At 35.0% G+C, this 144179-nt stretch overlaps 10 protein-coding genes, 1 long non-coding RNA gene, 1 other non-coding gene and 1 pseudogene across 21 annotated transcripts; 5 read left to right on the top strand and 8 right to left on the bottom strand.

The window, feature by feature from the left end:
* Positions 1–8425: 8425 nt before the first annotated feature.
* On the bottom strand, positions 8426–8532 carry LOC116127430. The gene has a single exon (XR_004127605.1). It is a non-coding gene; the product is annotated as a small nucleolar RNA R71 (small nucleolar RNA).
* A 22998-nt stretch (positions 8533–31530) lies between these two features.
* LOC116127405 (homeobox-leucine zipper protein HOX3) lies at positions 31531–34837 on the bottom strand. Its single transcript, XM_031413050.1, has 4 exons — positions 34670–34837; positions 34119–34324; positions 33924–34003; positions 31531–31950 (listed from the first exon to the last, which is right to left on the bottom strand). Exons 1-4 carry the CDS (start codon positions 34749–34751, stop codon positions 31644–31646), a joined length of 675 nt encoding a protein of 224 aa, XP_031268910.1. The 5' UTR covers positions 34752–34837; the 3' UTR covers positions 31531–31643.
* A 10019-nt stretch (positions 34838–44856) lies between these two features.
* On the bottom strand, positions 44857–60811 carry LOC116127409 (ATP-dependent DNA helicase homolog RECG, chloroplastic). 2 transcript variants are annotated; one of them, XM_031413057.1, is made up of 20 exons: positions 60565–60811; positions 60344–60429; positions 60137–60219; positions 59876–60011; positions 58569–59004; positions 56305–56324; positions 55892–56077; positions 55684–55796; positions 54216–54456; positions 53461–53624; positions 52449–52530; positions 51796–51885; positions 50591–50824; positions 50109–50180; positions 49722–49874; positions 49491–49634; positions 47777–47935; positions 47164–47247; positions 46102–46674; positions 44857–45170 (listed from the first exon to the last, which is right to left on the bottom strand). In XM_031413057.1, exons 2-20 carry the CDS (start codon positions 60380–60382, stop codon positions 45078–45080), a joined length of 3102 nt encoding a protein of 1033 aa, XP_031268917.1. In that variant the 5' UTR covers positions 60383–60429; positions 60565–60811; the 3' UTR covers positions 44857–45077. The 2 variants fall into 2 exon arrangements, with proteins under 2 accessions (XP_031268917.1, XP_031268916.1); XM_031413056.1 differs by lacking the exons at positions 58569–59004; positions 59876–60011; positions 60137–60219; positions 60344–60429; positions 60565–60811 and adding exons at positions 57322–57457; positions 57583–57660 and having other exon boundaries at positions 55892–56449.
* A 772-nt stretch (positions 60812–61583) lies between these two features.
* LOC116127389 (serine carboxypeptidase-like 50) lies at positions 61584–63653 on the bottom strand. The gene has a single exon (XM_031413034.1). The coding sequence runs from the start codon at positions 63595–63597 to the stop codon at positions 62275–62277; it is 1323 nt and encodes a 440-aa protein (XP_031268894.1). The 5' UTR covers positions 63598–63653; the 3' UTR covers positions 61584–62274.
* Positions 63654–68316: 4663 nt separating this feature from the next.
* Positions 68317–72258, top strand: LOC116127324 (serine carboxypeptidase-like 50). Its single transcript, XM_031412976.1, has 2 exons — positions 68317–69225; positions 71834–72258. Exons 1-2 carry the CDS (start codon positions 68458–68460, stop codon positions 72179–72181), a joined length of 1116 nt encoding a protein of 371 aa, XP_031268836.1. The 5' UTR covers positions 68317–68457; the 3' UTR covers positions 72182–72258.
* Positions 72259–74160: 1902 nt separating this feature from the next.
* Positions 74161–76246, top strand: LOC116127245. Of its 2 annotated transcripts, XM_031412886.1 has the most exons (5): positions 74161–74324; positions 74410–74555; positions 74753–74834; positions 74945–75061; positions 75926–76246. In XM_031412886.1, the coding sequence occupies exons 2-5, from the start codon at positions 74437–74439 to the stop codon at positions 75974–75976; spliced, it is 369 nt and encodes a 122-aa protein (XP_031268746.1). In that variant the 5' UTR covers positions 74161–74324; positions 74410–74436; the 3' UTR covers positions 75977–76246. The 2 variants fall into 2 exon arrangements, with proteins under 2 accessions (XP_031268746.1, XP_031268747.1); XM_031412887.1 differs by lacking the exon at positions 74161–74324 and having other exon boundaries at positions 74331–74555.
* A 628-nt stretch (positions 76247–76874) lies between these two features.
* Positions 76875–77574, top strand: LOC116127302 (annotated as a pseudogene).
* A 1010-nt stretch (positions 77575–78584) lies between these two features.
* LOC116127244 (mitogen-activated protein kinase 12) lies at positions 78585–83901 on the bottom strand. 2 transcript variants are annotated; one of them, XM_031412885.1, is made up of 11 exons: positions 83709–83901; positions 83259–83420; positions 82502–82910; positions 82301–82428; positions 82091–82150; positions 81814–81963; positions 81518–81673; positions 81260–81397; positions 81080–81153; positions 79246–79347; positions 78585–79158 (listed from the first exon to the last, which is right to left on the bottom strand). In XM_031412885.1, the coding sequence occupies exons 3-11, from the start codon at positions 82905–82907 to the stop codon at positions 78924–78926; spliced, it is 1449 nt and encodes a 482-aa protein (XP_031268745.1). In that variant the 5' UTR covers positions 82908–82910; positions 83259–83420; positions 83709–83901; the 3' UTR covers positions 78585–78923. The 2 variants fall into 2 exon arrangements, with proteins under 2 accessions (XP_031268745.1, XP_031268744.1); XM_031412884.1 differs by having other exon boundaries at positions 83259–83308; positions 83709–83900.
* Positions 83902–86540: 2639 nt separating this feature from the next.
* Positions 86541–94289, bottom strand: LOC116127301. The gene is made up of 4 exons (XM_031412962.1): positions 93958–94289; positions 92680–93198; positions 92369–92573; positions 86541–86599 (listed from the first exon to the last, which is right to left on the bottom strand). Exons 1-4 carry the CDS (start codon positions 94195–94197, stop codon positions 86541–86543), a joined length of 1023 nt encoding a protein of 340 aa, XP_031268822.1. The 5' UTR covers positions 94198–94289.
* An 873-nt stretch (positions 94290–95162) lies between these two features.
* Positions 95163–98303, bottom strand: LOC116127374 (nudix hydrolase 25). The gene is made up of 6 exons (XM_031413020.1): positions 98028–98303; positions 97814–97864; positions 97184–97276; positions 96391–96485; positions 95529–95634; positions 95163–95439 (listed from the first exon to the last, which is right to left on the bottom strand). Exons 1-6 carry the CDS (start codon positions 98091–98093, stop codon positions 95335–95337), a joined length of 516 nt encoding a protein of 171 aa, XP_031268880.1. The 5' UTR covers positions 98094–98303; the 3' UTR covers positions 95163–95334.
* A 20352-nt stretch (positions 98304–118655) lies between these two features.
* Positions 118656–131096, top strand: LOC116127269. 7 transcript variants are annotated; one of them, XM_031412924.1, is made up of 27 exons: positions 118656–118734; positions 118917–119058; positions 120022–120134; positions 120259–120385; positions 121086–121184; positions 121262–121330; positions 121433–121567; positions 121642–121710; positions 122212–122267; positions 122364–122523; positions 123013–123177; positions 123988–124072; positions 124180–124413; positions 124535–124629; positions 124754–124796; positions 125100–125257; positions 125650–125760; positions 127053–127121; positions 127228–127371; positions 128162–128236; positions 128321–128497; positions 128611–128696; positions 129460–129514; positions 129685–129810; positions 129936–130049; positions 130482–130601; positions 130859–131096. In XM_031412924.1, exons 2-27 carry the CDS (start codon positions 118939–118941, stop codon positions 130922–130924), a joined length of 2871 nt encoding a protein of 956 aa, XP_031268784.1. In that variant the 5' UTR covers positions 118656–118734; positions 118917–118938; the 3' UTR covers positions 130925–131096. The 7 variants fall into 7 exon arrangements, with proteins under 7 accessions (XP_031268784.1, XP_031268781.1, XP_031268783.1 ...); XM_031412921.1 differs by having other exon boundaries at positions 124511–124629; XM_031412923.1 differs by having other exon boundaries at positions 118662–118734; positions 120050–120134; positions 123013–123063; positions 124511–124629.
* A 344-nt stretch (positions 131097–131440) lies between these two features.
* On the bottom strand, positions 131441–135781 carry LOC116127270 (SEC12-like protein 2). Its single transcript, XM_031412925.1, has 10 exons — positions 135442–135781; positions 135021–135115; positions 134592–134742; positions 133745–133836; positions 133514–133613; positions 133064–133139; positions 132837–132957; positions 132619–132735; positions 132445–132512; positions 131441–131841 (listed from the first exon to the last, which is right to left on the bottom strand). Exons 1-10 carry the CDS (start codon positions 135718–135720, stop codon positions 131747–131749), a joined length of 1194 nt encoding a protein of 397 aa, XP_031268785.1. The 5' UTR covers positions 135721–135781; the 3' UTR covers positions 131441–131746.
* Positions 135782–136010: 229 nt separating this feature from the next.
* On the top strand, positions 136011–137451 carry LOC116127420. Its single transcript, XR_004127603.1, has 2 exons — positions 136011–136225; positions 137056–137451. It is a non-coding gene; the product is annotated as an uncharacterized LOC116127420 (long non-coding RNA).
* The last annotated feature ends 6728 nt before the right edge of the window (positions 137452–144179 follow it).

The following is a 144179-nucleotide window of genomic DNA, read 5'->3' as shown; positions in this document are numbered from 1 at the left end:
CACCTAACCCGTGGAAATGAATGGAGATCTGAATTACCAAGCAACACACGATGGAATGGTTCGCCAAACTACCCCACGTGACTTGACCCAACCAAACATACCAAGTGCGAATCATATGACAAACCAAGCCAATCAGGCCAACCTGGTGGCTTCTGCCTCGCCCATGGAGCAAATACTGGCCAAAAGATTCGCCGACCTAGAGGTAATGATAAGGTGTATACCTGGAGTGCCAATACCAACCAAAAAGAGCCGACCTCATAGCTATGTCGATTCACCCTTTGTGGATGCAATTCACTAGCCAAGATGCCACACAAATTCACCATCCTCAGCATGAAGCCTTACGATGGCACAACCGATCCGAATGACCATATAGCCTTATACAAACAGCGGATGTTCGCTGCCTCGATACCCTGAACATTTAGGGAAACCTGCATGTGTACGAGTTTCGGCTCTAGCCTCTCTGGACCAGCCCTCCAATCGTATACTAACCTTCCAAACAACTCAATCATCTCATTCACCCAACTCATTGACACCTTCGTCGAACAATTTTCCAGCAACAAAAAACTCAAGAAGTTGTCAGCCGACCTATATAGAGTCTACTAGAAGTACATCAACAGGTTCAACAAAGAAAAATTTCCATCCCATCCTATAATCCAGAGACAGTAGTAGATGCTTTCAAAAAAGGTGTCCTCCCAGATGGAGAACTATACAAAGACCTGACAAAACTCAGCTGCATCACAATGGAAGACACCCTAGCCAGAATAGTGATCCAAATCAAATGGGAGGAAGACGAGGCGAACCGAACAAGACATGCTAGATATGATTATCATCACCAAAGGCAGAATGAATGAAAGCCAGAATCCAGATCATTTGAGCCCCGTTATCTACCCTTTCCCCGCAATCTGAACAGAATCAAAAAATCAAATGTCGCCAACTGATCAGAACCAAAAATAGATTAAGCCAATTCAAGATTTCATAGTACAACCTCAACGTTGAACTAACTCAGGTCATGGCAATCATGAAAGGAATGCGGCCTACCGTGAAATGGCCAGCCAAGCCTAATCCCAACGCGAAAAGGGACACGACTAAGTGGTACGAATTCCACAGCGACCATGGTCATAACACCGCCAATTGCATCGCCCTAAGACTGGAAGTTGCAGCACTATTGAAGAGGAGACATCTTTGGGACCTGTTGACAGATAAAGGGAAGAATATAGTCAGCTAGAGAAACTCGAAAGAAACATCTCCCCCTTCACGGGAACCGACACCCAAGGGGTTTTGTTCTATTATCTCTAGAAGGTCGGAAATCAGTGGGGTGAGTTATTCCTCAGCCAAGCGCAATGCCCGAGCCAACCATCACCTAGAAGTCTGGTCCATTCACCCATCCCCTCGGGCGCATACCAACTAGATCATTCAATTCGAAGAATTCTCTATCACCCAAGTCCTAAGAGCGGAGAACACCCATGTTGATGCCCTTGCCAATCTCGGCTCAGCCTTTCAAGGCTCGTCCCAGTCATCCATCCCACTACTGTTCCTCCAATGACCAGCTGACTGAAAGGAACATCCAATGAACAAGTTGCCCAACCAGAAAGAGTCCAAAAAAGTAATGGATGTCAAACCAGCCGACTCTTGGATGACCCCAATAATCAAATACTTGGAATATGATAAGTTTCCAGCTGACAAGAATGAAGCACGCCACCTGAGAGCAAAAGCTACAATATTCACCATATACGAGGGCCAACTCCTTAGAAAGTCATTCTCTGGCCCCTACCTCAAATGCATAAGCCTAGAAGAAGTCAAGTGTGTTCTCGCCTGTAACACCTACTGAAAACTGTACAATGCATGCATAATAACAATAGAAAAGTTGGGCCCAAAGTTTTCTTTTCATTACAACTCATGTGTCTTTTATACATAAAGAGTACTGTTTACAAAAATGTATTTTAAAAGACAAAACAGGGGAAACAGTGTAGCTATTCCTCATTGCTTGCCGACGCCCCTCCGACCGCAACATCATCTAGAACCTGCATCCACAAAGGAAAATAACGGGGTGAGCACAAAATAATGCTCAGTAAGTAAAACTCTCTATCTGTCTGTCCCCGTATGAATAACTCTTAATTCTTTCCTTATGCTATCTCTGATTCTATTTCTGTTTCTAATAACATCATGGCCTCATCTTACCGGAGGTACGGCCGGATGGCGTTCACACAGCACCATCTCACTCTCTATGGCTATCGGGTGGAATTCACACAGTACCAACCCGTTCTTAGTGACTACCGAGTGAGGATCACAAAGCACCAACTCGGTTCTTTCTAACTATCGGGTGGAGATCACCTAGCGCCTACCCGTTCCTCATGAATTTTGGGTAACGATCACCAAGCATTTACCCGTCTCTAGTCACTATCGGGTGATGGTCACAAAGCATCAACCCGTTTCTACTAAGTGTTGGATGATGATCACAAAGCATCAACCTACTTATCTATCACTAACCGGGTAGCGGTCACAAAGCATCTACCCATTTCTACTACTCATCGGGTGACGATCACAAAGCATCGACCCATCACTCTAAGGGCTATTCGGATGATGATCACCAAGCATCAATCCGATTCCCATAACGGTCGGGTGATGATCACAAAGCATCATCCCAACTATACTACTCTTCTAATTCATTCTATTGTAGCATTTTTCAATGCTCTCTACTCTTAGAGTAATTTTACCCACTAAGCTCTCTACTCATAGGGTAATTGCATAAACCATTTCCTTACACTTTCTTAGGTCACTTTTCCATGTACAACTAGTGCCTATGGATGGTTCATCTTCACCAATGCACTTATGAGATGCCAACATGCAATGTTGCAAGAATTAAGGTTCATTTCTCACACTCAAACCTCTATTAGGCATTTCATCAAACAACTCATGTGCACTATAAAACTCTATCATAGCCATGATTCTAAAACTTTTCTTAACCATCCAAAATGGGGAAAAACCCCTTCACAAAGCCACAAAACCTGCCATAGAAAACACTTCCAAAAAGGGAATACATAATACCCCTTAAATTCCATCTCAACTACCTTGCCAAACCAACAACCCATTTCTCAATTTTGCAAGGTATAAACAATCACAAAGCATAGAAATCTCTATTTAATCCTTCATACATGCTATATTACATGCACATCACATACATACATCATTTCTATCAAAACCCTAATCAAGAAAATTCATAAATCTCAACTTGGGTTGGGTTTTACTTACTTGTTAAGGAGAGACTTCACAAATTCTTCCTTTCACTTGTTTAGCTTGATTTCTCCTCAAATCTTAACCAAAAGAATGAAAACCCTCAAACTTCAATATGGGTTAAAACTCCCAAATCACACAACTTAAGAAGAAATCCTTACCTTAGGAAGCCTTAGGTTGCTTTTCTACCCCAAAATCCTTCAAAAATCCCTTGGAAAACCTTGATCAAAAGAAAAGAGAAGTTGAGAGGAGAAGAATGAAGAGTCACGTTTGAGAAGAAGAAATGAGGGGTTTCTTTGATTCTAATTCCTTTTAATGAAATATTAACACACTCATTCCCATTTTGCCCTTGTTCTACTTTGGGAATTCCATCCATATCCTTTGATTCATTACAAACTCACCCCTATCTCAACCTATTCTCCATGAAATATCCTTACAATTAACTCCCCACTTTTCCTGCTAATTAGGGGTAGAAAGGTCAAATTGTCCTTAAGGAAGAAAATATCTAAAACTCAATCAACCTTTTATTCGGCCCGTCGCCGCGGCGAAGAAACCTCTGTCGCCGCGGCGAAACTTTCCAGGGAGTTCCCCTTGGTTTCACGGCGAAGCTTCTTCTTCGCCCCGGCGAAGAACGGCAGACTGAACTTCTTCTGTTTTCATCCAATTTTCAGGGCAAACATTCAACACAACACTCAAACAAATAATAACAACAAAAACCAACTCGATTAAGGGCAAAAGAGGAAACAATAACAACGTACCTCAAGCGGGGCGTTACATCGCCGAACTCCATGACGGTGAATGCAAAACCATGCAGAGGACACAGCCTTGTCCACCGGGTGATCACCACTGGTTACTATTGACCAACTATATGCACTGACTCAGCATCCTATGTGAAGAAATGCGATAGCTGTCAAAGGTTTGCCCATGTCTCACACCTCTTACCTGAGCGACTCAACTCCACTCTCACACCTTGGTCATTCACCGACTATTTTACTAAGTGGATCGAAGCTTAAGCACTCGCCCAAGTTAGAGACTGAGAGGTAAAAGCCTTCATCTAGAAAAATGTCATCTGCAGATTTGGAATACCAAAGGAAATAGTCACCAACAATGGATCACAATTCATCAGCTCAGGCTTTAGAGACTTCTATGACATGTGGGAAATCAAGCTTAGCTTTTCTACCCCTCGTAACCCCCAATCAAACGGCTAGGCTGAATCATCAAATAAAATAATCATGCAAACTTTAAAGAAGCGTCTCCAGAAAGCTAAAGGCGCATGGGCAGACGAACTACCAGGGGTCCTTTGGTCCTATTGAACAATAGTTCGTTCGTCCACTAGTGAAACCCCTTTCTCCCTCACATATAGATCTGAGGCAGTCATCCCAGCCGAAGTATCGGTCCCCTCAACTAGACTCTAATGGTCGGATGAAAAAGCCAATAGCCAGAACCTTTGTCATGACTTGGACACAATCGATGAACTATGCGAGCGAGCAAACATCAGCAATGTAATCTACCAGCAGCAGGCTGCTCGACACTACAATCGTAATATTAGAGTAAGAACTTTCAAACAAGGCGCATGGGTCTTCGCAAAGTCTTTCAAAACACTACGGAGATCAATTCTAGCAAGCTCGGCCCTACCTGGGAGGGACTCTACAAGATCGCCAAGGAAGTAAGAAAGGGCACCTACAGACTTCAAACCTTCAAGGGCAAGGACGTCAGCAATAGTTGGAATGCAATCCTTTCTCAAACGTTACTATTTTTAGTCAGATTTATCTCATCGTCGATTCTTTATTCTATTTTTGTTTTCAAAATGATGAATTGAGCTTGTCCACCTCCCTCACCTTCAGTCGGCCATGTGGCTTGAATTCAATAACAGAACTATTCAGCGGTATAGTGGCATTCCCCTTCAATCGGCTAAGACTGATTCATAAACTTACACCTTCAATCGACCCAGACCAATTCATCGACTTACACCTTCAATCGGCCCAGACCAATTCATCGGCTTACACCTTCAATCGGCTCAAACCGATTCATCGACTTACACCTTCAATCAGCTTAGACCGATTCATTGACTTATACTGTCAGTCGACTCAGACCGACCTAACAATTCACGCAAATGTACACCTTTGCTCTACCCAGCCTGACAAAAAATAACTCAATGGCTTACATCTTCAATCGGCCATACCGACATGTTGCTATCACCTTCGAAGCGACACTAGCAACTCAACCACTTAGCTTCGTCCAGATCACAACACAAATAGTCAGTTCAAACTAGCTGAATCAGTTCGCCACTCGAAACGGACCACGTTGTCTCGACTACAACATTCTGCCCTAGACAAGATACATCTGCAAGGCAATTACCTAGGAAAAAGGGTTCAACCCTCACACATCTACAAGCAATCAAGCAATCGATCCATCCATCCACAAAAAAAGCAATAAAATGGAAACACAAGCAGAAACATAAGGCCCCAAATGGCTAAATATCAAATAAACAAAAAAGCCCCAAACAGCTAAGTATCAGGTACAAAAAAGGCACATACACCATGAAAAGGCATCTAGGCCCCAGAAACACATGAGAAAAAAATAAACCTAAGGGGCATCATGCCCCACATCGTCAGTACGAGTCGTCTCACTCATCTCCGACTCAGTCACCCTGCCATTGGCCTCAGCAGTCGTCCCCGTAGCCTGATCACTAGCATTCTCTGTAACCGATCATCTCAGCTAACTAGCAAGGTTGAACACTTGGTCACCGACCTGCTCCTCCACATAATCCACGAGACCAGCAACCTCCTACTCCTCCATCTCCCGCAAGAGCTGGATGTCTTCATCCGAGTTCCAGAGGGCAGTGTTCCCGGCCTTGTACTCTAGCATCAGCTCTCTCCTAGCCCTGATGATGGCGTCATCAACGACACTAAGGCATTGCTCCCTCAGCAACTCAACCTCCGCATTCTTCTCGGCCAACTCCTTCTTCAATCGCTCTAGCTCGGCCTCGACCTCCCTCAGTCGCTGCTAACTCTCCCGCTCAGCTTTTGATACAAGCTTGAAAATACATATTTTGTTAGTGATTCAATTGGATTATTTGTGGAAAAATGTGTTTAATTTGTGAAATTTAACTTAATTATTTCATAAATGTCTTTTATGGGATCACGGGTATGTTTCGAGTGTTTTCATGTTCTTAAAGATGATATTCACATGAAGGTTATATCGACGATGGAATGTAGGACGACAAGAATCAAATGGTTCGTGATTTGGAGCTGAAACGAAGAAGTTAGGGCGATTTGAAGTTAAAGTGAAAATCCTGGAAAACGCTCTAGTTTTGAACATGCGATAGTAATTTGACAATAACTTGATCTGTAGATTTTGGATTGAGATGAATCTTGAACCGTTGGAAAGCTGATTCAAAGGGCTACAATTCATGTGTTTGCCACTTGGAAATATTCGAACTTTATCATGCTCAAAAACCACCGTCTTGTCAAGATTTTGAGTTCTAGGGCAGAATCAACCATGCCTAGGCATAATGCTGCGGCACAACTGCGATTCTGGACCTTTTTACATTAAATTTATGACGTGTATTTCCTGTTTTAAGAGTTCTAATGTGATTAGGATAGTGGGAATCATAACCCTAAAACCCTAGGAGTATAAATAGATGTCTTTAGCTGATTTTTAGGGAGAGAAAGGGATAGAATTGGGGCGGCCTCATTGGAATTGGAAATTCCTGCAATTTTGAGTCATCAATTAGAGAATTTTTTCTACTCTTTCTTATACTCATGTTTATGAATAAATGACTTTATTACTGAAAGTATGAACTAATTTTATTTTCTAGGGCTAAGATTGTAGCCCAATTTATGAATTGTGCTTGATATTGTTGCTAATTTTTATTAAGTTTTTTTAAGTTTTACTATTGGCATATGCTTTCAATTCTAGGGCCCAGAGTTGAATGATTTATGGGTTAGGTTGAGATCGAGAGATAAACCTATTTGTCTAGGTAATAAAACCATAGATTGAGGAACGCTAGAGATAGTTACCGCGATCTGTGAGGCTCTGGTAATTCCATAGAGCTTAATGATCTCTTAGCTCCTAAATCCAACTTAGAGATATCTTGGGTTGTTGCTTAAGGGTTAATTTGCTAATTGCTCGAGAGAGAATTAGTGGAATAATAAGGGATTTGGCTTTTAGAATACGCTTGATTAGGTTAACAATAGATGTCAATGCATAGGATTAAATTGGTGCGAAATCTATGCCCTAGGTTTAGCCATATTGATCTTTATATCAAAGTGTTTATAAATTCTGCATTTATTTAGTTTTTCATTAAAGTCATTCTTAAAATTCTGTTTTATCAAATAGCAATAGAATATACTAGTTTGGTACTTGGTAGGTAGTTCCCTTGGGATGCAACTCTCGTTTACTCGAGCTTTATTACTTACGCGATTTCGTACATTTGTGAAAATCAACAAGTTTTTGGCGCCGTTGCCGGGGAACTATTTTGTTTTACCAATGTCAATACGAAATATTTAGTTGCTAATTTGAAATTTTTTTTTTTTTTTTTTTTTTTTTTTTTTTTTGTCTACTAAAATTTTTATTTGTGTTTGCTTTGTTTGTTGTTTTCAGCTAGGATCTGGAAAGTTTACGTTCGAGAGGTGGGGGTGATCTTAATCCACTAGATTTTGAGATCGAACGAACCACTAAACAGTTGAGAAAGGAAAAGGGGCAAGCTGAATCTGAAAAAGCAATGGCTAACACAGGATTTGTTAATCCGAATGTGCAAAATCAAGAGGTTGAGAATGAGCATATCTTAGGAGGAAATGCAATGGGTGGTGAAGAAGTAGTTCAAAGAGCATTGAAGCACTGTTCTATTCCTACTATCGATGGTTGTTATTCAAGCATCAGGAGACCACCCGTTCAAGCGAACAATTTTGAGATTAAGCCAGCAATTATTGGAATGATTCAGCAGTCGATCCAATTTGCTGGGTTACCTAATGATGATCCCAACCTGCATATCGCAAATTTTTTGGAGTTGTGCGACACATTCAAGCATAATGGGGTATCCGAGGATGCAATCAGACTAAGGCTTTTCCCATTCTCTCTTCGGGATAAAGCTAAGGCTTGGTTTATTTCATTGCCATCAGGGAGCATCATGACGTGGAATGAGTTGGCTCAAGCATTCCTCTCTAAGTACTTTCCACCTGCCAAGTCGGCCAAACTGAGGAGTGAGATTACCAACTTTTACCGACAAGATTCAGAGTCATTGTATGAAGCATGGGAAAGGTTTAAGGATCTCTTACGGAGGTGCCCACACCATGGTATACCAATCTGGTCATAAGTGCAAACGTTCTACCAAGGGTTGCTACAAACCATTCAAGCCATGATTGATGCTGCAAGTGGGAGAGCCTTGAACAATAAAACGCTAGAGGAAGCATACAATCTGATCAAGGTGATGGTGAACAACAACTATATGAGGACTCCAGAAAGAAATTCAACAAGGAGATCAGCGGGAGTGCACGAAGTTGACAGTTACACTGCATTGGCTGTTCAACTTACGAACATCTAGAAGCAATTAGGTAATGCGTTGAAAATAAATGTAATTGAATCTTCCTCTCTAACATGTGACCTTTGTGCAGGAAATCATGCGTCGAACGATTGCCAAGAGGGAAACCAGTTTGCTCAGCCTAAACAAGCCAACTACGTCAACAATTTCCAAAGAGGGCAAGGAAATCCGTATTCCAATACGTATAATCCAGCGTGGAGGAAACACCCAAATTTTTCATGGAGCAATAACAATGAGAAAAAACAAGCTCCTGCTTTTCAACATCAAGAGCAAAAATCAAATTTGGAAAATTCATTGACCAAGTTCATTGAGGAGACAAGGAAGAGGTTTGAAAAGACAGACGTCCTGGTTCAAAATCAATCTCCATCTATTAGGAACCTTGAGACTCAAATTGGGCAAATCCATAATATTTTAGCGGGAAGAGTTCAAGGAACATTGCCAAGCGATACAGAGAAAAATCCAAAGGAGCAACTCAATGCCATCATGTTCAGAAGTGGCAAAGAGCTACAAGAATCAAGAAAAGCTGAAGAAACTCAGGAAAAAGCTGAAGATACGAAATTGGATAGAACCAACAATGCCTCAACACAATGCCAAGGCACAAAATCCAGAATGAAGAATGCCTCAACACAATGCCTAGGCACAAAATCAGAACTTGAGAACAAAGCCCAAGATGTGAAGAAAGATGAAGCCTCTCTTCCGTATCCTCATAGACTACAGAAAAAAAAGATTGGACAAGTAATTTGGTAAGTTCATAGACATGTTTAGAAGCTTACACATAAATATTCCTTTTGTAGATATGTTGGAGCAAATGCCGAAGTATGCCAAGTTCTTAAAGGAGATCCTTACACACAAAAAGACGTTTGAAGAACATGAGATGATCATGCTCACCGAGGAATGTAGCGCGTTACTTCAAAAGAAACTACCACTGAAATTAAGAGATCCAGGGAGTTTTAATATTCCTTGCACAATTGGTAGTTTTTATTTTGATAAAGTTTTATGTGATTTAGGAGCCAACATTAACTTGATGCCATTTTCTATTTTCAGGAAACTTGGTTTAGGAGAGGTGAAGCCAACCACGATTCATCTTCAATTGGCGGATAGATCCATAACATATCCTAGGGGAATGGTGGAGGATGTCCTAATAAAGGTAGACAAATTTATCTTTCCAATAGATTTTATAGTTCTTGATATGGAAGAAGACCGGAACATACCTTTAATATTAGGAAGGCCTTTTCTAGCTACAAGTAGGACTTTAATAGATGTACACCAAGGTAAACTAATCTTAAGGGTGGAAGACGAACAAGTGGAGTTCAATGTTTTTAACACGATGAAATGTCCATCCGAGTTAGATACTTGCTTTGAGATTAGCATCTTTGATGACAAAGTAGTAGAAAACGTAGAAGAAAACTACCTTAGCTCACCCCTAGAAAATTGTTTAGTCAACTCTAGGATTATGGAGGCTAAATTTGAGAGGGTAGATGAACAACAATTGAAGCCTTATGTGTATGGTGGATTGAAGGATAGAAGGGTTTAGATTCTCTTAGATGATCCAGATTGAAGAAAATGAAAAGTCAAGCTTACGACTTTAACCAAGCGCTTTTGGGAGGCAGCCCAAGCTTTTATTTTTCTTTTTCTTTTTCTTTTATAATTAGTGTAATATTTTTGCAGGTGCTAATTTTCAAGTATGTTAATTTTTTTTTTTTTTTTGTTTTGTGTAAATAATTTTGATGTTGTGGTTGTTTCTCTAAATTCATAAATTTAACACGTGATGTGTGTTTCCAATGAGGTGCATTGCAAGTTTCTTTGTTTTGACAGAATTAAAAGACAACAATGGAATGAAACGAGTTGGTACTCGAATTGTCACCCGTATTCGCACTTCACTATTGCAAAAGGGGGTAACTTTTCTTTTTCTCTTTTTCCTTTTGTTTATATTTGTACATTGGGGACAATGCAAATTTTAGGTTGGGGGTAAGGGAAGTTTCTTCCCAAAGACTTCGAATTTATGGGCTTATGAGAATTTTTTTATTTTTGTGTTTTGTTTTGAATTTTGGTTATATTCTTGGATTAATTTATATGTCTATGATAGGAATGTGATTGCAATAACATGTAACAAATGGAGGACATTAATTTTTGCCTTTAATTACAGATGATTGTAAATGTTAATGACATTTAGTTTGAGACCCTAGCGATTTGTGGATTGAAAGTGGTTAAGTTTACATAATTAGAGACGTTTTATGTATGAATTTTCCTTGAACATTTTTGCGATCTCAACAAACTCTAGAACTCATTTGACAACCACTCGAGGTGAAATCCTAGAGTTCGCATCACTTAGGAAATGATTTAGGCTGTTTTTGGACCGATTGAGCCTTTCAAGCCGACCCTTTTTTTTTTATTATCATCGCTACTTAACCCTTTGAGCCTTTCAAACACAATTTAGCCTTGTTTTTCTTTCGTTGAACTTAATTTTTATCCTACCTTGATTATGAGCCTAAAACACAATCTTACCCGTTTTATCTTTAAGAGACTAATTGTTATTCAAGCTTAGTACGAGTATTGGTGAGGAAGTGTAGTTTTGCCACAACCCAGATTTATGAGAAGAAATTGGTTAGGGGTTGTGGAGTGCTTGTTAGATCAGTGGGGTTATGTGTGTGTTTTCTACTTTCTTCTTATTATTGTTGTAAAAAAAATCTGAAAAAAAAAAAAGAGAAAGAAAAGAAAAGTGAACATTGAAAAGCATTGTGAAGATGTGAAATTATGCAATTGGGTTTATATTACTATCGAAAAGAAAGAGCTTAATAAAGATTGGGAAGCTACTGAGTGAAAAAGGGAAGTGTTTTTGTATGATAGTAATAAGAATGAATGAAGATTAAGTCTCTTAATTTGATTTTTGTTGAATTCCCTTTCCGTTCTTTCATGAACCCATACCCTAGCCTAAAGCTACAACCTTTACAAAGACTTATTGATCCAAGGTAATGTGAAATTCTACATTAGTGAAGAGTGGTTTGAAAACTGAGCCTATGGAGTTTGATTCCATGATTCACATATAAGTCATAACCCGAATTCTGAGATCAAAATTTTGTTCATGAATGTTATGCATAAAACCATTCGGGTTTGTAGACTAATGGTTTGTGGTTGTATGGATGTTCCAGGGTCGATAACAAAAATGGAATTGATGTTTGCATTGTCTGTGAGTTTAGGCGATTTTTAATTATTCTATTTATTTTGTGTATATGCAATTTTTGAGACAACTTTATGAATTGATCCAAGAAATTTTGTTAATTTCAGTTCTTTTTATGTTTATTTTCATTTTTGGAGTTTAGGTTAAGTTAGTGTGGATGTTTGTGGGTATCATTGCTGGAAACACTCACGAGACTACAACTCATCCAACTAGGGCCGCCTAGGGGTTTAAAGGCTTGTTGCATACGCTAAATGCAATCGTGTCAATCTACGAAAGTGACTTAGGATAGTTTAGATATAGGTTTTCATTGTTTGTTTTATTTTCAAGCTTAAAGACATGTTTTATCGCTTAATTTTCTAGGGACTAGCAAGAAGTTGGTTGGGGGTTGTGATAAAAGCTTGAACACACATATTTTGTTAGTGATTCAATTAGATTATTTGTGGAAAAATGTGTTTAAGTTGTGAAATTTAACTTAATTATTTCATAAATGTCTTTTATGGGATCACGGGGATGTTTCAACTTTCAAGTGTTTTCAGGTTCTTAAAGATGATACTCAGATGAAGGTTATATCGACGATGGAATGTGGGACGACAAGAATCACATGGTTCGTGATTCGGAGCTGAAACGAAGAAGTTAGGGCGAATTGAAGTTAAAGTGAAAATCCTGGAAAACGCTCCAGTTTTGAATATGCGATAGTAATTTGACAATAACTTGAGCTGTAGATCTTGGATTGAGATGATTCTTGAACCGTTGGAAAGCTGATTCAAAGGGGTACAATTCATATGTTACCACTTGACCAGATTAAAATGTTATCATGCTAACCACCGTCTTGTCAAGATTACGAGTTCTAGGGCAGAATCAGCTATGCCTAGGCACAATGCTGCGGCACAACTGCAATTCTGGACTTTTTTACATTAAATTTATGATGTGTATTTCTTGTTTTAAGGGTTCTAATGTGATTAGGATAGTGTGAATCATAACCCTAAAACCCTAGGAGTATAAATAGATGTCTTTAGCTTATTTTTACAGAGGAGAAAGGGGGAGAAGTTGGGCGGCTCATTGGAGATTGGAAATTCCTGCAATTTTGAGTCATCAATTAGAGAAGTTTTTCTACTCTTTCTTATACTCATGTTTATGANCGGAGGACATTAATTTTTGCCTTTAATTACGGATGATTGTAAATGTTAATGACATTTAGTTTGAGACCCTAGCAATTTGTGGATTGAAAGTGGTTAAGTTTACCTACGTAGAGACGTTTTATCTGTAAATTTTCCATGAACATTTTTGCGATCTCAACAAACTCTAGAACTCATTTGAGAACCACTCGAGGCGAAATCCTAGAGTTTGCATCACTTAGGAAATGATTTAGGCTATTTTTGGACCGATTGAGCCTTTCAAGCCGACCTTTTTTTATTATCATCGCTAGTTAACCCTTTGAGCCTTTTAAACACAATTTAGCCTTGTTTTTCTTTCTTTGAATTTAATTTTTACTCTACCCTGATTATGAGCCTAAAACACAATCTTACCCATTTTATCTTTAAGAGACTAATTGTTATTCAAGCTTAGTACGAGTATTGGTGAGGAAGTGTAGTTTTGCCACAACCCAGGTTTATGAGAAGAAATTGGTTGGGGGTTGTGGAGTGCTTGTAAGATCAGTGGGGTTGTGTGTGTGTTTTCTACTTTCTTCTTATTATTGTTGAAAAAAAAATGAAGGAAAAAAAAAATCTGAAAAAAAATATTAAAAAAAAAGAAGGAAAAGGAAAGAAAAGTGGGCATTGAAAAGCATTGTGAAGATGTGAAATTATGCAATTGGGTTTATATTACTGTGAAAAAGAAAGAGCTTGATAAAGATTGGGAAGCTACTGAGTGAAAAAGGGAAGTGTTTTTGTATGATAGTAATAAGAATGAATGAAGATTAAGTCTCTTAATTTGATTTTTGTTGAATTCCCTTTCCGTTCTTTCATGAACCCATACCCTGGCCTAAAGTTACAACCTTTACAAAGACCTATTGATCCAAGGTAATGTGAAATTCTACATTAGAGGAGAGTGGTTTGAAAAGTGAGCCTATGGAGTTTGATTCCATGATTCACATATAAGTCATAACCTGAATTCTGAGATCAAAATTTTGTTCATGAATGTTATGCATAAAACCATCTGGGTTTGTACGCTAATGGTTTGTGGTTGTATGGATGTTCTAGGGTCGATAACGAAAATGGAATTGATGTTTGCATTGTCTTTGAGTTTAGGCGATTTTTAATTATTCTATTTATTTTGTGTATATGAAATTTTTGAGACAACTGTATAAATTGATCCAAGAATTTTTGTTAATTTCAGTTCTTTTTATGTTTATTTTCATTTTTGGAGTTTAGGTTACGTTAGTGTGGATGTTTGTGGGTATCATCGCTGGAAACCCTCACGAGACTACAACTCGTCCAACTAGGGCCCCGTCCTATGGGTTTAAAGGCTTGTTGCATACGCTAAATGCAATCGTGTCAATCTACGAAAGTGACTTAGGATAGTTTAGATATAGTTTTTCATTGTTTGTTTTATTTCAAGCTAAGAACTTTTTTATCCTTAATTTGCTAGGGACTAGCAAGAAGCTGGTTGGGGGTTGTGATACAAGCTTGAAAATACTATTTTTAGTGGATTCAATTGGATTTTTGTGGAAAATGTGTTTAATTTGTGAAATTTAACTTAATTATTTCATAATGTCTTTTATGGGATCACGGTATGTTTCGAGTTTTTCATGTTCTTAAAGATGATATTCCACATGAAGGTTATATCGACGATGGAATGTAGACGACAAAATCAAATGGTTCGTGATTTGGAGCTGAAACGAAGAAGTTAGGCGATTTGAAGTTAAAGTGAAAATCCGGGAAAACGCTCCAGTTTTGAACAGGCGACAGTAATTTGACAATAACTTGATCTGTAGATTTTGATTGAATTAATCTTGAACCGTTGGAAAGCTGATTCAAAGGGCTACATCATGTGTTACCACTTGGAAAGATTCGAACGTTATCATGCTCAAAAACCACCGTCTTGTCAAGATTTTGAGTTCTGGGCAGAATCAACCATGCCAGGCATAATGCTGCGGCACAACTGCGATTCTGGACTTTTTACATTAAATTTATGATGGTATTTCCTGTTTTAAGAGTTCTAATGTGATTAGGATAGTGGAAATCATAACCCTAAAACCCTAGGAGTATAATAAGATGTCTTTAGCTGTTTTTTAGGGAGGGAAAGGAGAGAGAATGGAGCGGCTGATTGGAGATTGGAAATTCCTGCAATTCTGAGTCATCAATTAGAGAATTTTTCTACTCTTTCTTATCTCATGTTTATGAATATAATGACTTTTATTACTGAAAGTATGAACTAATTTTATTTTCTAGGGCTAAGATGTGCCCAATTTTATGAATATGCATTGAATATTTGTTGCTAATTTTTATTAAGTTTTGTTTTAAATTTACTATTGCACTTAAAGCTTTCAATTCTTAAGGGCCCTAGAGTTGAATGATTTATGGGTTAGGTTGAGATCGAGAGATGAACCTAATTAGTCTAAGGTAATAAACCATAGATTGAGCGAACGCTAAGATAGATTACCGCGATCTGTGAGGCTCTAGTAATTCCATAGAACTTAATGATCTCCAATTGCTTAAATCTGATTAGAGATAATTCGGGTTAGTAATTAGGAGTTAATTTGTTAATTGTTCGAGAGAAAGTTAGCGAAATATTAGGGAGTTTGGTCTTTAGAATAAGCTTAATTGGGTTAACGATAATTGTCAATGCATAAGATTAAATTGGTGTGAAATCTATGCCCTAGGTTTAGTCATATTGATTTCCTACTAAAGTGTTAATAAAAGTCTGTTTCTATTTTGTTTCTAAGTTGTTTTATTTTCCATTGAATCATTCTAAAAATCTGATTAATCAAATAGTAATAGGATAGTTTAATTGGTACTTGGTATTAGTAATTCCCTTGGGTTCGACATCCGTATTCTTACACTTTATTACTTGCACGATTTCGTACACTTGCGAAAATCAACAACAAGTTTTCTGGGTGGTTGCCTCTCTGTGTCAAAGATTGGCGTTGGATTTGGATACATCATGTATCCTTTTCTCATACGACATGATGGATTTCCTAAATGAAGGCTGCTTGTGAAACCCTGCATTATAAAACCACTCGATCTGGATAAAGTCACTACTAGTACAATAAGGTAAAAATCTGGCTAATACCTGGAAAGCGCAGGAAACCCCCCAGTCAGCATCCGCAACTGCACCCATCTAATTCAGTCAGCTCTTATTCACTGGGAAAAGGAACGAATCGGCAAGCTTGCTCATGGAAACAGCATCCGAATAGGTTGACGTAAAAGCTAGGATACTGAAAATAAGCATCTCAATCTCCTCATCCAAGACCACCGTCTTAGATGACCTAGCCTCAGGTGTAGGCAGTTGTCCTAGTATAGTTAACACCACATCTTCCATTTTCTTCTCCTCTTTAGTCGAAAAGTCCTTTTTTTGCTTCTCGCAATAGACTCATTCGCGCTCAAGATGGTTAACTTCTTTATAAGCTTCTCTACAATCGTAAATTCTGAAATAGTTAATGGGTTCAACCTCGACTTACCGAACAAAATATGATTGCGGTAGCAGATGAGCAGCACATTCCAAGTCTACTTCAGTGAAGGGAAAAGAATACCTCGCTGAATCACACCAACTCCAGCCCAAAGGTGACTCATCCTCAGATTTGCCTCCTCCAACACCACTCGTTAGTCCCTCTGCGCCTTTGGAATAGCAAGAATCTTTTTAGTCTGCACATCCAAGTCGTCCTCACTCTACCATGGCACAATTGAATTCAAGATCTGCAAAGAAGAAACACAGTAAGACTTTAGTAATCAAAGCATGAATAAAGACTAAGTTCCTCACCAGTCGCTCACTAGGTATACGGGACCTCGCCTTGGCCTCTCTCCCCAACGACCACTTCACCCCTCATGAAGAAGAAGCGTTCCTTCTAATTTTTATCACTCGACCAGAGGTGGGTCACAAGGTAAACCCAATCATGCCTAAGATTGATCAGATATCGGCCCTTATCTTTGTCATTTTCCTTCAAGAAATATAAGTATGTCAATTTGTACAGCCCAAACATCACCTGATTTCGCACACAGAGGTCCTCTAGAGCCATCAACAATCTTCACCCATTCGACATAATCTGAGTTGGCGCAATCATTAAATGGTTCAAGACCTCCTAGACAAGACAGGGGATAGGAAGCATTAGCCCGTCATGGAACCATTTCTCGTAGGCACTCACCCAACCTTTTGCCTCCCAGTCAACCCTCTTGTACGACTTTGGCACCCTAATTTTGACGAACTCTGGATGTGGTATATTCTCCTGATCCGCTACACACCACTCTCCTTCAGCAAGGGCGGATAATCTTTACTCAATATCTTGCTACCGAGCCGACTCAGCTCGTCCTTGGAGCCACTACTGGTGGAGGGCAAACTCTCGAAACCATCGAGTTCATCGGAGTCTTCCCCACACATCCCTTGCCCATCCGAGTCACTATCGTTCGAGGCATCACTTGGCCCAAAAGCGGCCACATTCACCCCCTTCGATATGCCAACCAAAATATCTCCATCCTCTAGCATCACTACCATCGTTGAGGCATTCTCGTATTCATTCCAACTTCTATCTCCACCCCACTCAAGTCCTTCGACTCTGACTGTGACATTGAACTCTTTATCCACTCGACCTAGGCAACCGATTGGTTTTTAATACTAAGTCGTATCATCAGTTCCAGAAGCTTTACTCACCTAAAGCAACCAATTGATCGGCTCTGATATCAAGCTAACTATTGGTCTCTAAAGAAACTTTCGGCTCAGTCAGAACGACCAAATACCTACTACCCTAACACCCCCCGTTCAGATCCTTCTCCACTTGGTCTGGGAGACCGGGTGACCTAAGTGACCTAGCCTTTACCAAAAACCAAACTTCTTCACTCAAAGCACCACACTCGACCCAGTCAAGCAAACCGAGACAAGCCGAATGGGAAGCCAACATAAACCAATTTCATCTTCTACCTTCCCTAAACCTAGAAAACACAGAATCTTCAAACCCAGACAAAAAACTTCATTTTCTCTTCGTTCACTCCAAACTTCAAACCAAACAACCTAAGTCGCCACTTAATCTACTCAAAACAAAGAAACATAGCACCTCCTATTTTTTTCAAACCCTTCCAAAAGATAAAAAAAATCTACCAAACTCCACTCAAATCTCTCCAAAAATACCACAAAAACAAAGAAAAGAAGAAAGGAAACGGAAAGCAACACAAGAAACCAGTAATTACCATGAAAATGGTCGGAATCCCCGAAAGTACATCCACCGCCGCTAAAAAACTTAAAAAGAGTAAAAAAATGCAAAGAAAAAGAGTGAGAGACGAAATGAAGATACACAGTCGCCTCATCGATTTTATGGACAAAAGCTGGCAAATGATACATATGGCGGCCTTAGATTGGTTATGAAACAAAGCAACTTTTTATTTTCCCGCCTAAACCAAGAAGCGATCTCCACCGCACACATGTCGTCAACTCATGCGCACTTGGAAGACGTGACTGGATGCACGCGTCTAGCACAATCGCTCGACCAACCCAACCAAGTAAGAGTTTCTTACATATGAATTGTTCATCTGCTACAGACAAGCAAACACCTTCTAACACTTCACACTCACTCAATCGACCCTCCCGATCAAACAGAATGATCAGAAGTATTACCTAACCTCGGCCCTATAACAAACTCCGCCAAGAAGTCACAAAGCACCCAGTCACTCGGCCAACCCTACCAAACGAGCCAATCACAAGTTGAGGAGTGCGGATACACCTACTCATTCGAATTCAATTAATCAGCCGAAGGCACCACCACCGGAATAACCCTAATGTATCTCACTCAGCCCAATACACCGAGTGAGGACACCTTCATGGGATGTTTCGCATATCTTGTTAGTGTATGTCCTAGGAACCAATCATGTTGTCGGTTTCAGAACATTATATCTTGTAAATGTATTATGAATAAAAGAAAGTGTTCTTATTTTACATGTTGATTTTCTGCTTCATTTATATTATATTATATTTAATATTGCATGTGAAATGTGAAATGTCCGGATGACACGGATCTTCAAAAGATCAAATCATCAAAGAATTCCCTATGCAAGTAATGCTAATTGGGCAATAACATTGCATAGTAGGCATGTTGAATGTCTCCATTGAATATCATGTGATGGTATTAGTGTGGGTAATTATAAGAGGTATGTCACTAAGGCATTAGCATAGATAAACGATTAGTGAACTATTTATCGAATACGACCGATTACGATAAATCACATGGATATGGTCAATGATGCATCGTAGGATCGTACTAGTGTACCATTGATCCTTAGACCTGAGACATCACGGTTGGATTCAACATAGGATGCATATGGTTCATATGGTGTATAAGCACGCGACTAGTCATGTCTTGTATAATAAGCCAGTTTGGTCATATGTTATTCATGTGCGAGGACAAGTGATGGTCAAGATGGGATCCGTTAACTCAAAATAGCCCAATCTTGAGTTCCCAGATGAATGTCAATAAACATTGGAAAAGGGAAATCTTTGGCCAGAGTATAATGAATGTCAGATGAAAAGTAGTTTCATGTTGACGAGTTCCATTGTATCGATTGACAATTCGATTAAAGATTAAGTTAAAGGTTTTGACATACCATGAACCATTCTTAATCGGGATTAGATAACGGAGAGATTTGACTACATGGTACGTACGATCAGAATAGGTTCATTAGAGTTTACACTTCATTGTGGTTTAGGGGTTATGGAACATTGCTAGATGTCTTCCATAATCAGTGGGAGTTTTGATTAAAAAGAATTATAACGAAGCATATCAAAATCTGATATTGGGCCCACGGCTAGATCACAGTGAACCAAAATGGTCACACATAAAACCAAGCTCAAGGAGAGAGAGTAATACATATCATTAATCAGATTAATGATGTTCGGACATAAACAGTTGCATCCGAATTAATGTATTGGTAAGAAATGATTATCCATGGATAGCTAGCACTAACCAAGGGTAATAAGGATTTATTAAATATATCATTGAATCGGATTCAATAATGGGGGCAAAAGTGCATTGGTTTTATTCTAAAGGGTTAGAAGTCTAATTATGAATTAACCGTAAAACCAAGGGCTTGACATAAATGTTTATTCTCAAGTTAATTTTAAATTGTTTGAGGCCTTCCCAAAATAATTTAAAATTACACTTTGTGCCTATGGTATATAAATTAAGTTTTATGCCATTTTAATTGAATTGAATCAATCAAAAAGCAAAATCACTCTCTCATTTTCTCTCTCACTCTCACGGTTCTCTCTTCCTTGACTTGTGTGGATCACATTTTGAAGTTCTTCAACTTCACTTGAAGAACTAAGATTCAAGTGTTGAATAGCAAAGAAGTAGGTAATATTCCATCCTTACCTTGAAATTTTTTGGGCTTATGTGTTATGTGTGTGTTCTACCTTGCATCCATCATCTTGATCATCTTTTTCTCTCCATTTCCATGTCCAAAATACATGAACCCAACATATCTTCCCACCGAGTTCGACATACCAAGAAAGGACACCTCTTACAGATTCTTTCACGCTTCCTATCGATCATATGCACTAGGCGAGGCCATAAGGGTGAACTTCACTCCCTCACTTGGTCAGATATGCCAAGTGAAGGCATGATCGTGTTTCACCTCCACCCGCTCAGCCTGATGTACCGAACGCATCACCTACAACAAAAGTTATACTATTTGATTCCGCGAATAGAAAAGCAACACATTCACATATTCAACCAGTCGGTCACGAAGGTCGACTAAGTACACCTCCATGCAATGTCCACTCTCTAAGCTAAACACTACTTAACTTAGAGAGTGGGGGGCAAACTGTTATGGCCAAAAAATGTCTTCGGCCCAAAGATGAAGACACCTTCAACAAAGCTCGGAGTCATGGCCTAATCTTGATTGGGCCTGCAACAGAGTTTGCATACTAGGTTCACTTGGTACACCGACCCAGTTGCTAACTACTTGGGCCTAATCAGCAAAGGCCCGATTCATTTAAGCCTCATCACCAGTTTATCTAGGCACAAGCTCTTCGATCCTAGACCACCTTCTGGACTTTGGATCTACTTGGAGCCCAAGGTTGCCTACTTACTCCGGTACTACTCGAACTCTTTCAAAAAGGTCCATTACTACCCTAATTCGTCTAAGATCCGTGTCCTAGACCCGTTGGGACTCCCTTTCCCACTAAGGTAAGGGAGTCAAAGGCTCTCATTTTTTAAAAAATCTCAACCCCAAGGACTCACAGTCTTACTAGGACTTGAAAATCCTATAGTTGCTATTTAAACAAAGGTCAACCCTCTCACAGGGGACACATACATGACACCTTCGAACCTAGTAGTTCTCACTCCTTGTAATCTTCTCTTTCCCTAACCCTCACTAAGTTATCCTCATTTAGTCTTGCTGACTTGAGCGTCGAAGTGCCTACGGTAAACACTACCCTGGTGTTTTCCGTTCACTTCACAGTTGTTTCCTCGCATGTGCAGGTGCAGCAGATTACTGGTGGCCTCAACCTCACGAGATCAGACCCTATTTTCGTAAAGGTAGATTTTTTGCATCTATAGGTCCTCGAAAACAAAACATGAAAAAGTATCATCAGTTTCTATTCTCAGACACTAATTCTATCAGATTACTTATTTTCTTAATAGAAGCATAGTTATGCCAAGAAGACATATTTGGCAGTGTTATGACCAATGCCCTGCACAATCAAATAGAAAAAAAGAAAGGTCAGCAAATAAAGCCTAAAAAACTTTAAAAACATAAGAAATAATAGAAAACAAGAATGGAAAGAAGTTAAAATATAAAAAATATCTGAAAATTTAAAAATTAAATGATTTCATTTTTTTATTTTTTTATTTTTAACAAGTTTATATAAATGAACCTATTCTGAAATATATATTTCTTAAATGTAATATATATATATATATAGCTATATATATATATATATATATATATATACATATATATATATATTCAAAATTAAAATATTTAACATCAAAATTTCAATTCATTCTCAAAACTCTTTCCCTTTCAATTCACATTTTAAAAGTTATGGGCTGCCAATTAATGGGCCATGTCGAACCCGACCCAACAACCTATTATGGTCTGCCTCCAAATGGACAATGTAATGGTGGCACTTGGACAAATTAAACAAATTAAAAACAAAGTAATATATATATATGTGTGTGTGTGTGTGTGTGTGTGTCATAGGGCCTAAACTCCCTTCTAGGCACTGCACGGCACAAGTGCACCAAGCACTTGTCAGCCTTCCTTAAGTTGTGCGTATCCCTGTTACAAATAGCAAACACACTACAAGAGAGGCTAATGAGAGTATATTGCACAACATACATGGGAAACCCAACCTTATATTATATAATTCCGAATACAAGGAAACTCAAGCACCCACACAGTGTTTTCCACTATTCACAATTTGATCCCAATCACAGATTCAGCACCCAAGTTACAACAAGGTATACACACACATATATCCCCTGCCCTCTCTCACTCTCTCACAAATTTACAACCTGCTTGCCTTATATACATGTTGTCATAGTAGTTACATAGAGGTTACAATAGCAGTTACAACCCTATCTAGCAGTTACATAACAGTTGGCTTATATACAAGTCTATCTAGACAATTATAACCGTCTTACAACCTTTGTCCAGCAACCATGCAGCATTTTCTGATCATCCCATCATCTAATGCACGACCACATGCACCCCACGCACATTGCTCCTTGCCACATGCATGTACTCAGCCACTTGTTGTTTGTCTTGCATGTTTGCACACGTCCTAGCTTGTGTGCCCCTGCTTAGCCTACCCATGGGCACCACACACCCATGTTAACACATGCCTACGCGCGCATGTTCTAGCTTGCAAGTGCCCACACCCGCAAGCCATCTCATTTGTGAGTACTTGGCGTCCCAACGCTCAAACACCCTACACCTGATCTTGCCCATCCTTGTTTAGTATACACCCGTATGTTGTCTTGGCAAGGCTGTGGCTAAAGATGAAAGCCACATGCTTGCCCTTGGCATCCTTGAGGGTCTTACAAACCACCCCCACCAAAAAAGTCTGACGTCTTCGTCGAAACGGTAGAAATGTACTCTTGTACAATGTTCTCAAACTGCCACAAATCTATATCTCTTTCCCATGAAACCTCACTTTCTTTCCCCCTTTTCCACTTCACCAAATACTCATTTCGGCGATTCTTCTTATGTTGTCCCATCCTCCAATGATCTAATATCTTCTCAATCTTATCATCAAATTGTTTTCTAATCATGGGAGGAGCTCTCTTAGCTTGGGTCCTTGAAGAGTCATCTTTGTCCGCATGGAATGGTTTCAAAAAGCTCACATGAAATGTGGGATGTACCTTGATCCATTCAAGCAGTTTCAACCTATAAGCAACAGCACCCACTTTGCTTACAACCTTAAACGGTCCATCATACTTTGGAACCAATGCCCTATGCACCCGTTTGCTATTGATCTTCTTCCAAATCTGAGGAGTGAGCTTGAGTAGCACCTAGTCACCCACATCAAACTCTAACGGTCTCCTCTTAGCATCAGCATACTTTTTCATCCTCTTACTTGCCTTCCGCAAGCTATCTTAAGCATGGTCAACAATCTCTTGTCTGTCTTTCATCACCTTGTCAGCAACAAGAAATTTCCCTTTTGCTGGCTATCTAGCAATCTTTATTGGGGTCAAGGGTTGTTGCCCCAACACCAACTCAAAAAGACTCAGCTCTATTGAAAATGATTTGTGCAGATTGTAGCAAAACTGTGTAGAATCCAACAACTCTAGCCAATTTCGTTGGCTAGCAATAATATAATGCCGAGATACTCTTCTAGCAATGCATTCACCCATTCAGTCTAACCATCCGTCTATGGGTGATTGACTGTAGAAAACTTCAGTTAGGTTCCCATCATATTGAAAAGAGTAGTCCAAAATTGCCCAGTAAACTGTGCATTTCTATCACTAACCAAGTCTACTGATACTCCAAAATATTAAAATAAGGCAGCAGCTGTCTCCGCTGAACAAGTTTCTAGTGTAGCCATAAAAACAGCATATTTTGAAAATCTGTCCACCACAACAAGGACTGAAGACATACCTTCCACCTTTGGGAACTCGCTGATGAAGTCAAGAGAGGCTGACACCCAAGGCCTCTTTGGAATAGGCAAGGGTTGTAACAACCTTGCTACCTTTCTTCTTTCTATCTTGTCCAATTGACAAACCAAACAAGTTTTCTCATACGATTTGATATCGACTTCCATTTTAGGCCAATAATAATCCTTCGTCAATAAAGCCAAAGTTCTCTCCTGACCAAGAAGTCCAACCCAAGGTGAATCGTGAACTTCTTTCAGCAACAATCGTCTCAATCCACCCTTATTTGTAACAAGGATACGCACAACATAAGGAAGGCTGACAAGCGCTTGGTGCACTTTCCCATGTAATGCCTAGAAGGGAGTTTAGGCCCTGTGACAGTGGTATCAGAGCCAGGTTATAACCAGGTTCGTTCTTATAATTTTCTTATTGTTGTTTTATGCCAAGAAGGGTTAAGATGGAAGCTTTAAAGGAAAGAGTGGCTCGGTTAAAGGAGATGTTGGGTGAAATTCAAGATGGCCAGGCTACGAACATCAATGAGAGACTTGAACAAACTGATTAGAGTTTCGAAATTCTCCATAAGCAATTTATGAAAATGGTGGACATGACTAACAAGAGACTGGAGGCCCTAGAGAATGACAATGCCTTGCTGAAGCATGCCCTCCCCCTTAGTCCTGATGGGGGAAGTACTGCCAAGATAAGAGTACCCGAACCTAAGGCTTTTCAGGGTGCTAGAAATGCCAAGGAGTTGGAAAGTTTCTTATGGGATGTGGAGCAGTATTTTGAGGCCGCAAAAGTCCCTGATGTGGAGAAGGTCTCGATAACGAGTATGTATTTGGCTGGTGATGCTAAATTGTGGTGGCGCACAAGATTGAAAGATGATGTAAGCGCGGGTAGACCCAAGGTTGATACTTGGGAGAAACTCAAGAAGGAATTGAAAGATCAATTCTTGCCGAGAAATACATCATGGAATGCTAGGGACCGAATGAAAAAGCTCCAGTAAAAAGGTACCATGAGGGAGTATGTAAAGGAGTTCAGTTCCTTGTTGCTAGACATTCAAAACATGTCCGAGGAGGACAAGTTGTTTAACTTTATGTCAGGTTTGCAAAGCTGGGTGCAAGCTGAATTGCGAAGGCAGAAAGTGCAGGATCTTCCTAGTGCTATTGTTGCGGCGGATGGGTTGGTTTACTTCAAAAGTAGCAAAGAGAGAGATCTTATTGTTGCAGCAAAAGCAAAGAAGAAGGAACATCGGGAAACCAAGGGAAGCAAGAAGAAGGACTTTCACTTTCAGAAGAGGAATTCTGCTAACGCAAAGGGGAAGGCAGTTGCTGGCAGTAATTTCTCTAAAGAAAACAAAGAGGGTAAAATGATGTCTGATTGTTTCATTTGTGGAGGGCCACATAGGGCAAGGGATTGTCCAAAGAGAGAAAAGCTTACTGCTTTGATGGGTGAAGAGGGAAAGTCTAGTGGTGAGCAGATCACTATGAATCTAATGCAATTGATAAATGATATGAGGGCAGAAACAGATTCAAACCAAGGGTGATACTTACCTTGGAGTTGTGAGCAAGTGTGCCGCTCGAAATGCTCTACTGTTTGTGGATTTGAAGGTGAGGGACAATCAAGTTAAATCCTTGCTAGATACGAGAGCAACTCATAATTTTGTGGCAGATAGGGTTGTTTCAAAGTTGGGGCTAGCACTTTCCAAGAGTCCTACAACGATAAAGGTTGTGAACTCTAGTGCATGAGGGGTGACTAGAATAGCTTACAACGTTCAGGTTTGTGTGGGCTATTGGATGGGTAAGATCAACTTGACTGCTATTCCTTTAGATGATTTTGATATTATTTTGGGAATAGAATTCTTCAAGACAGCAAAGGTGTCGGTGATACCTTACTTGGGTGGCATGATGATAAATCATGAATCAAGTCCTTGTTTTGTATCATGCTATTCATCAGGGGTGAGTCACAAACTAGGATAGGCTAAGCTTACTACTATCTCAACCACGATAGTGAAGCATAGGCTGAAGAAAGGGCAAGAAACGTATCTAGCAGCAATGATAGAGATAAATTCTGATAAGAAGGTTGAAATGCCGGATGTTGTGGCAGAATTATTACTAGACTTTGCTGATATTATGCCACGGGAGTTGCCCAAAGAACTTCTTCCAAGATGAGCAATTGATCACAAGATTGAGTTGGAACAAGGGGCGTTTCCACTTGCTCGTCCACCCTATAGAATGTCTCCCATGGAGTTGAAAGAACTTTGAAAACAGCTTGATGATTTACTTGATGCAGGTGCAATGAGACCTTCAAAGGCTCCTTATGGTGCTCATGTATTGTTTCAGAAAAAGCAAGATGGTTCCCTTCGGATGTGTGTGGATTATAGGGCATTGAACAAGGTTACAATTCGGAACAAGTATCCTGTTCCCCTTATTCAAGATCTCCTTGATAGGTTGAGTGGGGCTTCGGTTTTCACTAAGTTGGACTTGCGGTTGGGATATTGGCAAGTCAGAATTGTTGCGGGAGATGAGCCTAAGACCACTTGTGTGACCAAGTATGGTTCTCATGAATTTTTAGTCGTACCGTTTGGCTTGACAAATGCACCGGCTACATTTTGCAATTTGATGAATGATATACTGTATGAGTTCTTGGATGAATTTGTGGTGGTATACTTGGATGATATTGTGATATTTAGTCGAAATTTGGATGAGCATTTAATTCATTTGAGAAGGGTACTAATGCGTTTAAGAGAACATCAACTGTATATAAAGATGGAAAAATGTGAGTTTGCTAAACAGGAAATCATGTTCTTGGGGCACTTGGCGAGTAAGGCCCAAGTGAGGATGGATCCAAAGAAGGTACAGGCAATTGTGGAATGGTTGGCTCCTACAAAAGCTCTTGAGTTGAGATCTTTCTTGGGTTTGGCAAACTATTACCGCAAGTTCATTGTGGGGTACTCAAAGAAGGCAGCACCATTGACAGACTTACTGAAAAAGGAGCAACAGTGGGAGTGGACAGAATCATGTTCCAAGACTTTTGAAAAGTTGAAGGAATCCATTGCCTCAGAACCGGTGATGAGATTGCCAAATTTTGAGTTACCTTTCGAAGTGCATACGGATGCTTCAGAGAAAGCCATTGGTGGGGTGTTGGTACAAGAGGGACATCCCATAGCTTTTGAGAGTCGAAAGTTAAATGGGGCAGAGCAGCGGTATTCTGCACATGAGAAAGAGATGGTGGCCGTTGTGCAATTTTTACAAGTGTGGAGAGTGTACTTGCTGGGCACGAAATTTGTAGTGTTGACAGACAATGTGGCCAATACTTTCTTCAAGACACAAAAGAAGTTGTCCCCAAAACAGGCCCAGTGGCAAAAACTTTTGGTTGAGTATGATTTTGCATAGCAACACAAGTCAAGAAGGCACAATCAAGTTGTCGATGCTCTGAGCAGGAAACAGGTGGTTGCTGCTCTATCTGCAATAACTCAAGTGGAATCTAACATATTGGATAGGTTGCGAGTGGCTGCCGATTAGGATGCTGAGTATAAGGACTTGGTGACACAAGTTCGTGATAGTACTATACAGCGTTATTGGTTAGAGGATGGGTTGTTGCATGCCAGAGGAGACAGGTTGTATGTCCCAAATAAGGGTGGATTGAGACGGTTGTTGCTAAAAGAAGTTCACGATTCACCTTGGGCTGGACATCCTGGTAAGGAGAGAACTTTGGCTTTATTAACGAGGGATTATTATTGGCCTAAAATGGAAGCCAATATCGAATCCTATGTGAAAATGTGTTTGGTTTGTCAACTGGACAAAACAAAAAGAAGAAAGGTAGTAGGGTTGTTACAACCCCTGCCCATTCCGGAGAGGCCTTAGGTGTCAGCCTCTCTTGACTTCATCAGTGAGTTCCCAAAGGTGGAAAGTATGTCTTCAGTCCTTGTTGTGGTGGACAGATTTTCAAAATATGCTGTTTTTATGGCAGCACCAGAAGCTTGTTCAACGGAGATAGTTGCTGCCTTATTTTATAAAAACATGGTGAAATATTTTGGAGTACCAGTAGACTTGGTTAGTGATAGAGATGCATGGTTTACTGGGCGATTTTGAACTACTCGTTTCAATATGATGGGAACCGAACTGAAGTTTTCTACAGCCAATCACCTACAGACGGGTGGTTAGACTGAACGGGTGAATGCATTGCTGGAGGAGTATCTTCGGCATTATGCTACTAATTTTGCTACAATCTACACAAATCATCTTCAACAGAGCTGAGTCCTTTTGAGTTGGTGTTAGGGCAACAACCCTTGACCCCAATAGAGATTGCTAGACAGCCAACAAAAGGGAAATTTCCTGCTGCTGACAAGGTGATGAAAGACAGACAAGAGATTATTGACCAAGCTCAAGATAGCTTGCGGAAAGCAAGTAAGAGGATGAAAAAGTATGCTGATGCTAAGAGGAGACTATTAGAGTTTGATGTGGGTGACCACGTGCTACTCAAGCTCACTCCTCAGATTTGGAAGAAGATCAATAGCAAACGAGTGCATAAGGCATTGGCTCCAAAGTATGATGGACCGTTTGAGGTTGTAAGCAAAATGGGTGATGTTGCTTATAAGTTGAAACTGCCTGAATGGATCAAGGTACATCCCACATTTCATGTGAGCTTTTTGAAACCATTCCATGTGGACAAAGAGGACTCTTCAAGGACCCAAGCTAAGAGAGCTCCTCCCATGATCAAAAAACAGTTTGATGATGAGATTGAGAAGATATTAGATCATCGGAGGATGGGACAACATAAGAAGAATCGCCGAATTGAGTATTTGGTGAAGTGGAAAAGGGGGGAAAGAAAGTGAGGTTTCGTGGGAAAGAGATATAGATTTGTGGCAATTTGAGAACATTGTATAGGAGTACATTTCCACCGTTCCGACGAGGACGTCGGACTCTTCTGGTGAGGGTGGTTTGTAAGACCCTCAAGGATGCCAAGGCAAGGGTAGGCGTGTGGCTTTCATCCTTAGCCACAGCCTTGCCAAAACAACATACGGGTGTATGCTAAACAAGGATGGGCGAGATCAGGTGTGGGGTGTTTGAGAGTTGGGACACCAAGTACTCACAAATGAGATGGCTTGTGGGTGTGGGCACTTGCAAGCTAGAACATGCGCTCGTAGACATGTGTTGGGTGTGGGGTGCCCATGGGCAGGCTAAGCAGGGGCACACAAGCTAGGACATGTGCAAACATGCAAGACAAACAACAAGTGGCTGAGTACATGCATGTGGCAAGGACCAATGTGCGTGGGGTGCATGTGGTCGTGCACTAGATGATGGGATGATCAGACAAGGCTGCATGGTTGCTGGACAAAGGCTGTGGGACAGTTATAATTATCTAGATAGACTTGTATGTAAGCCAACTGTTATGTAACTGCTAGATAGGGTTGTAACTATTGCTGTAACCTCTATGTAATTGCTATGCCAACATGTATATAAGGCAAGCAAGTTGTAAATTCGTGAGAGAGTGAGAGAGGGCAAGGGATATATCTGTGTGTATACCTTGTTGTAACTTGGGTACTAAATCTGTGATTGGGATCAGATTGTGAACAGTGGGAAACACTATGTGGGTGCTTGAGTTTCCGTGTATTCGGAATTATATAATATAAGGTTGGGTTTTCCCGTATATGTTGTGCAATATACTCTCATTAGCCTCTCTTGTATTGTGTTTGCTATTTGTAATAGGGATACGCACAACTTAAGGAAGGCTGACAAGTGCTTGGTGCGCTTGTGCCGTGCAGTTCTTAGAAGGGAGTTTAGGCCCTGTGACATTAACTTAAATATTGAAAGAGAGATAATGGGTGATTTGAATTTTAATGTTTCTAGTAATTTATCTTAACAATTTAATTAAATTAGATTAAGATAGTTGTATATTTTTATCTTAATTATTATTTGTATTACGTTTATCTCATTAATATTTTATAGGATTGGGCTATATCAACTTAAATTTTGACTAAATTTTTTGAAAATAAATTTACAATCGCCAATCCATTATAATCCAATGGTTTAGAAGTTGATGAAAATAGTAAAAAGATAATTCCCAATAACTGAAGTTTCAACTTTCAATTATTATTCATAAAATTTATATGTTATAGGTTTCACACTTACATTGTAGATTTCCTATATGATATCATAGTGTTGATGCAATAAATCGTAACAACTAGAGGTACGCGATTGACAACACTAAAAAAGTGTATGATGTGTGCGTAATCCTGATGAATTAGCAATTGAATGATACGATACTGAGTAGACATAAATTAATAATAAAACAATAAGGATAAAGAGAATTTTAAAGTGGTTTGAATAGTGAACTTGTAAAGCCTACGTCAACTGTTATGTTACTAAGTATATTTGAGATCAGCGATATGAAATACAAAGAGTTTTCTCAAGTTTTAAATTTTACCCGTGCATGCTACGCTTGGATCCGGACTTGAGGATATCGCCTCAAGAAGCACTTGAGCATGAATATTTCAAAGATCATTAGGGTATGTATTGATTAATTTTTTACGCTATCCTTTTTTTTTTTTTTTTTTCTTTCTCTCTCAACACACAAAATGTTAGTAATTTCAAGATTTGTTTCATGACATTATATAGTTTTATTAATGTCTAGAGATATAAAGTGAAACTTAGTATGTAAACAATAGCGTTCCTACACCCTAAACATTTCAACGGATTTAATCGATATATTCTTTTTCTTATATCTAATAAACAATTTTTTCTTCAATAATCGAAGATTTTTTAATGTGAATTACTTAATGAATTTTTCCGAAGAGTCTAAGCCCAATTTCATACATATATTATTTGCAAATGAATTATTTATGATATTGCGGATGAATGAAAGATTTTATTTAATTAAATGATGAAATTGATACTTATTGGTGATTAAATGAAGTGCCTAAATTAATGATAGAAATATAAATATAGGGACAGTATAGAGAGGGCATTTTTTTTTTTTTAAATTTTATGTAATCAAAATATTTAATTCATCCTTTTACATGTAATGTAAAACTCTAAGGTTTCTTATAATATTCATAAATTCATCCTTTTGCTTTAGAAATAGGATTCAACCAAAAATAATAAACCACAATATTTTACTTAATTAATCAAAGTAATAACAAATAATTAATCAAAGATGAATTAATTAATATATTCTGAACATTGTGGCATTTGAAAAGATTAAATAAATCAAACCCAAAAAAATAAAAACACCAAACAAATAAATTAAACAATAAAAACAAAAATTACTAATTTCTATGTGGAACTAGACACCATATATTATATATTATATAGTATCTATTTTCAAAATATTCAAATTCGTGCATGCATGCATGCACAATTGCATTTCACATTAATTTTGTAATTAATTAATTTAATTAATTAATTAAACTACTATTAACATTCTCTAAACATTCTTTCTTTCTTGATTTCTTTCTTCTACCGTGATTGGAGGGCGGCCGTCCCCACTTTTGGGGACATGGTGGCAGCAGTGGAGGAGGCGGCGTTTATTTTGTTGGGGCCTTTGTCGGCAGCCGTGGTTGTCACGCGCTCACACCGGGGACACATTGAGAGAGTGGATGCCGGAAGTGGCTCACAACTATGCGGTGATATCACCGTCGGCGGCCCCACCTTCATCGCCCGGAGCTCCTCCACTTCCCTCTGTAGCCTCCTATTTTGTTCTGTCAATGAACCGAACCATCTCTTCAAGTATTCGCATTCCATTTCTGTCTGCTTCAGCTTGCTCCTGCAAAAATCAATTATATCTATTTTATCATTAATTTTAATTAATTACTTAAAATAAATAAAACATTCCTAGAAAAGAATGACTTTATATAAAGTTTTATGTAAGGGAAGATGCGTTGAATTCAAAGAAATTTATTTTGGGTTGGTGGGTTCAAAGATTATACTAAGAAACTTAGTACAAAGAAGGCACTTAATCTAAGATAAACTTAATTATCTTAATATATATTTTAATATTATGTTTTAAAATAAATTTTTATCTTAATTTTCTCCTTTTAGGTGAATGGGGAGGTTTCTCGGAGCCTCCTAATTAATTAAAGCGTAATAAATGCCATTTGAAACATTCAAATATATAAGTGCATTCAATGAACTCCAATTATTATATTTTATACACTTAATTAATTTCTCTCCAACTTGCTTGACCCGTCAAGAATTTAATAAATAAAATAAAACGCGGTTTCTTTAATTAAAAAAATAAATACAAAAAACAACATAATAATTAATCACTCCTATTTAAGGCATTCAAATATAATGTTAAACACGTACTTATCTATAACATAAACCATAATTAATGCATGGCAAACACCCAGTACTCATCCAAAAGATGAATCACAATAATGAGTCAAAGTTTCACTTATTATTATTATTAAGATAAATTAATTATGATCTGACTCGTACACGAGGCCAAAGAACCAATACATCATTTCATATATAATAATTTTATAAATAAATATATTTTAATTTATAGACAATTACTATCATTGCAATTGCCCCCTTTGGTATACAAAAAGCTGAGCAGTGAGCTCGATGACATAACCAAAAAACCAAATCATTAATGGCTTCATAAATTTGCTGAGCTACTTTGTCCATCTTCTGTGTCTTCTTTCTCAAACATTTAATTTATTTATTTATTGTTCTCACTTTTCTTTCTTTCATTCGTTTTGGTCCATCTAAATTCAACACCTAATCTCAGTTTTATGTGTAATTTTCGCCACCTGTTTTCATATTAACACTTCCGTTTTCGACATTTATTTTTCTCTTTCTTTTTTTTTTTTTTTTTTAAGATGGGTATCCTATCTCTATCTTATTATTCATTACAGTCTTAATCAACAAGACCGCTCTCTCTTCCTGCCACAATATTTTTCCTATATTTTCATCGACCATATATTATATATCAAGAAATTAAGAAGACCATATGATAAAATTGTGAAATCTGAAAAACACGCATGTAAATATTTAGAAGAAAAAAAAAAAAAATCCCACTTGTGGATGGATGGATGACTGCAGCTTCTTTGAAACTTTCAAAAGCTATAACTATTCAAACTAGACTTTTCAATATGTTCTAAGAATCAAAATTCAACGACCAATAAAAGCATATATTTGGCTAGCTTATATAAGTAAGATTCACATTGAACCCCACTACTATCTTTCGTTTTCCTTGTTTTCAAGGACTGTGACTATGAATTGATTTCAACGACCCATTTGACATCAAAAACTTGTAGTTCAAACATCACGTTCTCACTCCTTTTCAGCTAAGAAATAAACTGGGGAATACCATTCTTTTCTTGACACCCAAACAATTATCATATTGGGTCAAATAATTTTAACTACATAAAACAAAACAAAAAAATGATGAAAAGTTAAATGGCTGCATTTAGAAGAATTTGTAAACGCATGCATGTAAGAATTTGTATTAAAATGAAATATTTTGTTGGGAAAAATCGCTTTCTACTTTATGTGAATAAGAGTACGATAATATACGGTAGAATCTGATTCAGATTATACACTTTATGATATATTATTCTGTCAACGTTTTGTGTTTAGTTAACATCTATATTATGGTGCCCTACTTTAATCCCAACCACCAACAAAAAAATGGAAAAAAAAAACAAAGAAAGCAAAAACAATGAAAACAAAAACAAATTCATGTAATCTAAGCAAGCAAAGAGAGATAGGGTAAAGTAACAGTAACAGTACCTGGCCCTACGGTTTTGAAACCACACCTCAACTTGCCGTGGCCTCAGCTTCAACTGCATAGCCAATGCTTCCTTCTGTTTCTGTAAAAATTTCAAAGAACATTTATTGTAAAGAGAAGTTTTTTTTTTATATAGTTAAAAAAAAAAAAAAAAGTCAAAGAAAGAGAAAAAAAGAGAGAAAGGGTGAAGTTATTACGGGGTTTAATGTATGGTTTTGTCTGAAACTTTCTTCAAGAAGACGAGATTGTTCTTTGGAGAGACGGAGCTTCTTCCTCGGAGGACCTCCATTGCTGCTTTCTTCTTCGTCTTCCATGCTCGCCGTTGTGTTCCAGTCCTCTTCTCCTCCTCCTGACGGCACTTGGTTTATGTCCAAATCTTTCATTCCACAAGCCCCTTGATCACCTTTTACACCAAAAAGAAAAAATTTAATAAACATCGATCGTGAAGTGTGGATCAACATAAGTTACTGATAGAGTTATTTGTGATGAGAGATGTTTGAAGAATCAATAAAGACGAAAAAAAAAATTGTCTGAAATAAACAAGTAACAGAAGTTGATGACGATTAATAAACATGATCGGGATTGTTAGTACGGATCAACATAAGTTACTGGTAGAGTTCTCTGTGGCGACGAGAGAAGTCTGAACAATCAGAAGCCTATGGCTTAAATTCCGTGTGTGCATGCGATCATGATCATCAATCAAAAAGAGAAAAAAAGAAAATCGTATGAAGATGATGATGAGGCTTACCGGAGGAGTTAGGAAAAGAAGGAGAAGAAGAGAAGCCGATCGTCAACTCCAAGCTAGAAGAGCTTCTGGGTAAAACCGCCATGAAAGTAAAAAGCAGAAAGGGAAGAAGATGATGAAGAAGAAGAAGAAGAAGAAGAAGAGATAGAGAGATGGATGTAAAAGGGTAAAGGTGAAAACACAGAAAAAAAACAAAAGGGGGACAAATGAGAGAGAACCAGAAAAAGAATATGAAATGGAGATGGAGGAAAAAAGTGGAGATTTAAAGGTCAAATAAATAGGGGAGAGAAAGTAACAGAAGAAAATGTTAAAATTAAAACTAAAACTAAAATATTTAATAATACCGCTAGGGTTTTTGACTGTGGTCGTCAAGTCAAAGGGTGTGATCCCCGTCTGATGTCTGACACGTGTGAATCTGATGAAAAAATATTGATGGTTGTAGGAAAATCACCGGCAGGCTTTCTGTTTATAAGTGGGGTTAGTCTGATTGTCGGTTCAAAGGTCAGCTGGTGAAATGATTGGGAGTTTAGACTGGGGCTTCGAGCCATTAATTAATATTTAATATTATTATTTATTTATTTATTTTTATAATATTTACATTTACACTTACAAATTTTATTAATGCCCCTATTTAATTTTTTGTTCTGACAAATAGAATCAAAATCAATTCTGTTCACTTTCTTGGTTATTTCTTTTTCATTGACCTTGTTTCTCTTTTAACTTTATTTTTGGTTCATATTTTGGACTTAGTGTGATTATCAAGATAATAGATGAATAATTTTTTTTTTTTTTATTGGAGATGCTTGGGTCAATTTGTAGATATCTTGATTAATCCCTCAAGTTCTTTGCTATTTCTTTTTCATTGATATTTTCTCTCTTAACTTCATTAGGTCGTTCATAACTTTGACTTTTTGTGATCATTAAAATAATCAGATAGATAGTTCTGTTTATTTATTTATTATTTTATTTTTTTTATTGGGATGTTTAGATCAATTTATAGATATCTCGATTAATCCCTAAAGTTCTTTGTTATTTCTTTTTTATTGACATTTTCTCTCTTAACTTTATTGGGTCGTTGTATCTTTGACTTCTTATGATCATCAAGATAATCAAATGAAAAGTTCTATTTATTTATTATTTATTTTTCTTTTTCACGGGGGTGTTTAGGTCAATTTGTAGATATCTCGATTAATCCCTCAAGTTCTTTGTTTTTTATTTTTCATTGACCTTTTCTCTCTTAATTTCACTGGGTCATTCATATCTTTGACTTCTTGTGATCATCAAGATAATTAGATGGGTAGTTCTGTTTATTTATTTATTAATTTTTTTTTTTTACTGGGGGTGCTTAGGTCAATTTGTAGATATCTCGATTAATCCCTCAAGTTCTTTGTTATTTCTTTTTCATTGACCTTTTCTCTTTTAACTTCATTGGATCGTTCATATCTTTGACTTCTTGTGATCATCAAGATAATCGGATGGGAAGTTCTATTTGTTTATTATTTATTTTTCTTTTTCACTGGGGGTGCTTAGGTCAATTTGTAGATATCTCAATTAATCCTTCAATTTCTTTGTTATTCCTTTTTCATAACCTTTTCTCTCTTAATTTCACTGGGTCATTCATATCTTTGACTTCTTGTGATCATCAAGATAATCAGATGGGTAGTTCTGTTTATTTATTTATTTTTATTTTTTTTTTTTTTACTGGGGGTGCTTAGGTCAATTTGTGGATATCTCGATTAATCCCTCGAGTGCTTTGTTATTTATTTTTCATTAACCTTTTCTCTCTTAACTTCATTGGATCGTTTATATCTTTGACTTCTTGTGATCATCAAGATAATCAGATGGATAGTTCTGTCTTTTTTCTATTTTTTTTTTTTTTTTTTTACCGGGGTGCTTAGGTCAATTTGTAAATATCTCGATTAATCCCTCAAGTTCTTTGTTATTTCTTTTTCATTGACCTTTTCTCTCTTAATTTCACTAGGTCATTCATATCTTTGACTTCTTGTGATCATCAAGATAATTAGATGGGTAGTTATGTTTATTTATTTATTATTTTATTTTTTTTACTGGGGCTGCTTAGGTCAATTTATAGATATCTCGATTAATCCCTAAAATTTTTTGTTATTTCTTTTTCATTGACCTTTTCTCCCTTAACTTCATTGGGTCGTTCATATCTTTGACTTCTTGTGATCATCAAGATAATCAGATGGGTAGTTCTATTTATTTATTTATTATTTCTTTTTCTTTTTTATTGAGGGTGTTTAGGTCAATTTGTAGATATCTTGATTAGTCCCCAGAGTTCTTAAAGTTAATAATCAGGTAAACCCTCCCGTGAGTCATGATCACTCCTATTAACAATTGAGGGGAATCGAACTCAAGACTTTTATTAGCAACTGAGGAGAATCAAACTCAAATTCTCTTGAGTAATACACCCAAGAATTCCTATTGCTTTTTGAAATTTCCATTCAAAGTTTTAAATTTAAATTTTGTAATTTATTGTAATAAAAAGGTATTTTTAGTTAGATGTCCAATGAATGCTTCTTAATTTCTACTGATTTAATAATTTTTTACTGAAATAAATAGGAGATTAATGGGATAATTTTTTTTTTTTTTTTTAACATAAGCATTAATTGTTATATTAATCCTATGTTTGGTTTAATTTAATTATATGGTCAGTTATGAGGTTAATAATTAATGTTATGCATAGCTATTAATGCTTAATATAATGACAAGGAATTTAATTAATTAATTAATTAACTAATTACCCTTTCTTCTTCTGTAACGTAACTTTACATAATTGTACTGGAGGAAGTCAATATAATTCGAAGTCATGGAGTTTGGACAAGACTCATTCATGGAGGAAGTGTTTGGTCGTCACTTTTACGCGTTTGTTTCTGTCTTTTTAAAGTGCTTTCGTAATAAGCACTTTTGGACCACACTTGAACATTCACATTTAGGGTATTAGCATTTAATTTTTCTAATCAATATTATTATTTTGTGAATTTAATTTTCTGATAAATTAATTATGATTCAAGGTGATGATAATTGCATAGGCATATGCATGTGTACCATATTATACGTTTTGACAATAATTATATTTCATTTTGATTGGTTTATAATTATAAGATTAAATTAATTAATTACTTAAACCAATTAAACCTAGATAAATTAATTAGTAATTATTANGTTCTTTGTTATTTCTTTTTCATTGACCTTTTCTCTCTTAATTTCACTAGGTCGTTCATATCTTTGACTTATTGTGATCATCAAGATAATCAGATGTGTAGTTCTATTTATTTATTTATTATTTTATTTTTTTTTACTGGGGGTGCTTAGGTAGATATCTCGATTAATCTCTAAAATTCTTTGTTATTTCTTTTTCATTGACCTTTTCTCTCTTAACTTCAGTGGGTCGTTCATATCTTTGACTTCTTGTGATCATCAAGATAATCAGATGGGTATTTCTATTTATTTATTTTTCTTTTTTATTGGGGGTGCTTAGGTCAATTTGTAGATATCTTGATTAGTCCCCCGAGTTCTTAAAGTTAATAATCAGGTAAACCCTCCCTTGAGTCATGGTCACTCCTATTAGCAATTGAGGAGAATCAAACTCAAGACTTTTAGCAACTGAGGAGAATCGAACTCAAGATCTCTTGAGTAATACATCCAAGAATTCCTATTGCTTTTTGAAATTTCCATTCAAAGTTTTAAATTTAAATTTTGTAATTTATTATAATAAAAAGGTATTTTTAGTTAGATGTCCAATGAATGCTTCTTAATTTCTACTGATTTAATAATGTTTGACTGAAATAAATAGGAGATTAATGGGATAATTTGTTTTTTTTATTAACATAAGCATTAATTGTTATATTAATCCTATGTTTGGTTTAATTTAATTATATGGTCAGTTATGAGGTTAATAATTAATGTTATGCATAGCTATTAATGCTTAATATAATGACAAGGAATTTAATTAATTAATTAATTAACTAATTACCCTTTCTTCTTCTGTAACGTAACTTTACATTATTGTACTGGAGGAAGTCAATATAATTCGAAGTCATGGAGTTTGGACAAGACTCATTAATGGAGGAAGTGTTTGGTCGTCACTTTTACCCGTTTGTTTCTGTCTTTTTAAAGTGCTTTCGTAATAAGCACTTTTGGACCACACTTGAACATTCACATTTAGGGTATTAGCATTTAATTTTTCTAATCAATATTATTATTTTGTGAATTTAATTTTCTGATAAATTAATTATGATTCAAGGTGATGATAATTGCATATGCATATGCATGTGTACCATATTATACGTTTTGACAATAATTATATTTCATTTTGATTGGTTTATAATTATAAGATTAAATTAATTAATTACTTAAACCAATTAAACCTAGATAAATTAATTAGTAATTATTAAAAAAAAAAAATACATAGATATCCATGATCTTTTGATTCTTTTTAGTGAAATGATAAAAAAAATTTAAAAATTAGATGAATTAATTTTAATATGTGTAAAATGAATACTAAAAAGTAGTTTAATAATTAACTTTATAATTAATTCTTATGAAATGATGATGAAAACCTTAATTCTACTATTAATATATAAAAAATTTATTGAAACTAATAATAGAAATATTTATAATGATTCTCAAGAGGTTTTTTTGGACATTTGTATACATATATGTATATAATTTTTTTTCCTGAATTTTTAATTAGATAATCAATTATTTCAAATTAATATTATTATTCTAATTATAATATTGACTTAAATCTTAAATCGAGCTTACCATTTTCTTAAAAGAAATTATTGAGATATTAATAAAGGTTGACTTAGATAAAATAGTAAGCATCAATTATCAACTTAGATTTGGCAAATTTTCAAGGGTTTGACTTAAATAATCAAAACTTTAGGGTTGAGTCAATCTTTTGCTTATTGAAGGGGTTGGTTTACTTTTAATTTCAACTCAATTCTGAATAACTTGAATCTGACGTTTGGGCCCTTCACCCTTGACTTGCGTAATTTGATGCCTACTAATTTCAAGCCATTTCCTTATTTTTTCCATTGATTTTTAATTTTAGGGTACAACTTATTCAAACCGATCATTAACATCCGTAAATGATCATTCTCGAACGTTAATTAATTTGTTTTAGAAAATAATAGACTCGCGAGAAGTTAGCCAAATGGTAAAGCACATGATATGCTTCTACAACGTCTACGATTTAGTGAGTACCTCAAAGTCAAAAGAAATTTCAAATGTTTGATATTTTTCTCTTTGAATATTGAGATATTAGTTCTAATAATGGTTTCGTTAGATATTTTACAACTAAAATCCCTCTTTTCTTCTCAAGTCAATTTCTCCACCACGGTATACTCGAGTTAAATTTAGGCATGATACACTTTTTATTTATGGGAGAAAGTCAAGTAAATGAATTTAATACTAAATAAGGAGAAAATAAATAAACCTTTGGTACTTAGAAATATTAATTTCATTATAAGTAATTAAAAAAACATTAATTAATTATTAACTCACTTACAAACACATTTAATGTAATTTCCAAACATAATAAATACTTTTCAGAAACATTAATGAAGTTTGCTAAACCTAAATGGGTCATCATCTGGCTTTTAATTTTTATTTATTATTTTGAAGAGTAATTAATAATTTCTGATGAAAAGTATCATGAATTTAACACAAAAGTATTTTGGTTGTTGCCAAAAACAAAGAGCTTTTCAGTATAATTTATGCTGACATTATTGAAGAGTAAATTTATTTGATGGAAAAAAAAGTAACATGAATTTAATTAACACAAAAGCATTTTGGTTGTTTGTACAACAAACAAATTAATTAATTAAAGTGCTTTTCAGTCTATTAATTAATAATTAATCATTAATAAATTTTTACATTATTAGTGTGGATTCTGATTGCTCCCTTTCCAAATTCCAACAACTCTTTCTTTGAATTTGTTTCAATTAATTTATACTTTTTTTTTTAATTTTCTATGCATCCAATGGCATGTTTTCACTTCCAAGAAATTTGATTTGGCACAAAAAACATGCAAATTAATTAGTAAAAGTAACTCTTGCACCAAGAATATTTTTTTTATTTCAACTTGTATATATATCCTAATTTATAATTCATGAATCTCAATAATAATAATAAATCATTGTTAAAAATCAAATTGATGCAAATTAATGATTTTAAAAACTATATATCAAAACCTTTTCAAATGAATTTTATAATAATAAGATTATTATAATACAAGATCATGACATAAATTCATAATATAAATTCTTGGCCATTGATTTGGTTAATGTAATTTAACGAGCTTAAAAAAATGAGTTAGAAACAGTTATTTAAAATAACAATTGTCTGTTTGGTAGATTCTTTCAAGTAGAGCATATCATAGTAGATCTTACAATTATAGAATTTTTACAAAGAAATTAATTAATTGTTTGGTTAAAATTGTAAAAAATAAAAAAAATATCATAAATTACCTAAAAAGGGTTTTACCGTTTAAAAATAAAATAAAAACTCAAATATTTCAACACTTAAATAAGCTAAATAAAAATAATAATAATGAGAAAAACTCAAATATTAAAACTTTCTCCAAATATGTAAACCTAAAACAACTTATTCAATGAATTATTCATATATAAAATTTATCCATATAAAAATAGCAATAAATTATTTGTTCTCAACTTTTTTTTTTTTTTTTCAAGTTACTTAATACAACTGTTAATACTTTATCCAATCTTAATTTGGCTATAATATAAATTAGAAAGATGTTTCTTTATGATTCTTGGAATCTTCCTTCTTATAGAATATTTTTTTTTTTTTAATTTTAACAATTTTTTTCTCTTAATATCTTTCTTTGTTTTTGGGTAAACCGCATAATTACTTCTCCCGTGACTCAAATACAAGCCTCCTTAGTATAACTAACTCCAATGGGCGTATATATGTTCTTAAATACAAAGATTAAGATGTGCATAACTTTAACTTATCTTTAAAATCACCAACTTTTACCTATCAATAGTCAAAAGTTAAAAACAAAACAAATATAAAATTAATCAAAAAAAAAACCTTTCTTGGGTATCAATGATTTCTATCAAGATCTTATTCAACTAAAACTTATTAGACAAAACCTAAAAAAAGTTATTGAAAGTCACTAAAAATTATGACTACCATACAATACAATACAATAAACTTGTTAAATCATGACATCATGACTATCAAATTCTTTATATTATAATTATAATAATAAAACCCCAGTCATGATTCATTATATATAATATATATCAATAGATCCCCCCCTTGCTCTTCCTAACTTTATGTACTTTATAATAATTTATATTATGGACCACTTTTCTTTAATCATCAAGAATGGAATTTGTTATTACAATGAATTTGGTAATCTAAAATTCACCAAGTCTTAATTATGATGTATAGTATCATGTTGTGTGACCAATATATAGTTTTTTTATTTTATTTTTAATTATTATCCATTAATCATAAGTTGTGGGATTTATATATTCTTACCTAAAAGATTTTGATTATGATAGAGAATAATTTTATGCCCAAAAGAAAATAAGTGGTTAATATTAAAGAGTAATTATAAAAAAAAAAAAAAAAAAGGCTCAAATTGTTTGTGGTTTGATTTTATACATGATGAGAGTGAGATCTAGCTAGCAACCACAATCTTAATACCCACAAGCTCATTTGGTCATTGAAATTAAATCTTTGACAATCAAATTAGTGATTTATTGATTTGACATGCCAAAAAAAAAATCTTATAAGGTATAAAAGTATATGTGTGGGCTACAAATGAATGATATTTAGAAGAAAAAAATAATAATTAGTGGGTGGGTATGTCTAAGAACCCACAAATGAAGTAAAGCCAACTATTTCTTTCAATGTTATTCATAATTCTTCTTTTATTATTGAATTATTATTCTAGATTCTATGTAAAATTCTTATAATTTAATTAGTAGACCAAACATTTAATTTTCCAAATTTTATTGCTAATTTTCTTTATGCCAATTGTTTAGTCCTGAGACTCACTGAACACCCTACAAACTCAATAGATCAGGTAAACCACAAATATATTTTATTGCTAATTTTTTTTATGACTAGGGTTTAATTCCTATGACCCACTAAACACTCTACAAGCTCAAAAGGTTTAATTTTGAGAATACATTAAACATTTTATAAATCACAAATATAATTGGTAGTTACTACTAAGTCTCGAATACAAGACTTTTAGATAATTCATTCCAATGGTTAAGGTCTTAGACATTTTGCATGACGGCCAATTAGTACTGTATCTAAGAAAGATATCTAAAATCTAAGAAAGATACCCAAAATCTAAAGTACTGATATGTACAATGACAGTCAATTTAGTTGCAGTCTATTTGGACCATATCACGATTAAATGGTTTTACATGAAGATATCCTGAAGAAAATATAGAATATCAACAGCTTTTGTATAGATTTGATTATTTATCAGATAATAAAAGCCCAAACTTTCCATAAACATTTTTCATGTCTTTGAGATCAAACGTTGACCGCAACAATATGATAATGTATAAGAGTTTTCTTCTTATGCTGCTGAAATCTTTAATGTTATTTAATTTTCTTATAATTATTTATGGGTGGTGCAATAAATATTTTTAGATATATTATCTAAAAATTTTTGAATTAAATCCTTTTTTTTAATTGTTAATAAAAATAGTCATACCCTTAACTATCTATTGTATGACCCGACGTTCAGACAGAATTAAGCTACCTTAATAGTTTAATTAAACTAAACACAAACCCATATCTATGATATGACCAAAGAAATCTAATCCCCATCCAAAATCTGACAGACCCACGTGGGATCATATGATTGGAACCCAGATCACGCCCTCAAGAGTGATGACACATTCATCCTACTAGAAGATGAACATCACAAATCACAAACATATTATATTGGGCAACAAAAAGCTTAAAAAAATGTGCAGTAAAAATTGTACAAATGCTGGTGAAATGTCAGATCATGTAACCACAGGAACTAGACACAACTTTTCAAGGAGTGGGGAGCAAAGAAAAACTATTGAGAAAATACATGGCAAAAAGAAGAGAGAAAAAAGGTCTTCTCTTTTCAATTTTTTTTTTTTTTTTGCTTTTGTCCAAGTGTGGCAAAACCCTTTGTTCATCATTAGGGTTAGGGTTTGGGTGAGACAACTCATGAACATGGAGACTCAAGGGACCCCATTTTTTATGATTGGGTAGGGAACCGGGTCCGGACCCACTTGTCGGTTTGTCTTTTAATTTTGATTGGATGGTCCATGGATCATGCCATGTTTTGTAACTTTAGTGGATTACATGGGGACCCCATTTGTTTGATTTTGTGTGTATTTCTATTCATTCCAATTGGGGATTATAATTAAGTGATAAGATTTTTTAATTACTGAGGAGATTAGATTGGGTTAGATTATGTGATTTGATTTGATTTCTATTGATTAATGATTTTGATTTGTACCATGCAAAAGGGTTGCCACTATTTTGTTGTTGTGTTCACTTTTAGGGTTTATTTTATCTATAAATCAAATACCATATGATGTTAGAGAGAGAAACTTTTTATAGGATGTAACATAAGTGGTGAAGTTTGGTATCTAATTTCATTCTTTAATAAAGTCATAGTCGGTAATATATATATGGTAATTAGCCACTCTGGAATACAACTCGAACTCAAGACAAAAGGGCGCTTTCAACGGATGTAATCAATTTTATTACAATACTAGGACAATGTTGCTTGCAATTGTGAGATTTTATTACAATATTAGAGTAGTTTTACTCCAAATTAGACCATCAATCATGGTCCAATTGCGAGGTAATATTATCCAATAACGTAACTGAATCTCGTTAAAATTATAAATAATTAACCCCAAAGGATTGGCCTGACGATTAAAGAGGTTTGCTCATTTTCTTGAGTTCCTGTGTTTAAACCTTAGGGTCACTTACTACAATAACATTGTGACTTACCTGATCCTTTGAGCTTGTAAGGTGTTCAATAAACCTTGGAGATTAGTTAAAGTACGCGCAAATTGACTCAAACAACCCGATTACTTAAAAAAAAAAAAATTATAAATAGTTTGAATGTTAGGGAACTTCCCTATAGTTAAAATTTCAAATATATATAATGGACAAAGAAAATACAACATTGAAGTTTTGGGGCTTATCACTAGAAAGTTGATAAATGGAATTTTAAAACCATAAGCATTACATTATGAACAGAATTACAACTACCAAAAGATATTATGAATTTAACTGCACAAAAACTGGGCAAGATGCTGTGGCATGAAATGCTCTTGTTTTGAATAATTATTGTCTGGACGATATAAACTTTGGGCTCTGTTAGAGCTCTACTTCAATCACCAAAAAGAGACAGTGGCTGTCGCATGCTAAGCTCTGCTTTAAGTGCTGGAAATCGCTCTAGATCATTTGAATCACTCAAAATTTTCTGCGTATGAACAAAACAATTCATTGTTAAAATCATAAATCCAAGCATCGATGAAATATTATTTGAACTAACAGATATGGAATGGACACAAGACAACATGAGTTGCGTATCAGGCTTCCCAGCAAGACATAGAGCATTATCAATGGATGAACCTGAATTTAATGAATGACCTTGAATGGTGAAAAGAGATCCCAAGAATTGTACGAAATACAAAATAGAATTATTTCTCCCTGGAATTCTCTCTGGCTTTTCTCGCTCTTCTCGGTCTCCCTTTAATATTCATTAAAGTTGATTAGATTCTTGGAAGTTTCCAACAGCAAAAGCTTGAGAGCAATATCTTTCTTTGAAGTGCTTTAATGTACTAAGATTCTTAATTCCAGACACTACTATTTAATGTGGCTCCTTCAGCTGGTGGAAAGCAGCATTATCGTAAAGTGGAATGGGGAATAATCTCATTAAAAGATCATTGCAGATTGATTTCATAAACCATGTGCAAACTGTAGTTGTTATACGTGTAAAATAAAATAAAAAAGCGGTTATGCTTGCTTAAGGTATGGGAACCATAGGAATAGAGCTTTTTCAGATTGATTAAACACCACTCAGTGGAGATTGCTAACTGAGCAGAATAGAGTACAACTAAAGGGTGGACTGTTTGGCCCTAGTTCAAAGCTTCCTCATTTTGAATCGTGAATAGCTTTAGTCCTACATCCAATTCTGTAACTTTTTTCATCTAAACTTCCTCTAAAAGGAACTTTTAGAACCTTCAGCCACTTAGGCTAATGAGAATATCTCAATTCATATAAGAAACCACGTCTATTTACTTAAAAATAGCAGGCAATCAGATACTATATAAGAAGTGACATCTATTTACTGAGAAGTAAAAGTTAAAACAAAAAAGCCAAATTACGAGGCTGAGAAGGATAATATTTACCAGGGCAGCTAAATGCGCATCTTGTAAAATATTCCCATCAATTTCCAATCTTGCAATAGGAAATTCTGGAAGGTGTCCCGACTGTTTTTTGCCAAGCAAGTCACCAGGTCCACGCAGAAGAAGATCCATATTTGCCAAGTAAAATCCATCTGAAGACTTCTCCAGCACGTTCAGCCGGTTTAGGCTATTAGTGCTAGATGCAACTAATATGCATTTAGATTCCCTCTCTCCACGTCCAACTCGTCCTCTAAGTTGGTGTAACTGAGCCATTCCAAATCTCTCAGCATTCATAACAACCATCATAGATGCATCTGGAACATCAACACCTATTTCAATTACTTGAGTAGAAAGCAGAATATGTGTTTCTCCAGATCTAAACCGTCTTAATGCTTCATCTTTTTCATCACTCTTCATTCTCCCATGTAACAATCCGCAGCTGAAATTCTTAAACCTGGCTGATATAGTTCCAAGGTCTGCAGAAGCAGCACGAAGTAGAGGCAATTGCTCAGATTGTTCAATTACTGGATACACCAGATACACTTTTCCTCCTGATTCTAATTCATCAAGCATCATCTGTCACACGTAATATCTACAGATTCAGATAATAATTCAAACAAGAAAAAGGAAGTCACGGCTCTATCATTAATTGAAACAATTAAATCACCAGAAGATCTTCAAATCAACAAAAATAAATCCTTCAACTACAGAAATGAAGATATAAAGACATACTTCCATAACTACGTAACCAAAAAGGTAAATAAGTACATAAACATCTAAGCCTCTATCTCTAGATTATTTCCTCTGGCAATGTTCTTGGAGATAGTATGTAACAGTTAGCACCCTTCTTCAAAGAAATAAAGAGATGTAAGTTGGATTTTATATAGGGTTTTTCAAGGTAATCAATAATCTCAAATATATAGAAAATGGGCACCCTGCAAGTAAAAGGAAAGCACACAAGAGAGGCCAAAGGGGTAAAATAACAGCAACAAGAAAATGGAAACAAAAACACCCACTCAATCTCCACTAATATGTAGATAGGATACAATGAGATAAGACCATTACCTTGTAGACGTCCTCAAAGCCATTATCATTCCCTTCAATAATGTAGGTTTTAACTGGTTTTCTTCCAGGAGGTAAGTCAGTTATCTGTCATTACAGAAACCAAATAAGGTCCCTTAGAAGGCAAAAAGTAAGAACTTATAGGGTCCAAAAATCAGATTTGCAGTCAATTTTATTCAAGAAGAAAGGCAACAAACTTAACCCACAGCTAGAAGGAGCTTTAGTCTCAAAAATGTCAAACTCTATCAAATCTGCTCATGTATTATCTTTATTAGGAATTTTGTCAGACACATCCTCTCTTAATATGGAATTTTTAGCATTAGCATACTACATAATGATTTCAGGTTAAAAAATTGAGTTTAACCAGGACATCCCTTTCTGATAAAATGCTTCAATTCAGTTCTAGGAAATGTTACATCTCCAGGTTAAATAACTTAGCTCATGCTACCAAAAAGTTCGGCAGCCAATTACCTAAAATTCATTTTATCAACAATATATTAGAAGGTATCCGGAAACTTGTTAACAATAAACATACAGTATATTGGAGTCCATAAGCCATTTGGATATGATATGAACTACAGAGATTTCCAAACACAAAATAGCAAAGTCCCCTTACTTGTGTTAGGGACATATCACCATATAAGGCAAGAGCAAGTGTCCTCGGGATAGGAGTGGCTGACATGGCAAGAACATGAGGGGCCATATGCCCATCACCTTTTGAGGACCCATCTGAATTTTCTGTTTCTGCTCTTGAACTTGTAGAGGTATTATATAACTGCAAGATTTAGGCATCTCAATCAACTCATTTAACAATATTATACTCCAGGATAGAGAGGACAATAATATGGACTGAATATTACCAATGGATAAATCACTTTCAGTACAGGAATGACAAACACTTTCTGAGCATAAATTAAACATAAATTGATAACTGTGCTAGGCTGAAAATATGGCAGCATTTCCTCCAAGATTAAAAGCTCATGGTCTTGTTTTTCTAAAATCAGTTAAAATCTAATTTTATTAGTGGAAACTCAGAACCTTAGGTTAGAGTTGACGATTTTGCAAAATCATAGAAACATTGAGATGTTGATTAATGTAAAAATCTAGGAGAAACTATTGTCATGAAATTCACAAATAAGGAAAGGGTTCAATACCAGAAACAACAATGCAAGAACATATGATGATGTCAGGACTCAGGAGTTTCAGATTATTCCGTTTTCTTTATATTCTCACTGGAAATTGTAATGACAGAATGATAACTTATTGGCATAGTTATGCATCCGAAAAGTTAAGAAAACTAAATTGCTATTTCCCATCCGAGCAAGAATTAAGAAAACTAAATTGCTATTTCCCATCCTAGCAAGAATTAAATACAAGACTGAATTAGAAAATCATTGCTTATACGACGATGGAGATGGAAATCGTTGTTTTAAGTCCTCGCCAAACTCAACATATTGGTGATAGTTGGTTCTTTTGTGTAGAGCTTAGGACAGGATACCAACATATACAATAGAAGACAGGAAAATGTGCATACTCATCAATTAATGGACTCCCGAAAGGTTCAGTTACTAAGATAGAATACATCTAAGAAATTATGAATCAATTCACTTTCTTGAATACTTTTCTCCTTACAGTTCTTTTAGCTATAGGTAGAAAACTTTTAGTCAAGTTTCCTAGTTAATATGCTATTACAGCCAGTTTAATAATGACCAAGTGACATTGGTTCTATGACCTGAACCAGGATCCCTTATATATATGATGTAAAATGAATCTTTTTCTATCAGTAAATAGAGATTTCTCCATTAAATACATTTGAATAAGAGGAATGAGTGGTTCTTGACCCACAACAGATAGAAGAGAAGAATAGTATGGGCTTGTAGTACATGGTACCATGTGGCTTTCTATTTGATTGTACTAAAAGGCCCAATGATATGAAATTTCCCTATCAAGATAAGTCATTTAGGGAAAACTTTGAAAACTATCAAACCCATGCCATTAACTAGACAATTGGAAATGTGAAATCTGGCAAAGGGCTCCTATTAGTGAAATTTTTCAAATTTTCAGAGCATAGAGTATAGGTTACTTATTGTTTGAGAAACAACAACAATAATTCAGATTAAAAAAAAGAAAAGTTACAAATGCACAACTTAATGCTTAAGACATAAAAATTTTGGAAGAGAAATGATAACTCAGCTTTAAGACAACTATGATGCATCAGCAAAGGCTAATCATCCAAACAAAGTAAAATTGTCCAATGAAATCATATAGTTCATTAGATATTTTCACAGAATAATAGAAAAAAGTTGTCCAATACAAAAAATTCAGACCACCTTACTGTTAAATCTTCCTCTCTGGATAACACCAAAGCGCTGTTGCTCATCTACAACGGCTAGGCGTAAAGCACGAAACTCAACACTTTCAGCTATCAAACTATGAGTTCCAATGACCAAAGAGATATCTCCCGATTGGAGATCCTGTCAACCCAACTCATGAGCCCAATAATAAGAATCTGAAAAAATTATTATAAACATCAAACAAATATACTGGACAACAATGTATACCTTACGAATCATGCGGGATTGCTTTAGTGGGGTTGAACCTGTTAGTAAAGCAATAGAAGGCTTACAAGTGTCCTGCTCCATATTCTCCAGCAAATTAAGAAAGTGCTCATAATGCTGGATAGCAAGCAACTCGGTTGGAACCATAAAAGCTGCCTGCAATAGAGGCAAAGGATCTTACCATAATTGAACTACATAAAAACTACTAATACATTACAAAATCGTAAATGTTGTAAACCACTGCAAGCCCAGCACTGTTCTTTAAATCATACAGAGAGAGAGAGAGAGAGAGAGAGAGAGGAGAGTTAAGGCAATGAATGCTACCATGCTGAAAAATAGACGCTATTGAAATTATATGTAGAATGGCATAAGAAATTTACAATGACCAACCTGATAACCAGAGCCAATAACCTCCATGCAAGCTAAAAAAGCTACCACAGTTTTTCCACATCCAACATCACCCTGAAAAAGAAGCATTTGCATATCAGTAAAAGCAGGACATTCCAAACAAGTCACCAGAATTACAATTTCAGCTCAATGCTAGTGTAAGATTATATTTCTTTCATTTTTATTTTTTTTAATTTTTTTTTGGATAGAAGACTAGGTTTTTATTAATTAAGATAATTATAATTTATTTTTCTTCTAATGCATGAAAAAATGCTTTAAAGCTCATGCCTTGAATTGGCCTTGTCACCAAATGTGCATCCAATAGGGATATCAAATCCTCATGTAAATGTCTTCTTTCATTTCCTTTATTCTAAGTTTGTATCGAACCAGCCATTTCACTTTTATTTCCCTCTTTCCTGAGTTCCCGGTAACTGGGATTTCATTTTATGATGGCATTAAGGAACAGCAGTATCGTAATTATATACCTGCAAAAGCCTATTCATAGGGACAGGTCGCTTGAGGTCCCATATAATTTCTGAAACAGCCCTTAGTTGACTAGAAGTAAGGGAATACGGAAGAGCTTTCAGAAATTTCTTGGTCAGGCTGGACCAGTCCTTGATATAAGCAGCATTCAGTTGAGGTTTTTTGTACTTCTCCAGCAACCCATCTTTCTCTAGTTGTGTACCAAGACCTTCAAGCATTTGGAATAAGCGTGCCAACTGCAGGAATAAGACAACATTGATAATCTTATCTGTAGATGACCATTGACCAATAACCAAAAAAAAAATAATAATAATAATAATATTTAAAAAAAGCATAAACCATAGTTAGCAGATGTATTCAGATATTACGTCCGAAGCAACAGGATTTATTATGAAACACTGAAATAACAGGAACAAATAATAGGTGCAAACAGTAGCTAAAAAATGAAGTCTCCATAATATGATAAAATCATGCTCATCAGAAATTAAGTCCAAAATTCATATAATTTGAAATGTCAATCACCAAACCTATCTGTTTTCACCCTATTGAAAAAACAATTGGTAAGTTGAGTGTAAATGACTGGAAATGATGAAGAAACTCGGATTTGCTCCTGCATAAATTAAATGTTTAACATGTGATTATAGCTGTGAGAGTTCAGGCCCTTGATGTTGATGTAATAGATCTAAATTCTAATACACTTCCAAAGCTGAAAGGTTAGCTGAAACTTTAACTTTAGATAACCCTGAATGAGAAATATGAATCCATGCAGTCAACCCCATGAAGTTGACATTAATGATTAACAGCTATAATGAACAACACATTGAATGAGTTTATATTCAAAATTACGAAGTTTCATCTCCTCCAAAATAAAATGATCAAATTTCATTTTTTCTAAAGTGTGAAACAAATGAGAGAGAGAGAGAACAAAAGAATAAAACACTGAGTAGCAAATATACTAAACTCAGATATGGTTTGTACTTCTGAATACATTTTTTGAACTGTAAATGAACAATATCATGAAAATTACAAGCAAATATATTGAAAAACACTAGATCAAAGATATCAAAATGGAAAAGGATTTTATGTAACCAACAACAAAAAAATTAAAAATTAGAATCCATATAGAAGGGATGACCAACAGAACAAAAATAAAACTACAACCTCAAGTTCTATGTAATCTTCAACAATAAACGCGAAACACAATCACCTGTAAGTAGAAGAATTCATCAAATATAAGCCTTTTGCGAGCTAAATCAGCCTCATCTATATGCTTTGGCTGATGAATTCCAACATATGCCTGCATTGTTAACAATTCCATATCTTTATACTGAAAAAAATACAGAAACCGAAAAGAAACACAGATATGCATACAAATACATATAGTGCCTCACAAGCTTGTATACGCAGGTAATGCAATTAAATGTAATATGCTCCATCGTCCATTATGTTTTACATTGTTTCTCCAAATCATACTGAGCAAAAACTTTATAGTCAGTCATCTATTTACCAACAAAATTTTGCTTCAGAATTATGACATTTTAAAATGCCAAAACAGCCATCTTACGGTCATAAAGCATATTTATTACCTTATTTTCATATAAAATTTCAAAGCTAAAGAAAATTCAATATATATTCTGACTATGAACAATATGGTAGTAAGAAGAAATTATTTCAATGAGATGAGATAAGATTATCCAAGCTTTTTTTTTCTGTTAAGTTTTTATTAATGAAAATCATAATGCAATCAAGACGTTCTATTGCATATAACCAAAACATGACCATATTTTCAATCTGCATCACACCTCCATGGTACACCACAAAATTCACCGACCCAAAAGAATTGGAAGCAGAGTCACTTACATCATAAAGACTCAGAAGCTTGAATTCCTGAGTGACTTCTTTAGGAATGGGATCAAAATTAACTGGCAACACGTTCAAAGCACTGGAGAAATAGAGAAAAATATAGCATATTACATAAATAATTATTCCTGCACTTGAGAGATACTAAAGTAAGTGCACTAGTAAAAGTGAAAAACAACTGTGATTGCATATTCTAAGAATTCAATTCACGTATTGATCACCAAACCAGGTCAAATATTTGGTAAGACTGAACCAACAGTAAAGACACCCAGTATTTTAAGTTGGTTAGGCTGAAAGAATCAGCAAACCTGATCTTGAAACCCTAAAAGTAGAGTAGGCTTCATCTATCTAATGCTACTACCGAATCATTAGCAATGGGGTTAAACAACTTGAAATCTTGATCATATTCCATATCAAAACTTTGTTTATTTTTCATCAAAAAACCATTCTGGACCATTGGGTCCACCAGAGAAAATGCTCAGCTAGACTCAGAACATTTCTTATAAAGAATCCTTACATAAGTTCTAATGGAAAGAAGCAAACTGCGCAATACTTCACTTACATCAAAAAATGAAGTAATGCCATCATAATTAAAATTAGTACTTCAAGAAACCAAATCCCAAATGTAAGAGTTTCTGATCAAAATCAATAATTATAATAAGCATTACTTTATACCCGAACTCAAGAGATGCATGCAAAGTAGCCACAATTAATGCCAAAAACAATAATCGCTAGAGTTAAACAGCTTCTTATACATACCCAGAGAAATAGTACCACAGATGAACATGAGGAGAATCTTGTATCACAGGCAAATGGTACCAGTTGAAAATAAATTAGAAAATATTGTACAATAATACAAACAGGCAAAAAAGAGAAAGCTCTATTGTCTGCTAAAATAAAAATATGTTAGATTCAGGAGCGAATAGATTATACTCCAAAATCATGTTCAGACAAAAGAGATGGTTTGCCATGAAAGTTCATTTCAAATTGTAAACAGGTTTAAGGCCCAAACCTTGCTATTGTGTCCCTTAGAATATCTGGATTTAGGCCTCCTTTTGATGGGTATATTGGATAAGGCCTCCCTTTTGCAAGAAGAGATAAATCATCTTCATCTTTCAACACATCAATATTGTATTCCCTCATTTCATAGTGATCTTTAGACCGCATAGCCCTCACCTATATAGAAAGCACAACATTTTTATATGAGTCATGAAAGAAATGTAGTCAAAACAGCAAAAATACAATACATAATAAAAATAGTAACATCTGAAAATGAAACTCCCAGTAGAAAAATGCAATTCCTTTCACACAAAACAAAGAAGTATAACAACTTTAGTCATTACTATCCTACTCCACTGGTTAGTAAAACAGCCAAATCACGCCATTTGATACCGACTGCAATCACAGAAACTGCATATAAAGCCCACGCCAAAGTAGTGTGCATCTTATCCTAAAGGTGACCTTAAACTATTAAAATGTATAAGAAATAATATACAAGCAGGAATACCCAACATCCATCGACATTCCAAGGACCTATTGACACAGAAGCAACTTTATCCATTTCTATCATAATTATTAACAGCATCCACTATTAACAATAGTTACTCACAATGAGTGATGCAAAGCAATACTTTCGAATTGAAGTAGGTTAGATATTGATGGCATCACTTTAGCAATAAATGAGTAGAGTAACAACAGAGGCCAATATCAATCAAACCACATAGGCCAAAGAAAGCAGCCAAAAATAATGAAAACCAAAAGTCTTACCTTACCACTAACACACACAAACTCTCCCACTTTATGCTTTCCCTCGATGCTTCTAAGAAAAGGTATGCTTGTAAAACGAGTGCCACGGAAGAATCTCTTTAGATGCAAATAAATTTTCTTTTTTCTATCACTAGCAACAACAATATCGTCATCCATATCTTCAGAAGTTACTTTGATGTCTGCTACCTCACAACCAACAATCACCTCAAGAAATGAAAAAGAACAGCCAGCTCTCATTCCCCTGCATGAGAAATGGTAAATGTAATTAATATCAGAAAAAAATTTACCATTCACAATTAAAAATCTCCAAAGTTACTATGAGCACAACCAAACAATTAATATAGACATAGTTTATACATAAGTGATGAAGTATCTGAGGGCATGTGCGTATATGTATTGAATGTTAAAAAGTGTGTTTGTGTGTGTGTGACAAGGAGAGAGAGGATATGAATACCGCACAAATAAAATTTACAATATCTAAATCTAAGCATTGAAAGGTAGATGTGCTAAAAGCTATAATGTATTTAAGATAACAGGAATAGTACATCAGATATAGAGATGAAGTAATAAAAATATGAACAATAAAAAGTTACATTCACATCACAAACATAACAAACAATATAGAACACTAGCTAAAGCTGATACTAATGAGTACATTAATCCTCACAAATCTCATGATTTTTATGTACTGTGTTAGTCAAAGAATAAGAACCTGCCAATAACAGTAAACAAGAAGTTTTGTAAAAGTGTAAACAACAATTATAGATGAGTTACTGATGCAGTACCAGAGATAAAGAATGGAAAGTAGAAATAGAGAAAATATAGAAGATAGATAGAATAAAGAAGGATAGACTAGGGAAAATAGAAAGAAATGGAAGAAAACCAGAAGAATTAAGAGAGAGACGGAAAATCCATTGTGAAAACTAATAATCATATTTATTTCATGAATTAAGCATGTCAAAATAATAACTGAAGCCTCTATTCTCTAGGCTTATAGAATAGACTCCTAGTTCTAATCAAATACAAAATAAAGTCTGAAACAACTCACAAAAAAATAAAACTCTAAAAATATTCTTGATAAATAAATCCCCAAGATAATTAAATCAAAGACTGAATAACCTTAGACCTATCCTATACTTCCTACATCAGTTACTATGATAATCTTCAACACCCATTTATCAAACTCCATTTATCAACATAGGATGTCAAAGAAGCATGCATGCTTATCAATAGCAACAAGACCTTATGCTTGTTTGATCATTGTTTCGAAATGCATCTTTCTTTAAACTTCCATCGATTCACATAGAAGCTAAAGTTGATCACCTTCTGGCTTGAGCCTCAACTCACCAGACTACCTGGATACCTTGGACATTCATTATAAAATATCTGGAAGACCAGGCAAAAAAGTCTTAACCACTTGTGCCTACTGTCATAGCATAAGTATATTTTCCAGGTTATATCCAATTACCTGGAAGATAACACATTTCCAACAAAAATAAAGTACTGTCCATCATCAATTTCAATCTGTGCATTCTGTAAATCTGCATAGGTCCGAGGAAAATGGTGTAGTAGTTTCCGCAACTGCATGGAAACAAAAAGAACAATGTGAAACCAAGTCTTTTTCCAAATGGAAGAGTCTAAAAGGCAATTTCTAAACAATCTTGAAAAGAACCCACAGTGTGCAAGCCACAGTTTTCCAGCTGACCACGGAGCCTCTTACTTAATCCAGGCACACAACTAATCCATCTCTCAAGCCATAACTCAACAGGTGCAGCACTTGGTGGAGTTTGAAGCTTACTGGAAGAAGATTCCTCCACAGTAACTGGAATATTTGAATTTTCTTCAATTTTCAGAGGCATGGACTGAGAAGATAAAGGCAAATTAATTGAATTTTCTTCCCCAACAATGGAAGATATCACATTTGGAGGGCCAGGGCACAGAGAAGGCCATGCTTCAGAGAAACTATCTAGATCTATGTCCCAATTCTCACCCATAGAACCGCGGAGAAATGCACTTTGAGCTGCTAAAAGATTACTCATTTCAGAGCTACATTTGGTCTCATCATACAACTCCAGTGGAGGAGAGTTACCCAACGTGATGGATGGAAACCTCTTACAAGCCAAGGAAACATCAAAATCATCCATAGCATCCTTAAGATTCTTAGCAGATTGCTTTTCACCCCCTCCATTCTCAATTAAATCATTAAAACCGTTATAACCCATTAGAACTGGTACCTATAGGCAACCAAAGTGCAATTTATTAACAGTTACTTTGATATTAGGAATTATAAAACACCCAGAAAACAACTCTGAAGATTAATCACAAAGAATAATAATAAAACAACAAGAACAACAGCAATAATTATTCCTATAAACCAAGAAACACTAGAATAACTATATTGGCCCTGACCAGATTCAGAGCTAGGCATTTAATTTCTCTTTATGCATGCACCATTACTATTCACTGAAACCGTATGGATGTTAGAGGTGTTAACAATCTCGGAGTTATATGCTTCATACACCTCATTGTTTCAAACATCTACTTATAGAAAATAATTGGACTTATATTTCCCCAAAAATGTTGTCTGGCTAAAAAAAATTATGTCCAAAAACCTTGACATCCATATATTTTTAAGATAATGATGTTAATACAACTTCATCCATTTCTATAACACAGATGAGACAAGTAAGAAACTAACAAAGAAGTAGAATACATGAGAGAATGCACCTATATTATAATTTTTCAGAGACTTAACATATGAAGCAGAATCACATGAGGCCACAGTACTAGTTAAAATCAATGCTGGAGACCTTAACAAGTCATGCAGTGGATACAATCAGAGAGCAGAAGAACCATAAATGAAGACAGAAATACCAAAACAATAAAAACATGCTATTTCACCTAAGGATTTCAACTACATCACATTTTGCTGACAGAGAGTGTACTCAATAAAGCAAAAATATAATTTCATCTTAAGAGCACCTACAATAAAATACAAGAAATTTAAAAGATAAAACAAAATAATCCGTTCACCTTCAATATTTATCGCAATAAACAATCAACATAGCAAGTACACCATTGCCAATTGACATACATACACATTTACCTTATTAAACAATTTAGACCGACCCGATAAGCTTTTCGAGTCATATCTGACTACTTCCACCAGCAACTTTTCAGCATGTTTATGCTTTGATCGATAACAAATTCTCGATACTTTAGATACTAGGAAGTTACTAAACCTGAAACAAGTAAAGCCAATTTCAAACAAAAGTCACTACCAATAAAAACTCGAATCTCACTTCCCATGGCATTATAAAAACCGTAACTTTTCTGCGTCTAAAATGACAAATATCACACAAATTACCTCATATTTCTACCGAAAACATTCCGGTATCCTCTCTTAGCTTCAAAGACTACAACACTTCTCAACTGTTTTCTACTCAAACACTACAACCCAAAAAGACCATTGTGAAAACTAATAATCATATTTATTTCATGAATTAAGCATGTCAAAATAATAACTGAAGCCTCTATTCTCTAGGCTTATAGAATAGACTCCTAGTTCTAATCAAATACAAAATAAAGTCTGAAACAACTCACAAAAAAATAAAACTCTAAAAATATTCTTGATAAATAAATCCCCAAGATAATTAAATCAAAGACTGAATAACCTTAGACCTATCCTATACTTCCTACATCAGTTACTATGATAATCTTCAACACCCATTTATCAAACTCCATTTATCAACATAGGATGTCAAAGAAGCATGCATGCTTATCAATAGCAACAAGACCTTATGCTTGTTTGATCATTGTTTTGAAATGCATCTTTCTTTAAACTTCCATCGATTCACATAGAAGCTAAAGTTGATCACCTTCTGGCTTGAGCCTCAACTCACCAGACTACCTGGATACCTTGGACATTCATTATAAAATATCTGGAAGACCAGGCAAAAAAGTCTTAACCACTTGTGCCTACTGTCATAGCATAAGTATATTTTCCAGGTTATATCCAATTACCTGGAAGATAACACATTTCCAACAAAAATAAAGTACTGTCCATCATCAATTTCAATCTGTGCATTCTGTAAATCTGCATAGGTCCGAGGAAAATGGTGTAGTAGTTTCCGCAACTGCATGGAAACAAAAAGAACAATGTGAAACCAAGTCTTTTTCCAAATGGAAGAGTCTAAAAGGCAATTTCTAAACAATCTTGAAAAGAACCCACAGTGTGCAAGCCACAGTTTTCCAGCTGACCACGGAGCCTCTTACTTAATCCAGGCACACAACTAATCCATCTCTCAAGCCATAACTCAACAGGTGCAGCACTTGGTGGAGATTGAAGCTTACTGGAAGAAGATTCCTCCACAGTAACCGGAATGTTTGAATTTTCTTCAATTTTCAGAGGCATGGACTGAGAAGATAAAGGCAAATTAATTGAATTTTCTTCCCCAACAATGGAAGATATCACATTTGGAGGGCCAGGGCACAGAGAAGGCCATGCTTCAGAGAAACTATCTAGATCTATGTCCCAATTCTCACCCATAGAAACGCGGAGAAATGCACTTTGAGCTGCTAAAAGATTACTCATTTCAGAGCTACATTTGGTCTCATCATACAACTCCAGTGGAGGAGAGTTACCCAACGTGATGGATGGAAACCTCTTACAAGCCAAGGAAACATCAAAATCATCCATAGCATCCTTAAGATTCTTAGCAGATTGCTTTTCACCTCCTCCATTCTCAATTAAATCATTAAAACCATTATAACCCATTAGAACTGGTACCTATAGGCAACCAAAGTGCAATTTATTAACAGTTACTTTGATATTAGGAATTATAAAACACCCAGAAAACAACTCTGAAGATTAATCACAAAGAATAATAATAAAACAACAAGAACAACAGCAATAATTATTCCTATGAACCAAGAAACACTAGAATAACTATATTGGCCCTGACCAGATTCAGAGCTAGGCATTTAATTTCTCTTTATGCATGCACCATTAATATTCACTGAAACCGTATGGATGTTAGAGGTGTTAACAATCTCGGAGTTATATGCTTCATACACCTCATTGTTTCAAACATCTACTTATAGAAAATAATTGGACTTATATTTCCCCAAAAAAGTTGTCTGGCTAAAAAAATTATGTCCGAAAACCTTCACATCCATATATTTTTAAGATAATGATGTTAATACAACTTCATCCATTTATATAACATAGATGAGACAAGTAAGAAACTAACAAAGAAGTAGAATACATGAGAGAATGCACCTATATTATAATTTTTCAGAGACTTAACATATGAAGCAGAATCACATGAGGCCACAGTACTAGTTAAAATCAATGCTGGAGACCTTAACAAGTCATGCAGTGGATACAATCAGAAAGCAGAAGAACCATAAATGAAGACAGAAATACCAAAACAATAAAAACATGCTATTTCACCTAAGGATTTCAACTACATCACATTTTGCTGACAGAGAGTGTACTCAATAAAGCAAAAATATAATTTCATCTTAAGAGCACCTACAATAAAATACAAGAAATTTAAAAGATAAAACAAAATAATCCGTTCACCTTCAATATTTATTGCAATAAACAATCAACATAGCAAGTACACCATTGCCAATTGACATACATACACATTTACCTTATTAAACAATTTAGACCGACCCGATAAGCTTTTCGAGTCATATCTGACTACTTCCACCAGCAACTTTTCAGCATGTTTATGCTTTGATCGATAACAAATTCTCGATACTTTAGATACTAGGAAGTTACTAAACCTGAAACAAGTAAAGCCAATTTCAAACAAAAGTCACTACCAATAAAAACTCGAATCTCACTTCCCATGGCATTATAAAAACCGTAACTTTTCTGCGTCTAAAATGACAAATATCACACAAATTACCTCATATTTCTACCGAAAACATTCCGGTATCCTCTCTTAGCTTCAAAGACTACAACACTTCTCAACTGTTTTCTACTCAAACACTACAACCCAAAAAAAAAAAAAAAATTGATTCCTTGATCACTAAAAGCATTGCTAATTAAACTCATTCACTGCATTAAAAACTTGATAAAAATGCGAAAAATGAAAAAAAAAATAAAAAAATACCAAGCCACATGATTGTGTAACTGCAATAGCAAGAGCCATTTGAAACGAAGTCACTGGAAGATTCGGACATGCCTAAACAACATAACCTGCTGAAAAAATGAGCATAAATTAATGAACTGAATCGAAAAATTTTAAATTCTTTCAAGTTTTTGGACGGAAAATTTTGAATTTATTGCGAGAAAATTTAAAAAGAAAAAGCTGAAGAGTAAGTAAAAACGGACCGGATTTGAGTTGTGAATTTCGATGGAGAGTGAATGAGAGCAAGTGTAGAAGAAGAGGAGACTTATCAAGAGGCCGGAGACGTTAACATCACTGTAAAACGGGTCAAGTTCGGGTCGATTCAGTTTCAAGAAGCTGAAGTAATTGGGTTTATGTGGCAATTGGGTGGTAATGAACTAACGTTTGAATAAATTTGAACAAAAATGTTTTCGAAATCATTTTTTAAAAATGAGAAAGAAAGTTAGAATGTATTAAAGTTTTCCATCATTGTTTTTAAAACAGTGAAAATGTTATTGTTCTAGCTTGATATATAATTTAAATATATTTTTTTTATTTTTGAAAACAAAGATACAACGAATCTTATAAAAATGAAAAATGATTATAATTATTTTCAAAATAGTTTTTAAATACAATTTTAAAAATTCGTGAAAAATTAAAAAAGATTAAAAATTATTTTTACAAATTTTTATTGTTTTAAATCTAAAATAGCTTTTAAATTTTATGTTAGACATATTTTCAAATATTAAAATATAACTCGAAAGTTTGAATCGTATTTTAATTTTTATAATTATTTTTAAATCATAAATCAAATTGACTATTTGTTTTTCATTTTGCAAATGAGTTTAAACACAATTTTCACATCTTTGTATTTGAAACTTAAAAATTAATACAAATTGAGTAGTTTTAGTTATAGTTTATTATATTTTTTTGAAAAAAAAGATACTGAATATTCAGATAAATTTGAGAGCATTATTATTTATTTTGTATTATTTTTTTAACATAAATTATAATATATTTTTGAGTATTTAAATAAGATTTCATAAGATTTATAAAAATAAAAATAAATCTTAAAAATAATAATAATTTATGCATAATTTCAATCTTCAAACTTAAACTTATTAATTGAGGATATAAAATAATTTTAAAATGTTATTTCAAACTAAAAAAAAAAGAGTCTACACTCATTTGGGATATTCGGATCTGTTTTGATGTCACGTGAGAGCTCACGTGATCAACCTTCCCTATCCTCTGCACTGTGTCTATATAAAGCTGAGATCTCGATCTAGGGTTTATCTCAGTCGCAGCCATTTTCTGTCCAGAGCTTTCGCAACCGCTTGTATTTTTTAGCTGCATGAAAGCTACTGAACTCAGAGTTTTGTATTATCTTCCTTTACCCTTATCGAGTTTCTCTAAATTTTTCTCAAATGGTAGAAAGCTTTACATGTTCCTGAGAGTTATGGGCGGAGGCAAACAGGGGAGAGCAAAACAAATCAATGGCTCTCAAAAACCTGCAGGTTTTCTGCAGGATGCCCTGCCTTTGAAGCCCAAAACATCAAATTTTCATGGCATCATAGTACGGGTTTTGTGCTTTGTTGGGTTGTTGTGGGAGCAATCTCACTCACCCACCATTTTCTCTTCACAAACCCGCCTCCAAACGCCATTACATCATCATAATCCATGCTCTCTTTCCATAAATTTTGATGTTTTTTCAGCAAAAATCAGGCAAAATTAGCTTTTGAAAGAAAAGAGTTTATTTTTATCTATAATTTTGATGCTAAAGCACCAAATAATGCCAATACAAGAGCCAAAATTATACAATCGATGAGTTGGGTGCCTTCATTTTGAACTTTTGCCAGAAATTTGAGTAATAAAAAACTAGTGGAGTGATCTTAAAATACTAGACATGAGAATAAATTTCGATGAAGATTGCCTTATTGGCTATTGTCAAACGAGCCTTTTTGAAGAACCCAATCCTCAATCATTGCCTGAGAATTGAGTGGCTGGTCAGCAGGCACAAGATGCCCAGCACCAAACAAAACAACATTGCTCAAACTTCCCCATTTCTGCACCCAACCAGCAAGCTCTTCATTCACTCGCCAAACCTTTCTTTCAGCCATCAAAAACTTCTCAATTCCTTCCCATTTCATTGTCTTCACCCAAGCCTCAGTTGACACCGGCCCATCTCTCAAATCAAAGTACCCTTGATACAACAACACCTTGCTGTTCTTCACCAAGAATTCCACCATGTGTTTCACACTCTTCATCACATCTTCATGCAAAGCATCCCCAACAACATCACTACATTCATCAAAAACTATGCTTTCTTTGGCCCAGAAGACCTTTTTAACCTCACCAATATTCATAAGCCTAGTCACCAAATATGTTTGATAAGGAACCTTTTTGCTATAATCATACAAATTGGGTAAACCAGTCATGCTTTGCAACAATTGCAAAATCTCAATTCTTGCATATCTTGCCGCACTCCAATTCCCCATTTTGACTAACTTAACAGCCCGCCATTGAACTTTCTCCATTTCATTCTTTTGCCTCTCATTGATCAAACCTGAAAAATAAGAATTTAAAGCATGAGTGTTAACTTGAATTACTGGGTCTGTTAGCCCATCACCAATTGCAACTCCTTGCAAGTTCACCCTTTTAGACTCTGGCAATTGCAAATTCTTCTTCAAAATATAGTACCCAATTGCAGGAACATATTTTCCTGCGTAACTCTCACCAGTAACATAAAGAGGTCTGTTTTTAAACAAGGGATCAGACTCAAGGAACCCATTAATGGCTATAAAAAGATGCTTAGCAACAGAAAGTTGATCTCTTGGGATCTCCTCATTACTTGCAGCAAAACTAAACCCGGTTCCAATAGGACTATCAAGAAAAAGAAGGCCAAAGATGCGGTTCCAAGAGCCAGAATTGGGTTCAAGTTTAAGGTCTTCGACGTTTTGACTCTGAGAAGAGTTAACCCGCCAAGGGCCAAGTTCAAAAAAGTTACCAATCATGGACGAGCAGCCAGGGCCACCCTGAAGCCAAATGAGAAGTGGGGTTTCTGCGAGGGGTGAAGTGGGTGTTTGTGCTTCGTAGAAGGTGTAGAAAATGGCGGAGCTGGTGGCGGGGTTCACCGGAAGATAACCGGACTTGGTGGGGAGGGCTTCGTTGGGGAAGAGAGGAGATGATGAAGAGGATGAAATGAAGTAAAGGGAAGTGAAGAGGAGGAGCACATCGACGGCGGTGGTTAACTGCATTTTGGTTTTGAGGAGTTTTTGGCCTTTGATTTGGGTTTGTGATATGGAAATTCTTGTAGAATTGGTGGCTTTTGTAGACAAAATAGTGTTGACTTTTCAAATTGTGATGAAGTTTATTGACGGTTAATGCATGCAATATCAAAATAAGATGCTTGATTAAGATTAACCTCATTTTGACGAGATAGATACTGTTAAAATATCGAGAAACTCGTCCACTTATACTGCACTGATATAACCCCCCATTTGATTAACTTTTTAAACCTTTATTCTATTATTCTATTTAAAGTAAACACTAAATTTTTATTTATTTATATCCCAAATTTCCAACACGAAATGAAATGGAAAATGTAGGCTGAGGAAATTGTAATACCGGAATCCATGCATGACGAAACTACGAAGAAAGACTTGTGTTTAGTTTTATATTGAGTCTAATGACATTAATCTCCTAAGTTTCGGAAATAACAAAAATTCTATTTTCGTTACGTTTTAAGTGTTAAAATAAATATTTTATTAACAGTTTATTAATGACAAATGAATTTTTGTTATTACAAAAACATTAGAAGGTTTTTCGTTTTTTTTTTTTTTTTGGTACAATAAAGAGCTATTACACATGCTTTAGAGTTACTCGATATATTTCGACACGGGTGTCCTAAAGTTCCCCTACTAAATTGTAGTACAAAATCATCTCTAATGATCTCAATCCAAATAGGCATATGCCAAACATAAATGTTTCTTAAAATCACGAGCAGAACAATTGATAAACTCATTAACTAGCATTGGATAATGATACAAGATGATTTTTTTTTTTTTTTTTAATCAAAATTCTCTATAAAAATAATGAGTAACGACTTTTTCCCACCCAAGGTTTGCCTTAATGACTCTTTCTCACCCAAAAAGTTTCAAAACATCATTTTCCTATCAAAAGTTAATATTTCGTTACTATCCAAAGCTGATTTCAGTGACAAAAATTATCTCCACCACCATTTGAACATTTGGTTTCCTCTCTGTAAAATCCCTCTCACTTCAACACTTAATTTTTCGCTGATTTTCGGTCACCACAAAGCTGGGGTTTCATTTTCTTAGCTGATTTCTGATTGATTCCGACAACGAAGTTTCAATTGATCACCATCATTCAATTCACCAGCCTCCACAATATAAAATTCCTCTTATCCTTGCTCTTAGTAACTCATCAAATGTCAGCTGAGAAAGTGAAGTATATTTTGAGTATTAACGGAATATAAAATTTGAGTAAGAAATTGATATTTTGAAACTTTTTGGGTGGAAAAGTGTCATTAAGGGAAGCCTTGGGTGCGAAAAAGTCGTTTATGCTAAAATAAATGGTAATTTCTTGTAATTATTAATTAACGTTTACTAATGTTTGAGAACTTTGGATAGTATTGACTTAAAAATATTATGAATAAATATGACTTTTTAAGTCAAGTAAATTGTTCTTAACAAGTGGATGAGAAATTGGACTTTGGTGATGGGTGCATTGATTGGACACAAAATGTGGAATTTTATAGTTGTGACATAAAGTATATTGACTATTATTAGGGCAAGTGTGGACACAATTCATAATATATGGTTGAATCCTTGACTAGATGCTTTGATGGTATTGACTAAGAAATGTTATATGACTTTAGTAAATTAAATTATTATTGATCAATTTTATTTCATTTTTAAAATTTGGGGTTATTATCATTGATTTGGTAAACGATAGTTTAATTTTTTTAATATTGTAAAAAATTATTACTATGATAATAACCTTGTGTATTAATAGTATATATTTTTTTTAAACAAGTTCTTTTAACGTCCGCTTAGGAGTTTCATAATAGCGTTTATGAGGGTAAATCACTTGAGTGGTTTTGAGGGTAAACTACCGTAGTGGTTTTAAAGGTAAATCACCGTAGCGGTTTTGATGGTAAACCACTATAACGGTTTTGAGGGATTTTTAATAGAGGTTTTTGAAACACCCAACTTGCTTTTGGGAGTTTATTTTCCAACAGTTCTGACAGTTTTTTAAAATGATAAATTTACATATATGCCCATAAAAATACCACAACTTTAACCAATACTTGGGAGTTTTGTTTTTTCAATTACAAGGTAAAGTTTCTTTATTTGTTTTATATTTATTAGTATTTTACAACTTCAAATGTGATAAAGTCTTCTTATTTTTCTTCGTCATTCTTTGTAGCATCTGGAATGATTGAAAAATTGTAACTCAACTTCTCCAAGAAAGCATCTAAAAATGAGATTTTAATAATTTTTTTTTATGATTGCTTAAAATTATTTTATATTTAATATGGTTGGAGACGCGAATAATATGATTAAATTTTTTGTTTTTTGATATAATTGAAATAGTTTTATAGTGGATAGGGTATTTGTGGAATAAAATTTTAAAATCAACCAAAACATCCCGATTTGGGGTGTTTTATAAACCCCTAAAAAATACACTACACTAGTTCTAGAGGGTTTTTAAGCCAGTTAAAACCAGTGCATAAAAAATCTGGTAAGTAATGATTTTAAAACATCTCAAAACCAATGTAATTAAAAACCCTCCAAAACCAGTGAAAAAAAAAAAAAAAAACTCCCAAGCATACCCTTAATGAAAAAGGAAATTATGCTATGTGAATCTTATTCCTATTATAAGATAATAGATAAGTATATCTCAACGTTTATTCTCAACTTTAAAATATCATTAATGTAACACTATATCAGTTGTTATTTTCAGGTAAAAAAATAAAATAAGATGATAAATTATATGAAAATAATTAATTAATATCACATGGGATACAAACTTGAGATAGATAGTATTATTATTTTATCTATAGAGGTAAAGTATAGGCAGTTATTAGGCACCACCCGCACCAACACCCTTTTTCCTAATTATCAATCATTATTAAAAATAAAAATAGTAACAAACATTTTAGTGATTTAATATTGCATAATTTTAAAAATTATGCAATATACTAAAAAACAATATATTTAATTATTTATAGTCGATTTAACACCAAAAAGCAAGTCTAAAATGAAACAAAATTTAAATAAGTTGTACTAAATATTAAAAGTACATATCCTTAACATAAAAGAAAAAATATAATTAATCCTCGTTAGAGAGTTTATATACAAATAATGGATCAGGTTTTAATAACTTAAATGTTTTATTTAATTTGAAACACTAATTAATAATTACATAAATTATAATTCAACAGGTTAAAATATGATGAAATTATTTTTAAATTTCATTTTAACAAGCCCTGATTATAACAAATGATTAATTTAAAACCTATTTAAATAAGATGTTTATTGAAGATTGAAGAATAATTAAGCATATAAGGGCTGTAAATTTTATCTGGCCCGGGTCTGGGGTATCTAAGCCCCGGGCATGTTTAAAACCCGGGCTATACGAAGCCCGGCCCAGGTATCATTGATTAAGGCCCATGATAGAGATGCTCCTCATGATAAAGTAGAGGACTAGGCTTGGGCCTGTTTGGATGAGAAAAATTAGGATCCGGACTAGGCTTGGTAGGGACTGGTCCCATGGGCTTGAATAATTTTTTTTGCCCCCTCAATTTTTTTATATTTTGGGGGCAAAACAAAATTTTATAAGGGGTTTTTAGTATTTTTTATGGGTAAAATTTATAAATTTTATAGACTTGGAAGATTTTTTTTTATATAAATTTTATAAAATTTTATTTTAGCCCTCATAATTTATATTTATTTTAAAATTAATAGGGAGTTTTATGTAATTTGGTAGGGGATTATATTGAAAAAATACAAAATTTGTTGGGCCCAGTCAGGGACCGGTCCAGGCCCGGGCCTTGGAGGAGGGCCCTCCTCCTTAGGCCTAGTCCCGTTTTGGGAGTAGACCTCCGAGGTCCCGTTTTGGGAGTAGACCTCCTAGGCTCGGTCCTAGATCCGGGTTTTGGAGCTGGACTTTTGGACCTAGTCCCAAATGCCCAGCTCTATGATAAGGTAATAAAAACTCGGACTTTTCCTTGGGTCCGGGCTTGCACTTTCTAAATTGACCCCAGGCTGCGTGGGCTGGGCCGGGGATATTTAGATGTACTGACGTAATCTCTTCCTTAAGAAAAAATAAACTCATCTTTGTGTCTCGATCTCTCTTATTGATGAAGACGACGACCATTTATAATTAATTAAATAATATTTTCTGTTGCATGTTATCACAGAATTTGAGACAGAGATGACTCTCACTTAATAAGATCTTGAAATAATTACTCTATTTTATAAATCAGTAGGTTTAATGGGTCTAATCCAACATATTAAATAAAAAAAAAATTTCTTCTGTTTTTATCTTTTCATGCGTGAAATTATATTTTATCTGTCAAACACTCAAACTTTATATCAAAAGCCTCGAATCAAACACTTTTAAAATAAAATTAAACTTAAAAACTGTGTGTGATGTTACAGTTTTATCTCCATTCCATTGTCCCAACACCACATGCACGTCAGTACGTCACTTTCTGCATCATGCAAGAGTGTAAAGTAAATCATAAAAGCAACTCTTTGTCATCTCACACGTACGAATTGATGATATTGGATTGATCAAAGTCATCAAACCAGAAACTTCAATTCCTCAAAGCTAAAATGAACTCAAAAACAATTCTTTACTTGCTTTTCAACCCTCTCTTTTTGCTCTTCCTTCACCAGATTTCATGCTTATCACCCCCTTTTCTCCTCCCCAAACAAGCCCTTCCCACCAGGTCCGGTTACCTTCCGGTGAACTCCACCACTGGCTCAGCCATTTTCTACACCTTCTATGAAGCACAGACACCCACTTCACCCCTCTCTCAAACCCCACTTCTCATTTGGCTCCAGGGCGGCCCGGGCTGCTCATCCATGATTGGTAACTTTCTTGAACTCGGCCCTTGGCGGGTTAACTTTTCTCACACGCAAAACGTCGAACACCTTGGCCTTGAACCCAATTCAGGCTCTTGGAATCGCATCTTTGGCCTTCTTTTTGTTGATAATCCCATTGGAACCGGATTTAGTTTTGCTGCAACTGAAGAAGAAATCCCAAGAGATCAATTTTCCGTTGCTGAGCATCTTTTCATAGCGATTTCTGGGTTTCTTGAATCTGATCCATTGTTTAAAACTAGACCGGTTTATTTTACTGGTGAAAGTTATGCAGGAAAGTATGTTCCTGCAATTGGGTACTACACTTTGAAGAAGAATCTGAACTTGCCAGAGTCAAAAAGAGTGAACTTGCAAGGAGTTGCAATTGGGAATGGATTAACAGACCCAGAAACCCAAATCACAACTCATGCTGTAAATGCTTATTTTTCAGGTTTGATCAATGAGAGGCAAAAGAGTGAAATTGAAAAGGCTCAATGGGAGGCAGTTAAGTTAGTTAAAACGGGGAATTGGAGTGAGGCAACAAATGCTAGAAATGGGGTCTTGAATTTGCTGCAAAACATGACAGGTGTAGCCACATTGTATGATTACACTAAGCAGATTCCTTATCAAACAAGTTTGGTGACAACGCTTTTACAAATTGAAGAGGTGAAAAAGGCCTTGGGGGCCAAAGAAAGCATAGTTTTTGATGAATGTAGTGATGTTGTGGGGGATGCTTTGCATGAAGATGTGATGAAGAGTGTGAAATACATGGTGGAATTCTTGGTGAAGAACAGTAAGGTGTTGTTGTATCAAGGGTTCTTTGATTTGAGAGATGGGTTGGTGTCAACTGAGGCTTGGATGAAGACAATGAAATGGGAAGGAATTGAGAACTTTTTGATGGCTGAAAGAAAGGTTTGGAGGGTGAATGAAGAGCTTGCTGGTTATGTGCAGAAATGGGGAGGTTTGAGCCATGCTGTGGTGTTGGGTGCTGGCCATTTGGTGCCTACTGACCAATCATTGAGATCTCAGGCAATGATTGAGAATTGGGTTCTTGAAAAGGGTGTGTTTGGCAATGATTTAGAGCAGCCATTGTCAGACAATTTCACAGGATCAATCTAGAATTTGCTCTTCTTGTATGGATTTGTAGTCTTTTATGTGCGTTGTATTTTATGTGGGTTGAATAAAATACCTTTTATGACATATCATTTAAGATGAAAAATCTAAAATTTCATTTGAGAAATATAGTATTATTCAATCATAAATTTTATTGTTTTATTTAACTCCAATTGGTATGATTAACAAAAAAGGACTATAAAAATATTTATTTTATGAATTTAAAATGAAGGTTAAGGTTTAATTCTCTAGAAGTTATACAAGATCTTTTGATATCAAAGAGAGAGATTTCATTTCAACTTTTGTAAGTTTGAAAAAATTAAAAAAGAACATTAAAACATCTTTTAGCTCATTTTGCTTTCTCAGATAAAATCAATTTAATGAGATATTGTTAAATTTTAAGTATCTCATTAAGTCTCAAACATTTTAATCGATATTCTAAAAACTATTGAATTTTATAATTAAAAGAGATCAGTCTAGAATTAGTTTTTATTGTATGATGTTGTGATGTTTATAAATGTTGAATAAATTATAAGAAAAATGTTAAAGGTACAAAGAGTCTTTGTACAAAGTGATGTGACAGTTGACATATCATTTGCCCTCTCTCTTTAGTCTTTAGTCTTTTTTCTTTCTTTTCCTTCTTCTCCCTCAATCTTCTCTCCGTTTTGTAGATATAAGAAAATAAAAACCTAATATTTTTCTTTTTTCTTTATCATTGATTTTCCAAAAAAAATTCTCTCCACTCTTTTATCTCCTCTATCTTCTTTCTCTCCTCTTCTTCTATTTCTTTTTCCTTTTTCCCTTTTTTTATTTTCTCTTACATTTTCTCATGGAAAATTCCCTCTCTAAATTTTTTCTACATTCTGGTTCACATTTTCTTAGAAAATTTCATCTCTAAACAAACAATGTAGAAAAGCAGAGTGTAGAGATGGAAGAGAGAATCAAATCACCAAGATTTAAATCGGTTTATTGGGCCTGAAAGGAGCTCTCCCACTGCACCTTAGGAACTTAACTTCACTGACTATACTTAAGGTGATGAAGAACAAACAGAGTGGGCCTATCCCAACTCTTGCTAGGTTGATTTCTCTTCAAGAAGTGCTTTTTAATAACAACAATTTTTCATATTTCCCCCTGATTTCTTTTCTGTGCCAACTTCTTTGCAAAGTGCAAGCCTTGATTATAATTCCTTTGAGTCTTGAGAGATTTATGTGGGTTTAACAAATGCAACGACTTTGCAGAAGTTTTCAGCAAACTTTGCTAATGTTTCAAGGACTATTCTTGGGTTTCTAGGGGATGTATTTCCAGGATTAAAGAGTTTGAATTTGGTTATGAACAAACTTGCTTACTAGCATTATATTGTTTGTTTAGAGATAGAATTTTTCAAGAAAATGTGAAGCATAGTATAGGAAAAATTTAGAGAGAGAATTTTCTATGAGAAAATATAAGTAAAAAAAAAAAAAAGTAAAAAGAAATAGAAGAAGAGACTGGGAGAGAAAGAAGATAGTGGAGATAAGAATGGTGAGAATTTTTTTTTAAAAAATCAATGATAAAGGAAAAAAAAAATTTAGGTTTAAAAAAAAAAAAAATCAGCAAAACGAAGAGAAGATTGAGGGAGAGAAAAAAGAGAAGGAAAAGAAAAAGAACATACTAAAGAAAGAGGACAGGTAATGTGGAAACCGATGATGAGGTAGTTGATATGGTAACTGCTACATCACTTTGTACAAAGAGTTTTTATACATCTAACATTTCTCAAATTATAAATCCTTCTGTTTTGTTTAACTCTAATTGGTACGAGTAACAATTTTGAGATTGTACAAAATGTATTATTATCGAGAATTAAACTTAGAACTATAGTTTGCACACAGGTTGCACTTACTGTTGGGCTACAAAAGGTTTTTATACTTTTATAAAGTTTTTTATATAAAAAATATTACATGTTTAAAATGTTTTTATACAAAACAATGTTATAAAAGTTTTTATACAAAATGATGTCATAACTATCACACTATCAGTTTATAAAGAAGAAGAGAAGATAATGATACGACAGTTATCACATCACTTGAGTAACATCGCTTATTACAAGATTTGCATCCCGCATTACCCTTTTTATATTTAGAGGGCATTATTCGTTGATTCGGTAACTGGAGTAAAAAAGGTACGTATTAAGCCGGAGCTTATGCAAATAACCTGTTCGATAAAATGTGAATGTAGTGATGTTGTGGGGGATGCTTTGCATGAAGATGTGATGAAGAGTGTGAAATACATGGTGGAATTCTTGGTGAAGAACAGTAAGGTGTTGTTGTATCAAGGGTTCTTTGATTTGAGAGATGGGTTGGTGTCAACTGAGGCTTGGATGAAGACAATGAAATGGGAAGGAATTGAGAAGTTTTTGATGGCTGAAAGAAAGGTTTGGAGGGTGAATGAAGAGCTTGCTGGTTATGTGCAGAAATGGGGAGGTTTGAGCCATGCTGTGGTGTTGGGTGCTGGCCATTTTGTGCCTACTGACCAATCATTGAGATCTCAGGCAATGATTGAGAATTGGGTTATTGAAAAGGGTGTGTTTGGCAATGATTTAGAGCAGCCATTGTCAGACAATTTCACAGGATCAGTCTAGAATTTGCTCTTCTTGTATGGATTTGTAGTCTTTTATGTGCGTTGTATTTTATGTGGGTTGAATAAAATACCTTTTATGACATATCATTTAAGATGAAAAATCTAAAATTTCATTTGAGAAATATAGTATTATTCAATTATAAATTTTATTGTTTTATTTAACTCCAATTGGTATGATTAACAAAAAAGGACTATAAAAATATTTATTTTATGAATTTAAAATGAAGGTTAAGGTTTAATTCTCTAGAAGTTATACAAGATCTTTTGATATCAAAGAGAGAGATTTCATTTCAACTTTTGTAAGTTTGAAAAAATAAAAAAGAACATTAAAACATCTTTTAGCTCATTTTGCTTTCTCAGATAAAATCAATTTAATGAGATATTGTTAAATTTTAAGTACCTCATTAAGTCTCAAACATCTTAATGGATATTCTAAAATCTATTGAATTTTATAATTAAAAGAGATCAGTCTAGAATTAGTAGTTTTTATTGTATGATGTTGTGATGTTTATATATGTTGAATAAATTATAAGAAAAATGTTAAGGTACAAAGAGTCTTTATGTGATTACTGTCACATCAATTGCCCTCTCTCTTTGATCTTTAGTCTTTTTTCTTTCTTTTCTTTCTTCTCCCTCAAGATTCTCTCCCTTTTGTAGATATAAGAAAATAAAAACCTAATATTTTCCTTTTTCCTTTATCATTGATTTTCTAAAAAAATTTCTCTCCACTCTTTTATCTCCTCTATCTTCTTTCTCTCCCGTATCTTCTTCCTCTTCTTCTATTTCTTTTTCCTTTTCCCCTTTTTTTTATTTTCCCTTACATTTTTTTAAGGAAAATTCCCTCTTTAAATTTTTTCTACATTCTGGTTCACATTTTCTTAGAAAATTTCATCTCTAAACAAACAATGTAGAAAAACAGAGTGTAGAGATGGAAGAGAGAATCAAATCACCAAGATTTAAATTTACTAGGCTTGAAAGGAATTCTCCCAGCTCACCTTAGGAATTTAACTTCATTGACTATACTTGAGGTGATGAAGAACAAACAGAGTGGGCCTATCCCAACTCTTATTGGGTTGATCTATCTTCAAGAAGTGCTTTTTAATAACAACAATTTTTCATATTTCCCTTTGATTTCTTTTATGCGCCAACTTCTTTGCAAAGTGCAAGCCTTGATTATAATTCCTTTGAGTCTTGAGAGATTTCTGTGGGTTTAACAAATGCAACGACTTTGCAAAAGTTTTCAGCAAACTTCGCTAATGTTTCAAGGAATATTCTTGGGTTTCTAGGGGATGTATTTCCAGGATTAAAGAGTTTGAATTTGGTTATGAACAAACTTGCTTACTAGCATTATATTATTTGTTTAGAGATGAAATTTTCCGAGAAAATGTGAAGCATAATATAGGAAAAATTTAGAGAGAGAATTTTCCATGAGAAAATATAAGGGAAAAAAAAAGTAAAAAGAAATAGAAGAAGAGATAGGAGAGAAAGAAGATAGTGGAGATAAGAATGGTGAGAAATTTTTTTTTAAAATCAATGATACAGGACAAAAAATTAGGTTTTAAAAAAAAAAATATCTGCAAAACGGAGAGAAGATTGAGGGAAAAGAAAAATAACATACTAAAGAAAGAGGACAGGTAATGTGAAAACCGATGATGAGGTAGTTGATATGACAACCGTTACATCACTTTGTACAAAGAGTTTTTATACATTTAACATTTCTCAAATTATAAATCCCTCTACTTTGTTTAACTCTAATTGGTACTAGTAACAATTCTGAGGTTGTACAAAATATATTATCGTCGAGAATTAAACTTGGGATTATAGTTTGAGCACCTTTCTCTCTTACCGTTGGGTTACAAAAGGTTTTTATACCTTTAAAAGGTTTTTTATATGAGAAATACTAAATATATAAAAACTCTTATAAAGGGTCTTTGTATAAAATGATGTGGTAGTTGTCATAGCACTGGTTTATGAAAAGAAAGAGGAAGTTTATGTGAAAAAAGAAAAAAAAATTGGTGTGAAACTAACGGGTGTGACAACTGTCACATGACTTTGTACCAAAACTCAGTTTTTGCATCCCGCATTTCCCTCTTTATATTTAGAGGGCATTATTCGTTGATTCGGTAACTATAAGAGTAAAAAGGGTACGTATTAAGCCGGAGCTTATGCAAATAACCTGTTCGATAAAATGTCTGAATAATGACTTTTTTTAAAACGTTGCAATTTCAGTGATATCTTTGAATACCGTTAAACAAAATGATGCTCTACGATGGATTCCGGGAAATTCTCAAGATTCAAAAGTTTCGTAGAGTGATATCTTATACTGTATTCTATTGCTTTACTGCTGTCTTGACCTACGCTTACACTAGCAACACGTAAGTTTTCTTGCATCTTTCAATGGTGGGTAATTAATTTTTGGTCTTTTCTTGTTGTGGATTTCTTTCTTTTGCTGTTTTTGCCTTCTCCTTTAAGTGGGTTTGTTGTTGTTTTTGTTGTCAATGTTGTTTTTGGTTTTGTTTTTATTGTTTTTACTCATTTTCTTTTATGGGTTTATTTGGTTTTGGTGTTGCAGGACTAGGGCTGGTTATTCTCGAGGTGATCAATTTTATGCATCATACCCAGCTGGGACTGAGCTTTTAACAGACTCGACTAAGGTCCGTGAGTATTTGAAATTTTAAAAGGTCTTGTTTTGTGGTTTTCAAGTGTTTGTTTGACAGTTGTTTGGTGTTTGATGTGATATCTTGTGTCTTTGATGGATTTGTAGTTATACAAAGCCGCGCTTGGCAACTGCTTCGAAACGGAGGAATGGGGTCCGATTGAGTATTGCATCATGGCTAAACACTTTGAGCGGCAAGGGAAATCACCTTATGCTTATCATTCGGTATGCTTTAGAATGCCAGTAATTGACTATCATTTCTTTTCATGTGTGCTCTTTGCTGGTTGTTTATCACTGGGATCATTGTATATATTGAGAAGACTAAAATCGACAGTTAACCATATGAAATGTCATGGATATGCTTAATTCCAATGTTATAGTATCAGGTGTTCGATACCTTCTGCGTAGAACTACCTGCCTATCAACTCATGATCAATTTTGCTCTGTTTCTTTTTTGTGTATTTGGGTTGAATGATTCCTCGGAGTGATAGTTTCTATTCAACAGTTTCAATGAGAATGAAAATCAAAACCTTGTTTGTTGAACTCTGGTTATGTTCTAAATGGTGAGAAATAGTCATGAATCGAGGTCAGCATCTTTTTCAATTTGCTTACTTGAGATTTGAGCCTGAGTACCTGTATATCATGAATTGACTGCTTGCACTTGAACATGCAGTTACTTTCCTGGAAAACTTTTAAACTTGAGAAGTTCTATTCTTCTATTGGGTAGTTTATTAATCTGATTTATTGAGGGAGTGGCCTATTCAGTTCTTTTGGAGCATAATAAATCATTAAATCAAACCTATAACCAAATCCTACAGCTTAAATCCACTCATACATCTGCACTGTATTCATGTGCTTGTTAGATTGCTATTAATTTTCCAATCAAATTTTACTGAATTCTGGTTTTGAGCTGAAAGATAAAGATACTGATCGCTATTGTGGAAGAAACTAGGATGTTTTCCAGTTCATGTAAATTCATAGTACGTATATGATAAGTTTGGGGGTGGTAGTTATTTGAGTCTGCATCAAATAAGATTTTCATTACTCCAATGTTCTCTTAAAAGTTTTCTCTTTTCTTGGTGCTTGCAGAAATACATGGCACACCTTCTTTCTCACGGGCAACTTGACGGAAGTGGCTAGAATGGAACTACCAATCTATTGCGAAATGAATGAGTGAAAAATTATTTGTACACATATTGAATTAAAACCATGGATGTAATTGGATTTATCTTGTAGCAGCATAGAAAACCTGAAGCTCTAGTGTTTGTGAAGCCAGGACTGGCGCGTCACTGCCACTTTTCTTTCTAATTCTCTTTTTGTTCTTATTGTACATTGGAACCTTGGATGTTACGAACTTGGTTTAGATTAGATCTAAGAGATCACATTGCAGTCTTACTGGTTTCTTACGCTTCCCTGTTTATGTCTATATTGTTCAGAAGAGTTTGTGGATAACTTACTCTTAAGAAGTTCACCTATTACCTTATCCCTAAACAATATTTCATATGTATTATTTAGAGATTAATTGTAGCCAAAAGGCACATTTTTCACAAGTATAGTTGGCTAATCAATCACTGCTCAGTTTTATCTTCTAGTTCATGTGCAAGTTCAAGTTCAACTTTTCTACTCTAATAACCTACAAGGTTTTAAAAAGTCTTTGGTGAGATGGATATATCACGTCATCTGTATACTCATTTAATGAAGTTCTATTAAGTTATCATTTATAAGCTCATCTAATGGAGAACTATTACACATATATTAAATTAACAATTATCAATCATGGTAGTAATTCATTATAGGAATTCAAATTCATGTCAAAGTATGCTTTCCGTTTATAAATTACACCTTAAATTTCCACTTTAAAGTTAAAACACTCGCAAGGCTCAGGGGTCCCTAAGACTTTCTTTATAGCCACCCACTTCACCCATGTCCCAAACCCACTTATCAATTGGCTGCAGGGCGGCCCGTGAAAGACAAGGCCTAATTGGCCCAAAAGGCCCAACAAGCAAAAACTCAGCCCTTGACACCGGGCTGCTCTTCCATGATCGGTAACTTTCTTGAACTTGGTCCTTGGCGCATTAACATCTCTCACAAGCAAAACGTCAAACACCATCACCTTGAACCGAACCCAGGCTCTTGGAACCGCATCTTCGGCCTTCTTTTTCTTGACAATCCCATTGGAACTGGGTTTAGTTTTGCTGCAAACGATGAAGAAATCCCCAGAGATCAAATCTCAGTTGCTAAGCATCTTTTCGCAGCGATCACGGGTTTTCTCAAATCAGACCCCTTGTTTAAAAACAGACCAAATTACGTCACTGGTGAGAGCTATGCAGGAAAGTACATTCCTGCAACTGGGTACTACATTTTGAAGAAGAATTTGCATTTGCAAGAGTCAAAAAGAGTGAACTTGCAAGGAGTTGCGCGATTGAAAATGGGCTAATAGCTTAATAGACCCAGTAACTCAAGTTACAACTCATGCTTCAAATGCTTACCTTTCAGGTCTGATTAATGAGAGGCAAAAGAGCTAGTTGCAGAAAGGCGAAAGGGAGGCAGTTAAGTTAGTTAAAATGGGGAAATGGAGTGAGGCAAGAAATACAAGAAGTGGGGTCTTGAATTTGTTGCAAAACATGACAGCTTTAGCCACGTTGTATGATATTACAAGAAAAATCCCTTACCCAACAAGTTTGGTGACCAAGTTTTTGAGGATAGAAGAGGTGAAAGATGCCTTGGGAACCAAATAAGGGATAGCGACGCCGGGGACGTTGAGAAACCCCAATCTTGGCGAGGTTGGAAACTCCACTATGGATGCCAATTGTGGTGAGGTTAGAATAAACCTCACTGTGACAAGATTAATCAAAAGGTCACCTTGGTTGACTAAGTTAAGGATAATATGTAGAAATACTTACAAAGACAAAGCAAAATTTTATTTATAGACTTCTAAATGAAAGTTAAGGCTACTTCTCTTCCGTCAGACAAAACAAAAGTCAACATAACATAATAATTTTTTATTTCTCTTTTCTTTTTGCTCCTGCATCAGATAGAGTTCAAAGAATGTAGTGCAATTGTAGGGGAAGCTTTAGATGAAGATTTGATGAAGAGTGTGAAACTCATGGCGTGGATGAAGAGCACGAAATGGGAAGGAATCGGGAGGTTCTTGTTGGCTGAGAGAAGCTTGGCGAGTGGATGAAGAGCTTGCTAGGTATCTGCACAAACGGGGAGGTTTAAGCCATGTTGTTCTGTTGGGAGCAGGGCACCTTAAGCCTGTTGATCAGCCATTGAATTCTCAGGCAATGATTGAGGATTGGGTTCTTGATAAGGGTGTGTTTGGCAATGATCAAGAGGAGCCTTTGTCGTCGAGTTTCTAGGGTTCACTCTGAAACTTAAAATCACTCTTCTTGTATAACCTAATGCCCTTCTCAATGGTAATAAATAAATCCCATTCCATTGTATCTAAAACAGTGTAGATAAGTAAACTATTGCAAAAACCATTAACCGAGTCGTGTCTCAAATTTTCAACATCTATTTCAATTTAATCAGCAATAAATTCTACGATGAATGAGTAGTTGTAAAAATCATTTTTAGTCATAATCCAAAAATCTCTCGACCTTGTTTTACAAACTCGAATTCGAAACTTGAGAGTGAACCATATACCTGACTGTTCGCCTAAAACTTTATTGGACGAATAATAGAAATCTCATTCAAACACATATTGACAAAAGCTGCATACTACAATATAGCTATTTGGAGAGCCTACCACTAAAATTTCAATCATATAAAGTAAGATAATACAACATTTGAAGGTTAACAAATTAGTCTACAATTAGTTGTAGAATTGTTAATCATCTTCAAAAATTTTGGAAGTAAGGTCATTAAATGGAGGGATAGCTGCAGGTGGCACCTTCTCTCTAAAAATATGATAAGAGAATTGTATCTGTAGAGATTGGCTGGATCCAATTACATCAATGGTTATATAAAATAATATATGTTAACAATAACATAACTTCCTTGCAGAAGAATTTTCCAAGACTTGAGGGATCATGATTTATTAGGTACCTTTCTCTTTGTCTCTGTCCGCTAACTGAGGAGCCTCTCATTTGCTCACATCAACACACTTTGAAGCATTAATGCTATCACTCCTCAAAAGGGCTCCACACTTTCGATGGCTAGAGCCATTCTGCAAAGAAGCAGTTCTGTTAGCAGATTTCAAATCCGCAAAATCCTGCAACTTTGGAGGGCTCTGAAGAGTTGCCCGAGTAACAGAAGCAGTTCGCTTTTTTGTAAGATCAGTTAGATCAGTGGACTCATCATCGGAACTGATTCTTTCCCTGTAACAAACAAAGGGAAAACAATCAGTATACCAAAAATGATATAATGCATGCAGTGGGTTTTTTTTTTCCTTTTAACCACTTTACCTTGGCAAGGAAGTATATTTTCTTTGGAGTGGGATGCTTCTTTCTCTTTTACCATACTGCTCCTCAAGACGGGCAAACTGTCGCTTAAACAGTTCAATACCACTGTTGATAAAAAACCATAGTTGGTAGTCAATAATTTCTTCTTAGAAATAATAAGATGATAATAAGTAAGGAGATAACAAGATGCCAAGTTCTAGACCCGACGATCAACTTAGCTAGTTTATTGTCACTCCTGCCGTAATACAGAAAACGATTCTTAAAGAGGAAACAGCAACTAGTTATATTCAAATTTATGTTGCAGTAAAAGTACTGTTTATTGCTAAGATTTGCTTAGACACTAAATATGCTCACTAGAAGGCAAGGGCTCCATTTGGTTCACAATTTTGTGTTTTTGAGAAAAGTTTTTTGAAAAAAGTTAAAAAAAAAGTTGAATTGGACGGGTATTACGATATAGGATTTATAAATTAATAAAATACCCCTTATGTTTGTTTTTTTACAAAACACCCCCTATAATAAAACATTAAAAGTTAACAAAAACACTCCCAACCCATCCTCAAATACGGATAGCCGACCACCACCGCCGGAGGGTGGCCAGAGTCGCTGTATCGGCGCATGACCGACTGGATCTTGCCGGTCGTGAACCAATATAGCATTTTCCGACCAGACCATTGACGGCCAGATCTGGCCGTATTTGCTCGTCAACGACGGCCAACAAACGGTCGTCGTTGATGGTCAACGACAACCATTTGTTGATCGTCGTTACCGACTGGTTACGGCCAACGGCCAGATCTTTGGCCTTAGATCTGACATTTTCCGGCCAGATCCAGCGTGGATCTGGCCGAAAAAGGCTAGATCAACGCACTACCAGCCAGATTCAGCAGGTAGTGCGCCATCCTACCAGATTCCGGTCATTTTCCAGCAGTGGTGGCCGAAATCTGGTAAATGTGGATTGTTGAGGTGTTTTTGCAATTTTAAAAAAAATATTTAAGGGTATTTAATTAAATTAACAAATTAGGGGGTTTAAAAAAAGTTGAATAAAATTGAATAATATTGTGAGTTTTTGGGTAGTTTACTGTTTAACTTTTTTGGGAATACTAAAAGTAGTATTCCCAAAAACCAACCAAACGAAGCCAAGAAGATCTTAGATTTCTTAAGTTCCAAAGTGCTCTTCATAATTTTCCTTAATGCACAAAACTAGCAATTAAACGGATCTCCATTTGGCATAGTCCTATCTGATAATTTTGTAAGTTTCAACAAATTAAAATCGTATTGCAAATTGAAGTGGACTGTCAGAACTTGGGTTTTGACAAGAAAAATACCATAACTGACCTGTGGACATGACAAATGATGCAGTAATGGGAACACTTAAAGGTACTGTGATCCATGAGAATGATGAAGCAATGCTATCTACAGCTTTAACAATTTCAATGCCAAAGCCCACAGGTGATGGGAGTCTCCTTCTACAGAGGCACCTTTTGGTATGGAGAAACATCTCATATATGTTTACACTTGTTTCATTTCTTTGGGATAAAAGCTTTCAACATTATTGTTAATCATACACTTATCAAATTCATTGCATGTTTGGTGACGGTTTTATCTTATCAATAAGAACCTTTTGCTATGGAGAGCATCATATTTAAGTTGTAAACAAGTGATACATCTACAGACTAATGACTATTGACATAGTTGTCAACCGTATGTTTGGTTTATTCAAAGGGTTTCTAGGTAACTAGCAATATCCTCACAACCATGCATGGCACCTAAACAAGGGTTCCGCAGTTTTTGTTTCTGCAAATATTAAAACATCAGCAGTAAAAACAGTTGAGTTCCTGACCTTGGATACATAAAGCCAGTATGGTCTGTGCCTTGAAGGTACTCTTGCAGCATGTGTGGATGATACTCTAGGATCTGCTCACATTTAACAGAAGGTATACCATAAGGACAAGGAAAGCACTTTAAGATGAAACTGAGATAATGTAATGCCAACAAAAGCTAGCATCAGTTGCTCCAGTACCTCTCTATAAATTAGCTCTCTTACATCCTCGTTTGTCAGTTTCCTCCTTTCAAATTCAAACTCAAGTTTTGAAATGGGTTGCCTAGATATTTCATCTTTCCCATTTACCAGCCCACGAAAATATGGATCAGCTAAAGCCTGTTAAGAGAACAATGACCAGGGTGAGGAAAGAGATGCACACAAAATTTACATTATACTCACTCCACAAATATAATGATGTACAAAAGGCCATTTAAACTCGATTTCAGTAATTCTTATCTCTTCAGCAGATGGACGATCTTTAGGATCAAATGCAAGCAAGCGCTCAAGTAAACGCAAAGCTTGTGGATCTGCACCAGGGAATTTTTGTGAAAAAGGAACAGGGTGCTTTTTCCACAAGCTACTCAAATATCTTCTAGCCTTTTCATTCCGAATCTGTGGCCAAAAGGAACAATTGGAAATGCTGAGAGACAGTGACTTTGACAGAACTAGAATAAGAATTATGTTTTAACTTGATAGGAAATTAATTAAACAAAAACTTCTGCAAAAGCAAAGAGATAGATAAAGGTAACAACCGCTGCTATGGATTCCATGGAAGGAGTGCCAAGCAAATCAGTCACGAGGTCCAGTTGTTGCACCACATTCTTCCCAGGAAACAAAGGTCTTCCCGTTATCAATTCTGCAAATATGCATCCTATGCTCCATATATCAATAGCAGGGGTGTACTGCAGAAGAAGAAATTTCAGAAAACGCATTACTAAATACTTAAAGCAATTTCATTCAAAAGAAATATGTTATAATTCAAAAACAAATAATTGCGAGCTAGTTAAAAACAAAATCAGTAACCCATACCTTGGAGAAAAATGAACCACAGAGTTCAGGAGCACGATACCATCGAGTCGCCACATAATCCTTGGAAAAGCAAATATATTGATTAGAGGCTACAACATAAAATCAATATGAAGTACAATGCATTGTTAAAGGACTAATGCGTTAAAAAAGCTGATAAATGCTAATATAGTACTATAAGTGACAACTATATTGAATGAAGGAAACACATACAGTCCAAAAAATAGCAGAAGGAGCATCAGTAAATGATACACGCGCAAGCCCAAAATCACAAATCTTCAGTTTGCAGTCCGCATTAGCAAGAATATTTTTTGGCTTTAAATCACGATGAAAAACATTTGCTGGTAAAATGAAGACAAAATCATCAGAAAGATCTTTATTACATCGACGACGACGCGATAAGAAAGAACTAACCCGAGTGAATATATTTGAGAGCTCGAAGAAGCTGGTATAAGAAAAACTTATGATGCTCAGGAATGAGATCATCATTTGCCTTTATAACTTGGTCGAGATCAGCTTCCATCAGCTCAAAAACAACATACATATCTTTAAATTCTCTTCGACAAGGAGGAAGCATTATATGCTTTATTTCCACAATGTCTTGATGTCGCAGCATCCGAAGGAGCTTAATTTCTCTTAAAATCCTCGTGGCATCAGAAACATGCTCAAACACATCTTTCATCTTCTTAATAGCTACCCTCTCCCCTGTGTGGGTATCAACAGCAGACGCAACGACGCCATAGCTTCCTATGCCTATTATTTCCTGTATTTCATATTGACTTGCCTCACCATATTCCGTGAAGAATTCTTTGTCAAACATGCTCTGCGTTAAATAAAATGATTATTTCATATTTTGAACCCCCAAAAATAAAAATAAAAAATTAAATCCAGCTTAACATATTAAACGTGTTAAATTCACGCTTAACGAGAATACCTTATTACTCCTCTAGCATCTATCAGCTGCTAAACTTGTTAAATAAAAAAATAACAATAATAATTTCCATTTTACTAAAGATTCGAGATTCGCTAGATCAATTCTCTTCATTAATCAATAATTTCAGAATTTCACAATAAATACACACATAAATTGGCTAAATTTCACAAGAAAGCAGAAAACTCCATCAAAATTAAAATAATAATAATAATAAAAAAAAAGAATTCGAAAGCTTACTGTTGAGTTGGTTAATACGGAAGACGAATAAGCTTGTCGGTGGGAAAAACCTGCAAAATGATACGCGACTTGTTGAGCAAAACGCAAGCGTATCTTTATATACAGTAACTTTCCATGAAGCAACAGCCACCAAATTTGAACTTTTCAAGTTGACAAATTGACCTGTTGTCAAGTTGTTTTACTAGTAAATGAAATCATTTGAACTCGAATAACAAATTAAAAAATTAATAATAAGAAAATAAATAACTGGAATGGAATGATTCAGAGGAAGATGAATTTCGAATCAGTTGAAGAAAACGACACTCTCAATTTAATATAAATTTAATTAGAAAATAAAAAGACAAAAAAAATCCTCAAAATGCGTGCCTATCTTGTCGCCGAGAATACAGGAAACTTCAGAGAGGAAGAAATAATAAAAAAATTATAAGAGCGTAACTCGACAGGCCTTACCGTATCAAACGCTGTGGAGAGCTGAGTCAGTGACAGGTGGAGCTCCGAAGACTGAGAGTTGAAAATTCGGCGGTGAGGAGATCGTCGCGCGTCTTATCGCGTACAGCGTCGTTTGGCGTGAGTGAGGAGAAGATAAAGAATTGAGAGCGTAAGATTTGATTCGTTGCATGGATGGCTGGTGTTTCATGGGGCTTGACTTAAGCGTCGAGTGTAGGCCCCGCCGTCTCAGCTGTTCTGTTGCGCTGAGAGCCTCCAGTTTCTTGAATTTTTTGTCTTTTTAATTAGGTTTTTAAATATGAGGGAATTCAAGGACTGCAGTGAAATAAATTATAAATAATACCCACCAGAATTTCCGTTTGAAGAAGAGTGGGCTTGTGGCAGAGAAAAGAAGACACCTGTCTATCAGTGCCGTCTAAAATTGACTGAATTATCATACGACGGTCTTAATCAGGGGCGGACCATGAGGGGCAACTGCCCCAAAATATTTTAAATTTAATTTTCACCTCTAAGATATTAATTCTATTACAATTATGTCCTCCTCATCAAACGTCAACTCCCTCAACTTTTTAAAAAAGGTTAAAGGTTTTTTGTTTAATAGAAAACCTTCTGTTTGGCCTTTTTGAACAACCATAGTTTTAAAAATACAACCCTAACCCTTGTGTTTGGCATTTTTTGTAGTGAACACTGAACACTTGTTGAATGCTGATCATAGAAATATGATCCTTACTCCTATTTCTAATGGACTACTAGGTTATTTTGTTTAAATTTGAAGGAAAAAAACGTTTTTACTAAAATCTGTCAATAATGTTGAGAAGTTAATATAATTTTTGAAGATTAAATTAATAAAATTGTTGATAAATTTGAAAGTTAAATTAATGACATTTCCGAAGCCAAGAAGTACTCACTACAAAAAAAGCCAAACACACAGGGCTAGGGTTGCTTTCAAAAACCAGGGAGGGCTAGGGTCACATCTTTTAAACCAGCAAATGCTCACTACAAAAGGCGAAACACATAGGGTTTTTAATAAAATTAAAAATGGAAAAAAAATAAAATCCTTAAAAGGGGGATAATGGAGTATTTGAAAATATTAGAGTAACCCAAGTCCTAAATTTTAGAATTATAATAAAAGGGAAATAAATTAAAAATTAGGCTCAACAAACATAACATTCCCTTAAAAATTAGGAAGAATTTCAGTAATAAAACTTTAAGAAATGTGATTGACAATTTTATAAATTTTAAAAGAGATTTTTCAAATTCTAAAATTAATGTAATATTTTAACTTTTTTTTATCTAATATCAATTATTAAATTTTTTCCTATTTAGTCACTCCAAAGTATCAGTAAGTGTATTATTTGTAAGCGGATCTTGATTGAATGCATAAGAGAACTGTGCAGTTCAAGGGAAGAAATATGATGCAAGAATACAGTGACTAATGGCCATTTGCCAAAACGGATAAAATATAAGCATAATTCATCTAAAAAGCGGTAGAATAATGGAAGGATATATAAAGCATCATGTAGTGCATTCTCCTCAAACACCTGGTCTTTCCAATCCAATCAAGATTCATTGCCTATGCTTACGTCTAACATAAAAACGTAGGCTTCGATGATGATCTTTATTACCTTCTGCATTGGAAGGTCTCCCTTGACCCTCTGGCTGATGCTGCAGCTTCTGCTCAATATTTTGTTGTTGATCTGAAGGCAATGGCAATATAACACTCATAGTTGCATCGGCATCTAGTTTAGGTCTGCAAGGCGTCCTGGCTCGACTCCTTGATCGATGAGGATGCTCATTGTCCCGGTGTGACTCAGGTGCCTTCTGTTGATCTCCATTACCTTCTGCCTTAGAAGGCCTTAATTGACCCTCTGGCTGATGACGCAGCTTCTGCTCACTACGTTGTTGTTGATCTGTGGGCAATGCCAATAATAAAATCATAGTTGCATCGGCATCTAGTTAGGTCTACAAGCGTCCTGGCTCGACTCCTTGATCGATGAGAACGTCGCTCATTCCAGGTGTACTCGGGTGCCTTCTGTTGACCTCCATTACCTTCTGCCTTAGAAGGCTCAACTGACCCTTGGCGGATGATCTTGCTTCTGGCAATTCATGATGATGTCTGAGAGCAGTATAGCATTTGCAGTTGTGTCTGCACCTAGCTGGTTGATATCATGCTGTGTGAGAGGGCGGTAAACATTTCTGGTTGTGTCTGCATCTAGCTTATGTCTACGACTCCTTGTGGTTTGACTCCATGGTAGCTGCTGTTGCTTTTTAACCAGTTGTGACTTGGGTGTCTTCGGTTTATCACAAGTCTCAGTAAGCTGTTGTGCCTTCAGACCACATACAACGATATGCTTCCAATCTCCATGAAATCTTTGCTTGCTGCTGCAGGTGCACCTGTTCAAGGACTCCTTAAGATACTCTTTTACGGCAGGCAAGGGAGATTCCCCAACCATGAGTTTTCACTAACACCCTCTCCGTTCAAGCAATATAAACTCAATAACTTGGTTTCAACTTGTTTGATGCTCTAATGATCGACTTTCCCCCTTATTAATCTATGTTCTCGTTCTTGCAACTGCTTTTGTTCTTTGATCACTTAACATTAGATGCTCTGTCTGTGCATGGACTCTCTGTCAGCCGCTCTTGTTGCTCCATACCCCAATGGTTTCAGAAGCACTTGGGATATTTACTAATTGATCTTCTGCTCTGTCATTCCTAACCTCAGTTTGTTGTCTTGTAGCATATTTTTTCTTCAACACCTATTTTGCTGCCTGGACACTGACATATATTCTTCGCACACTTCAAGATGTAGTTTTTGCATACCATTCAGTTCTTCAATCACCTATGTTGTTGATTTTGGGACAATTTGTCTTCATCACTTAACTCCTCACTTGGCCCTGTAACATCACAATAATGAAACGCATTATTATTTTTTCACTAATCAAAGTAATGTCAAAAGATTAATACAGCCACTTGATAAATCTTAAAATCTGATAAGCCAGCAGTGCATAAAGTCTACACCCTTAAAGGGGTAAAAAGCATTAGAAAGGTTGTTAAGGAGAGGGACCACAAAGTACAGGTGTCATTGGGGTGGATTCTGTTTTGGAGAATACAAATGTGTGAGAAGGGTAATTGGGGAAAAGGGAATTAGTATATATCAGCAGAGTTGTAGTAGGTCTTTATCTTTTGAATTTGGGTTGATAAAAAGTGGAGGTTCCTGGCTCCTCGAAACGCCAGGGTTTAGGATAATTCCATCCTCATCTGTTCTTTTGCTTCATTTCTTCTGTTAATACAAGTAGTGCAGGACTTGCATGTGTCTTGAGTTGTGATTGATGTTGTGTGTTGGTTGATTTGTGTGAGAATTACTGTTGGTTGGGTGGTATTTGATTGAATCTAAAGGTGGTTGATTCAATGGTATCAGAGCCAAGTGGGGAATGGTAAAATCCAAAATGGAAACTAGGATGGATAATGTGGAGAAGGAGATGAATACAGTAAAAGAAGACATAGGATCCTTGAAAGTTGACATGGGTAGTGTGAAAGAATATTTGACAGAAATGAGGGAGTTAATGCGCATGAGAGAAGAGGAGGAAGGAAGAAGAGAACAAGAAAGAGAGAAGACTTCTTCATCGGCAGAGAACAGAATGTTAGTAGGGATAAGGAATCAGAACGTGAGACAGTGGGAAAGACGAAAAAAGAAACAACCGGAAACTGGAGTTACCATCTTTAATGGTGAGGATCCGTTGGATGGTCCTTCAGAGCAGATCGCTACTTCGCCATTAATCAATTCCAAGAGACAGAAATGGTGGGAGCAGCAGCAGTTTGCATGGAGGAAGAGCTTTAAGCTGGTATCAATGGGTCGAATCCAGAGACCTTTTCAGTCGTGGGAAACTTTCAAGACAGCCTTGATTGACCGTTTTCGACCCTCATTTAAAGGATCAGCATATGAAGCTTTGTGGCCTTGGAACAAGAGGGGACAGTTACTGAATATAGGGAACAGTTCGAACCAGTGCAGCACCATTGAAGGACCTGGGCGATGAACTGCTCAAGGGATTTTCGCGAATGGCTTAAAGGAAGATATAAAAGCTGAGCTTCGTTTGTCTCAGCCAAGTACGTATTGGGCTGATGGATCAAGCCCACCGGATTGAGGAGAGGAATTGGATATTGGATAAACAAGGCCCAAGCCATTTAGAAACCAAATGGGCCGTGGAGAGCCATATTACGGTCAGCCCAAACCCGGAACTTACGCGCACTAACTGGTCGACTTCAGTGCAAGACCACCAGATTCTTCTTCGTTAATGCCAACCTTCAACAAGATCACCGATCGAAAAGAGAAGACGACGGAGTCTGTGGGGTCCGTCAACCGATCTGACAATTTCCGGCGGCTTTCTGATGCTGATTGCAGTACAAACGAGAACGTGGCTCTGTTACCGCTGTGACGAGAAGTATGGACCCAACCACCGATGTAAAAACAAGACGCTGCAAGTGCTGTTGCTCCGGATGACGACGAGACAACACCCGCGGAAAATGGAACAGAAACTGACGAAGAAGTCAACGGTGAAGGTAAATCTCTAGCCCTGTCGATGAACTCAATTGGGGTATTTCTTCGGGAAAAACATGAAATTACAAGGGGAGATTGGGAATGAAAGGGTGGTGGTTTTGGTGGATAGTGGGGCTTCCCACAATTTTGTGTCCCACGGGGTTGTACAAAAGTTAGGGCTGAAGGTGGATGAAGGAAAGCCTTTCGGAGTAATGGTTGGGGATGGATGTACCATTCGGGGTAAGGGGATTTGTAAGGCAGTGAGGCTGAAACTTCAAGGAATTGAGATACAGCAGGAGTTTTCCCTTTTGATTTAGGAGGTGCAGACGTGTGTTTTAGGGGTTACATGGCTGAGTAGCTTGGGGGATGTGAGTGCCAATGGCAGAGATTAACTATGGAATTTGATTGGGAAGGGAAGAGGGTGAAACTACGAGGGGATCCCCTACTGTAAAGACAGGGTATCACTTAAGACTATGGTTAGGACTTACAGGCTGCAGGAAACGGGTATGTGGTGGAATTTGGATCCATAGGGTTGAAGGAAGAGCCAATACAGGAGGAAACTAAACGGGGATAATTGAGTTAATAGACAGGTACCCACAACTGTTTGACCAGAATCCTAAATTACCACCCATAGGACCCATGACCATGCCATAGAACTTCAACCGGTTCTAAACCACCCAATATCCGACCCTACAAATACCCGTATTTTCAGAAGAATGAAATCGAGAAGCTGGTTGGGGAAATGTTATCTGCAGGGATTATCCAGCCTAGCGTTAGCCATACGCCAGCCCTGTTTATTGGTCAAAAAGAAGGATGGAAGTTGGCGATTTTGCGTGGACTACAGGGCATTGAACGATATTACCATACCGACAAATTCCCAATACCAACCATTGAAGAATTACTTGATGAATTAGCCGGGGCAACAATTTTCACTAAACTGGACCTGAAGTCAGGGTATCATCAAATCCGGGTGCGCGAGGTTGATGTTCCCAAAACAGCCTTTCGCACACATGAGGGGCATTACGAGAGTCCTGGTGATGCCTTTTGGACTCACTAATGCACCCTCACATTCCAAGCATTAATGAACTCAGTCTTTAAGCCAGTTCTCCGTAAATTTATCCTGGTCTTCTTGATGAATCCTTGTGTATAGCCCCTGCCTAACCACACACATTCAGCACTTACAACTCACTTTTCAGATTTTGCAGGAACACAATCTGGTGGTTAACAAGAAAAAGTGCTCTTTGGCCAATCTAAGCTGGAATATTTGGGTCACCTAGTCTCGGGTGATGGAGTTGAGGCAGATCCGAAAAAGATTGAAGCCATGGTCTCTTGGCCGCGACCGGTAAATGCGAAGGGATTGAGAGGTTTTCTTGGGCTGACGGTTATTACCGGAGATTCGTAAAGTTATGGTTCAATTGCACAGCCCCTTACTCAGTTTAAAGAAGGACTCTTCATTTGGAATGATTGGCTCAATTGGTTGATAGATCAAGGAAACCATGACGACCGTCCCTGTTTTAGCAGTTCAGATTTCACACGGCCCTTTGAAATTCAGACAGAAGCATCGGGAAGAGGTCTCGGGGTGTTTTGGTACAGCAGTCTCGCCGATCGCATTTCTCAGCAAGGCATTCTCCTACAGCTAGGTTGAAATCGGTTTACGAGCGTGAGTTAATGGCATTGTCTTTGCAGTTAGGAAATGGAGCCATTATCGTTGGGCAGAAAATTCTCATCAAAAAATGATCAGCGCAGCCTCAGTTTTTAACGGATCAACGATCAAAAACCCGGAACAAAACAAATGGATCTCCCAGAATGGGTTTTACCTTGACATTCAGTATTACCCAGGGGCCTCCAACAGAGTAGCAGATGCTCTTTCCCGAAGAGAAGATGGAACGAAGAGGTCCACCTTTCAGCATTATCTACGGTACAGTTTTCTGAATTTGAGGAGATGGCCACGGAAGACATACAGATCCGAAACTCAGGGAAATCATTCAGGATCTTCTGTGATTCTTCTAGTCGACCCAACTATCATATCCGCCGGGGCGACTGGTCACATTATTATTAGAATCTCGGGGTCTTGACGAATTCAGAAACAGGCGGACAGAGCGGGGCTATCGCACTCACAGAAAAGGAAAGGCTTACTAAGGCGGTAATGACATCGAATTGGCGGTTACCTGAATAGGATTATAACTAATCTCTGATCGGCGATTAGATCGATCTGGTGAGGAGAAGGGTTGTTTACCCAGAATCCATAGAAGAGGAACGGGCATAGGTTATAGTTGTTCCTTTTCAAACTCTGCAGCTGACTAAAGTCAGCCAATGGTTACCGAACTAGACTAGCATGATCAAAATCTCGTTCTTTATTGATTGATATCCTCGTAAGCTTTCTTTACTTATTTTTTATGTTGGTTATTCCAAAAGAGTCCAGATTTGTGTCCAAATTACTGACTGAATTCCATCAGAGTCCTAGTGGCGGTCACTCGGGTTTCTTCAGAACCTACAAAAGAGTATCTTCAGTAGTTTATGGGAAGGTATTCGGGGAGATAACAAGCTTCATTAAAACCTGTACCACTTGTCAACTGAATAAGCAGTCATACATTAAAACCTGCCGGACTCCTCCAGCCTCTCCCCATTCCAGAACAGGTCTTTGAGGATATTTCTATGGACTTTATCGGGGTGCCACGTTCGAAGGGTGTTGATACCATCTTTGTTGTCGTTGACCGCCTAACCAAGTACAGCCATTTTTTTAGTCTCGGCCACCATACAATGCAAAGGATGTCGCCACCATTTTGTTAAGGAAGTGGTCGTCTGATGGTTTCCCAATTCCATTGTTTCTGACAGAGACAAACTCTTTTAGAGTCAGTTTTGGCAAGAGTTGTTCAAGGCTAGGTAATGTTCTGAAATTTAGTTCGGCTTACATCCGCAGACTGATGGGCAAACGGAGGTGGTTATAGGTGCCTCGAAGCGTATCTACGCTGTTTCTGCAGTGCTCAGCCCCCGCAGTGGCCTAAATGGCTTCACTGGGCAGAATACTGGTACAATACAAATACACGGGTCCATCCGCATGCCGCCTTTCAAGGCCCTCTATGGACGAGATCCTCCCACCCTTTTAAAACTCACAGACTGTCCATCTGCGTGGAAGAGATCAATGTCCAACTGACTGAACGTAATGCCATTTTAGGGGAGCTTAAGGACAATTTACTTGCGGCTCAAACTCGCATGAAACAGAATGTGATCTTCATCGGCGAGATGATTGTTTCCAGCCTGGTGACTCAGGTTTCCTGAAGCTTCAGCCCACAGGTTTAAGTCTCTTGCCCGAAAGATGAACGAGAAACGCCCGTTTCTATGGTCCCTACCCTGTTCTGGAACGCATAGGACCAGGGCTTATAATTGGATCTGCCGTCCACAGCCCGCATTCATCCTGTCTTCCATATTTTCAGCTCAAGAGGAGCTTACATCAGTCGGTACCCATCCAACCCCTTCCTGACTCACTCTCTGAAGATATGGAATTAATGGTCCAACCAGATACTGTTTTGGCGATGCGAACCCTGTCAGATGGGTCTAAAGAAGGTTCATCAAATGGCAGCATTTACCTGATTTTGAAGCCACCTGGGAACCATTTGAAATGATTCGATTACAGTTCCACAATTTCACCTTGAGGACAAGGTGAATCTTCAAGGGGGGGTATTGATAAGCCAGCAGTGCATAAAGTCTACACCCTTAAAGGGCGTAAAAAGCATTAGAAAGGTTGTTAAGGGAGAGGGACCACAAAGTACAGGTGTCATTGGGGTGGATTCTGTTTTGGAGAATACAAATTGTGTGAGTAAGGGTAATTGTGGAAAAAGGGAATTAGTATATATTCAGCAGAGTTGTAGTAGGTCTTTTATCTTTTGAATTTGGGTTGATAAAACAGTGGAGGTTCCTGGCTCCTCGAAACGCCAGGGTGTTAGGATAATTCCAATCCTCATCTGTTCTTTTGCATTCATTTCTTCTGTTTAATACAAGTAGTGCAGGACTTGCAATTGTGTCTTGAGTTGTGATTGATTGTGTGTTGGTTGATTTGTGTGAGAATTACTGTTGGTTGGGTGTATTTGATTGAATCTACAGGTGGTTGTATCAAAATCCAATGCTCAAACCTGTGTAAGATACAGAAGCTGTGTCTGTTGCTCTTGAAACATATTTTTTTCTTCAATCACTCTATTTTGCTGCCCGTGCACTGATGTATATTCTTCACACACTTCAATCTGAAGTTTTTGCAAATGATTTGTTTCTTCAATCACCTCATGTAGTTGATTTTGTGGACAGTTTTTCTCTTCATCATTCAACTCCACACTTGGCCCCTGTAACATCAAATTAAAAGAAAAGTGTTATACACTATATTAATGATAATGTCGAAAGGATAATATTCAGCCACTTTACAGAATCTTAAAAATTCAATGCTCTAACCTCTGTACGATACAGAACCTCTATTTGTTGTTCAGTAGCTTCAATGCCCTCTCTTAATGTTTCACTTTGTTCTTCAACTTCACATTTTTCAACTGCATGCTGTTGCTGTTCCTCAAAAACTACAATTTGCTTCTCCTTTACTTTGCTGTAATCATCAATTATTTCAAGTTCTTGCCTTTCAGCTTGACAATCTTGACAATCTTCTTCAAGTTTCTGTTCTGTCAAACAAGTTTCAGAAGCATTTGGAATACTTACTAATTGATCTTCCATTTGTCTTATATTCGTCCTCTCTCCCATTTCTTTCTCATCCTCAATATCACCATAACCAACACCAATCATGTACCGTCCATCATTTTTACGCACAATTTCCCCACTCTCACAAAGCCTCCTCAAATGATGACTCAAAAAAGCCACATGCCCACAAGGCAAGCCCTCAAATTCTTTCTCAATAAACCCTGAGATTGACTCCTCACTCGACCCCGCTTCCTCATTCAACTCTATAATTGCCGTTCGAATCATCTACTACACCCACCAAAAAGAAATAATAAAATGTGTAAAAAATTAGCTCACATAACAAATTTTACATTTCAGGTTTCAGAAATCCCATATATGTAACAGTATCCCCTTTAACCCACTGTAATACACCAAAAAAAAAACCTACACCCATCTTATTTTTTCATTACTTTTTAACATTAAATGCTAAAGTCAAGGAAAATATTGGTCCTAAAAGAAATGGTAGCACTTCCAGATTGCAAACTAAACTAAACCCAAGCGTCCTGGAAGTAGATTTCCAATTGAATCTAACCAAAATGAAGCCGTTGCTCCAGCCTCTAAAGAACTATCATAGAAAATTCTCAAGTAGAAGCGTCCTGAAATTTTTATGTGAACCAAGGGTGATGCGTGAGCTAGCGTCTGCCGTCTAGGCATTTACCTTTGTCGCAGGTAAAAAAATAAAAAATAAATTTCAGGACGTCCTGAAATATTTTATAGGTGGAACAAAAGTAAGTGACTAGATGCTAACTTCTAAAGGACGTCTGCACTAATGATTTACCATATCTATCATTTGTCGATTTTACATAAAAATTGTAGATATTTTGAGGCTCACATTTAGAGATAATTTTCCTGGTTACAAGCAACAAAAATTAAACAAAAGTGCACACTTCCATAACAGTATCAAACTGCATTTAATTCATTCACCCAAATTGAAAAACAAAATTTTGCTTCAGAAAGCAATAAGAACACTCTCAAAAAACAAACCAAAACAAACTCGAAACTCACCGAGGCGTAGGGAGGGTGAGTGGGAGTGTCAAAATTTTGAAACATTACATGTAATTTGTTTTCAATGTATGACTTGGCCTCCTGAGTTAGGGTTCCTGATGGGTTAGAGCCCGTTAGGGTTGTGAAAATGGAGTCTTTAAGCTTGCCCATAATGTGTTCGTGTCTTTGCTTAGCACAAGTTTGGTTTTTGCCATCTGGGTTTTGTGGAGGCAAGCCATGGAGCAGCCGACGTGACTCCATTCTTGCGAATTAACCAGAAATTAAACCTAGGGTTTAACACTAATAATGAACGGTTTCCGCATTTGGGGAAGAAAGATTACGAGATTTTTGTAAACAGGTTTTGAAAGAACGTAAAAGATTACAACTATTAAGGAAACTGTTACGTTAGGATAGTAAGAAAAAATTAAAGAGATTATTAGATCATAAAAGTAATATTGTTCTCAAAAAATAAATAATAAGTTATAAGGAGGAGTAATCAGTAATTTCATTCTGACTCTCTGCCTATCAATAATATAATTTCAAACTTATTTCCATGTTTAGTGATTGACCTCAATTAAGATATGATTAATCAAATTTTATAAAAGGAAATATTTTGAATGAAATAATAACATTTATTGAGATTATAATTAGTGGCTATCCTCATCATAATTTCATTTGTCAATATATAATCCAATTTAACAATCATAATCCAATGACTTAAAATTATTAAATTAATATTAAAAATAATCACTTCTTTAAGTACAATTTTTAGTATAAATTTACATCAAAAAATTTGAGAGCAATAGTGTTTTTTTTTTTTTTGGCTAAATACATTTTTGTCCTTGAGATTTAACATTGATCCTTATTAGTTAAGAATTGTCTAAAAGTTTTCGTATAAGTCTAAATTACCCCTAATGCTGTCACTGTTATCTAACAATTATGTTAAAAAATCAGAAGAATTATGTTAATTATAAGAAAATATAAATTAATAGACTAGGGGCATTTTAGCCTTTTAAAAAAAACTTCAAACACCCTTAACTAAGGACCTAAATGTTATTTCTAGAAGACCGGTTGCGGAGAATCCGTTGTCAATTGTGAAAGGGAAATCCTAGTTAGAATTTAGAAATAGGCTGGCTATCTACATGTTGCCTATCTCACAATTATTGATGCTTCAATGCCCAAACCACAAATAAATTCACAATCAATCCCTACCCGAAAAAAAACCCTAAAATGACATCTTTGGCACAAAGATTTTATTACAACGAAGCAACCATCTAATATCAAGTTCTAACTGCCACATCCATTTACAGAGAACAAACATCTACTGAACCAATTTTACGGGGCGCTATTGAGAACATGGACAAACCCTAGAAAATCAAACCCACACCATTCATTCATTCACCATTTCGTTGATTTACATTTTACCGCTTGTCCATTGTCATTGAGGTAAGGCCTGAAGGTTTTGATGACTTCCTCGTATGTCGGCCTCTTGTAGTCAACTGCCTGCAATTGATGATTAGCTTTGTGTTTTAGAGTTTAAGATGATAGGAAATGTTGTTAACATGATTTGGTATAAGTTTTTTGCGGAATACCTGCTCGATAACTTCATCAGGACTTGCCCATTTCCACTCTGCAAATTCTGGGTCTGTGTTTCCTATGTTGATCTCACTTTCATCATTTGTTAATCTCATTAGGAACCTGTCAGATTGTCAAAAGACGGTGTTAGGTCACAGATGAAGATGATAGGTAAAAGACATAAGGATGTTACATACGCTTTGTCCCAAGAATTGCATAGTCTCATGTAAGATGCCTATATAAATCTATTGTCAGATATAGATTTAAATCATGATATTCTTCAAATTAGAACTTGCACTTCTATCTAGTCCTTATCATCAACCGTGCATTTGGAAACTTGTCTTGGATCTAGGATATTGGCCAATGAGAAATAAACCTCCTTAAAGGGATTCAGCTAATGGTTAATGAGATTTTAAGGCAGCTTACTGCTTAGCTGATAAAGGATTAAATACTTCTGATTTAAACAGCCTAAGGTAAAGCGATTCTAGCAAAAATATTTTGATTTTACACCAAGGATTCTCCCTGGTTATAAAGTGGATCTAATTCCTATGCTCCTAATCCTAACGGAAAACTATACAAAGTTGCCCAGTCAAGTATCTGCCTTATGATTACATGGTTCTAATTGCCCAGTCTTGCACTTATTTGCTACTGTAACATTTTCAATAAACTTTGTCACCAACAACTTTTCTATTTTGAACTTGACAATTCATTACATCTTATCCCTTATTATTGTGGTAATTAAGAATAACACAGCCATACCAAATGTTACATGATCGTTTGAGCTATTTAGACCAACTTTGTTCTCTTTTATGATGCGAGTGGACATGCATGTGTATACATACGAGAAAGAGACACAAAAGAAGAATGAGAAACACAAACCACTTCTGTGCCTGCCCATGCCATTCACCTCCCCAGAGACGATTCACCTTGGCTTTCACAGCAGGAGGGAAGTCATAAGTCAACCAATTTGGTACCTGATATTATACAACATTGATTATACGTATGAACCAAAATAAGCCCACCCAAAAAAAAAAACAAAAGAGGGGAATTTTCAAGATTTGAAGTTTTCTATTCACACTTTTATAGGCAATTCAAGATGATCCAAATCTTTCTATGTTTTCAGGAGACTGCTCAATATCCAGTACCTTAATCATAGTGACACTGGAACTCAATATGAATGTCAAAGCAGCCACAATTAAGGCATTAAGGAAACGACTTCTTCAATTATTTCTTCTTCCTCTATTATCCAAATTATCATGCAAATATTTATCTTCAACAGAAAAAAGGCAATACTACAATTACAACCCAATCTCACGAACTTTCTCTCACAAACCCGACGTGATAGCTCGCAATTTATCAGCTCGCAGTGGGTCTCATATGTCAAATTGTGAGCTGTCACGTCGGGATTATGAGAGAAAGATTATAAGAATAGACTATGAGTCAATCTTTATTGACAAAAAAATAATGAAGAATACCTTTTGTATCTCTGTTCCTAAAACAAACATTATACACACTTCTTTTTTAATTACTCCCCCATTTTGCCAAATGAATACAGTTTCTATATGAGAATAATAGCCTAGATAGTTGACAGCACATTGATAGTACCACCCACAGCGGTCAAATTGCTTAAAAAGCTACCTACAGCATTAAAGCACCATCTTTCTATACAAACCTCAGCAATAATTTCAGCAGACACTACTCCAGTTTCTTCTTGCAGTTCCCTTAAGGCTGCAGACTTGGGCTCCTCGCCATCTTCTATAGCCCCCTGAAATAAAAAATACCATAAGCAATCAATAACAACTAAGCCAAAAGATGCACACACTACAGGGCAACCATTACAGGTAAATAACAGCACAAGGATGCAAAATTGCAAATGAATTCATCATCTCTAAGCAACTAAAACCAAAATTCTTCTGCTTAGTCACATAAAATTCGAAATTATCTCAACAAGAATCTCTAAATAACTCAATTAAACAGATCCTCTGCCACTTTCCCTCCTAGTACCCAAGGAAATTACAATATTTCTACTTAAATTTAAGTTATTATCGGTCTCGTTACTCTACAGAAAATCACAATTGTTACGATTATAAAGTTCCAACAAATAAAAATTATTCTTAAAAAAAAAAAAAGGTAACGTTACTGATCACGGTACCTAGCATTTACCTCATACTCATATAATACAAGAAAAAGACTGGTAATAAATTGTCAGTTTTGTTGTTTTAATATTTTTCCATAAATTATAATAAAAATAATGAATAAATAAATAAATAAAAACAAAAATTGCATCTAACAGAAAAACTACCTGAGGCATCTGCCAGGCTCCTGGAACATTCAACCTTGACGCCACAAAAACCTATCAAATCCAAAAATCAACAAAATCTTCATCACATCACATGCGAAAAATACATCATACATACATGACATGTCATGTCATGGCATAAACATGAAAGTATTTAAAAATCGGCGGGGGAATCGAGTAATTTCCGACTTTTCAGAGCTTGAAGTGAAGGAAGAACCTGAGTGTCAGAGTTGATGAGACAGACGCCGACGTGAGGGCGGTAACCAGAGGGAAGGCCCTCCATTGATGACGTTAACTAACGGAGAGAATTTAGAAACAAAACAAAATTACTGTGCTCTGTCGAGACGAGATTAGCTGAAGGAGAGAAAATTGAGATTGAAACGAAGAAGAAGAAGAAGAAGAAGAAAGGGAGAATAAGAATTTTTGAAAAAGAGAAAAATAAAATAAAAATAAAAAATGAAAAAGGTAAGTGACTGACGCTCGCTGACTAAGGGACAAACGGCTGACTCTTTTTATAGAGAGAAAAAGTGCGTGCTCTCATTCTCAAGTGCTGCGACTCTTATCCTGCGCACCCTCTGTCTTCACTCAGGTTTTTTCTTATTTTATTATTCCGTTAAAGTGGGTGGGGGATGTTGAGGTAGGTGAGTCCTCATTTGGTCGTGATGAACCTCTCCAGCTATTTTTATTTTTATAACACACTGACAGTCTGACACTATTTAGGATGAGTAATACTTCAGTTAAATAAAAAGAATATAACATGTTCTTATTAAGTAAAATATTAACTAAATAATTTTCTATATGGTATTTAAGAAGATGATAATATTAGTTCAGTGAATCACATGATAAACATTGCTATAAATTTAAAGTAGAAGAAGAGAATAGAGCTCAAGGTAAGTAAACTGTGGGCGGGTGCCGAGAATTAGGGCTAAAAGAGGGGGGAAGAGGCGGCGCATGATAGCAAATAGGGAAGGGGGAGGATGATGTATTGAATGAGCGAACACGCGGAAGAAAAAGTAGAAAAACAAAAAGTAGTGGGCGAGAGGAGGCGTTGACTTTGAGCAAAGAGAGTACAGGAAAAAAAAAAACTCACATCAATCTAAACCAACAGCATCTTTCTTTTTATGATGATGCACATTAATCCTCATTAACACCCCCAATTTAAAATATATCCATTTTTACCCTACTCGCAGCTTCCCAGGGCGTCTTTTCCACTCTATTGCTGCACACGTGTCCCTCTCACTCTCCGCCACTTAATTTTGTTTAATTTTCTTATAAATTAATTTTATTTTTTTCCTTTTTTCTTTAAGTAATAATTATAAGCCTCGAGGAAATTTTCAAACTCCGTGCCCAATCCATGTTTCTATAATTATTTTTCACCAATAAATTTATTCATATATTATTGAAGACAAATAGAATACAGTTGTAAAATTTCATGTATTCATACTCGCAGTTCTCCAGCGCGTGGTCAACAAGCCGCGTACGTGTCAACCTCAGTCCTCGGGTATTGCAAGTTATATATTGGATCAAGTGCACGATTTTAAAATTATTTTATGAAAATCTCGTTGCTTTCAAAATGGTTTATGTATTTTTTTATTCTTAGTTGTGTTACATATTTAGATTTATAAAATGTCACGTAAAAAATTAAATTGAGTTACCATTTACAATAAAACATGCTTTGCATTATATTTAAGTATTTCAATTTTATAAATATAAAAATTAGTTTTAAGGAATATAGAATTTAAAGTAGAAATTAATTAATTTTTTTACTCCATTTGTTTTTGGAAAAAAAATGAAGTCAAGATGTATATTGTCAATCTAAGGTGTGAATTTTTCAAAGTTTTAAATGCAAACCAAAGGTTAGTAACTAGTCAATACTTGACAAAATGCAAAAACTAAAGTCAACAGCCAGTTGTTTTCTATACATTAAGAACTTTGGGATGTTTGCATTTGAGAATTTTGATTCATAGTATATAGTCAATCGGACATTTTGAAATATACTTGACAAAATGCAAAAACTAAAGTCAACGGCCAGTTGTTTTCTATACATTAAGAACTTTGGGATGTTCGCATTTGAGAATTTTGATTCATAGTATATAATCAATCGGACATTTTGAAATTTTAAACGTGAAAACTATTAATGGCTTCGCAAAATACTTTTCTACTCTTTGAAATATTTATACCGTTTAAATTTTTATATTTTGGTTTTGTAAAAGATTTTTCTTAAAATATATTACAAATTTTATTTTTTTTTGTTAACGAAAATGTTCAGGCCAGTTTATACATACCTAAATTAATTCTCAAAGTAAGTTATCCCATGACAATCCATCATCGCGACCTCCTAAGTAAATCATGAACAAATGCTATGTTTATATCCAATAGAGAATCGAACTTGAGATTGTAAATTAAAATCGTGCACAACCGCTTGATTTGCCTGTACCAATACTTTCCTAAACATTAAAAATAATTTAGTTTCATTTTTACTGTTTAATTTTCTAAAGTAAATTTTGTAAGACTTTTGCTTTTGATATCATTATATCATTTGTCGAGAATGGAATAAAAATGATTATAATACGGTTAGTTTTGAACTTTATTCTATTTTTTACGTGTAGAATACGTAAGGCTTGCAAAATAATTTAAAAATAAAATATGCGATTCTCATTGCCCTTTAATGGGTGTTTTATTATAATTATTTTATTTGCACTTGTGTTAATGCATAGATTTTAGGGGGCCCATTAAAATTGAGATTGGATTTTATTGGGAGCTCAAATTAGATCAGATCAGATTCGATTTGATTTTGGTTGTAATCTAGCTATATTTATGAATAAATCATTTTAGTATTTTTCAATATTTACAAGAAACATGCTACAAATTATTAATAGACATAGATGAAAAACTATATATTTATATTAGAGCTTCATGTAGCAAATATCAACAATAGAGACATTAAATATAAACACCTTTGGCAAAAATTAAATGTATGTTAGATTAATGCATTTCAATGGTTAAGATTGTATTTAAATATGATATATCTAAAGTGTATTAATTATGTAAATTTTATTGAATATCAACGATAAAAAATGTTTTGATCTAGTAGCTTAAACATTGTGTTATATTCTAAGTAAAAAAAAAAGGTTATCGAACCCTCCCCTTATTTGTTTTAATTCACAAGCATGTAATGTCCTATGTATGTGTATTTCATCATACAATAATAAGTACGGTTTTTTGTGAAAAGCATAACCACTTTTAGTAACGGGTGCATATGCAATGTACACAATACATCGTGAAAAGGTTTTAACAATGGACATTAACGTTGTCGAAACCATATTTTCTCCTTGTGTCTAAAACACAACTCATGCAAGTATGACTTTCATAATGTCGTGTTTTTGACATTAAATATTTTTAATGTTATATAGAGGGAGGACCCATATTGCTAGCAAATGAAAGCAAGACTCTAGAATACAATTCCAATATCTTTGCGTAAGTTAGTTTATAAACTTTGCATCTCCTTAACTGGATAGAAGCGTTTTAGATGGAAAAACACTTATGTAAACTGGAAAGACAAATCTGTGTATGTTAATCTCAAAGTAGATAACATCTACTCCGTCCGTCAAGCAATATCGTTACCTATAGAGTTAACATATACAATAATAAAAAATAAAAAAAAGTAGATTAGAATTGATTGATTGAAATTTATGATGATAACACAATTGGGGTAGGGAGAATGATGGGTGTTTTAGATGATGCCTAAAACTTAATTATAATTCAAATAAAAATTTAATATTTTATCCTTAAAAGATGATCTTAGTCAAAAGATTAAATAGAGAATAACATCATTAGATTAGGTTTAATTATATGAAAGCACTTTCGACTTTTTTAATTTCTTCGTCACGATACAAAAGTCTTATGTGTTTTCCTTTAGTTATAAGAACATTCAAAAATATATTAACTAGAGGTCAACTTTGGTTAATTTCTTTTGTCATGATTAATTTTATAATCTGGTCAAAATATATCATATTGTTAAGGTTTTTATTAATTTAAATTAGATTAATCTATCCAAATTTAATTTGATTCAATATTTAATATATTGTACATTATTAAATATGTCCACTTTAAATTTATTATATTTTGTTATGCCGGAAAAAGTAGCGCTGACGTGGAGCCTCGTCAGTAAAGGATGGTCAGAGTTTAGAAGGGTTTTGTGCCGTTCAGGTGTGGCCATGTCACGCCTAGCGCAAGTGGCATGGCTTCTGTTAGTGTAGCAGGTAAGTGCCAGGCTAACAAGCGGCTGGAGATCGCCCACGTGTCAAAGCCCTGCTTTAATCGAGGAAATCCCTCGAGCAAATGATCAATAGGACGCAAATAAATTATTTGCATGACACCTACCCACTTGCAGTTTTCATAATCATTACCTTGAACTTTCCCACTATAAATAGATGACTTCCCTCTCATTTGTGGGGGGTTAGCTGATTTTACGCCGAAATAGTTCTCTCTCTCTCTCTCTCTATAAACTGTAACTCAGCTCATTGAACGCGATCTGATCACTCTCTCTTATCAATACAATAGCAGTGGACGTAAGATTCGCTTTAGAGCATCCGAACCACTTTAAATATTGCTCTTCACTTTTTATTTGATTCAATCTTCTCATATCACGTATGACTTCTAAGTCATTTTAGCATTTTACAGGTGCGAGTAGCTGATGTCAAAATCAAGCATCAACATATTTATACATTATTTTCAATATTACATCCTATCTAATTTATTGTTTGAAATATTAATATATAGCATACATTTGCAATATTTATAAAACAATGTTTTATTATAAGTTTGATATTTAATACTAAAGTTATGATATTCCTAATTACATAGAACAAAAAATTTAAACAACTAGCCTTGCAATCGGATGACAAAACTTAAGCTATTTGGGTAGGTTACTAAGAGGTGTTTGCATCAAAGTCTCACAAAGTAGTCACCTACTATATTTGCGTCTTACCATATTTATTGGGCTTGTAGGGTATTTAACGAATTCTGAAAATTAATTAAAGTATGTGCAAGTTGGTCCAGACACTCTGATTATAAAAAAATAAAAAAAATTTGTTGAAGATAATTGCACATGCCAAAGTTCCAAAATCAATGCTATCCAGAAATGTTGAGACGAAATGTCTCAACAACTACACATGATGTATTGAAATTTCAAAGCATGGAATTGGAATAGATAAAGAGAAGAAAGTCGCAATAAGGGTGCTAGAGAGATAGTGGGAGACATTTGTTACTATTTTATAAAATTTTCAATTTAATAATAATTAATATATTTGGGTTGGAATCCATTAAATTTTAATTTTAATTTTAATATTTTTATTACTTTAAAAACCATGACCAAACTGTTCATACTATTAATCCCGTGATAAATACTTTAATTTAAAAAAAAAAAAACTTAATTAAACCCCTCAAGGTTGGTGTGAGGGAGATTGACCCAGAAATTATTATTCATTTGAGAATTTTAAGATTAGAGAATATTTATAAGATTAATTACCTTAAATTAATAATCTTTGGACGATATAATATTATTTATTAACAGTCAAATCTACCCATGTGCTTCTCATATTAACAGGTGTTGCATAAATTTTATTCATTCAAAGGTCCAATTTTCAAATAATTTACTAATTTATTGATAAATGATCAACTTTAATAATCTTATTGAAATTATACAAATTAACAAATAAAATTAATATTCTAAACTTTATTTCAACGATGCTTTTATAATTATCGGATATAGGATCTTGAATTTGATCATCAACGACCAAATTTACGATAAATAAATGAAACATTGAGATTGTATAATACATATTATATTTACACGAAACATAAAATTTATTATATTTTTAAAATTTAAGCGTGTTATAGTCAGTAATGTTATTAAAGGTTATCGATTGATTATTGATCTGATAACATTAAGAACAATATTTATTCACATGAAAGTTCAAGATAGTCTATATGAATGGGTTGATACTGTAAAACATTGGGCTTGTCTAAGAGTCTAACAAATTTGGGCCTAGGGCCCATGAGTTCAGATGGCCAGTTCAATGACTTGACATGTAGACTGAATTTCGTGCAATTTTGAGAAATTTTTTTACATAAAATAGTTTAATATTTCAGTATACCGTCTAATTATTCTTTGATTTTCTTTATTATGTCGGTAATTTGAAAAATAAAATAAAAAAACTAAGCAGTTATGCAATTAATTTTTGATTGGAGGATCTTATCATATCAACAAAATTAAGTGATGAGACCATGTCAAGTATGTATTTTTCGTTAATTCCAAAGAAGTAGAGGTTAAGTGGTGGCAATAAATATTTTAAATATCGAAGATTGTTGATTCGTTTGTCCAATCAATCATAGTTACCTTAAATTATGATTATAAGTGATTTGATTTGAGCTTAGACAAAGATAATTTTTGAATTTTTTATTTTTTCTGGTTACAAATAAAGATGCCTCCGGAATTATAAGTAATTTATTGAAGGAATTTATTTAGAGTAATAATATGTCTATAATAAATTAATAATAATTATAATTATCAAATCGTGTATCGAAAACTTAATTTTTTAAATTGTATGTTGCGTATCCTATCGTATTGTAGAATATATATTTTTTTAAAAAAATTAATATATTTGAAAAAATTAATATCATCCCAAAGATTAATTAAAGAATTTTGTGGTATTATTGACTTTAAATTTTGGTATTACATAATTAAAATTAATCACAAAATTAAGAATCTATATCATTTTATCTCAACTATTCATAAAATTTCTAATATCAATGTCAATATTATTTTTACTTGTATTATTACTATTATGCAAAATAGGTAACACATGTTTCTCTTCACTTTCTTTATACAAAATAGGTAAATTTGGACAAGTTTTAGTAAACCGGGGTTGGATGACCTGGATCTGACCCGATTTTTATTGGACATTTGACCCAAATTAATAAAGTCGTATCGATATTTTTAAGGATACGAATGAATACGTATCGTATTATAGGATACATATTAACATATCAAAAAGTTTAAGATACACTCTTTTATACGTATCGTTGACGACCTGTATCGAATCGTATCGTAGAATATGTATCGCGTATTTTAGGATACTAATAACCATGATGATAATAATAATAATAACAGGTTTTCATAGTGAAAATATAAACATATATTGTTTAATAATTGAGCACTTTACCTCTATCTTTATTCTTTAAAAGAAAAAAAGAAAAAGAAAAAGAAAAAGGTAAAAATAAAACCTATTTAAAGTTCTATATCTAAGTTTTCTTTGTGCTTTCTGTCTCATAGAATTATTTATAATCATGTTTTGATTTATTTATAATTTTTTTTTTTAACTATTGGATGAAAACAATTGCTAGCTTATTATTTAAAAATAAAAAATAATTGGAGTGTTCGAATCAACTTACGTGCATGTTAACTAATCCCCGTGACCCATTGAACATCCTATAAGTCTAATATGTCAGGTAACTCACAAATGTGGTAGGTGTCTAGGTGACCACTTTTGGGACTCGAATGCAAAATTTCTGTGTAATTATTGCAAGCTTTACGGTTATATGTCTATTTGGTTGGAGTAAAACCTTTCTATAGTGATACTCTATATAGGAATAAACTCTACATAGTCATAAAAAATTATAGTCCCAATTTGGGATAGTTATAAATAAGAATAAACTCCACATTGTAATAAGTTATAATTTTTCTAATTCCCGTCTTAAGAAAAGTTGTCTCCACATAGTAATAATTATTTGTATATTGTAAAAAAATATATGTTGTGTTATATTAAAGGTTTAAAATGAAATAAAATATGTATCTAAAGTTGTTTGGGACAATGATTTATGCTTTAGAATTGTTACGACACTTTTTAACTTGCAAGTATGTAATAATTTGCTAGCATGGACATCTTCTTGTTGAAACCAAAATATTTATAGTTTTTCACTCATGTTTAGAGCTTCATGGCACGAAACTTTTTATATTTCTATACTATCATTCTCATGATTATTCAATTTCTCTTCTTGTCTAATTGCATCAATAATTTCTTATTCAGTTAAAGCATATACGACTTGTTGCTTATTTGGATGATCGAGAAAAACATTAATATGCATTCTATTAGTGTAGTGAAGTTGTCGAATCTGATCACTCAATTATGTAATGAGTCTTTTATTCTCCACATCCACTTCATTTGTAACTTACAATTCATCGACACCGGGGGTCCTAATTTTGCAATAAAACAATTGACAATTGTCTGTATCTTCACATTAATTGACCATGCAGCAACTGCATTTACAATTTTATTAAGGATACTTTTCTTTTCTGTTTCCAATATATGATCTTTTATCAATTTAAAAAATAGGTGATTAAAACGTTGACTATAATAATCTTTGAAATTTCTAATGATGCCTGCAAATGCATCGCATAGCTAGATTTTAGAAGTGCTAGCTGGTGGTAGGAACAGAACAATTGTGTGATACTAATACTACTAAAACAATTAATTGAAATCCTAATACACATTATTAAAACATGAATTATAAAATAAGAAATTAAAATATTAATTTTTGTAACTATATCTCTATTAAGTAATAATCTTTTTATAATAATAAATTAGTTTGATTCATTATTATGACTATAAAGAGATTTTATTATATATATATAATTTTGTTGGGTTGAAAAATAAAATAACCATATCTTGATTATTATTTATTTTATTTGAAATATAACCCATCTCAAAAAAGTACACCATATACAGTATATTAATACTATCTTCAATATGCTTAAGTAAATAACTGTTGTGAAACGCTTCTACTGAATCTTTTTTGGCCAATATGCTCGGCCTATTAAACGTTTGATCATATAACATTTGAAAAGCTTGTCGTATTTGATTATACAACTCTTGAGTGTATCCGGTGATGATCAATACAAAGTACAAACTACTCTACTCACAGCTTTGTTTTATCGTTGTACACCTGTACTTGTCAATATCTAACATCTTACATGCACTCTATAACGTATTAGAGTGCATCAAATTACGTCGAGTTCACATGCTCCCATTTACGTCTTCTTAAATATATAACTCTTGAGTACGTCCATTGATGACGGTAGAATCACTATTGAGTGATCGAATAATCAATTAGNCGCATTTGAGAATTTTGATTCATAGTATATAATCAATCGGACATTTTGAAATTTTAAACGTGAAAACTATTAATGGCTTCGCAAAATACTTTTCTACTCTTTGAAATATTTATACCGTTTAAATTTTTATATTTTGGTTTTGTAAAAGATTTTTCTTAAAATATATTACAAATTTTATTTTTTTTTGTTAACGAAAATGTTCAGGCCAGTTTATACATACCTAAATTAATTCTCAAAGTAAGTTATCCCATGACAATCCATCATCGCGACCTCCTAAGTAAATCATGAACAAATGCTATGTTTATATCCAATAGAGAATCGAACTTGAGATTGTAAATTAAAATCGTGCACAACCGCTTGATTTGCCTGTACCAATACTTTCCTAAACATTAAAAATAATTTAGTTTCATTTTTACTGTTTAATTTTCTAAAGTAAATTTTGTAAAACTTTTGCTTTTGATATCATTATATCGTTTGTCGAGAATGGAATAAAAAGGATTATAATACGGTTAGTTTTGAACTTTATTCTATTTTTTACGTGTAGAATACGTAAGGCTTGCAAAATAATTTAAAAATAAAATATGCGATTCTCATTGCTCTTTAATGGGTGTTTTATTATAATTATTTTATTTGCACTTGTGTTAATGCATAGATTTTAGGGGGCCCATTAAAATTGAGATTGGATTTTATTGGGAGCTCAAATTAGATCAGATCAGATTCGATTTGATTTTGGTTGTAATCTAGCTATATTTATGAATAAATCATTTTAGTATTTTTCAATATTTACAAGAAACATGCTACAAATTATTAATAGACATAGATGAAAAACTATATATTTATATTAGAGCTTCATGTAGCAAATATCAACAATAGAGACATTAAATATAAACACCTTTGGCAAAAATTAAATGTATGTTAGATTAATGCATTTCAATGGTTAAGATTGTATTTAAATATGATATATCTAAAGTGTATTAATTATGTAAATTTTATTGAATATCAACGATAAAAAATGTTTTGATCTAGTAGCTTAAACATTGTGTTATATTCTAAGTAAAAAAAAAAGGTTATCGAACCCTCCCCTTATTTGTTTTAATTCACAAGCATGTAATGTCTTATATATGTGTATTTCATCATACAATAATAAGTACCGCGTTTTGTGAAAAGCATAACCACTTTTAGTAACGGATGCATATGCAATGTACACAATACATCGTGAAAAGGTTTTAACAATGGACATTAACGTTGTCGAAACCATATTTTCTCCTTGTGTCTAAAACACAACTCATGCAAGTATGACTTTCATAATGTCGTGTTTTTGACATTAAATATTTTTAATGTTATATAGAGGGAGGACCCATATTGCTAGCAAATGAAAGCAAGACTTTAGAAGACGATTCCAATATCTTTACCTGAGTTAGTTTATAAACTTTGCATCTCCTTAACTGAGTAGAAGCGTTTTAGATGAAAAAACACTTATGCAAACTCGAAAGACAAATCTGTGTATGTTAATCTCAAAGTAGATAACATCTACTCCGTCCGTCAAGCAATATCGTTACCTATAGAGTTAACATATACAATAATAATACATAAAATAGATTAGAATTGATTGATTGAAATTTTGATGATAACACAATTGGGGTAGGGAGAATGATGGGTGTTTTAGATGATGCCTAAAATTAATTATAATTCAAATAAAAATTTAATATTTTATCCTTAAAAGATGATCTTTCAAGATTAATAGAGAATACATCATTAGATTAGGTTTAATTATATGAAAGCACTTTGGACTTTTTTATTTCTTCGTCACGATACAAAAGTCTTATGTGTTTTCCTTTAGTTATAGAACATTCAAAAATATATTATTAGAGGTCAACTTTGGTTAATTTCTTTTGTCATGATTAATTTTATAATCTGGTCAAATTATATCATATTGTTAAGGTTTTATTAATTTAATTAGATTAATCTATCCAGATTTGATTTGATTCAATTTTATAATTGTACTTTAACATGTCCACTTTAAATTTATTATATTTATTCATTATGTAAATATTAATATATAGCATACATTGTAATATTATAAAACAATGTGTTTACTATAAATTTGATATTTATACTAGTATGATATTCCTAATTACATAAAACAAAAATTTGAACGACTAGCCTTATGATCGAATGACAAGACTTTAGCTATCTGGGTGGGTTATTGAGAGGTCTTTGTATCCGAATCTTACAAAGTGGTCACCTACTACATTTACGTCTACCTATCTATTAAGCTTGTAAGATATTCAATGAATCCCGATGATTAATTAGATATGTGCAAATTGATTCAACCTCCTATTATAAAAAAAAAAACAAAATAAAAATATGTGTTTGTAGAAGATAATTTCACGTGTCAAAGCTCCAAAATCAATGCTATCCAGAAATGTTTAGACGAAATGTCTCAACAACTACACATGATGTACTGAAATTTCAAAGCATGGAATTGGAATAGGAAAAGAAAAAAAAGTCATAATAAGGGTGCTAGAGGGATAGTGGGAGACATTTGTTACTATTTTATAAAATATTCAATTTAATAATAATTAATATATTTCGGTTGGAATCCATTAAATTTTAATTTTAATTTTAATATTTTTATTACTTTAAAAATCATGACCAAACTGTTCATACTATTAATCCCGTGATAAATATTTTAATTTAAAAAAAAAAACTTAATTAAATCCCTTAAGTTTGGTGTGAGGGAAATTGACCTAGAAATTATTATTCATTTGAAAATTTTAAGATTAGAGAATATTTATAAGATTAATTACCTTAATATAATATTATTTATTAACAGTCAAATCTACCCATGTGCTTCTCATATTAACAGCTGTTGCATAAATTTTATTCATTCAAAGGTCCAATTTTCAAATAATTTACTAATTTATTGATAAATGATCAACTTTAATAATCTTATTGAAATTATACAAATTAACAAATAAAATTAATATGGTAAACTTTCTTTCAACTATGTTTTTATAATTATCGGATATAGGATCTTGAATTTGATCATCAACGACCAAATTTACTATAAATAAATGAAACATTGAGATTGTATAATACATATTATATTTACACGAAACATAAAATTTATTATATTTTTAAAATTTAAGCGTGTTATAGTCAGTAATGTTATTAAAGGTTATCGATTGATTATTGATCTGATAACATTAAGAACAATATTTATTCACATGAAAGTTCAAGATAGTCTATATGAATGGGTTGATACTGTGAAACATTGGGCTTGTCTAAGAGTCTAACAAATTTGGGCCTGGGGCCCATTAGTTCAGATGGGCCAGTTCAATGACTTGACACGTAGACTGAATTTCGTGCAATTTTGAGAAAAAATTTACATAAAATAGTTTCATTATTTTAGTGTACCGTCTAATTATTCTTTGTTATGTCGGTAATTTGAAAAATAAAATAAAAAAACTAAACAGTTATGCAATTAATTTTTGATTGGAGGATCTTATCATATCAACAAAATTAAGTGATGAGACCATGTCAAGTATGTATTTTTCGTTAATTCCAAAGAAGTAGAGGTTAAGTGGTGGCAATAAATATTTTAAATATCGAAGATTGTTGATTCGTTTGTCCAATCAATCATAGTTACCTTAAATTATGATTTATAAGTGATTTGATTTGAGCTTAGACAAAGCGATGAAATATGGAATGCTGAAGATATTTATGCTGGAATCAAGCAATTGTTGATTTACAATTATTCGATTGATTATTGTAATATTTTGTAATTAAAACCTTGCTACATTTCCTTTACTGTATTATTTCATTACCTTTATTATATTCAAAACCATTATATAAATTGGCTGATGTACTCATTACAATACAAGAAATATACATAAAATTACAGTATTTTATTATCTCTTTTTTTGATATTCTTTTACACTGTTTCAATCACTTTGTCAAGCTTCCATCCATTGGCATTCTTCGGCAGTGTTCTGCCTCTTCTGCCTTCCTTCTAGCTCAAACTCTGACATGGTATCAGAGCTAATCTTTGCTTCCGCTACAATCCTCTCTAAGCCATTGTTTCTCTGAACCTGCAAAACAAGGCAGTAGGATTAGAATTTTTTTTTTTTTTTCAAACATCACAAAATCCAAAACACCCATTGAACCAGACTCAAAGTCCATAGCCACAAATGAAGGCCCACACAACCAAACTAATCCCACTCCTCCAACAGGCCCAAACATCCACACTGGTCCAAACCATCCACCAGAGCCCAACCAAAACCCGGATTCAACTTTCAACCCGACCCATTTCCATTCTGGTTTATGGGTCAAAACCCTAACCCGACGGGTCAAAATCCCTACCCGATCTTCCAAATTCTTCCAGCCTCCACCGGTCGACCGGTACCAGGGGATGCCCTTTTTTCGTCGATTTCCGATGGCTCTGAGCTTGTGCTCGTCAAACAACCATTGGCCGGATCTCAAAATTACGCCACTTGGGCCAGAGACTTCCGGTGAGCTCTGGTAACCAAAAATAAGGAAGGTTTCATCGATGGAACCCTTCCCCAACCCACTTAACCACATCTTTCCCCGCACTAGATTCGATGCAACACTCTCGTTCACGCATGGATCAGCAACTCCCTGACCCAGGAGATTGCTACCGACTTGCCTCAAACAGAGAATGCACATGAAATGTGGACCAACATCCGAGAGATGTATGGCCAACTCGATCTCGCAAAGATTTTTTCTTTGTGTAAAAATCTTCTTGAAATCAAACAATACAACCTGCCAGTCACCGCTTATTTCAATCGCCTTTCGGCGATTTGGAACGAGCTCGATGCTGTTGAAGAACCGCTTGAAGGGCCCTCCACGATTCTTCACCAGATCAAGCACCTGAAAGATCAAAACAAGTTAATCCATTTTTTGATTGGTTTGAATGACAATTTTTTGGCTTTTCGAACATAGATATTGGCTACATCACCAACGCCATCTCTCCGGCGCATCTACCAATTGGCCGTGCAAGATGAAAGCCAGAGATCGGCTTCGTCTGAATCCCAACCCAATACTAAAGCTGCTGCTTTTGTAGTCCACATACAACGACGACAGACTAGACCACCGGAGATGAAACATGGAATTGAAAAAGGGAGGCTAGGGCAATCTGAAAGGGAAAGCAATGTTTTATATGGAGAAGTGAACGACCCAAATCTCATCTCCTCATCCAATGGCTCACAATCAAATGGGTTCTTTGGGCTTAATAATGGTTTGGGCTCAAATTCGGTTGCTAGCCCAAATTCCAGAAATGGCCCAAGTTTTGCAGTTGGCCCAAATTCGGGAAATAGCCCAGCACACTCCACCAATTTTAATTCCTCTCATGGACCATTCAAGTCCAACAAAAATCGTTATTGTGATTTTTGCAAATGGAGAAACCACACGAGGGACATCTGTTGGAAATTACATGGCCGCCACCAAAACCAACGGTCTGGATCCGCCACTGCTAATCAAGTAAGTCACCCTGTCACTTCTGGAAATAACGCTACGACCCCTATGTTTAGCCAAGAACAGTATCACCAGATCTTGCAGATGCTAAATCAAAGTCCACATACCAATACAACATCCTATGCAGGTACATGTTTTTGTTCCAATATCATAAAAGAAAATTTTTGGATAATTGATTCAGGGGCCAGTGACCACATCGTTTGCGATCCCAAACATTTTTCCCACACATCCCCTATACCCTACACATCAGTCCGCATGCCAAATGGTACACATGCACTAGCCACCCAATTAGGAACTGTTCATCTTAATAAACATTTAATCCTTCATAATGTCTTGTTAGTTCCTGCTTTTCGTTTCAATCTCATCTCTATTTCCAAACTATGTCAAGATAATGTTTGTGTATTAAATTTTTTTCCTACCAAATGTGAATTTCAGGACCATTTGACTGGGAATCTGATGGGCTCGGGTAAAGTTCACCAAGGTCTTTATTATTGGATAGGTGCCTCTGTTGCTAAAAACTCAATGTCTTGTATTACTAAAAATAAAAGTTCTATTTTTAATACAAACATTAATAAAACTTCTTTTATTTTGCATCAACATCTGGGTCATAGTGCATATATTCCTCACCCCAATTGTCCTATTTGTCCTCTTGCAAAACAGTCCCGCACAAAATTTCTCAAACACACGTCTTCCACCATCTGTAAATTTTCCTTAGTTCATATGGACATATGAGGTCCATATCACACAGCCAATCACGATGGCTCTAGATATTTTCTTACCATCGTTGATGATTACTCTCGGGGAACCTGGGTCTACCTCATGCAATCTAAAACACAGACACTCACTTACATCAGACATTTTTTGTCCATGGTTAAAACCCAATTTGATTTTTCGGTTCAACGAATTCGAACTGATAATGCTAGGGATTTTTTCAACACTCAATGTTCATACATTTTTTCCTCTCTTGGTATTATCCATGAAAGCTTTTGTGTCTATACCCCTCAACAGAATGACATAATTGAACAGAAACATCGACATCTTTTAGAGGTCGCCCGTGCCCTCAAACTCCAAGCCAACATCCCTACCACTCTTTGGGGTGAATGTGTGGTCACGACCACCTATTTGATCAATAGGATGTCGAGTCGAGTTCTAGATGGCAAGACACCCTATGAAGTTCTTTTTGGTAAACCACCAAAAGTTGATCATCTCCGAGGATTTGGGTGTTTATGCTACTCTACAAATTTAAGGGGGCATGATAAATTTTCTCCTTAGGCTATTTCATGTGTTTTTATGGGTTATCCGATGCATCAGAAAGGTTATTGACTATATGATATCACCTTAGGGAAATTCCTGGTTTCTAGGGATGTGGTTTTTCATGAAGATTCCTTTCCTTTTTTAAACAAGTCCCTTTCTAATGAATCTCCGCAGTCTCCACCTTTTTTAGAAGATCCTTTAGCAGCGGAACTATCAGGATCCTATTATACCATGCATCCCATTCATGATATGGGACCCTCCAAGTTGACCTCAGAACCAGTTTCCGCAGAGATCCATCTCCTAATCCATCCCCAGAGAACCAGCTTCCCACTCCACCGCCACTGGATAATACTCCTATTGTTCCTGTACCTCCTCAGAGACATTCCACAAGGGTCACTTGCCCACTTGTTTGGACAGCAGATTATGTCTGCCCTACCATCCAGACTACCACAGGTACTACTTACCCTACTTCCAACTATGTTACTTATGATCGACTGTCTCCTACCCACAGGATTTGTATCAATTAGATTTCTGCCCAACAAGAGCCTTATTGTTACTCTGACGTTGTTCCCCATATACATTGGTGTCAGGCCATGGCCGATGAACTCAGTGCTCTCTCTCAGAATCATACTTGGGATCTTGTTCCACATCCTTCTCACAGGAAACCCATTGGTTGCAAATGAGTTTACAAGATCAAGCACCGTGCTGATGGATCCATTGAGTGCTACAAGGCTCGTCTTGTTGCTAAAGGTTTCATTCAGAGAGAAGGTTTTGATTACCAAGACACCTTTTCTCCAGTAGCCAAACATGTCACTATTCGGGTTTTCTTGTCTATTGTTGCCATACGTGACTGGCCCCTTCATTGCTACTCTCTCTTCACATGGCTACTCTCTCTTCACATGGCACAAAGGTACCACCTTCATTACTCTTATTATTTATTTTGATGATATTCTAATAACTGGGAACGATGAGGATGACATTCGCACCCTAAAAGAGCATCTCAACAAACATTTCCGTATAAAAGATTTGGGAGAACCAAAGTATTTCTTGGGCATTGAGGCTGCACCTTCCTCGGCAGGTATTTCTCTAAGTCAAAGGAAATATGTTTTAGAACTTGTGTCCAATTCTGGTTTATCAGCATGCAAACCCAACATCATTCTTGTGAAACAAAACATCAAACTCACATCACAACAATATGACCATGAGACAGCCTCTTCAGAAAATGATCCTCCGTTACAAGACCCATCTCCTTATCAGAGACTCGTAGGAAGACTCATCTATCTCACCATGACAAGGCCTGACCAAGTTATGCAGTCCATATACTAAGTCAGTTCATGCATGGACCAAAACAATCTCATATGGATGCAGCAATCAAGGTACTTAAGTATTTAAAAGGATGTCCTGGATTAGGACTCCTTTTACCCCGAGATAGGAATTTTGACATCACAGCATACTGCGATTCAGATTGGGGTACCTGTCCTATGACTAGAAAGTCTCTTACAGGATTTTGCATTAAAATTGGAAGATCCCTTATATCATGGAAAACAAAAAGGCAATCAACAATATCACTTTCCTCAGCTGAAGCAGAATATAGAGCAATGGCAAAAACAACTTGTGAGATTGTCTGGATTCTTGGATTATTCAAAGATTTAGGAGTGAAAACAGGAAAACCAGTCACTTTATACTGCAATAACAAAGCTGCTAATGATATCGCGACAAATCCAGTTTTCCATGAAAGAACCAAACATATAGAAATTGACTGTCATTTCGTCAGGGAGAAAATTCAGGAAGGGATTATCAAGACTATGCACGTACAAACATCGAAACAACCAGCATACATATTCACGAAGCCTTTATGTAGTCATCAGCATTCTTATTTACTACATAAGCTTGGGGTTTTCGACATCTACAAACCACCAACTTGAGGGGGAGTGATGAAATATGGAATGCTGAAGATATTTATGCTGGAATCAAACAATTATTGATTTACAATTATTTGATTGATTATTGTAATATTTTGTAATTAAGACCTTATTACATTTCCTTTACTGTATTATTTCATTACCTTTATTGTATTCAAAGCCACTATATAAATTGGCTGATGTATTTATTACAATACAAGAAATATACATAAAATTACAGTCTTTTATTATCTCTTTTCTTGACATTCTTCGACATTGTTTCAGTCACTTTGTCAAGCTTCCATCCATTGGCATTTTTCGGCAGTGTTCTGCCTCTTCTGCCTTCCTTCCAGCTCAAACTCTGACACAAAGATAATTTTTGAATTTTTTATTTTTTCTGGTTACAAATAAAGATGCCTCCGGAATTATAAGTAATTTATTGAAGGAATTTATTTAGAGTAATAATATGTCTATAATAAATTAATAATAATTATGGTTGTCAAATCGTGTATCGTATCGTGTATCGAATACCTAATTTTTTGTCGTGTATTGTATTGTATTGTATCGTAGAATACGACTTTTTTCAAAAAAATTAATAAAATAATAAAAAATTTCTAAAAAATAATATCATCCCAAAGATTAATTAAAGAATCTTGTAGTATTATTAGCTTTAAATTATGGTATTACGTAATCAAAATTAATCACAAAATTAAGAATCCTATTCCCAAAATACTTGTTTGTTTTGTTATTTGAGAAATATTAGTATATATTTTATTAATTTCTTTTAGTCCCCTTAAGTTTATTAATTTCATTAAATACCCCCAGAAAAAGTTTAAAAATTAATAAAAACACCCCCACCCACCCATACTTGCTAGATTCCAGCAACCACCGTCAGTGGTAGCCGGAATCTGTCACAACGGCCTACAAACGACCAGAATTGGCTTGTAATTCACCGATCTGGCCGTTAGGGACGGCCAAATCTTGGCCATCGTTGACTGAAAATGACGGCCATATCTTTGGTCGTCGCTGACAGCCAGATCTGGACTTTTGCGGCCATCAACTGCCAGATCTGGCCAGAAAAGACCATATTTACACCCTACCCGCTAGATCCAATCGGTCTGCATTGTAACACCATTTTTCGGCTAGATTCCGGCGGAGGTTGCCGAAATCTAGCATCGTGGGTGGGTGGGGGTGTTTTTGTCATTTTACAAAATTTTTATATATTGGGGTGTTTAGTAAATTAGCAAACCTATGGGGTTTTTTTTGTTAATTTTTAAATTTTACCTCGTAATACTCCCCTATTCAACTACCCAATATTATTCCCAAAATCCTATCCAAAATAACAAAACAAACGGACCCTATATCATTTTCTCTCAACGATTCATATCATTTATAATATTAATGTCAATATCTATATTTTCACTTGTATTATTATTATCATGCAAAATAGGCAACACATGTTCCTCTTCACTTTTTCTATGCAAAATTAGTAAATTTGGGCAAGTTTTAGTGAACTGGGGTTGGGTGACTCGGATCCGACCCGATTTTTTTTTGGACCTTTGGCCCAAATTAATAAAGTTGTATCGATATTTTTAAGGATACGAATTGATACGTATCGTATTGTAGGATATATATCAATATATCGAAAAGTTTAAGATATACTCTCTTATACGTATCATTGGCAACCTGTATTAAATCGTATCGTAGGATATGTATTGTATATCTTAGGATACTAATAACCATGATAATGATAATAATAAAAGGTTTTCATAGTGAAAATATAAACATATATTGTTTAATAATTGAGCACTTTGCCTCTATCTTTATTCTTTAAAAGAAAAAAAGAAAAGAAAAAGAAAAAGGTAAAAATAAAACCTATTTAAAGTTTTATATCTAAGTTTTCTTTGTGCTTTATGTCTCATAGAATTTTTTATAAGCATGTTTTGATTTATTTATAATTATAATTTTATAATTTTTTTTTTTAACTATTGGATGAAAACAATTACTAGCTTTTTTTTTTTTTTTTTTTAAATAATTGAAGTGTTCGAGTTAGCTTACATGCACTTTAATTAATCACCGTGACCTATTGAACACCCTATAAGTCTAATATGTCAAGTAACTCACAAATGTGGTAGGTGTCTAAGTGACCACTTTGTGGGACTCGAACACAAGATATTTGTGTAATAATTGCAAGTTTTACGGTTACATGTCTAATTGGTTGGATTTATTAATCGAAAAAAAAAAATTTAAAAGCTCTTCATATATATATATATATAACTCATCTAGGCTATGGTCTGATCTAAGTTCGATTATCTAAGTGGACCCAAAAAAAAAAAAAAAAAAAAAAAAAAAAAAATATATATATATATATATATATTATTTTGTTGGGTTGAAAAATAAAATAACCATATATTGATTATTATTTATTTTATTTTGAAAAATAACCCATCTCAAAAAAGTAAACCATATATATTAATACTATCTTCAATATGTTTAACTAAGTAACTGTTGTGAAATGCTTCTACTTACATCTTTTTTGACCAATATGCTCGGCCTATTAAACGTTTGATCATATAACATTTGAAAAGCTTACGTATTTGATTATACAACTCTTGAGTGTATTCGGTGATGATCAATACAAAGTACAAACTACTCTACTCGCAGCTTTGTTTTATCGTTGTACTTGTCAATATCTAACATTAACTTTAGGACCTAAAGATTAATTGAGATGTGTATAAATTGATTTGAACACCCTTTATTAAAAAAAAAAAAATAATAATGACAATCGAACGTTTCTACTCGCATCTTTTTTTATCATTATATTTGATGGTATTTATCATATCAGACGTATTCGTTAACATTTTCGAGAGCATCAAGTACGAAGAAGTTTGAAACTATCCTTTCAAAAATATTTTTTCATTAATAGTTATCAAAATTAGCTAAATAGACAAAATAAGAGTTCTAATTTATTTATTTATTTGGGTTATTTCTTCACGATAAGGTTGTTTATTTAAAATTGAAACGTAATGTGTGAGACAAGAAGGAAAGAAAAACAAGCGGGAGAGCGTATAGCAGGAAGCAACACCAACAACAAAAGTGTAAGTAAAATAAAATAAAGTTGAAGCAAAGCCCAATCCCATGAGAATCTCTTTCATCATCTTTAATTAATTAATTCAAATTCAATTGAATTAATTAATTCAAATTAATTAATTGAGGATTCTTCTTACTGTTCTTTTGACGAGCAACACACCAACCTTCAACTCAATTGCGGTTGTTTCAGAAACAAAATAGAAAACAAAACCATGGACGATGGAGTCGTTCAACGAGTGTTTCAAGAAGGAGGACGGGATTATTTTCAACCGCAACCCTCCACTTCTTCTTCGTCTTCCTCTTCAATTCTCCAATCGCTCCCTCTCCACGTGGTTTGTTTTCTAATTTTTGTGGGTTTTTTTTTTTTTTTTTGCTTATTTAGATTATTGTTTTTTTTTTTTTTAATTCTATTTACTACATTTGGCCGTTCGGAATTCTGGGTTGATTTTAGTTTGGAAATTGGTTTTGTTGTTGTTATTAGATTCTTGAAAGTGGGTCGTTGAGATATTTGGGAACGAATATTGTTTTGTTGTCAACTTGTTTCTGTGCAATTTGAGTTTTGTTGTGTCTTTGAATGAAATGGTTTTGGCTTGTTGAAATTTGGTTGTCATGTGCTTGTTCTTCTAAAAAATTTGTGCTTTGCGTGTGAATTTCTGATTTTCCGTGTGTTAATCTATGTTATGTGTGTTGGAAGTTTTGTTATTTTGATATGAATTATTAGTAATAGGATACAAGAGGCCTAAATTAATGATTTAGATAATTATTGTTTTGTTACTGATTGAGTTTCTTTCAATGTGTATGCTTGTGTTGTTATTGTTTTGTTACTGATTGAGTTTCTTTCAATGTGTATGCTTGTGTTGTGGTCTTGTGTGTGGGCTTTTCTTTCCCAGTAATGGTTTGCATGTAAAGTTTACAATGTCTTCTTCTTGCATAGCTTAAACGCATGGAATCTAGTTAGTCTCTTACTTTTTATTGTATTGAATTTGATCCTTTACTGTAATGTTCTGTTCGAGAAGTTAAACTGTTCGAAGACTTGTAAAGTTTTAGTGTGCGGTTTTTTGAATGTTGGCAATGTGTTTGTCAGGATTCGTGATAGTGCTTCATCTGTAATCCCTCCATTTTTCTGTATGTGATCCTCAGGTCTCTGTTGCAAATGGTTGCCATTCAACAGAAATTTATATAGTGAAATTATCATATGATTTTTGATACTGATCTGCATGTTGGTGAAAGTTTTCATTTTTTTTTTTTCTATCCGTATGAAGAATTCTCATTATTCTTGGGTTGAAATGTTGCAGTCTTTTGATCATGGGTATTATTTGTTAGTAAAATCTATTCAAGAGCTTAGAGAGAAGAAAAGGGGTCTTGTTACAGTTGGCATTGGTGGTCCAAGTGGTTCGGGTAAAACAAGGTACATGCTGTATGTTTTATGTTCAATTATTTTGAATCTATGAGGAAGATTTGTGCAGCAGAAGCACTTACTTTTCCCTCTTTAATAAATATAATTTGTTGGGTTTATTTGATGGTTCTTAAAGCTTAGCAGAGAAGGTTGCATCTGTAATTGGTTGTAATGTTATATCAATGGAGAATTATCGTGTTGGAGTTGATGAGGGGAATGATTTGGATGCAATAGATTTTGATGCATTAGTGCGAAATCTAGAGGTTTGTCTCCACTTCACACCTCTTTATTTGAGTCTTTGAACTCACTGGATGTAGTCATGTCCGGACACTTTGCTAAGTCCTATACAATCATTGTAGTATTTCAAAATGGTTTTGAATGAGTTTGTGGGCTTTGGGTTCTGTAAAATTTAAAGGTTGATGGATTTCTTTAATCCATCAAAGAGTTAAGTGTTAGTACTTCATACAAATATTTGTAAAGTAAATCTGGCTTATTTTGTGTGGTAAAATTCTGTCTCATAGCCATCCGTTTTTAGTAGCTGGATGCATTGCTGATGCAGTGTAGGGATAAAATAAAAGACTTGTCGATTCTGGGAAATTGAAACAAAAAGAAACCTCATTTATTTGCACTTAATAACGATCAATCTATGAACGCTAAGAATAAGATTAAAATACTAACGAGATAAAACCTAATCCAACTTGATGATAATAATCTTAAATAAATGTAAAAGTAAACGAAATCCTAACTTAATAATCTAATTTGATTATAATAATCTTAATAATGTGTATATGATAATTACAATTAATTAAATAAAAAATATTCCTAAAAGCTTCATCTTGATAAAATTTGTATGCTGTCTTCAACAATTGCATATATAGTTTGTGGTAATATGTGTTGCCTTAAATCCTGTGTAAGGCTTGCATTTTGTTTAGCATGATGAGGCATCCTCTGTTTTAATAACAGGATTTGACAAAAGGTAAAGATACTCTACTACCTATGTTTGATTTCCAACAAAAGAGACGCATTGGTACAAAAGCAATAAAGAGTGCTTCATCTGGTGTGGTAAGAGAGTGTAAAGTGCATATACTATGTATAACCACTGCTGCTATGGATTTCATATAATTACACTTTGTTTGTAGGTAATAGTTGATGGTACCTATGCTCTGCATGCAAGGTTGCGCTCTGTGCTAGATATTCGGGTTGCAGTGGTAATTTTCTGATCCCAAGGCGATTTTGCTTTGGGTGAGGTTTTGCTGGGTAATCAATTTTTTTTTTTTTTTTTGTTTAAAACACTAATATGATGTTTTCAGGTTGGTGGTGTTCATTTTAGTCTTCTTTCCAAAGTTCAATATGATATTGGAGATTCTTGTTCACTGGATGACCTTATTGACAGTATTTTCCCATTGTTTACAAAACACATTGAGCCAGATCTTCATCATGCACAGGTTCGCGTTTCTGTCTTCTTGCCTCTGAAGATTAACTGCTGGTTTTGCTTTTGATTGATGGATTTATTTTGCAGATTAGGATTAACAACAGCTTTGTTTCATCATTTAGAGAAGCAATTTACAAGCTAAAGTGCAGAAGTGAGGTCTGTACATATTCTTTAGCTTTGTGTGTTAATAAATCTCTTGACATACTTTCTGTACTTGGCAATTGCATTGATTTTCTTTTCATGTACCAATGTTGCTTTGATGTCTCAGAAATTGGAAATGGGACAAGTTTTTTCATTGCATTAACTTGCATATGCAATTTTGCTTGCTTTTTGTAATTTTTGACTGCATTTTGCAGAATAGAACTATTAATTCTGTGTGGATTGTGCTGATTGGCATTTTCTAGTACTTATAGTTTTTAGTTTTTGTGTTTGCTTCTTTTTCTATGGTGATGTACTAGGATTGAAGCTGCATGCATTCAGTTGCTCATTCAAAATGTTATAAGGCTTCTCTAAAATGACTTAATGTTGATTTCGTTGTTGCTCATGGCCTCCAGAAAATTTTCCTCTTTCTGTGAAAATAAGTAGTTCATTACAGGAAACATTCATCAGACCACTCTCTAATTGAAATACTACTATATTGGTAAATTGTTGTGACAGGAGTCAGGTGGACTTTCTGCTTCTGCCTTCCAAGGAAATGAAGCAAAAACGGATAAGTGAGTTGTTGTTTATAGTTCTGATTCCTTACTGTATATAATTCTGAGAAGATTGATGCTTCTAAGCTTTGGTTAAAAATGATATCTTGCTTTCAGTTTTATTGAGATGTACCTTAGGCCACCGTCAGCAAGTGAAGAAGCAAGAATAAATGATTGGATTAAGGTGCGGCAATCTGGTATTAGATATTATCTATCCCTTGGAGACCAGAGGATTGTAGACAAAAACTTCATCATCAGGCCAAAAGCTGAGTTTGAGGTGAGGCATATGTTCCCGGTTGATGTTTCTAGCATTATTATTGTCATCAGAGCACAGTCGGTGCTTAGGTTTTGTTTTGCACTTAAACCTGTGCTGCTTTCACTCCAATTTCATGTGTGATTATCTTACTATTTGTGCTAATGGATTTGTTGTACTTCTTTCCAAATAGATGCTAACCCTTATAGCCCTTGTATCGGATGTTCTGTAATAGTATGGCATTAAGTTGTGATAGTAAATGCGTGCAGTTCCATGACTATAATTAAGAGCTCGCTGCTGAAAAATTTAGTCATTTTGAAAATTTATTTTCCTTCCTTTTTCTTCTTCTTTGTGATGCTGTTTTGTATTAAGAACACCTCTTGGTTCTTGATATGTGGGAAAAATGTTTCTAAAAATATGTATTGTAATACTTTATAGTATATCTTTAGATGGCTACTATATGATAACCATTGATGGTCTTCTCACCTGTTGAATAATGTAATATTGTCACAGGTTGGACGGATGACGCTTGGTGGCTTGCTCGATTTGGGGTACTCTGTTGTTGTGAGTTATAAACGAGCATCTACGTCTGTTATTATTGGCAATCTTTCATTGTCACTTGAAACTATTGATACTCTTGGCGAGACATTCTTGGTGCTGAGGGGCACAGATAGGAAAGTATGAACTTATTTGTCTTTCTTAAGTTAACATTTAGGATTTCCTTTTGTTCTCTTAATATTATTGCAAAGGGATTTCCTTTTACTTGGTGCTGGCAACTCTATAAATATGACATAGTTTTCTGTTTTATGTCAGACTTTGATTATGGTTGATTCTTTGGCTTACTGGAAAGTTCGAATCTTCTTTAGTACTCTGACATTTAGATTTTATATTTTTGGTGATAATGTGAACAATTAATGCAATGAGCACTTGTGTCGGTCTATTATTTTGTGGCCCTGAAAGAATTGTGTTCTAACAAGGGCATGGAAAGTTAGACATGAAAATTCCCTAATCTCTCTTTCTGTGTGCACTTCCAAAAATAACTACATGTGGAAAGAATAATGATACGATGGCTGTGGACCTGACAAATCAACACATAATACCACATGCTTTTGCCAATTTTTTAATGTAAATGAAGTTTCTAAATGATAGCTGGGAATGGGTGGATATGAGTGTGCGTCTGATGCACAAATTTTAAGTTGAAGTGTCCTTACCGTAGATGGCAGTCTACTACTGTATTATGTAGTTTATATGGTCATTGTGTCATTGAAAGTGTGTGATGTTTCCTACGCTGCATTCCTGCTCATTTTCCCCTCTTTTTAGATTTCAAACTTCATAAATCAGTTAAGCTTTTGTTTTACAAAATGTATCTCCTCTGTTAGATTTGTTCATATTTTCTCATTTGTTTGCTGGACCTCAGATTTGTGCTGTTCTATTTTTTGAAAAATTTATATCTTTGATGCTTTGGCCTATCACTCTACTATTGTGTAGACAGTTGGAGCTGAAGCTTTGAGGATGGGTATTAATGGACCATGGATTACAAAATCATACCTGGAAATGTTTCTTGAGAGTAAAGGTCAGTAACTTAACTTTCATTTTTGAAATCTCTTTTTCTATAGATTTGTTGTTCTTTAATGTAAGTTGTGGTCATGGTCTTTCCAACGAAGTCAACTTCACTTGCAGGTGTACCACGCCTTAGTTCACCACCACTTTTGCCAAATACAACGGCGACTAGTAGTCAAGAAAGAGTAATTGCTGCCCCAAAGCCAATCCGTACCGCTTCAAACCCTGTTACACGGCTTGAGGATCTTTCTCAACCATGGACTCGGTCCCCAACAAAATCTAAAATGGAACCTGTATTAGCAACATGGCATTTTATCTCATCAGATCCATCACATGCTGATAGTTCAGCCATAGGTATGTCTGCTCTTTTTGGAGAATGGCTTGACTGGCTTTAAATGTAATCGCTAAAAAACTGTATCTTGGGAGTTATACTTTTCGATTTCGTGTTTAGACTTCTCTCATGAAGCAACCACAGGTTCTTCCTCTTTCAGGAATACCATAAAGCTTGCTCCAATGCCTGATTCATATGACTTGGACCGAGGATTGCTTCTTTCTGTTCAAGCCATACAGGTAACGATTATAAGTTCTTGGGAAATTATTTCAGAGACTGCAATGATGAAATGCAGTCATGGCAAGGAAGCTCGTAATTATATTTTATCAGATAATGTTCATGTGCTTTTGTTTATTGTTTCAGGCTTTGTTGGAGAATAAAGGTCTTCCTGTTATAGTTGGAATTGGTAATGCATTCGTTAGCTCTCTCTCTCTCTTATATATTTCTGAGAGTGCAGGTCAGCTAGGATGACTTAATATAGCTTGTTAGGATGGCAAGAATATAAGGATTAACAACTATTTAAATGATAATTAAATGATCCATCTGATTGATGAAATTATAAAATTTCTTATGAAAGCAAAAGGATTAATACTTTTGACTTAATTTATATCTTCTCTGGGAGTTTGCCCTTGTATAGCTGTTTGGTTTATTTAAGCCCTTGAATGGTACCTTTTACACTGTTGCTTGTTTTGACTTTTTGTCATTGCAGGAGGTCCAAGTGGATCTGGAAAAACTAGTCTGGCTCATAAAATGGCTAATATTGTTGGTTGTGAAGTAGTTTCCCTTGAAAGCTATTTTAAACCTGATCAAGTGAAGGATTTTAAGTATGATGACTTTAGCTCTCTTGATCTATCTTTGCTTTCAAAGGTAGGGTGAAAACAATTGTGTAAAATATATTTGAGTTTTCTGAATTTTGAATATGTAAAATATGATATTACATAAGTTCTTGATTGTTTTTCCCTAAAATTACATCATCTTTGCAAGTTTTCCTGAACAACTAATCACCTTTGCTGATTGAGAGCCGTTTCTTAAGTTTTCTTTTTTCTTTAATTACATATTCATGAGAGATGTCTAATGACAATAATTGGGTTCTTTAGTCTCAATTTTTATAATTGTGAAATTAGAAATGATTGTCAACTTTTAGCAATGAGAGTTGTGTATAAAACTGAATGCATACTGGTTACAGACGTTGATTTATGCTTGATGGCTATTAGAACTCAAATTTATAATGTACTGTTATTTCTGTCATTTATCTGCAGAATATTAGTGACATAAGGAATGGTCGAAGAACAAAGGTACCTATATTTGACTTGGAAACTGGTGCTCGTAGTGGCTTTAAGGAACTTGAAGTTTCTGAAGATTGTGGCGTCGTATGTTATCTCACTTATTCTGTTGCTTCCAGAGCTAAGCTTTTCTGGATTTTTTATTTTTCTGCTCTTGCCTAGAAGACATGTTAACATAAACATCCAAGGCCATTAACGGGGGAAGGAAGAATAGGAAGTAGAGTTTCAGTATTTCTCTCCTTGACACAACTGGTTCATTATGATTTTGTTAGATGTCTTGAGACATTTAATTCCTTCAGGTTGATGTTCATATACCCTATTTCCTAATTGGGCATATATACCGTAAGAATGTATTTTTTCTATTGGGGACTAGTCCAAGTTGCCAACATAAGTGTCAGTGGTTTCAGCTTCAAACAAAGATATGTGTTGAAAACTTTCCTGTGCTTGTTAGACAACCAATGAAGAAGCTAAAGAAGAATTAGATGATATAGGGACAGCGGAAAGTGGTTTCTAGTCCTTACGGAAGTAGATAAGAGAGCTGGTATGTCATGGTCTTGCTTCTCAATTACAATAGAAAAAGGGAGATAGTAAGAAAGGGGAAAAGAGAAGTGTGGACAGGAGAGTAAGGCAGGGAGAGAAGGATGAAGCTATAAGCTCTGTTAAGAAATTATGAATTCACTTATATTTTCTAATCTTGTTTAGTTTGATGGGTCCTAGATCTTGAGAACTTGTATAGAGCTTCTTTGAACATAGTATCTAATTAAAATTTGAAATGTTTTTCCTATAAGTAGTTAAGCTTTCTAAATGAAGTTTCTTGAAGGATAGTTTTTGAAACGTTTGGTATCAGAACAAGTAGAAGCTGAAATTATAAGTGGCCCCCTTTTGACTCAAAGCCATTTAATTTTCAATGTTGTGACGTTTAAGTTTGGGTTCTGCATTAAATAGTCTTCAAGAATGCATGAAGTTGATGGTTTTTGTTGAGACAAACAATGGATGCTATTTTCAATGTCACTTGAGTAATTGTCTGTGGAACTAGCACTTGCTAAGGTAAAGGAACTTTGAAGCTGTGAAGAAAGTGTAGAATGCCCCTTTTAGGAAATTGTTGGCTTCCTATCTTCTTGCCATATGTGGTGTGTCTGACTGCATTATAATGGAGCATTAAGGCCATTGGCCCTTGTCCCTTATTACGAGTTCGAGCAGCCTAGTTGGATGATGATTGTTTGTCTTAAACATTTTTAGATTTGTATATGATCATAACAGTATCTGACAATGCTGCAAGTGTAATCTTCATGTCATGTCAACTTAATGCATGAATTATGCTGGTTTACTCGGTGGTAAATTATTAAACCTTTGTAATTTAATTTGTCCTGTTTGACCAGGTAATTTTTGAAGGAGTTTATGCCTTACATCCTAAAATCCGAAAATCAATTGACCTGTGGATTGCTGTTGTAAGATGACTTTTTACTTGACCTTTTTTGGCTTTACTTTCCTTGCAATCCTCGTAGATATTCTTGCTTTCTTTTCTTTGATGTGACTCTGTATATGGAAATCCAGGTCGGAGGTGTTCATTCTCATCTGATTTCTCGAGTCCAAAGGGACAAAAGTAGAGTGGGGTGTTTTATTTCCCAAAATGAGATTATGATGACGGTCTTTCCAATGTTTCAGCACCATATTGAACCTCATCTTGTTCATGCACATGTTAGTATACTGGAAAGATGCAAAACTTTCTTTTTATTATTTTGTCTCCTTTCATATAATAAATATTTTAATGATTGTTGTGGTTCCACATATCTTGAGATATTGTGCCTTTTTGCTGTTCAACTGTATTTTTATAGTATCCTGTCTATTTTAAGTATTGGATTAATCAATTAAGGCCGTTTCCCGTTCAGAATGAAGTTATTGATTGAAGTTAGAGCCATCAGTTGCCTGAGGTGGATATATTTTAGGCATATATGCCACTGTTTCAAGACTTCTTTTGAGGATTACTAAAATTTGCTGAATTGTCCAATTGTTGTCATGTCTTTTAGGGTTTATATCATTTACTCGTGTGAGGTTGCTTAATATGAAATGCATCCACTGTTATTGAAAAATAACCACCCTAAAAAATATAAATCCCTAAAAATATCGAAAGCCCCCTATAAAAATATAGATTCTACACAACATACACATGCACATTATATTTCCTTTAAAAAAAAAAGGTCTTGATTTGTTAGATTATGCCAAGAACAACACTAATACTTGTGCTGTTGTCTATTATCTTAAGGGTTTTTTCTCTTTAATTAAACCAATTTTATGTCACTTCATATTTTGTGCTTTTTTTTTTCTTTTTGTTTTATTTATGTGTAGTTAATCTTGTTAGGTTTTCTTATCTGTTCTTCATTCTTCAACAAGTGATTCTTAGTGCCTATTACTCTTCACTATCGAAGACAATTGTTATTTGCCAGGGTAGCATTGCTTTTACAATTTTTTTTTTCCTTTGTTCCTGCAGCTGAAAATCCGAAATGACTTTGATCCTGTGCTTTCCCCAGAGAGTTCATTGTTTGTTTTAAAAAGTAACAAGCAAGTATGTGTGCTTATCTCTTCTCTCCTAGGCTTATATATGGTTTTTGGATATTGGCATACTAATATTATTTGTGATCAACCATAGGTGGCATATCAAGACATATTAAAAATCCTTGACCCTGCAAAGTTCTGCAGTTCTGTTCAGAATTTCATTGATATATACTTAACGCTTCCTGGAAGTCCTGTAAATGGGCAATTGTCAGAGGGTGATTGCATTCGTGTAAGAATATGTGAGGGCAGATTTGCATTGCTGATACGGGAGGTGTATATCTAAATTTGTTGAAAACATATGTCCTTTGTATTAAATACTGGTCGTGCTTTATAGAAGTTCAAGGGAATGCTTGATTAAAATATCTTTCGAATTCTCTCTGTTAGCCCATAAGAGAAGGGAATTTCATCATTCAACCCAAAGTGGATTTTGATATTAGCATTAGTACTGTTGCTGGCCTCCTTAACCTTGGGTAAGCCACGTATTTATCAAATTATAGTTTAAATTTAATTATTATTAATTTTCAATCTTTTATTATCATGCCATCTTATGCTTCTTCCTAGTTGTTAAGACAGATTATTTTGGGTGTACTTATCATGTGGCTGGAGAAATGCTGTGATTAGTCTACCTTACTCTGTTTGGGAGTGTCAAAATGAACAGTGTACCCGAACATACTTTAAAGTATTCATAATATGTCCATACTGGAGACAATGATCAGAATTTAAGTTTGACCATGGCAAATTTTGAAGCTTGCATAGAGTTCTCAATATCATTAGTTTCTATGTACTATCTAATGTTGAATATAGTAAGTAGGAAACATGTGTTAATCTGTATATTAAGCTAACCTAGATATTAAGAGGATGAAATATGGTATATATGAAGACTAGTTGAACAAAGAGAAAGGCAGAAAATTGTAATGAAGTGAGTACATCACTGGAGATATTAGAGCTGTCTTGATGGTTCAAATCATGTGAGATCTTGGGTCCAAAAGAAAGCAATAAAGGAGTGTGTTTTTTCTCGGTATGAGACTGATAGTATATTTGAGGAGAAAAAGTGTCATATGCTTTCAAGTATGCTTTACTCTGCATTCTATTTACCTGGCTTCTTTTTGTTGCTGTCCCATAACATGACTTTCCTACTTTTAGCTGTCTTTTGTTGATTATTTATTTTAATGCCTTAAAGTTATTAGACTTATATGCAAGGGGCTGGAATTTGATGTCCTTTTGTCATGTCAGGTATCAAGCTGTAGCTTATATTGACGCATCAGCATTTATCTACCAAGACGGAAAGGTTCACTACTCTAATTTCTTTATGTAACTTCATTTATAGTTGAAAGGCATACTCTCTGAAACAGTCATTTATGACTTTGTGCAACTTTTATTCCTCTTTGCCATGTTCAATCTGTTTTTGTTGTGGTTCTTTTAATTTGATTTTAGATTTGGTGCGTGTGGTGTATGTAGATTCTCATTGAGGTGGATCATCTCCAAGGTGCCTCTAGTCCGTACCTACAGATTAAAGGTGTCAACAAAGAAGCTGTAGCAGCTGCTGGTTCAACACTTAAACTGGATGGTTCATATACAACAAAGGTTGTTTTACACTACAGTGAATTTAAATTATGAGTGTCTGCAATGGTGCCTATTTTCTTATTTGTGACTTGTTTTTGTCTGCCATGCAACCTGTATGGTTACTGACTCTTTCGTGCTACTTTCAGAGTTACCTTCAAATAATTTTGGAAAGATTACCGACAGTGGAAAGAAGTTCAACTGGAATACACACTCAGCAAGCTACAAGGTTGCAGGAACTGGTTGAATTTATACAGTCTCAGGTACTATACTGCGGTTAAATGGGAATATCTTATTCTGAAAGCTAATCTTTCTTTGATGAATAAAAACTTGATATAGATTGATGTTTTTGACAAATAATTTATTGACATTGCATAAGCCTGCAATCTTTGAGGTTTCAGATCCCCCTTCACTTTTATCTTTCGTTGTCTGAGTTAGATGTCACTTCCATGTTGTAATCTCTCTAATTTTTGATATGGTAAATTGTTATGACTTGGAAGTGAAGACATTTGAGCTATAGAAAAATACTTGTGCAACATAATAATCTAGAATAAAGCCCATACATTAAAATGTTATAAATATTTATTGGAGATAATTAACGAATCTTGGATATTTGATAGTTGACTTGTTTATGGTTGAAGAGCACTACATTTGAATCTTTGTAATTTCTAGTATTGATGCTGTGGAATAACCAGCAGGTTAGCAGTTCATCTTCAGAATCCTCACAAGGTAGAGAGGCTTCTTCTGTAGAAGGCATGATTGAAGACATGCAATCCAGGATTAAGAGGCTTGAGCGGTGGCATACCATCAACACGGTAGTTAAAATACGTTCCCCATAGTCTCTTTCATTGCTTTGATTTCGGTTTAATCTGGAAACAAAATATATGATTTTTCTTGTTTACTAGCAGAATATGTATGCATAGATAAGAATTCCCTGTTTTAAGGTCCCTAATCCCTTTACAGGGTTCTAATCTACACGACAAGGCACTTTCTAATGTCTTTTAGATTGAATTGCTTACTGTTTGTTTGTTCTTTTTCTTTTCCGCTTACTGATATGATCATCTGTTGGCAGGTTCTATGGACTTTTCTGATGTCTGCTCTAGTTGGTTATTCACTTTACCAAAGAAAGCGGCAATAACTGACTGACATTTTCATTGGCAAACCTCGACTCTAACAAGGACTCCTAACAGAGTTACATGTTCCTTCTCTTGCCAATAAAATTTCTATTTCATTGATCTTAAAACTTACACCTCAAAGCCTATTGTTTAATTGCTCCCATTTGTAAATACATTGTCTCAAAGAAAAAAGCCAAAAAAGGGCAAAAAATTAAGTGGATCATGATATCTTCTCTGCTCGATGAGTGCATATTTTTACTCGAGTCGGAGAAAACGATATTAATTTCTTTTTGCGCCGAGGTGATTCAAAGTTGAGGGAAAACTGATTGTTTACAAATAATCGTTGTCAAGGCTGTTTATAAGTTATTGATGATAGCAGTTCAAGTTGTTGTTTATAGACTTTATAATCTAATTATTTACAACTGAAATTGCGGGAAGCATTCTGTAAGATCCCGAATTTTTTGCATTGAATATTGTACCATTTGAGATGAGAAATTTGCATAATTCTTGGAATTCAGGATCAAATCGGATACTATGGATAACTAATCCTTTCATCTCGTTATTCTCGTTGCTCTGATTCACAGTATTGTACAAAACTTATGGTCTGTTTGTCTGATAGAACTTTATTATAGAAGACAGACTTAAAAATTACATGCAACTATGGAGTCTGTACAAAATATGTATAAACCTCAACAGCTAAGGTCGTTACAGATGGGTCTTGAACATGCGGGTCGGGTCACCCCACAAATAAGGATTCAACAAAACATATTTCAATATTTAGACTCCGGTTTGGCTCCGAGGTGTAATTTCCAAGTTTTCACGTTTGAACAGAGGAGAGAGCGCTGTCAATTTAAGGAAGGAATGATTCCTTGTTCCTTCATGAAGTAGTACGCAACGATTGCTAGCAATATGAAGAATATAATAATCCACAGATTCAGTCCTGCCAAAAGATTTAACAAAACAGTATGAGTTTTTGTTTTAAATTCCATACGAGCTGCTCCAATTTGAAATGAAATTTAAGATAAACATAACAATAATGTTTTACTTACAACTGAATCATACAAACAGACAAAAATTGTACAAAATTTATATAAAATGACTACTTTGTCTTTTGTTTTTTGTCTGTTTATATGACTCAATTGTAAGCACAGCATTGCTCAAAACTCTATAATATTACTAAAAAGCATGTCAGCTCTCACAAATGTATTTCTAAGTAAGCCGCTTTGAGGCATGGGTGTGTGTAATGAGCATTTAATGAAAATTTTATGGATACAAAGCTTCGAAGAAAGCGCATTGACAAAGAATAATGTTGAATCACAATAGGACATACCAGTAAGGTTTACTAATTATGGTCCTTTTTGAAAAAAAAAAAAAAGCATGGATTTTTATTTCTCATATTATGTGTAAGTGTAGCACTGAAACAGTTTTATGGGCTTCTAGTCAGCTAGTGACTTGTATATAATGTCTCTCAGATGTGCCCCTCTGAAAATGATAAAAGAGGTGATTTGAGTTATTGAACCAACAGATCATGAAAGGGACATACCACTTTTCTTCTTGTCCTCGATTAATGTCACCCTTGCACTTGAGTCCATAGATGCAGAAAGTAAAGCCCTGAATTTAAACATCACATTCTTCATATCAATTTTATTTTAAGACAAAATATTGCAATTTAAATGCTATTAAAAGATATCTCCAGCATGAATACATCAGCCCAGACCTTGAATCATCAGAGAATACCAAAGCTGTCACAAAGCCAAGGTGTGCTTTTCGAACCATTGTGTGAACCTGCATATTGCTTGAATTTATTATTGCAATGTCTCCTTCATCTGTCCCTCTGCATGTCAACCAATCACAAGGTAAGATAAAAGTTCTCATGACAGTTGTGCACAAAATTTTCTTCACGCGGTTAAAGCTAGCAAAAGTCAACAATTATACATTGCAAGGAGCTTGCCATCGGCTGAAACATTGAAGGAAGTGACAGACTGACGGACAACTTGCTTTGCGCGTATCCTCTTCCATGAGGTTGTATTCCATGTCACAATATTTATACCCTTGTCTATGTAAAAATAAAGTCAATGATGGTTAGCTCATAAAATGGTGAAGTGGACAAGGGCATTTCAGCAAGAAAAAAGGCCGATGGCTCCTAAATACTGAAAAATCACCTGTTATTGCAGCAGTGAAAAGAACATAATTCTGATCACTAGATGGAGAGAATCTACAGGAGAAAAAAACCTCATCCTGGATGAATTTAAAAATGGATGTAGTAAATTTTGAGCTCATGTAAAAGAGAATCAACTCTCATAAACAAAAATAAAGGCAAAACAAGACAAGGCTTGAAGATTTTCCTAAAAAAGAATCTTTCTATTCTGTAAGTGTGAAGTGAACATAAGTTCATGATTTGCTTCTTGCATGATCTGCTTCTGGCTGTTGTTTTTTAAGAAAAAAACATAATAGTGAAGAACATTATGCACCACATGCATTAGCAACAATTTAATTAGATCTCCTCAACATGAGGCAGCTTCATTATTTTTATTGACCAAGATTGAGCTAGGCCACCGAAAGCTAGGAAAACAAATGGTTTATACAATATATATAAATGACTCATTGCTTACATTTTCCGTTGGTAGAGAAGCTACAACAGACGCGGAAGTTACATCCCAAACCCTACCAGGGCCACGCTTTCCCAAGGAGACAAGAAATTTTCCATCAGGGCTGTAAGAGAACCAAGCCAAACCATCAGGAGAACTAGATAAACAATAATAAAGCAGTGTATTCATTTTCTTTTCATTAAGCTTGCAGGTTAAGGAATCGACACTCTAATTAATTCCATCACTAGTACAAACCTGAAAGTTAAATCCTTGACAGAAGTATGAGCTTCAGATTCATTAAGAACAATTTCCAGGCTAGGCCACTTTAAAACCCGTAATTTTCCATCCTGCACTGCACCAAAATCTAAGCATCATATACCATGCTATTTTGTTTGAAAAAGACCACAATATGGTCTTACTTATCATTTCACCACAACATAACTAAAGCCAAAACTATAGAAAGCATTTAGTTAATCATTAAGATCCAGGTGCAAAATATTTGGGGTTTCAATTAGTAGGTGGGTAAACATATCTGAAGCATAGCTTACCCCAATAAACAACAGAAAAATCCTCCCTTATTTGTTCACCAATAGCAAAGACTAGAAAGAAGAACAGTAGAAATTCGAGGTAGACATATTACAAGGCTCTTGGGTGTGTGCCTACCCTATGGAGTAGAAAAGGTTGAAGCATAACCAAAACAATGAAAGGAAAAAAAAAAAAAACCATAAAGTCCATGCAGCAATTGTATTTCAAAAAAAAAAGGGGCAGGGTCTCTACCTCACCACCGGCAGCAAGAGTAGAACCCTCAGAGTCAAAGGCTAGTGCTAACTGCAGTCCAACATCTTCAAACTCGCTGAGCACTTTCTCTGAACCTTTTACACCCAGTTTATGGACTTCATCACTCTCCTCTTCATCCCACTCAAACAATCTGCACAAGCAAAGTAAAATAATGAATCAAATTATCAATTCTCCTTGAGGCCTTAATATACTAGCAAAAATATCATTAACCATAACAACACAACAAGATCATTAGTATATGGGAATCCAAGGAGGTGGCTAATCACTAAGAAAAAATAAATCNGAAAAGGGGTAGGATCTCTACCTCACCACCGGCAGCAAGAGTAGAACCCTCGGAGTCAAAGGCTAGTGCCAACTGCACTCCAACATCTTCTAACTCGCTGAGCACTTTCTCTGAACCTTTTACACCCAGTTTATGGACTTCATCACTCTCCTCTTCATCCCACTCAAACAATCTGCACAAGCAAAGTAAAATAATGAATCAAATTATCAATTCTCCTTGAGGCCTTAATATACTAGCAAAAATATAATTAACCATAACAACACAACAAGATTATTAGTATACGGAAATCCAAGGATCACTAAGAAAATACAAATCAAAACAGTGGTTACTCAGCAAATCAGAAATGTAATTTTCAGAACGTCACTCTGGTCTTCCGATATTACTCCAGTCAAATGGTGAAAACAATTGCTGAAATTAAAAAAGAAACCAAATTAAAAATAAGATGGAAACCTGCAACTATTTTGCATTGCACAAATAATGCCATCTCCACGTGGATGAACTGCCATTCGATACGGCAAATCTGAATCAGTTTTAAGCATAGCCACCTGAAGCAGAAGAAAATAAAATCAAGAAAGGTCGATTAAAAAACCTAATTCATTATTTCAACCATGAAGATTCGTCAGGTAAATCTCAAAAGATACTCTTAACTGATATATAATCAAAATATAACATCAAAAAATTTAATAAATCATACTAACAGCTCAAATATGCAAAACCGATCAATTTTTGAGCCTACACACTATACTCAGCTTAGCTAACTTTGAGAAAAGCTTTTGAGTATTGAATTTTGATTCAATACCTCAAAATGCATTGAATTAATATTAACATTAGTAATTAAGATAATTAATTATAAAAAAATGATTATACTTACAGGTTGATCGGAAAGGGAATTGGAGGCGAAATCGAAGCGAGATAAGACGACAGCGTTAGGGATTCCACTGTTGCCTTCACCGCCACCGCCGACCAAAACGACGTAGTCGTGATTGGAGGAAATTGCGTCAGATTTGTCGGCGGTCGGAGCTTCGTCTTCGGATCGATCTTGTTCTTGTTTTTGTTCTTTCGATTCAATCTTAGATCTAATCTGATAGTACGGAACCCAGGCGGCTCCGTAAAACGGCACGCCGTATTTCTGTAAAGCGTGAGATTCCATGATGCTTCTTTTTATTCTTCTTCTTCTTTCTCAGTCTCTCTCTCAACACTCGCCACAGTTTTTACAGGTAAAATTGAGTAATGTTAGCGTTGCTCCCCCTTCTACTCCTTCTCTTACTCCCTTGTGTGGCAGCCGACGTGGCAAATGCCACCTAACTGCCATGTCATCCAATTACCACGTCATTCAGCGCCCAAAATTTTAAAAAAAAAAAAAAACTTCAAATTTCGAAATTTAGAGGGAATTCCCAAAAAAAAAAAAAAAAGAAAATACAATTCCTTTTATGTTTCCCTTAATCATTTGAACCCTAAAAATTTTCCATGTCTAATTTCAATTTTGAAATACCTTAGCCACCATCTTGCAATCTCAGCCACCACCAAGAATCCAAAAATAAGTCGCACGAAGATCACAGACGAAGCAAAAGGGTGAAGAAATGCTGGATTCTCATTTTTGAACCATTCAGAATAGGCGACGGTGAATGACTGTGGTGAAGACAAGCAGCAGTTAGGTGAGTGGCCGATTTATTTGCACTCATTTCCCTTATCTTGTTCTTTTCTTTCTTTCCTGTTGGTTTCAATGGCCGTGGCCGCGGCTTTAGTTGAAGAATCGTTCATGAACGAGACTTTCTCAGCAATGATGTTTGGTTTATTGGAATTTGGCTTCGTTTGCAAAATGGGTTTATTCCGTGGACATATGGCAGTTGAAGATACTGCATGTTAACTGTTTGTGTTAATGTGTGGATGAAGGGTAGATGATGTCAAAGGTTTTGTTTGTGTATTTTAGTATTGGATTTTGATTGCTTGCTAACTGTTTGTGGTAATGTACAGCCATCTGCAACGGCGACCACCACCGAGCTCAGCTATCTTTCAATCAAGCACTCTCTTCCACTGAAGAGGACAAGCCTGTGTTGGATGGAAAAAAATTCAAACCTTTGATTTTTTTCTTTAATTGGGTTGCTTCCGGTTTCTAAATTCTGTTTTAACAGTACTTTATCTCAATAAACTGTTTTTCTTTTCAAAATTTGTAGTACGGGATAACATTAAAATATTATGGAATTATCATAAACATTATATAAACTGTTTTATTCACGTGTCATTTGTATATTTCAAGATGTGAGTTTCATTATGGTTGTGAAAGCCTTTATATATACGTAGAACCATTTCAGTGTTGGACATTCAGAGTTTATAGAATTTTGAGGTGGAACTGTGGACTTCTGCACCTACTTTGTTCTAATCATTAATACTACTATTTAATTCTCAATGTTGGATGCATTGTTTAATCAACAGTAGTTTGCTGGTGTGATTCAGGGGAATTTTTTGAAGATTTTTGTTGCTGCAGTGTTGTGTTTGCTGGGAGTGATGCTGGGGCATGTTGGAGAAGCAGCAGAAGAAAAATGCATTTTTTGCCGGGAAATTGCAGAAGAAAACTGTAGAAAGGTTGCAGAAGAAACCTGCAGTGGGAGAGTACTGCATTTTATGTAGTTTCTGCAATTTTTTCTTTTCTGTTCATGCAGCTAGAATGCTGCATTTTCTGCAGTTGTCTTGCAGAAAATGCAGTGTTTTGCCTTCTGGTTGTGAAGCTTTGTTTAATTGATTAACAGTCTTCAAACGGACAAGTTGTTTTTTTTTTTTGGGTTAATTTTATATTACATTCAATCAGATGTACTGCACAATAATCTACTGTTTTGAATATATTATTTGATACATGATAAATAGACAATTGGTATTTGCAGTTTCCTTTATGCTACACTTTTACAAAATTTACTATTCTGGAAGATGTAAGTGCAAATATATGAAGTGAGAAAAAATGAATTTCAAGAACACTAAGGCCTCATGGACTATCCAATATGAATCTTCAAAAATTCTGATATTGAGGAAGGAGAGATTTTGAATTTCAGGGTTTTGAAATTTTGGGAAAAAGAATTTATATAGGGTTGCCCAAATATGTGAAATTTTGGGTTTGATAATTTTCCAAATTTGAAATTTAGGGAATCTAATTTAAATTAAAAAAAAAAGGAATTTGGGTGCTAGGATGACGTGGCAATTGGGTGACGTGGTAGATGAGGTGGTATCTGCTATGTCAACTGCCACATAAGGGAGTAAGAGGGGGAAACAATAAAGCTAAGGACACCGAAAAACCTGCACCGAAATTGTTTATCGGCCTACGTGTACCAGCCGCGTGAATTTTTTTCAATTTTTTTTCTAGTGAACGGCCGTCCAAAAAATTTGGACTGCTGTTCACTCACATGGATCCCCGTCCATATTATATGGACGGGGGTCCATATACCAGGGATAATCATCCTCATTTAAAGGACGCTCGTCCCTGAATAAAATACAATAAAAATATTTGTTAAACATTAGGGATGATTGTCTAATTCTTGATAAAGTTAGGGACACCGAAATTGTGTATCGGCTACGTGTACTAGCCGTGTGAATTTTTTTTAAATTTTTTTCTAGTGAATGGCTGTCAGGGGTCCATATACCAGGGACGGTCGTCCCCATTTAAATGACGCCCGTCCCTGAATAAAATACAATAAAAATATTTGTTAAACATTAGGGACGGCTGTCCATAAATAATGGACGCCCGTCCTTGACCCAAAAATTAAAAAATAAATAAAAAAGCTTTGGGGACGCCCGTCCACCAATTGTGGACGCCCGTCCCTTACTTTTTCACGAGCGTCCGTGCATAATGGACGCCCGTCCATTATTTTAATTTTTTAAAAAACAAAATAAAAATGATGGACGACCGTCCTTTTATTGTGGATGGGCGTTCGTAAGTAATGGACGCCCGTCCATTCTTTATGGATGGCCGCCCATAAAAAATGGACGGGCGTCCATTATTTAAGGACGCCCGTCCTTTAATGTAAAAAAAATTTAAAAACAAAATTTTTAAATTTTAATTACATTTGTTTACTGCGAATAACATTAGCTTCTCCAATACGCTTCCGCCAAAATTCTTCCAGCGAAAGAAAACCAGCGCCAAAATTTGTCTTCCCCTTCTGCTTCATCGTCGCCGTCTCGTTGCCGTCTGTTCTTCGCCTCTATGTTGCGTCTACATTCCTCAGCCATTTCTTCCTGCAACAAACGTTTTTTCCTCATTTTCCAGCAACTGTGTGAAGAACGAAAGCTATAAACTTTTCATCTAACCATTTTTTTTACAGTGGAAAGGGAGATTAGAAAGATTTGTCCAGGTTATTAACCGATTTTTATAAAATTTATGCATTTATTTAGTTTATTTACAGTGGAAAAGGAGATTAGAAAAATTTGTCCAGTCGTTAACCGATTTGTATATAACTTATGTATTTATTTAGTTTTGTATTATATTTTGGATTGAATATATGTTACAATAGAAAAAAACTGATAGAGAAAATTTGTTGGTGATTGTTACGAATCAGATTCGTGAACGTGAACACTAGTATTGGATTTGCGTTAAATTTCAGAATATGAAAGAGTCCAGGTTGCCTCAGAATATGGAAGAGTCCAGTTTGCCTCAGAATATGGAAGAGTCCAGTTTGCCTCATTTCAATGATGTTGAGGTAAATTGTGCTCGAAACCTTAACTTTTTCGTTAACATTATTTTAAATTTATTATATCGTACTGTTTATTTTGATGTGTTGTATTTATATATTCTACTTTTATGTATTATAAAACTATTAAATCAGGAAAATGAACGTGATGAATTAGAAGATATGGGATGTTCAGAGGAAGAAGTAGAGCCTCATATTGGAATGGTGTTTGATTCAGTTGATAGTCTAGTGAAGTATTATAAATGGTATGGTAACAAAATGAGATTTGAAGCAATGATATGTACGTCAAAGAAAGGCGAAGATAGAGAGATGAGATATGTGACAGTGGCATGTTCTTGTTCTGGAAAGGAGAGATATAAGTCCAAAAATACCTTGAAAAAACAACCTGTTACCAAAACAGGTTGTAAGAGTCGGATTAGTGCAGCTTTGAATGGTGAATGCAAATGGGAAATTAAATCAGTTGTACTTGAACATAACCATGATCTTACAAGTCTGACAAAAAGAAGATATTTCAAGGTTAACCGAACGATACAACCTTATGTGAAAAGGCGACTTGAAGTTAATGATGTGGCTAGGATTAGACCGTGTAAAAATTTTCAGTCATGTTCAGTTGACGCAGGAGGTGTAGAGAATTTGACGTTTCTAGAAAAAGATTGTAAGAACTACATTGAAAAAGTGAGAAAGTTACGACTTGGAGTCGGAGATGCTTCTGCAGTACTTGAGTATTTTAGGAAAATGCAAAAGGAGAATTCAAATTTCTGGTACATGATTCATGTAGATGAAGAGAGTCGATTATAGAATGTGCTATGGGTTGATGCTAGATGTAGGGCTGCATATAAAGAATTCGGTGATGTTATCACCTTCGACACAACGTATCCGACAAACAAGTATGACATGCCATTTGCTGCTTTTGTGGGGGTTGATCATCATGGACATTCGATGTTGTAAGGTTGTGGGTTAATTTCTCATGAGGACACTGAGACATTTGTATGACTATTTCGTTCTTGGCTTGAATGCATGGATGTTGCTCCTAATGGAATAATCACTTATCAAGATAAGGCCATGCAAAATGCAATTGAGATTGTTTTCCCTGGTACAAGACATAAGTGGTGTTTGTGGCATATAATGAAGAAACTGACTGAAAAGTTTAGGGGCTATAAGGAATATGAAACTATCAAGTTTAAGTTGCAAAATGTTGTGTATGAATTTAGAGGTGGAACAAATGGGTTGGGTTAGGCGGGTCAACCCTAACCCGGCCCGTAATGAAGCGGGTTGAACCCGAACCCCCAATATGGAGGTCCAGGTTGACCTTAACCTGGCAGCAACCCCCGGGTGGGCCGGGTTGCAAAATGGCAACCCGCAACCCGGCGGGTTGCCATTTTGTCTCTTTTAAAAGAGACCCGCCAACCCGCCGGGTCGACTGTCAACCCGGCGGGTTGATTGTTATATAATAACGGCTAATCCGCTTTTTTTCAAATTACCCCTTTACCCTTGAAATATAGCCGTTGGAGGGGTCTTTTTCGTCATTTTTCTTTCCCATTTTTTTCTATAAATTGGCCCTAAACTCTCACATTTTTCTCACAACTCAAATTCTCTCATTCTCTCATATTCTCTAATCTCTAATCTCTAATCTCTCAATTATTCATTTATTCTCTTAATCTCTTTATTATCAATTTGCTCGTATTTTAATTTTTATTAGTTTTTGCAATTTTTAATAAAGATATGGGATGTGCAGAGGAAGAAGTAGAGCCTCATATTGGAATGGTGTTTGATTCAGTTGATAGTCTGGTGAAGTATTACAAATGGTATGGTAACAAAATGGGATTTGAAGCAATGATACATACGTCAAAGAAAGGCAAAGATGGAGAGATGAGATATGTGACAGTGGCATGTTCTTGTTCTGGGAAGGAGAGATGTAAGTCCAGAAATACCTTGAAAAAATAACCTGTTGCCAAAACAGATTGTAAGAATCGGATTAGTGCAGCTTTGAATGGTGAATGCAAATGGGAAATTAAATCAATTGTACTTGAACATAACCATGATCTTACAAGTCCAACACAAAAGAAGATATTTCAAGGTTAACCGAACGATACAACCTTATGTGAAAAGGCGACTTGAAGTTAATGATATGGCTGGGATTAGACTGCGTCAAAATTTTCAGTCATCTTCAGTTGAGGCAGGAGGTGTAGAGAATTTGACGTTTCTACAAAAAGATTGTAGGAACTACATTGAAAAAGTGAGAAAACTACAACTTGGAGATGAAGATGCTTTAGCAGTACTTGAGTATTTTAGGAAAATGCAAAAGGAGAATTCAAATTTCTGGTACATGATTGATATAGATGAAGAGAGTCGATTACTGAATGTGCTATGGGTTGATACTAGATGTAGGGCTGCATATAAAGAATTTGGTGATGTTGTCACCTTCTACACAACATATCTGACGAACAAGTATGATATGCCTTTTGTTGCTTTTGTGGGGGTTGATCATCATGGACATTTGACGTTGTTAGGTTGTGGGTTAATTTCTCATGAGGACACTGAGACATTTGTATGGTTATTTCGTTCTTGGCTTGAATGCATGGATGTTGCTCCTAATGGAATTATTACTGATCAAGATAAGGCCATGCAAAATGCAATTGAGATTGTTTTTCCTGGTACAAGACATAAGTGGTGTTTGTGGCATATAATGAAGAAACTGCTTGAAAAGTTAAGAGGGTATAAGGAATATGAAACTATAAAGTTTAAGTTGCAAAATGTTGTGTATGATTCCTTTACGCGTGAAGAGTTCGAAGAGCAGTGAAACCAATTTGTTGATGTGCACAACCTTCACGAAAATGCATGGTTATGTAGATTGTACAAAGAAAGAGTACGATGGTGCCTGCATTTCTTAAAGATACTTTCTGGGCAGGTATGTCTACTACCCAACGTAGTGAAAGTATGCATACATTTTTTTATGGGTATGTAAATTCCAAAACTACTTTGAAATAATTTGTGGAACAATATGATAATACATTGCGAGCTAAAGTGGAAAAAGAAAGGGAGGCTGATTTTAGATCTTTCAAATCTTGGATACCATGCATAACTAATTACCCTATTGAGAAATAATTTCAAATTGTATACACAACTGCAAAGTTTAAAGAGTTTCAAGAAGAGATTGCAGGGAAGATTTATTGTGAGTTATCTTTTCTGAATAAATATGATTCATACGAGGAGTATCTAGTTTTGGAAGATGTTTGGTTTGGAGATAGTAGTCACCGTGTTTCGTTTGCGGTATACTTTGAGGAAAGTTCGTGTAATATTCATTGTACTTGTCAGTTGTTTGAGTTCAAGGGGATTTTATGCAGACATGCCATTATGGTGTTGATTCATAAAAAGGTTTCACACGTTCCAGAAAAATATATTTTACAGCGTTGGAGGAAAAATATAAACAGATGCCATACGAAAATTAAGGTGAGTTATAATAGGTGGAGCACCAACATTGAAAGACAATGTTTTGATAAGTTGTCTAATTTAATGCTAACAGTAGCAGATATGACATCAAACAATGAGGAAGATTATAATATGATGACGGAGTTTATGATTGACATGAGGAAAAAGTTGGAGCAAAAGGAAAGTGAGGGAGGGCTTGGTACAAAAGTAAACATCTCTTCCACAACCGGATTGAATAGTCAAGATGGGGAAAGTACTCCAAAAGAGGGGAATAAAATAATAATTAGTCCACAAGCAGCTCGTAGCAAATGTCATCCTCCATGTAGAAGAAAACAATCGAAGGTTGAAGAAATTGTACGTAGGGTTAAAAAGAAAAAATTACAAAAACAAAGAATTGGTATGAGTTATACACCTATGCTTACATGATAATTTTTTTTTAAACATTATTTACTTATTTGAAGTTTAAAATAATATCGACTTGATTATTAATGTGTTATACTACTTTTTAGGAAAAAGGATCATCGGTATAGCAACAAAAGGAACAGTTTCTTTCATGTACTTCCGTGGCCGATGCGGAAACTTAAGTGTTGTCGAATGATGTTGTTCCTACTCAGGTATGTGTTATATATGTTGTATAGTTGTAATTGGCTTAAGTTTTCTATAACATGTGCTAAATTGTGGTTGTTAAACAATGACAGATGTCCACTGGTCTGGTTCAGAATCTTGCAGGACAAAGTAATTTATATACTGGACATGAGTTTGTAAATGATGAACATGCCTTGTTGGGAGATGTTTGATATTGTTGACAGGTTGAAGCATATAGAATTATATTTGGTAGAAATTTTTCATGCTTTGGTTAATCTCTGCCGAATGCAGTTGAGTTGTATGCTTATCCAATTGTTTTATTTTTAGTATTTTCGTCATTGGTTGTGTAGGATAGTGAATTCATGGTAATGACCTTAATGTAACTCATTATGAATGTTTTCACAATATATTATCGTCACATTGCAGACTCTGGTTGTAGATGGAATTTTGGATATACATTTCATTTGAGATTTGAATTTTGATGTCTTTCGGTATGTCTAGTATTACATATACATATGCATTCAAAAGAGTAGTTCACATATGTATAAACAAAAGACAAATCTATTTATAAACAAAAGACAATCTTTATCAAGAACATCCGCTGAAATCAATCTATTTATAAACAAAAGACAAAAATAATCTTCGTACATAAAGTTAAGTATTTGAAGTACACATAATTATAATTAACATTCATAGTGCATTCCCCAAGAATGTTGACAAGGAGGAGGCTGTTGAGAAATTCTTCATCATATTGCAAGGGGTGGAGGTTGACTAGAGGAGGAGAAGGCTGTTGAGAAGTTCTTCATCATGCTGAAAATCTCTGTCATGCCTTCCCCAATGATGTCAATTGTTTCTTCTATTCTTGATGCAAACGTGTTGAAATCACTTTGCAATTGATCATGTTGTTCTTGCATTTGCCTCT

Source organism: Pistacia vera, unplaced genomic scaffold (genome assembly GCF_008641045.1).
Source record: "Pistacia vera cultivar Batoury unplaced genomic scaffold, PisVer_v2 Contig190, whole genome shotgun sequence".
In the NCBI taxonomy this organism is placed as follows: Eukaryota; Viridiplantae; Streptophyta; class Magnoliopsida; order Sapindales; family Anacardiaceae; genus Pistacia; species Pistacia vera.
This window is presented reverse-complemented; position numbering and strand designations above follow the sequence as displayed.

Coding starts and splice junctions, on each gene's coding strand:
- LOC116127269 (XM_031412917.1), top strand. CDS start 118,663: ATGTGTGAGACAAGAAGGAAAGAAAAACAAGCGGGAGAGCGTATAGCA. Junction 121,711..122,211: donor AGCTAAAGTGCAGAAGTGAG/GTCTGTACATAT, acceptor TTGTTGTGACAG/GAGTCAGGTGGACTTTCTGC. Junction 127,122..127,227: donor TTGACCTGTGGATTGCTGTT/GTAAGATGACTT, acceptor ATGGAAATCCAG/GTCGGAGGTGTTCATTCTCA.
- LOC116127245 (XM_031412886.1), top strand. CDS start 74,437: ATGATGCTCTACGATGGATTCCGGGAAATTCTCAAGATTCAAAAGTTT. Junction 74,556..74,752: donor TACGCTTACACTAGCAACAC/GTAAGTTTTCTT, acceptor TTGGTGTTGCAG/GACTAGGGCTGGTTATTCTC. Junction 75,062..75,925: donor CACCTTATGCTTATCATTCG/GTATGCTTTAGA, acceptor TGGTGCTTGCAG/AAATACATGGCACACCTTCT.
- LOC116127324 (XM_031412976.1), top strand. CDS start 68,458: ATGATTGGTAACTTTCTTGAACTCGGCCCTTGGCGGGTTAACTTTTCT. Junction 69,226..71,833: donor TGAAGAGTGTGAAATACATG/GTGGAATTCTTG, acceptor GTGAAATACATG/GTGGAATTCTTGGTGAAGAA.
- LOC116127301 (XM_031412962.1), bottom strand. CDS start 94,197: ATGGAGTCACGTCGGCTGCTCCATGGCTTGCCTCCACAAAACCCAGAT. Junction 93,199..93,957: donor CTCACCCTCCCTACGCCTCG/GTGAGTTTCGAG, acceptor TGGGTGTAGTAG/ATGATTCGAACGGCAATTAT. Junction 92,574..92,679: donor AGGTTCTGTATCGTACAGAG/GTTAGAGCATTG, acceptor TTGATGTTACAG/GGGCCAAGTGTGGAGTTGAA.
- LOC116127374 (XM_031413020.1), bottom strand. CDS start 98,093: ATGGAGGGCCTTCCCTCTGGTTACCGCCCTCACGTCGGCGTCTGTCTC. Junction 97,277..97,813: donor GAGCCTGGCAGATGCCTCAG/GTAGTTTTTCTG, acceptor TTTTTATTTCAG/GGGGCTATAGAAGATGGCGA. Junction 96,486..97,183: donor CTGCTGAAATTATTGCTGAG/GTTTGTATAGAA, acceptor GTATAATATCAG/GTACCAAATTGGTTGACTTA.
- LOC116127405 (XM_031413050.1), bottom strand. CDS start 34,751: ATGGCGGTTTTACCCAGAAGCTCTTCTAGCTTGGAGTTGACGATCGGC. Junction 34,325..34,669: donor TTCTTTTCCTAACTCCTCCG/GTAAGCCTCATC, acceptor TTGGTGTAAAAG/GTGATCAAGGGGCTTGTGGA. Junction 34,004..34,118: donor AAAACCATACATTAAACCCC/GTAATAACTTCA, acceptor AAATTTTTACAG/AAACAGAAGGAAGCATTGGC.
- LOC116127409 (XM_031413057.1), bottom strand. CDS start 60,382: ATGGCTCTTGCTATTGCAGTTACACAATCATGTGGCTTG. Junction 56,325..58,568: donor TGTGGAGGAATCTTCTTCCA/GTAAGCTTCAAT, acceptor GGCTTGTAAGAG/GTTTCCATCCATCACGTTGG. Junction 49,635..49,721: donor AATCCCGCATGATTCGTAAG/GTATACATTGTT, acceptor TTGGGTTGACAG/GATCTCCAATCGGGAGATAT.
- LOC116127244 (XM_031412885.1), bottom strand. CDS start 82,907: ATGTTTGACAAAGAATTCTTCACGGAATATGGTGAGGCAAGTCAATAT. Junction 81,964..82,090: donor GTGGTTCATTTTTCTCCAAG/GTATGGGTTACT, acceptor CTTCTTCTGCAG/TACACCCCTGCTATTGATAT. Junction 81,674..81,813: donor CCATGGAATCCATAGCAGCG/GTTGTTACCTTT, acceptor TTTTGGCCACAG/ATTCGGAATGAAAAGGCTAG.
- LOC116127270 (XM_031412925.1), bottom strand. CDS start 135,720: ATGGAATCTCACGCTTTACAGAAATACGGCGTGCCGTTTTACGGAGCC. Junction 132,736..132,836: donor GATGGCAAGCTCCTTGCAAT/GTATAATTGTTG, acceptor GTTGACATGCAG/AGGGACAGATGAAGGAGACA. Junction 131,842..132,444: donor CGAGGACAAGAAGAAAAGTG/GTATGTCCCTTT, acceptor ATCTTTTGGCAG/GACTGAATCTGTGGATTATT.
- LOC116127389 (XM_031413034.1), bottom strand. CDS start 63,597: ATGCAGTTAACCACCGCCGTCGATGTGCTCCTCCTCTTCACTTCCCTT.